At 37.5% G+C, this 106,936-nt stretch overlaps 5 protein-coding genes across 6 annotated transcripts; 4 read left to right on the plus strand and 1 right to left on the minus strand.

Moving 5' to 3' along the window:
* Positions 1 to 432: 432 nt before the first annotated feature.
* Positions 433 to 9,558, minus strand: dtl (denticleless E3 ubiquitin protein ligase adapter). The gene is made up of 15 exons (XM_028039553.1): positions 9,346 to 9,558; positions 8,302 to 8,439; positions 8,111 to 8,203; positions 7,335 to 7,396; positions 7,133 to 7,253; positions 6,858 to 6,923; positions 6,619 to 6,734; positions 6,025 to 6,098; positions 5,827 to 5,933; positions 5,642 to 5,746; positions 4,423 to 4,535; positions 4,234 to 4,323; positions 4,019 to 4,142; positions 2,181 to 2,806; positions 433 to 1,123 (listed from the first exon to the last, which is right to left on the minus strand). The coding sequence occupies exons 1-15, from the start codon at positions 9,395 to 9,397 to the stop codon at positions 1,061 to 1,063; spliced, it is 1,950 nt and encodes a 649-aa protein (XP_027895354.1). The 5' UTR covers positions 9,398 to 9,558; the 3' UTR covers positions 433 to 1,060.
* A 477-nt stretch (positions 9,559 to 10,035) lies between these two features.
* On the plus strand, positions 10,036 to 19,030 carry ints7 (integrator complex subunit 7). Its single transcript, XM_028041178.1, has 20 exons — positions 10,036 to 10,242; positions 10,397 to 10,526; positions 10,835 to 10,981; positions 11,062 to 11,199; positions 11,299 to 11,345; positions 12,394 to 12,593; positions 12,691 to 12,813; positions 12,890 to 13,007; positions 13,443 to 13,577; positions 13,694 to 13,791; positions 14,506 to 14,745; positions 14,820 to 14,957; positions 15,030 to 15,236; positions 15,343 to 15,537; positions 15,919 to 16,022; positions 16,110 to 16,178; positions 17,261 to 17,393; positions 17,615 to 17,713; positions 18,348 to 18,533; positions 18,647 to 19,030. The coding sequence occupies exons 1-20, from the start codon at positions 10,149 to 10,151 to the stop codon at positions 18,926 to 18,928; spliced, it is 2,883 nt and encodes a 960-aa protein (XP_027896979.1). The 5' UTR covers positions 10,036 to 10,148; the 3' UTR covers positions 18,929 to 19,030.
* A 1,753-nt stretch (positions 19,031 to 20,783) lies between these two features.
* lpgat1 (lysophosphatidylglycerol acyltransferase 1) lies at positions 20,784 to 76,372 on the plus strand. The gene is made up of 8 exons (XM_028040295.1): positions 20,784 to 21,310; positions 27,205 to 27,457; positions 42,570 to 42,688; positions 44,539 to 44,634; positions 50,045 to 50,324; positions 57,768 to 57,894; positions 71,132 to 71,238; positions 72,281 to 76,372. Exons 2-8 carry the CDS (start codon positions 27,220 to 27,222, stop codon positions 72,430 to 72,432), a joined length of 1,119 nt encoding a protein of 372 aa, XP_027896096.1. The 5' UTR covers positions 20,784 to 21,310; positions 27,205 to 27,219; the 3' UTR covers positions 72,433 to 76,372.
* Positions 76,373 to 80,887: 4,515 nt separating this feature from the next.
* On the plus strand, positions 80,888 to 86,191 carry nek2 (NIMA-related kinase 2). 2 transcript variants are annotated; one of them, XM_028040576.1, is made up of 9 exons: positions 80,888 to 81,277; positions 82,300 to 82,517; positions 82,595 to 82,835; positions 83,189 to 83,271; positions 83,355 to 83,481; positions 83,567 to 83,801; positions 85,253 to 85,307; positions 85,423 to 85,491; positions 85,751 to 85,949. In XM_028040576.1, exons 1-9 carry the CDS (start codon positions 81,182 to 81,184, stop codon positions 85,797 to 85,799), a joined length of 1,173 nt encoding a protein of 390 aa, XP_027896377.1. In that variant the 5' UTR covers positions 80,888 to 81,181; the 3' UTR covers positions 85,800 to 85,949. The 2 variants fall into 2 exon arrangements, with proteins under 2 accessions (XP_027896377.1, XP_027896375.1); XM_028040574.1 differs by having other exon boundaries at positions 80,890 to 81,277; positions 85,418 to 85,491; positions 85,751 to 86,191.
* Positions 86,192 to 87,130: 939 nt separating this feature from the next.
* Positions 87,131 to 92,032, plus strand: slc30a1a (solute carrier family 30 member 1a). Its single transcript, XM_028040573.1, has 2 exons — positions 87,131 to 88,039; positions 90,321 to 92,032. The coding sequence occupies exons 1-2, from the start codon at positions 87,472 to 87,474 to the stop codon at positions 91,166 to 91,168; spliced, it is 1,416 nt and encodes a 471-aa protein (XP_027896374.1). The 5' UTR covers positions 87,131 to 87,471; the 3' UTR covers positions 91,169 to 92,032.
* The last annotated feature ends 14,904 nt before the right edge of the window (positions 92,033 to 106,936 follow it).

Here is a 106,936-nt window from a genome sequence, read left to right on the forward strand (position 1 = left end):
TTCAAGCTTCAGCACGCAAAATACCAAAATTTTCACTTTTATAATCACATGAATCAGTTTTATATGATAATACTGTTTTTCAGAAGGCGTTTGTTTAACACCATTTGAACCTGCAAGTTCAAATGGTGTGGATTTTAAGGATTATGTAAAATTGGCTTCTCTTTGATGATCTCACCATTGTCCCATCATGTTTCAGTTTGAGCCTCAGTGATTCCAGGTTGTTCTTTAACATCTTAAAGTATTTTTACCATGAATTATGCCTAAAAATCCTATGAATGGTAGGAAACCAACCAATTCCAGGGAGAAAAGCCATTGAAGTTGTACCATCATGCCACCGAAAAATGAAAAACTCAAATGCATTATTAAAACAAATGACACCCAAACGCATAATGTCAACCTCTAATTGGAACAACAAGCAACATACCACACAGATTGAAAACTTTTAAATTTAATAAAACTTGAATACTGAAATGTGCATCAGTGAAATATAAACCAGAAAAAAAGCAGTTTTTGATTATTTTGTACATATATACATCTGTTCATAAATGGAACAAAAACATGCTGAATAAAGTTTTACATTGTATAAGACACACACAGGCATGAATAACCTCAAAGACTGAAAAGAGCTGATTGAACAGATTTCAGATCATGAGGTCCATATGATAAAGAACATATGTCAATCAAAATTCAACTTTTCTTATAAAAAAGAAACAACACGTCTAGTACAAATATTTAGCAAAATGAATAAGAAATCCATTGAAAAAGTTTTTAAACAAATCAAATTAGCACTTTAAGTAGCAGCTTGTGTATCTCTTGCGATTATTACAATTGAATACACTGGCAGATTTACCTAAATGCTCATTTATTTCTCAGAAGATGAGATATTTTCAGGCAGCAGATTTCTGTCTCAGTGGTACCAGTGTGTCAGCCCATTCCAAAATTACTGCCAGAAACAAATAATCAGTTATAAAAAAAAAATTATGTTTGGCTGACATCTGTGCAACCAGATAAAAATAAAAAACATAATAAAAAATTGTGGCACATTTGTGGCTCAAACAGATCATTCCTGAGGCCCTTTTGCAAAATATGTGGAGATTTTCTTGGTTTTTGGTGACCGATGAATCTGGAAAACAAAATTAAACAGGATAAGTTGAACACATAGTAAACACATAAAACATTAAAAAAAATATCTGTCCGACATATTATAAAGATAAAAAACTTAAACAAAGATAGAAAACAAATTGTAAATTAAATCACTCCTAAAAGTTGTGTAAATAACAGGGCAAATTTTTGTAGAGATGCACCAATCCGTTTTTTTCCAACTGATAAGGTTTTAATATTGAAAAAAAAGTTGGTACTTCATCAACTTTTTTGATGAGTAAAAAAGTTGATGAAGTACCAACTTTTTTTTCCCAAAGACTATAGCACAAAAAAGAGACTTAAAAATACACTCAATAGCAGTTTGTGACCTAAATAAAGGAATTCAACATGCATTTGAAATTTTGAAACAAAAGCTTCAAAATTACAAGAATTTTAAAGAATTTTCATTCTCTGGCTTACGAGAGAAAGAAAACCCCAAATTAAACGTCTCAAAAAATTTGAATACTACATAACATAAATAAAAACAGGATATTTTAAAAAGAAATGTTAAGACTTCTGATAGGTATTTGCATTTTTATGCACTTAATACTTGATTGGGGGTATTTTTGCATGAATCACTGCATCAATGCGACCCCATGAATTTCCAATATATATCCTTTTCACAATATTCTCATTTTCTGTGACACATTTGTAAGCCATGGTCATCAATATTACAAGAAATAATGGCTTGAAATATTTCACTTCAAGTGTAATGAATTAATATTATATACGAGTTTCACTTCCCAAAATGAGTTACAAAAAATACTAATCTTTTGAGATATACTTGTACCTATTAACCTTGTTAACAGAACAATGCATTTAATAGTTAAGGGAAATCCTAAAGGAAGAACAGCTACATTGTTACCATCTATTGGTGCATCTCTCACTTTTACAGCTGAACAAGACTTCCTCTCATGGTTTACTTCAACAAAGCCACCAAACTTCAACAAACCATGACAGGAAGCTAAGAAAAAAGAAAAAAATCTGAAGGCAGAACAAGAGTGTGAGTTTACGTCCAGACTTGGGATCTCTTTACTTACTGCTGAGGTTGGTGTCTTCTCCTCTTGTTTCTTATGTGCACTAGGACCACCTTGACTTTTTTTCATTTTTTGACCCATTTCTGACAACCAGTTTCCTGCTCTAGGAAACCAGTTCTCCTTCCCAGCCTGCCTGGAGGTAACTGGTTCGCTGTCGTCTGCGTGACAGTCTCTCTCTACTGCGCTCTCCTGAGCGAGGCAGTGTACATCAGACAGGACGTGGCTCCTTTTAGATGCAGGGTTGAGTTCTGAAACACACTCGCATTGTGCTGCGTCCACGCAGCTGCAAGGTGAACTTTCACCTGTTTCCAATCTGCGTTTGGCCCGTCGCTGCGTGGGAGAGGCGCCACTCGCTGGGCTCAGAGGACACGGCCTCAGCACTTGGTGTGGTGGAGTAGTGGCGTTGACCCGACTCTGAGATCCATGGATCGGGGATAACCACTGCTGGATAGAAGATGTTCTCTGCTGAGCGGGAAGTGGGACAAAGCTGCTCGGCGACGTGGTGCTGGAAGGTAGTGGCAGGGCGGCTCTGTTAGGGGCACAGGCAGCGAGCTGTGGCGAGGCGAGGCCGCCGAGACTTGGCGTCTTCTGGGTATTCACAGGGGACGTTGCAGCTCTGGCTAAAGGCACTGAACAAGAGAAAAAAGTCCTGTTTATATCAGTCAGTAGGATCAGCAACAGTTATTTATGATGGAGAGTTTATATAAACACTGCAAGAACACAAAACCTTACCAAGTACTTTGCCTAGTTTCTAGTGTAAACTTCTTAGTACACTTTGAAAGAAAACTAACTTGCAAGTGACTCTTCAGCAAGATATAAGAGGTTCTTTTAAGTCAATAATGCCTCAATGTTCATTAAAAAGTACTAGTTCCACTAGCAGATTATTTCACTTATAGGGCTGCAACCAATGATTATTTTTGTAGTCGATTATTCTGTCAATTATTTTGATGATTAGTCAGATTTTTAAAATGACACATCCTTCCAATTTTTAATGTAACCACTTAAGCCTTTTTTATACAATATTAGAGAGACAATAAAAGATGGAAATATATGATTCAATTCCCTTTTCAAAGAAGAAAATAAACATTGTACTGCCTAAAATACAAAAACAATGTACACTTGATTGTAAAGAAGAATGTATTTTTGTATAGTTTTGGCTTAATTACTGCGCTACATATGTGATTCTTCAGAAAATGGTCTGTTTTAAAGTTTCCGATTAATCGATTACTAAATTAGTTGATTATTTAAGGAGTGCTTGTATCATGATTAAATTCTGTTCATCATTTTATACCAGTGGATTTGTTTTTTCTAAAATCAATATTAAGGACTTATTGACTTAATAGAAGCTCCTCTGTCTTGCTGAAACGTTACTTGTAAATTAGTTTTGTCTAATTTTAAGTATTCAAAGATATTTGCACTAGAAACTGGACAAAATATACTTGGTATAAATTTGTGATTTTGCATTGAAGGCTTAGGTAGCGTTTCCACATTGTGATTCTGCCTCCACCATGTTTAACTATGAAACTGGAGTAAAAGATCTCATCAAGGCAATTTCTTACACTGCATTTTATTTAGAGTTAACATGCATGGATACTTGATTTGTCAAGACGCATGGAAGCCGTCTACTTCATAAATATACTCTAATCTGTGTTGGTTTATTACATAAAATCCCAATAAAACACATAAACATTAGCAGTTTAATGAGTGTAAAAATCTTTTCCAAAGGAGATGTAAGCAGCTGCTTATCTCGTTTTTCCCTTGGTTGTTGCTCTGTACGAGTTAATGAAAGTTAGACGGATCAATAATAACAAAATCAAAAAGAACTAGTGAAGAGTACTAACTTGTGGGAGATTTGGGACGTGCCCAGCCTATGAGGTTGGCTTCACCCACTGGTGACTGTGTGCCATCCGTTTCCCGACGAAGCCTCCAGACCCGTATGGTGTGGTCGTCGGAGCAGGAAGCAATCTGCCGACAGAGCAGCGGGGTGTAAAAATAGGATCGGAAAGAAGCAAGCAAAAAACACAAAAAGGAAGACAGTTCAAATTCGCTGACTCACTTTAGTGAAATCTGTCGGACACCACACGACAGAGGTCACTTCCTCACTGTGTCCATGGAGCATCACGGGAGGATGCTGAGGATCGGAGATCTGGAGTATTAAAAGAAGTAAAAAAAAAACAAACATTATTGCTAGGAGACATTAGGATGGATAATAAAATACAACTATTAACGTAATTAGAGACTGCACCTTCCAAATATAGGTGTAATTGTCACTGGATCCACTGGCCAAGAACTGGTCATCAGGGCTGATCGTGGACTTGATATAGAACGAGGAGTTCTGGTGTCCACTGAAAACGGCCACTGTGGGGGAAGACAGATGTAATTTAAAAGATCACCACACAGCTCTTTAATGTAGTAAATTATAGGGTTGAAACAATTAATCAGATTAATCGATTATTTAAATAATTGTCAACGAATTTAGTAATCGATTAATTATCTGGAATATACTGACTAAATAAAAAGTCATCTAATGAAAGATCAACATTCTCAGAGCAATAATTAAGCCATAACTATAAAAAAAAATGTATGCATTTTGCCTTTAAAATAAAAAAATCTTTCTGTGATTATATTCTACCCAGAACTCATTGAGTTTTAGCTTCACCTGATTCCAAATCTGTAAAAAACAAAATCTCCTATAAAGCAGCTTCTGCTCTTGAATTATGAATCTGTTAATGCAGAAATGAGCCAATTAATCTACAAATAATCAAACGCACACTAAAGGAATGCAATGTTATTTTAGTTTAGGCAGTAAACTGTTAACTTTCTTATTTAAAAAAAGGAATCAAATATTTTTTCATTTGAATCTTTTTATGTTTAAAACAAATAGTTAAATAAAAATATCTGAAGGTAACGTTATCCTCTGCAAACATTCCAAGATTAAACATGTGTTTAATCACATGGTCACATGGGACTTCATGTCTGCTTTGAAAAAAAATGGCGGTGACAGTATCATGCTGTGGAGGGACGCTGGACAAAGTTGATGAAGACGTAGATAGAGCTAAATACAAGCAAATTCTGGAAGAAAACAAGTAAAAGGCGACAAAAAACTTGAGAATGGCCTGAAAGTTAACCTTGCGTAACTCAGCAATCCTGCAGTTGAAGGGTCATAACATAAGGATGAATCCAAATGCATGCCACACTTTTCAGATCCTTAATAAAACCATTAGAAAATGATGTATCCCATTTCTTTCCAGTTCAGTTATTTGACTCTCGTTGTTGCCCTGCATAACACACATACGTTTCTGGGAAACCACGAGGGGTGTGACTACTTTCAACAGTCACTAAAATTACAACTAAAGACTTTCATCTTTCACATGAAGCTATTTATTTCCCATCAGAGGTCAGCTGCAGAGCTCTAGCCCCATCTAGTGATGCATTGGGTGTATCTGGAAAACGTCTCGATTTACCTGGATTCGTCTTTATTCCACAGACACTGAACATGTAAATGTTGTCATCTGTGCAGTTACACATGATGTTGGACCTGGTAGAGTCCAGAACAAGTCCAGAGTAGCCTGCAACGTATCAAACAAATAATTCAGATCATTTAGTGACGTGTGGCACCTTTCAGGTGTGCATACGTCACAGGACTGACCCAGTCTCATCCGAGTGGAAGAACCAGCATATGGATAGCTCTGCATAGGCACAGGGTCACGATGGTAAGCTGTGTAGTTCTTCCTCAAATCCCACATCTTTATAACACTATAAAATAAAAAATAAAATGTAACCTTTCAGGATCTGCAGTGTGCTTTTACACAGTTTACACAGATTATGAGAAGTGCTTTTTTTTTACCCGTCAACAGCACCCGAAGAGATGAGTGTGTGCTGATCCCGAAATAACACCACTGTAACACTTTGCTTGGTATCCTGCATAACAAAACAAAAACGATAATATAAGTCGCCTAGTCAAGACCACAGTTCAAGAATGATACAAATTGACCCATTAGAACAAGTAGTTAATACAGATGGACACTTAATGTTGTTTTTTTTTACCAACGAATTAAAATTTTCTAGAAAAGGAAAGTGGATGGATACAACGCCGAATAATTTCTTTAATTATTCACTATTTAGGAATTGTAGAAAACTGTATGTATCTCTCTTGCAAGAGGTATTTGTGCAAGACCTCTCTTTTTCTGATGTATCCATATGATTTAAAGATCCCATCTCTTCACCAATCAGAGCACTTTGTTAGTTTATTACAAATATTCCATCTTTAGTTCATTTAATAAAACAAACAAAAAAGTACAATAAATTTACTTTTGCATTTTTAATAATAAAAGAAAACACCAAATGTTTGTGCTTCTAACTTTTTGTTTTTGGTCCCCAATGATAACTCTTATCAAAAATAACCAAATTTTCACTTTCTTAGAGAAGCACGTAAACTCACCACGCTCGGAGCCATGCCACGCATGCTGCTCCTTTTTTTCTTCACTTTAGATGAGGAATTTGTCTCAGATTTGTTATGAGCGCCACTGATCTGTTTCACCTGCTTGTAAAAACCATCTGTAGGGCAGAACATCAGATGTGAAAATGGAGTGTTAGTAAGATTTTTCTTTATGTCTCTGCTTAAGATACCAATGAAGTTGCAAAATTGCAATAAACCCTTCAAAGTTACTGATAACTCACCTTTTTGGCTGCACCTGATATCCCAGACCATAATATTTCCATCTCTGCCCCCAGTGCAGAAAACAGCTGTTTGAAAAAAAAACATCAGTAACATGAATGAACTACTGTAGATGTCTGAGGATGACGAGAGCCAATCCACGTCTTGACTTTTTTCCTTGTTTTTAACACATTTAACCACTTCCATAAAAGGAGAAAGAAAAAAAATGTATCTTGTAGTTAGAAATCTAAGAGGAAATTGAAATTTTAATGAGAAATTCAATAACAATTCAGCATACCTTTCTCTCCTGGTGCAAATGCAACCGACTTGAGGCTGCAGAGGTGGCCTTTAAAGCCTCCCAGCAGTTCCCCAGACTTCACATCCCACAGTCTGGCCATCTGGTCCCCTGCAGCAGTCACCTAAAGATGCCAGACGTGATCAAAGTATATTCAGCACTTGTGGAAATCTTGTTAAGAAATTAGGGAGGAGCTTCCACTTACCAGCTGAGGTTCCCTCGGCACCCACGCAATGTCAAAGACGGCGTTCTCGTGAGCCAGCCATTCTGTAAAAGTTCACACCAAGTCAATTAATGACATCTCCCATTTCAGAGGTGCCCAAAGTACGGCCCAACAACCATATGTGCCCACAACTACAATTTAAAAAAAACAAAAGACACAAGTTTGCCAGCACAGGCGATTGATGCACCTGGAGACTTTTTTATTTTTAATCAGTGCAAAATTATTAGAAACAAATTAAAATCTTCTTACAATAGAAAGCATTCATCTTTTATTAACCACCCTTTTTGCATTCTCTTTAATTTAATAGTGAACAGGAACATATATATTTCCAAACTTTACTCAAAAGCAAACTTTGATATATACAAATCTCCCAAATCTGCTTTTAATTAACCGATTAAAATGACTAACTACACTAAGTATGACTCAAATTCTTTCCTTATAGCTGAAACTTTTACTTTTCTTTCTTTTCAAACAAGTCCCCCAAAAATGTGCAAACTGGACGCCTTATTTTCAATGAGACTGACATGCAAAATTCCTTTCATTTTTGAGTATGCAATGATTTACACAACTCATTCTTATGGAACTACTTAATTTGTTTTTGTATGCTTAGTTTATTGTTGAGCAGGTTAAAAAAAAAGGTGGCAATATAATTTTCTTAAAAATTATACTTTGTTTGGTTCTTAAGTAATTTTGACCCATGTGACAAAGAGTTTGGACACCAATGTCTTAATTATTGCTAGCACAGCTCTTAAAAGTACCTTTAAGAAGAGGGTTTTCACGACTTTCTGTGTTATAGATCCTAACAATGCCTTCTTCGTTAGCTGCTGCGAGGACGTTGGGCATGTTTCCAGCTACAAATCAACAAGAATCACAGGTTACATAGATGGCCACTCTTCCTGAACCTTTGTCTGTTTAATTTTCAGTGCATATTGCATTCAAAGAAGATTACCAGTGGAGAAAGCCAGCCCAAATGGCGGCACTGTGTCTCCTGTGTTGCCGTAGGAGATGTGCTCGTCATGCCGGGTGCACTGGTAGCTTTCCAGCAGCGAGCCCAAAGGGATCTTGGAACACAGATCTGCAGGGAAGGCTGAAGGAATTCATGCAAGGTCAGAAGAAGGAAGAGGAAGTTGTTATTTTGTCACAGGAAACATAAACCTTTCATACCCTTTAAAGTTTTCCACATTTTGTCAAATTACAATCGCAAACCTTATTTATTACAGCTTTTTGCTTTTGAATGTGATTGACCAAAGTAGAGGAGAATTGTGAACCGAGTCCCCTTCACAAGTAGAAAACAAAAACAAATGTGAAAAAATAATGGTCAGTTGAGATCACAAGTTAAGTTTTTAGCTTATATGCAAAATATTAGATATCACTCATCATAAAATCATAGTGGTGGCACTATCATGCTGTGGGGACAACATAAACATACACCATGAGTTACAGTGGACTGGCATACATCAAATCTTATGAGAGTTAGAAAGGCTCAGTCAAAGTCCAACTGAGAATCTGTGACAAGACATAAAATGTTAGGCTAACAGTTACATTTTCATTCCACTTTGAGGCCTGTCATATAAAAAAGTGCTAGAATGCAGTAAATTATAATTTTAAAAGCATTTTTAAAAAAAAAAAAACTTATGAGTTTTCCATACATAGACTACATGTAATTTATGGATGGACGACGAACAAATGCGTAAGAAGTATTAGGCTGGAAAACTTTCTAGTTTGCAGTAAAACTTTAGCACAAACTAGTACGCATAAAACGAAACAACTATGGGAATATTACAACAGATAAACAGAGACGCAGTAAAGCAAAATGAAATACAAAAATATCAGTACAAAGGTTATTTTAAAATGTGACATAAATCTAGCTGTTCTTATTGTGATGCAGATCATAGCTGCATTAGCGATTAGATAGCCTACAGTACGGGTAAAACCCATGCTTAGCATAGCATATTGATACACCTCCCCTCAGACAGAACATACTGTGTCTCACCGTTCTGCCTCCGTCTCCCCACTCCTCTGTCAACAATAGAGTGGAAAAACATCACCGTGCTCCAGCGGCAGGCGAACTGTTACACACGCCAATAATTTTGTCCGATCGTTAGCTGGTGGTCTCTTTCCCCCCTTCTTGTTGCTACCTGGTATGATTTTTTTTCCCGCGAAGAGAACGTTCGATTAAAAGGACCGAATTCCGCGCGAAACGCCGCGTCGTGCGCTGCTATTGGTGCGTCAGACAGCGATTCCGCTTCCGTTTCCGCAACAACTGCTGCCCCTTCAACGTAAGTGGACATTCGCTATAAACGGCCTAGATGCAACCAAATCCTGCTCTAAATTTGGAGATGGATACTTTTTGAAAGATGCCCACGTTATGTGCCCGCAAATAAAATTAAAGTAGCATGCTGAATGTCTCATACCTCAGCCTTTGTTATGGAGCCGATGACAACGAGAAGTATTTAGTGAGAAAAACGGTCAGTTTAATAGAATTTGGTGGACCAGCAAGAGTTTCTTATTCTCCTTGAATGTGCTACCAATAGGTTATATTATTATAATAGTACAATATATATTTCTGAAATGAAAGTGAAACATGTTTTCAAAAAATAATGCAGCGTAGATGACCAGAAACATGGATCTTTAGAAAGCAATCCGTAAGCTTAGTTTCGACATTTTATTTCGAAAAGGCCAATTTCAGACCGGATGTAATGTCATAGTTGCCGTTGACGTTCTGAACAGTAAGATGCTAACTCTACCTGTTTATGTTAACCCCATTTATTTAAAAGTTTAATTTAAAAAACAGAAATGTCGCTTTCAATGGCTCGGTCATTCCTGTCTGAAGCGTGTTATGGGGAGCAGGAGCTGGACGCTAACTCCGCTCTCATGGAGCTGGATAAAGGTGCGTTAGCTAGCGATGCTAACAATGTAGCATAGCGTCTCATTGATTGTGTTCTGGTTCTGTTTTGTGTTTGATTCGTGTGTTATTCATATTATACAAGCTCCAGGAGGGGTCACTGCTTTACCTTAACCGGAAATCTTGTGTTTAATTTCAGGGTTGCGGTCGGGGAAGCTCGGAGAGCAGTGTGAAGCTGTGGTGTTGTTCCCCAAACTCTTCCAAAAGTACCCCTTCCCCATCCTCATCAACTCCGCCTTCCTGAAACTAGCAGACATTTTTAGGCTTGGGTATGACAGCCTTAATATTAAAAATGAATATTATTTAATTACTATTAAATTTAGTAAATTAAATAGTAATTAATAAGAGGACGAAACACCTTTAAAATAAATGTTCGATCTGATTTTTACCTGCTAATAAAAGTAATTTTTCCTACGGTAATTGGTTGGTGCACCAGAGCATGTTGTTTATGTTTCTCGGATGTATTAAATGACATTAAAGTTTATATGTTGGAATGTTGCATTAGATGGAAAAAATAGGTGAGAATAATTTTACTGTTAACAAGTTCATTCATACAATCTGCTGTCTCTCTTTCCAGCAACAACTTTCTGCGTTTGTGTGTACTGAAAGTGACACAGCAGAGTGAAAAGCATTTGGAGAAGATTCTCAATGTGGATGAATTTGTTAAGAGGGTGTTTTCAGTCATACATAGCAACGACCCCGTGGCCAGAGCCATTACTCTGAGGTAAGCTGGATGCCACAGAATAAATAATTTTTAACTACAGCCAGGTTTGAAAGAGTCCATTCATTGTTTTATTTCTGCAGGATGCTTGGCAGTTTGGCCTCCATCATCCCAGAGAGAAAAAACGCCCACCACAGTATCCGACAAAGCTTGGACTCTCACGACAACGTGGAAGTGGAGGCTGCTATCTTTGCTGCTGCAAGTTTCTCTGCACAGTCGAAGTAAGAAAAATTCTTGTTAGAACTCCGCTGTATTATCTAAAAAAAAAATTTACTTGCTTTCTGGTTTAAATTTTGAACTTTACTGTTTTTAATTTTTAGAGACTTTGCTGCCGGGATTTGTAACAAAGTGAGCGAAATGATTCAAGGTAGAATATGATTCCTAATTTAACTCTATTAATTATTTACTAAGAAACATATTGATGTTTAATTTTGTCTTTTATTTGTCTCTTCTGAGGAAGATGTAAATACTTCGAATAATTGATAAAATAGTTTTTTTGTCATTTTTGGAAAATCATGGTGGTTTTTTCACCAACACGCAATTTGATTTCAGGTGAATTTTATGAGGGGATCCTAGACTAATATATATTTTTTTCAAATTAAAAGAATAAAGTCGTAATACTACAAGAATACAGACATGGTAACACAAGAATGAACTGATAATAATAGGAGAATAAAGTAGTAATTTTATGAGAACCCAACTCAAAAAATAACAAAAAACTGAAATGAGGAATGTTGAGCATTTTGTGAAGTTATATTTTGTTATAATTTTTAGAGAAAAGGAAATATTTCATCTTTTAACACGTCAGCATCAAATTATTATCGGTAGAAGGTCTTTGAGTTTATTTCAAAGAAAGAACCACACAAACCGAGCTGGTCACATCAGTCCTTGATAACTTTTAAAAATTATAAGACGTTCTTCTGGTAAAATTGCATCTTTTCTGTGCTAATATTTTGACTATATTCTTGTAATTAAACAAAAAAACAAAAGAATTGTATTCTGTCATACAATTCAAAGAAGAGATGATTGAGGGGGACAAAAACACTTTTGTAAATATTTTCTGTCATTTGTCATTTCTGTTTCAGAAAAAAAAACAAGGAAAAGAACCCACTTATAATCCAATCTGGTAGAAAAAAATCTGAGAATTTATTTTTAACACATATCGCCCAGGCCTAATTTTGAGTCACCACCATAGCACATAAATGATATCAAGATACAAGCTTTGATGAGGCAAAAACTTCCCTTTTTACATTTTTTAAAATTTTTTTTGTAAATTGTCACGTGTCTGTATTAGACACAAACTATCACAGGGTGTGCTAATGTTTTTCCCAGTAGTGTATTATTTTGGTGTTCAGGGTGGATGTCTAGTGTCTAAATGACTTTTTTCCCCATTTTGAACCCGACTACGACGGCAGGTTTGGACACGCCTGTGGATCTGAAGCTGAAGCTGATCCCCATGCTGCAGCACATGCATCACGACGCCAGCCTGGCGTCCAGCAGCAGAGAGCTCCTGCAGCACCTGGTGAACTCCTACCCCTCCACCCCTATGGTCATTGTCTCGCTGCACACCTTCACACAGCTGGCTGCCTTCTCGCTCATCGATATCCCCAAACAGGTATAGCCACAGAGAAAGCACAGGTTTATAGTGATACATTGTGTTTGATAAAAGTTCTGTGAAATAATAAAGTTTGCTGTGCTTTTTATCTCTTCAGTTGCAGCTTCTCCTTCAGTACCTGAGAGACGATCCTAGGAAAGCTGTAAAGAGACTTGCGATAAACGACTTAAAGCTGCTGGCTATAAAAGCTCCTCACCTTTGGATCAGAGAAAACACTCAAGTAAAAACACTGCCAGTCACTCTGCATACTTTCTATTGTTTACAACTTTAAAATGTAACCATTTTAATCCTTTCAGACTCTGTGTGAGTGTGCTTTGACCATCCCTTACAACAGTTTGAAGCTGGGAATGTTGGCTGTCCTCTCAACCCTCTCTGGGACTATAGCCATCAAGCAGTACTTCAGCACTGCAGCAAGTAAGTAAATAAACTGTTATTAAACTTAGACATATTTCTAAAAAATGAAAACCAGGAACCTCTTAGGTTGCTGAATAGAAGAATAAAAGAACAGAGATATTCATAAAGACGTATCAACTGTGGTTGCTCTTAAAAGAATGTTAAAACTTCACTTCATGAAGTGCTTTAACTCATAAAGTTAAAGCGGTGACTGGTTCCAATCTCTGGACCGTTTCTAATTCCTGTTCTGGAATCTCTCTGCCATCTTTATTCCTGTACTAACTGGTTCCACTTAATGACCAGCGGCACCCTCTACTGGCCAAACAACAACACTAAAATTTTGATCATTAATCGACAAGTAATTTTAAGTCGATTAATTCTTTGCATCCCTACAATAAACTTTTAAATATATGTGTGTAGTCGTAAAGATGTAATGGTGTAACACTTTCTCCTCAGCCAGCTCATCCATCCCTCCTCGACTCACTGACCTGGTTAAACTGGCGCAAGAATGTTGTTACCACAGCAACCTGTCAGTGGCGGCTCATGGGGTTGTGGTGCTTTCCAGCATTGCCATTTCCTGTCCGGAAAAAGGTTGGTTTCTCTGGACAATGGCCTATTTGAGGTTCTTCCTCCAGCACAGATTCCCCTCAGTGGTTTTATGAGAGAGTTTCTTTCATTTTGTGTTTTTGTGGGTTTTTCTTCCTCAGATATTGTGCAGCTGGAGCAGGACACGGTGTTGGGAGTGGAGTCTCTACTGATGTTGTGCAGTCAGGACAGCAGCCCCAGTGGACAGGCCACTCTCAAAGTAAGACAGTAATGTAAACACAACAAAAAATAAAGAAGTTATATATGCTGTAGCACTCAAAACTGTTAACTTCATTCCCTGACACTTTTTCTAACCTTATGAATGAATGAAGTCATTTTTGAATTTTCTTTTTACGGTTTTATATTTGAATTTTGAAAAGAAATTGTGTGATTATGGGAAACAAACTTCAACAAATGATGCCAGTCAATGAAATTAGTTTTTTTAGTTTCTGGAACTGAGCCGTTTCAAAAACCTTCTGAATGTAATGTCACAAATCACCGGGCTCTGCTCCTCAGTTAGCAACCTCTGTGAAGCCCACTTTGTTACCTAGCAGCCGAAGCTGAGCTCCAGCATGTTTGGTCAGCTGGTTTTACTGCGGTACAATAACTACTGGAAAAGACAAATGTTTTGGTGTTGGCTTAAACCACTTGCTGCATTCTTGTTGTTTGTGCAGGAGGCTTCACTTCTGCTTTTCAAACATGTACTATTGTATAATTGCTAATTTGTGTGCATCCATTTTGTCGAACGTAAACATAGAGTTGGGGGAACGTGGCCAGCAGTAGTTTATTTGGATTTTACCTCTTCAAGGAAATATAATAGATCACCTTTAAGTCTACTTTGTGTTGTCAGACAGGTTCTATTTAAGTAGGTTCTAGACTCGGAGCCTACCAGAGATTTTTGCCCTCTTAAACAGCTGTTTTGTTTACACCACAGACGGCGCTCACCTCGCTCGTTAAGCTGCTGAAAAATCGGCCTCACCTCAGCCAACCAGCTGTGGAGTTCTTGCTCGGCCAGCTCCACTTATCCTGCGACTCATCCCGCGTCCTCATGTGCCATGCCCTGGCGGCCATCGCCACCCATCTGCCCGTGCTGGGAGATGGCATGCTGGGAGATCTGGTTGATCTCTACCGGGTGGCCAGTCACTCCTCCACCGGCGAGCAGCAGGAGCTTCTGGTGAGAAACGCCGCATACATCAGCGTCCTCTCCTGCTGCTTAGAGTTGCATTTAATGACCTTTGATCACTGTAGGTTTCCTTGGCGACTGTGATTTTTGTCGCCAGCCAATCGTCTCTGTCATCTGAAGTGAAGACTGTCATCAAGCAGCAGCTGGAGAACGTTGCAAATGGCTGGACGGTGTATCGCATTGCACGGCAAGCCTCCCGCATGGTCAGTAACTTTAATTATGAAGATGACATCACAACGAAATAAGAGAATAAACGGCTTGCTATTGATCTGCAGGGCTGTCATGAGTTCTCTAGCGAGCTTTACCAGTGTCTCCGGACCCGTGTGGCGTCGGAGCATTTCTACTTCTGGCTGAACAGCCTGAAGGAGTTCTCCCAGGCAGAGCAGTTCTTGAGTCACGTGGAGGAGGGCGACTACAGTGGTGCCATGAGCGCCATCGCAGAGGCCCTGCGCTCCTACCAAAAGGGCATCGCCTCCCTCACGGTGAGCTGGGGGAAAGAAAAAGTCACTGAAACTTAATTTAGACTGTAACGAGACCTCCGTATGTATTACCGTTTTTATAAGATGTGATTAATCACTCTGCCTGCAGGCCGCCAGCACTCCGTTGAGCCCGCTCACATTCCAGTGTGAGTTCATTAAGCTGCGCATCGACACTCTGCAGGCCCTGTCGCAGCTCATTTGCACCTGCAACAGCCTGAAAACCAGCCCTCCGCCAGCCATCGCCACGACAATCGCTCTCACATCAGGAAATGACGTCCAGCGCTGTGGCCGCATCTCAGTGCAGGTAAACACTTAGCAGCTTAGGTTTTATTAATGCTTAGAAGAATTTGAAAGATTCAATAAGACACATGGTACCTTGAAATTTGTGGTTGTTAAGTGATGAAATGTGGAACAAGGTCAGGGAGTTTGAATACTTTTGCAAGGTGCAGTATAAATATTTATAAATGCGTGTGTCAGCTTGCTGGACCAAACTATAGTAGCAGAAACCCAATCATTATAGTCCAGTCATACTTAATATCATCTCTCTTCTATTCTGTTATATCCACATCAGTTATGATTCCAGGGTCTATTTGTTATACCACACCGGTCACTGATATGAAGAATTTGTGCATCAGAGTGGAATAAATCTGATGTGTTTAATCGTGCTGTTACACTTTTCTTCCAGATGAAGGTCTGCATGGATGAGTTCAGAGGTCTTGCTGCCCGCTATGCTGATCTGCACCAGTCGTTATTTGATGCAGATTATGCTACCCTTCGCAACGTGGAGCTGTATCCTTAAACATCCATCAGTCCTGTCAGACTATAACCGCCCTGACTCCCCTGCTGTCATGTCTTGGTCCTTAACTGTTTGTTCAGACAACAGCAGAGCTGCTTGCTGGTCTCACATGTAATCGAAGCCTTGATACTGGACCCACAGGCAGCCAGGTTGGAGTCTCTGATGTAGCGGTTATTCTTCCATAAAGCCTGAGAAAAATGATTCAATTTATGTTTTCAAATCATTTTGGTCTGGAACATCAAAAGCAGTCATCATGTGAATCATTTTCATATCAATTTTGCTCTATTAATGTTTGAATATTTTATTTTAGTGTGAAATGACAACTTTGTATCTAATTTGAAGTTCGTTTAGAATATATAAAACCTTTACATAGGCAAATGTAGGGCTGGGAATAACAATTGTTTTATCAATCGATTATTCGGACGATTAATCAGTTAATTGGATTTTTTAAAAATTTCACATTCTGCAGATTTTTTATTTAACCACTTAATCCTAGCCAAATGTATACATACATGTGCACCGTTCAAACTTTGTTAAACATTCTTGAGCAACTTGCAGTGAAACTACATGCTCATCCACATAATTCATATTAATTTGATCATAATTTTGACTGAAGTTCTCACAGATAAATTACTCTTACTCATAAATTTCCAGATTGGTCAATGTAGAGACATTTTCTGGATGTTAATCACCAGATCATTGCCAGGATCAGTTTCCTGTTGGAACACCCAGTCCTACCCTGTATTATTTTTATATCTGCAGATTTGAGATTTGAAGTTGAAGGATTTGCAGGTAGTCATTTGTCTTCATTTATTCCATCCACTTTTTGTAATATCACTTGTACTGCTGGTAGCAGAAAAGCCCTACACCATGATGCTCAGGAGTCTGTGATGCTGTTGGCTTTCAAAGCCCTTTATCGACTCTGCCAAATATTTTCTTTGGTGGCAAAAAGCTACATCTTTTTCTCCAGTTTTGATTGCGCTTCAAAGTGTTTGTTTTGGTATAAAAGGTTCTTATGAATTAGAGAAGACCGACAAATAAAATGTGTAACTTTTACACCTTGTGTTTTTTTTTTTTTATCCGTTGTTGAAGTTGTATCTGTTGAAGTTGTAGTAAAAGCACAAATTGTAAAACTGTAGATGCAAGCAACAGCAGCTTTTAGCAGCTGACCGTATAGAAACCAATATGTGGCTCACGTTTTTAACATTCCCACGTTGTCGGTGTGATTTAGTTTTCAGGAGCACGGCACATCGGGTTCTGTTCAGACCGAGAGCGAATATGAGCGACGGATGATGTCGGTGTTTAACCATGTGCTTGTAGAGGTAGAGGGACTCTCCAAGAAACACCCTCCTGTTTCACACCTGGTGAGACTACATCTATGATCACAGAGTTTCAAAGAAATTAGCAGTTTTACTGCAAGATTCAAGACATTTGTGCTTGTGATTTGCTGTAGTGCAATTGGGGGTTTATAAAAAGAAAAATCTTCCAAAAATACTTTGGAGGGTGTATTTGTATATAGTCTTTTAAAAATAGCTTAAAGGACTAAAAACTCTGAACGTAAGAGTGAATTGTGTTTGTTTTCCAGCATACCAACTGCCTCTGTGATGCTGTCATAGCCTTGCTGAAGGTGCCGCTGTCTTTCCAAAGATATTTCTTCCAAAAGCTCCAGTCAACCAGCATCAAGGTAAATTGCTTTACAGTCACAAGTACTGAAACCAAGCCAACAACACAATAACTTGGTGTTTGTTTGCAAATAAAGATTCCACATGATTGAAATTTTTGCTAAAAACACAAACTTGCTTTGAATAATAAATGAGGTTTGATAATACTTGTGCATATAAACAAATGGCACCAATCCACAGCAAATTTCATTGGAAGTCACTTTTTTTTGCTTCTTTTTATAATTATGATGGATTTATTTCACTCGATTCTGTCTAGATTTGAGTGAAATAAATTCAGTTAATCCACAGACCAAATTTTTTTTCTTCTCTTCATGACTCGTTGACTTATGCGACTTATAGTCTGTAAAATACTGTAGTTATTTTTGTTTAAAAGCCTTCCAAAGGTTGGTGTACATTATGCAGCTATTATCCAGTTACCATAAATGTGGGGCTAGAACTTAACTTAAACAAGTTAAATTCCTAACTTGGTTTTAGCTAAGGATTGTAGTTTTGTAAGAGCAGTGATTTCTAAGAAACAGCAACTTACACTGTGAAACTTAAACCTTTCTGTTTGTCAGAAAACAAAGTAAAAAAAACAATTTTTTCTTGTCTTCGTAGCTTAAAAATATTTCATTTCTTATGTTTTGCATTTTCCAGCTCGCTCTCTCTCCGTCACCACGAACTCCAAGTGAGCCAATCCCAGTTCAGAACAGTCAGCAGCTGACTCTGAAGGTGGAGGGAGTGGTACAACATGGTTCCACACCAGGACTCTTCAGGAAGATCCAGTCTGTTTGCCTCAATGTCACATCAGTTCTACAGAGCAAGACAGGGCCTGACTACAAAGTATGATATTTTTTTCCCCCGCCTAACCATTCTACTTTCTACAATTAATTATGCTATCGTTTAACTGTTTTGACTAATTCTTTTATCATCACCCTAATTTTTTTAAATTTCAGATACCACTTGACAGTAAAACAAATGAGATCGAGCAGCGAGTAGAACCTCACAACGACTACTTCAGCACCCAGTTCCTGCTAAACTTCTCCATCCTGGGCACCCACGTAGTCACTGTGGAGGCGTCTGTGGTGGACGAGAGCGGCATCGAGTGGAAGACGGGGCCGAAGACGATGGTATCCGTCAAGTCCATGGAGGATCCCTACTCCCAGCAGCTCCGCCACCAGTTGCAGCAGAGTGGAACGCAGCCTGCCCCACAGAGGAGCTCATACATTCGCTTTTAGTCCGTTGCTTTATTTTTCTGTTTTTTTGTTTGTTTTTTTTTACAATTTGAGCTTGTTCACTTTTTTGTCTTGTAGAAAATAAATGTTTTTTGTTTGTATTTTTTTTAAACTCTGGTGATTAAAAGACTTTTATTTGAATTATTTAAGCATTTATAAAGTAGCAGTTTTTGGACTCAAAAGATGCTAAAGACTTGATGTTAAATTTATTAGTATTAATTGTGTCAATATAATGTGTTAAACGTCCTTGGTTTAATCGTTTCCACATTATGTAATACTGGGCCAAACCACCAGGTGGCACAATATGAACAGTACAGAATATTTCCAGTTGGCGAGGGCACGTGAAATACATTTTAGAGAGTGACGTTTATGTCACAAATTTATATATTTATATATTGTTTATATATATATATATATTTATATATTGTTTATATATATATATATATATATATATATATATATATACATACATACATAAATACACTGCATTAACGTAATTGATATGATTAACTTATATTAATACTTTTAGTCGGAGTTATTTAGGGATTGACAAATTTCAGTTCAGAATCGGAAGATTCAATTTATCTTTATTTTCTTATTTATTTATGTATAGATGTACATATGAAGTCAAGCCATCAATTTTTGACAGCAGGGAGTCTGCGCAGTCAAAGACTAGCGTCAAACAAGCATCAACATGAAGTCACCCTGAATAAAACTTTGACTTCCGGTCAGATTTTTCACAATTAAAGTGCAATTTTAGGTCGTAGTTGAACAGTGAAAAGTCGTTTTACCAAATAGTATTTACAGTTTAGGTTTAACAGAAACCTTGATAAACCTCTGATAGTTGTTGAAATAATTTACAAGCATGCTGATAAATTTATTTATTTATTTCTTCCTAAGTTCTTTAATATTGCTTTGAAAAATGACAAACTATTTCTTAATTTAGGGAAGAGTGTTTTATATGGAAATTATTTTATAATTATTAAAAACTGTTATTAAAATTTCACTTTTGACTTACAATAAATTTCAGGACAAAAATTTAAAATTTGAACACTATTTTGGGTATGTGAAGAAATTCTTCTCTATTTAGTAAAAAAAGAAAAACCCATAAATTTGACCTATTTTTAAGAACAAAAACATGTAAATTATTTAAAGCAAGAATATATAAAATCATTTATGTATATTTTTTACTTAGATGTATTGTTTTTAAAGTTTGCTGGATTTTTTAAAATCTTATTTTGGTCTCTTTTCTGTCAGTTCAATCACTGAGGGTTTATCTTCAGTCTAGTTGTACTGAACGTTTTATTTTTATTTTTTGTTAAAAGGGAAATGATGCTGTCGACTGACACCCCATGCTTCCTTAGGATCAAAGGAATCATGGGCTTATTTCCTGTTATTTAATTTTGTACAGAATATTAGTGTGCTGAATTTAACTGTAGTGACATAAATTATGATTAAACCAAGTTAATTTGGATTCAGTTGGGTTGCACTGTGAACTTTTTTCACATTATTACCATAAACATTAATGTCTTTACTTAAAATTTTACTTGACCAACAGAGAGCAGCAGTAAATAAACTTGAGTAACTGACTGATTGCATAGTTGTATATTTAGGTGTTATTATCCTGCTGGAAGGTGAATCTCTATTCCTAGTCTGACACCACTATTTTTTACTTTAGATATTGTGTGTTGCTGCATTTTTACACACAGTTGTTTTCTTGAAGGCCAAAAGATATAATTTTGATTCCATTTGAACTTTTTCCTCATGTTACATGTGCCCTATCTACAGAATCACCAATGCGCTCCTTGGTCCTCTTATTTTGAAGGTGGACTTTAGCCATTTCCGGTTGTGTACCGTTCTTCCTTTGTGTACATTGCCGCGGTGTGATTCGGGATCTGGAGAAAGATAACGGGTCCCCTCCAGCCTAGAACAGAAAAAAAAAAAATCGCTGCTCTCTCTGTTAGATGCGCACATGTACAGCTTGCGTTGCGGTTATCTAAGGAGCAGCGTTGAGCCCAGGCCCGCCTCAGCAGCCTCTCCCCTCGGACTGTTTGCTGGGCGCCCAGGAGCTAGCTGAGCCGAGTTGATGGTGATGGTGATGATGATGCATCTGAGGATTTATCCCGGTATCTCTCCCTGAGATGGAGCCAGCGACGTTCAACTGGAGCTGCTAACAGCGCCCGAGAAGACCCTGGATGGCTAAATGGGGGGAGGAGTAGCTCTATCGCACAGGGGTTTCTTTGACATTTTCACCTTTTTAAACCTCAATCCAGATCAGATTTAACAGACGTAACATGCCGACTAGCAGAGATAGCCATTTTATAGCCTAGCTTCACAGTAAATCTCGCTTCGGCCGTCCTTGGATGCTTCAGTGACATTAATTGGGTGAGTAACATGAGCTAGCAGACTTTTACTACTAAACTACAGGGTGGGACTACACTCTGGATGAGCCGCTGCGCTTTGAATCAGCGTCAAACTTAACGTTTGCTTTCACCTCCTAAAGCAGCTCACCAATAAAGGCCCCTGAGCTCAATCTGTTATTTATTCCACATTAACGCTGAAGCTCACAGGTGGTAATTTCCGACGCGTTTAGCCGCATCTTTTCCCTTTATGCTAACTCATACTGTTGCTAGCTAGCATGTTATGAAGTAATGGACTTCGTCCCCCTTCCCGGCTGAATGGTCCTTTTAAGGTCCTGGTTTAGCCTGTTAACACCGTTTTGGGTTGGGAGCTCGTTGGTATCAAGGCACGAATGACAGCCAACCATCTTTATTAATAAATCCCTTTTGAATAATAATCAGAGCATAGCGTCCTCTACGCGTGTGTTGCATATAAATGCCTCGGAAAAGCCTGATCCTCAACCGGTTAGCGGAGTAAAAAAAAAAAAAAAAAAAAAAGCATTTCTGCCAGAGATTCTCACCTGTCTGAAACGTTCCAGGTAAATGTTTGTGCTTATTTTTATAGCCTGCTCGTTCAGTTCTGGTTATACACATTTATAGTGTTGTGTTCAGATAACGCAAAATTTTTTTAAACCCTTTTACCAGTTTCAATGAATGCTGTTATGTTATTGTAGCTACTATTGATGATACATTGTGGAGGGAAAAAGATATCCTAACTCCTACATCACAGTGGGAGGAAATTTATCGCACCTTTTGCATGAATGGCCTGTTTAAGTTCATTCTAACCCTCATTTTATGGCTGGACTTTGACTAGGCCAACCCAGAACCTTAATTTTGTGGGGGGTGGGGGGGTTGGACCCAGTCTCAGAGTGGAGTGGATTTTAGATCATATCTATATGTTATTACTTTTCTGAAATGCTTCTTTAGTTTTAGGGAATGTGCTCCTTCCAAAAGGCCAACATTTGTCTAGTTAGTGCTCAGAATGTTTTCCCCAATTTTTTGAGGGGTGATCAAGAAGTGCTGGGGCAAATATCACTAGGGCCTTCATGTTCTTTTTAATAAGTTGTGTTTTTTGCCTCGGATCTGTTCCATATATCTAATTTTTGTTAAGTCTGTTTCTCTTTGTTGAATTCTGCACATCGGACCTTCAGTGCTTCAGATGTTCTCCTTTTAGTGATCTCCTGAAAGAGTGGTTGATATGCTCTTGGGTGTAATTTTGGTTGGCTTGCCACTCCATGTTCTCGCTATTTTCTCATCTGTTCTTAGATTTCTTCAGTTTGGGCCATGATGTGTTGGTTTATTGAATATTTTTGCCTACTTCATATTGTCATGTTCTGTTGTCCAACCCAAATGGAGCTGATAAAAAATCCTTCAGTATTTAGTTTTTGCTTCCCACATGTGGAAATTGGTAAATTTACAATACATTATCATTAGGGATGCACAAAATATCGGCATCAACATCAGTGTTGACTGATGTTAGTCATTTTTTAACCTATCGGTATCAGTCCGATAAGTAAAATGGGGTCGATATGATATGAACAACTGACGTGTATTTCCATTTTGTTGCAGTTTGTGCATGTATTTCAGTAGGGGAGAGAGTTGGCCATGTGGTATTTGTTTAGTCATGTGACAGTGAAGTAACATAGGACTGTTGGGGTGATCAGTTGAAGCAGAGAAGTAATGTAGTTGGTTTGATCGAACGTGTAAGGAGATGTACACATCAGTAAATATTGGTTATCAATATCACCCCAAATGTTGCAATGAAACATTACATTTTGGGAAAAAAGAAACATTTTTGTTAAAATAAATTGCACATTGCAATGATGAAAGACATGCAAAAAAAAAAAAAAATCATCAGAAATACACCTGACAAAATTTTGGTACCATTTGTATTGGCTCATTGCCACAGTCAAAGTTACGCAAAATAAAATACAAAAATCAGCAAAAAAATGTCTGAGGACACAGATCCACCGAGACGATAGCTCTGACATCTTTTCTCTAATGTTTTACGACAAACTCCACATCTGTACATGGTAAGGTTTACGAAAACAACAATCTGGACAGACATTTTAAAATTGTATCAAAAGAGGACTTGGATTGGTTTTCCTTGTCAAAACTAGAGCTGCATGAAATCAGGAAAACATCATTACAATATTATTGCAAAACATTGCTATTACAAAATATCTGAAGTTTTTCACCAGTTACTGCGAACTTCAGCGTCATAGCCACTAAGGATATGTCTACATCAAGTAACGGCATAGACGTGGATATACTGAGAAGTTTCTTCAGCATACCAAAAACAGTTTGCATGGTTTCAATTCATGGGACTAACATCCTACCAAATATTATAATCTGTTGCATTTACAAACACATTGACATGGCAATGATGGTTGCGGTGTCAGATATTATGCAGCCTTCAACAAAACATAGTTAATCAGATGGACCAGTAAAATAACTTTGAACCTATGCAAAGGTCATTTGTGTTAGAAATTAAAGCAGCTTCAGTATTTAAAACGCTCCAGTCCTGGGATGATTATCATTTTATTTTTTTTAATAGATGCTACCATAAGACTTTCAACAAACATTCTGGAGTGATTGACTTCTAATAGTTGTTTTATTCAACCAAAATGTCAAGTTCGTTACCGTAGATTATAATTTTCCCTCAGTTTAAAAACAGTGACATCATTATTTACTACAGTGTATGAAAACACGCTTCTCAAAGAATACATTCTATGCAGGAATGTCATTTTAAACTGTGTTGTAGGACCGAACATTATAAAACATAAACCGGCCTTAAAAAGTCTGAAAACATCAGTGAGAAAATCACAAATGTCGTTTTATAATAATTTATTTACAGTCTGATGTTCAAGAATTGGTAGAAAAATCTTAAGAGGCTCTGAAATGAAGTAATAATAAATTCTGACGCAAAAATGATTTTATGTTTATTACTGTTATTAGAAAGCATAAGAGTGTTTCACAGCAGCGAAATGGTGTTTTGGAGGAACTGAAACCTAATCACAATATGGAACTGGCATTTGAGGTTTTTTAAAATTAGAAATATAGCAGACAAGTTATTTATTCTTTACAATGCCAACAGATAGCGGCAGACACACAGCATCACACATTCTCCACCATACATAACAGTAAGCATTTTACTCTTAATAAACTCACCTGAAAGTCTTTCTGAAAAGCTCAATGTGATTTGACCAAAACACACAGTTACAGTTAAAGTTCTAGTAAAGCTGAAGAAACCTGTTTAGGTGAGCAATGGTAGAACATGAACATGCCCAATATCTCTGTGGTGTTCTCTTGTCTTTACAGTTTTGAAGAACAATTGGCCTCTCTATCAAATCATTTGTATACTTCAGTGAAACAGAAACTTGTGTTAAAACTTCCAGATTGGTTTGGTTATATGCAATTTACTGGAATTATTATGGTCGTCAAAATTTATTTTGGTCTTTGCTGGGGAAGATGTGGCTTTTCCCTCTCTCTCTGAGTAAATGTACCGTATTTTCCGCACTATAAGGCGCACCTAAAAACCTTCAATTTTCTCAAAAGCCGAGAGTGCGCCTTATAATCCGCACCATATAAGCCATATATATGGCTTATATAGTGCCATATACAGTATATGGCTTATATAGTGCGGATTATAAGGCCCACTATATAAGCCATATATACGAATGAACGGAACGGGAATGAACGGAGCCATATATATGGCTTATATAGTGCCATATATATGGCCATATAGTGCCGTATATATGGCCATAAAACACACTGGGTTTTGTGTAAAGACCCCAAAATGGCTCCTATTAAGAGACACGCTTACGACGCAGAGTTTAAGCTCAAGGTGATCAGTTGCGCAGTGGAACACGGGAATAGAGGAGCAGCAAGAGAATTTAACATGAACGAATCAATGGTGCGGAAGTGGATATATATTGTGATTGCACTAACGTTTGATTTACCGTAACAGTATCAGACTGTTTTTTATGTGTTTATTGAATTGAGGAAAAGTTCCCCTCCACTATATGTTATATCTTGCTGTTGTTAAAAGATAAACTGTGTCACGAAAATACCACGTCACTTACTTTACCTCGGGGAAAATAATAAAACACCTGCTTATTCATTTTGGGAATGAACGGAGTTTTCAGAACACTGGTTTGTAATCTATTAATAAAGTTTGACTGACCTATCTGACTATTTTGTTGACATTCCCTTTAGCGCAGGTCCATATAATGGATGCATAACGTAACCCCAGCCTCTACGGTAGCGTCTATTCTATGCGCCTTATAATGCGGTGCGCCTTATATATGAAAAAAGTTTTAAAATAGGCCATTCATTGACGGTGCGCCTTATAATGCGGTGCACCTTATAGTGCGGAAAATACGGTACTTAAAGGCTGGATTTTTCAGTTAATACTTAGAAAAATTGTTTATTTTAAGGCTTTTTGCTTATCTGTATCAGGGAGGAAATGGTTGCGAAGGGAGCTGTATTTCTGTTTTAAAAAATAGCTACGTAACAGCTATGCGATTATCTTTGAGATGGATGGAGACCGATTATTCTGAAGCATATAACAGAGAAATAAAAAAAATAGTGAAAAGAAAAAAGTGATTTAAAATGGGCTTTAATAGCAGAGTTTCTTGGAAATTGTTTTCATTCTGTGTAGAAAACCGAGCCTAGATTCTCACTTCACTGTCTTCTAGTGACTGTGATTGGTTGATACAGAAAACAAAATAAGACAAAACAAACAAATTCGCTCCCAGTACATTGTTAGAAGTTTACCGATAATTGAATCTAGACTGGATGATGAAACTAAGCAACATTAAATTAACTGTCACACAGCATCGAAATGTCTGATCGCACTTTATTTACATCCCCATCCTGTGATTTGTCACGGCTTCTCGCCATGCTGGTCATTTTACTGTCATCTATCTGATATCAATGTTGACGCTCTGCTGTCTGTCAGCTATTCAGTGTGATTTCCTGCTGCTTGTATATACTTGTTTAATTTGGGAAGTAAAGGAACAGTAGCAGATCCTGCTCTTGGCAAAGCTTTATCTATTTTCCAGAGAATATCTCTCCTTTCTGGTGGTCTTTTTCACCAGGAGTGTCTCATGCAACCTTTTCACTTTTGATACAATATCAATATTGCAGCTTTGAGTGTTGCCTAACACTGATATTCACCTGATACAATATCAGCACAAACCATGCATACTTTTATTACTTATATTTGTAGTTTAAGTTTGGACTTGATCAAATGTTATTACTCAAGTAGAGAACAAAAAATCAATGACAATAGATTGTATCAGAGATTTTAGAGGCTGGCTGATATAATCTGATACTCGTTTTTTGGCTTATATTGGATCGATTTCTGATATCGATATTGGAATCGGGAATTCCCTGCTTATCTCACTAAAACTCCTCCTCACGCCATCTAACATTTTGTTACCTTAGGATTTATTCTAAAGGTCTAAGATGCTTTGTGAATATTAATATTTTTTGAAAGGCAATTCTGTTTACAGAGTCTTCATAATCCATTTTATTTATGGTTTCGGTTTTGTGTGGTTTTAATTTCCTTTTCATTTTTTGTTTTTTTATTGTGTTTTATTCTGGATATATAAAATGTCTTTGAAGTATATTAGTATTTCAGAAGGTTATTATTATTATATTATTATGCCGCTTCGTTTCATATTGGTCTTTGATAAATTATTGATTATCACAATAATCTTTGAGACAATTTATCATCCAAATGTGACAGTTATGCTGTTATATTCTCTATTTCTATTCATTGTTTTCGTGCACATCTTCTGTCTATAAGCAGAACATTTTTTTATTGTAGGTCAAACAACACAAGTCTCCAACGGCGGCTTTGTTTGTTTGCAGACGGTGCGTTTCAGAATGGCACAGCTGATGGATGGTGCCGGCAAACTGAGCTGGGTTCTCCTCAAGTCTGTGATGCGTTTCACCTTCATGTTCTTCAACAACTGTGTGGCCATCCCGTCCTACTGCTTGTACCTGCTGCTCCTCCAGCCGCTGAGAATATGGGACAGCTCCGCTTTCTGGCACATCGAAGGAGTCATGTTCAAATGGCTGCTGGCCATGGTGTCTTCGTGGGGCTGGATCGCGGGCTACACAGGTGAGGTTCTTCAATGGTACCGAGGCGGATTTGCATGCCGTTCTCTCTGGTCTCAGTTTGCGTTCGGTCTGCTCGTGTTCCAGGTTTGTTTCTGCTACAAAATACAAGCACATAGATTGAAGTCACTAGCAGGAGACGGAAAGATGGCTGAATACAAATGAGATCGATGACGAATGCTGATTCTACGTTTTTTGTCAAGTTCCTAATTATCTAAGAAACTAATTTAATTTCACAGCAAATATTTTCATGATCAGGTGGCTGAATGTAAAGTTTTTGATTTCTGTTGGGTGAATATCTTGAAGTGACCAGGGCAACTGTGGTGTTTGGTTGCACACAGCGGAGAGCAGAATGCTTACAAATTGCTAAGAGGGAAATATGGAGAGCAACAAAGCTCTCTGATGAATAATTGAATGGTTTCAGCATATAGAAAGCAGTAGCATTGAGATATGTTCATAATTGTGTTAAAGATCTTGAGACTGGCTGAATCATGTGAACTGTAACTTTTATTTTATATGATCAAAGCTCTTTTGTTGGGTGTATAAACTGTTTTGTTTTGCTCATTTCAGCTTTGTGGTCTGTTCACATTTTTCTTCTTCTTCGTGAAATGTCAAAAAAAATTCTATTCTGAGCCAAAGGTGCTTCTAATGCAGACAGACTTTAGCTTGAGGCAAATGTCACATTATTCCAAAGGGCTATGTATCATTGCTGAGACAAAAATTCACCAATTTTAAAGAAGCAGCAAGTCTTAAAAACAATCCTGATTAAAAGTGTTTCCTGTCTCTCTTAAATACGAATTCTGCTCTCTAGCGCATTTTGAGAATGCAAGCAAATGCCTCTCTTTCATGGCTCAGAAGCAGAGTAAAGGATTTGGAGTGGCCAAGTCAAAGTTGAAACATAAAATCTGAATGAGTTGTTGTAGCGTGACTTTACACAGGCCATTTTTGATTATGAAAAATCAAAAATCTTCAAGTGTGACTGACTTAAAACACTTCTGCAAAGTATGTACCTTCCTAGTGATTTTCTTAAAATAAAGATTATAAATGCTTGATGGCAGTTGTTGCAACAAGCGTGTTTTAGATTCAGGAGGTATTACTTTTTGACATAGCACCTGGTTTGCTGAAATGTCTTTTTATTTACTCAAGATATCTTTAAATGATTTTAAAATTTGCATAAGAAACATTTAAGTGCATGAAGACAGAAAAATAAAAGGGACCAAGAGCACTTTTTAAATGAACTTTAGTTGCTTGACATGCATGGTAATTGTGTTGCTTCATGACCCACCTTTTTAAAAGCTGAGTGGTGGAATTTCATCACACACTGCAATTCTGTTCATGTTCAGATTTAGAGCAACGCTGGATTGGTTGAGCGCAAATGATTCAGTTTGAATGCATGTATTGTTACTTTCTTACTGCCAAGGAAAGGAAATGATGTCGCATTGATGACACACCAGGGATCTGCAACTCCTAACTCTTACTGGAGTCTTAATGTGTGGCTGGAAAAAAATGGTTTTTGAACCACTTTTTCTTCTTTTGTATCTTTCAAACAAAGTCTGGAAGTTGATCAAAGATGCAACAGTCCAGTTTTAAAGAGCGATTGCAAAATTTTTACTGATATTTGATGAGCAGATATGATACATTTCTGAAGAGGTGAAATACAACTATGATTGGACTATGAGGATTGTATTCTTACAAGATAAGGTCACATGGTATTTTTTTCACAACACAAACGTGTGATGTTTAATGTTTGATGTTGCTTAGCTGCTCTGACAGATACCTTGTTTATGATGCTGTTAGATATAACGAAATGAACTCTAGCCAGGTGGGATACAAAAGCAAATATTGGAGATTTAACTTGTTCTGAATAGCTTTGTTTGAAGTAAAACTTTATCTTTACCCTGACCTTATTGACCTAAAGAATGTATGAACATCAGATACAATCAACTAACATTTGCTTTGATTTCTTAATCAAATCATCAATGCAAGTCAACATTTAGCTTCTCTTTCTTGCTTCGACATATTGATAAGCAATCAGAGTGAAGCGATAGCAGTGATGTTGTGGAACTCCATGGATTGTTAAATAGTTGAAGTTAAGTCATGTTATCATGTTAGCTGGTGTAGCAGAACAGTAGTGCTTTGTAAATATCGGATAACTCAATCAGTGCTAAATGGTTTCTGTCAACTATGCTCTGAATGTTTAATGTCAATGATTAAGCAAGGAGGTGAATGCACTTAAAGTCCTCAGTGTTTATCACTGGATGGTCCTTCAACTTTAACTTGAAACTCAACCAAGAGTTGCATCCTGTTTTCCTAATTAGATGCAAAGTGGTGGGAGAATGAACCTACACAGGCCTCTTATGCTTCTTCTCCTGCAGGCATGCAATCGATGCCAGTTGTGGGGCGTAGCTCAGCTTTCAGTGAGTTGGATGGAAAATGTAAGTCATTCATTCATGTGTAATACAACTGAGCCTAATCGGTGTTAAGACGCTTGCTTGACAGGAGGAGGACCCGACCCAAGCCAAACATTACGTCACATCAGAAACATGGAAGCTAATGGCATTGTAATGTCACCTGGCAGATGTTATGGGAGCATTCATTCCAGCCCAGTTTAGTCTGCTTCAATCAAACTCCAATTCGTTTGTTTAGAAAGTCAGTTTTTTCTCTTTTTTTTGCTGGTGTGAATGTGCAATCAGACTCTGATGTGGACCAAAAAAGAAATCTTACAACTGCTAAAATCTGATGCTACTATGTTTACATTTTTCAAAAAAATGAAGTTGTTCTCATGTCTTCTTCTGAGATTTTCATATTGTTTCATTGAGTGGTTATTGGTGAAGCGCCTCCACAGGTGAGGGGATAAACAGGTTTTTCACCTGGTTTGGTGATGGTGCAAACAAATGGGTCGCCAATAGAACCAAGTCTACTGGATTATTATGTGTGAAAACACTCTAAGAATAAATAACCAAACAAATTATAAACTTTCTGAAGAGACATGCCTAAATCTGCTGTCGTTGTGTCAAGTTTAATCTAGGTAAAGCTAGTTTGTATTAGAAACTCTGTCGGACAATGAGTTGTATTTTGACTCATTTTGACCCCTCTCAATGAAGTTGGAACTTTTTTCCCCCCCTATCATCCAAAGCTCCACACTGCAGTGGAGCACATGGCGTGAAGCCAGCAGAAGGAAGATTTCAGTGTATTTTGCAAGAGTGGGTGGTCTGTCAGACCTGTGAACAAAGATCAAAGCAATCACTGAGCACGCAGGCATCGCACACTTGTTTTCCAGTTAGATGTTGCATCTCCCACTCTTTGATCAGACTGGTAATGGTGTTTGCATTGGAAGCAGTGTAACATGGTTCTTAATCTTCTTGCATACATACATTTTAACAGACCTTGTGTTGTGTCTACCATCCACTCAGGCTCGTCTTTGGTCTCTCTTTATCACCTCTGGGTTTCTGGCAGAACTCAGACTAATTATTCCTTATGTATTCATTTAAACAGATCAGTGATTCATTCTTTTTGTTGATTCAAAAACCCTTGGCTGTTTTATTTACCATGTTTGTTGAAATTACTTTTTTTTTCTTTTACAGGACAGCACATAAATAGTTTATAGATTTCACAACAAGTAATCATAGGAAACAAAACAAATCTTTACCTCAATTTGACATAAAACATTATCTTCCACACTTTAAATTTGATTTGAGTGACTTTCCAGGTCTGGAGAAGTGCAGCAAAAATTAAACGGAGCAGTACTGGGTAATCTCTGGCCTGTGGGTTAGGGGTTAGTGACCAAAACCGCCTTAAGTAGCTGAAATGTAGGAATACTTGAGAACTGCTCAAAAACACTTATAACCACCTGTATTAGTAGTTTACACACCAAATATACCGTAACAGGCATTAAAATGCACAGTGGAAACTATCTTACCAATGCTGCAGAAGTTAACTTTCATTGTCTTCCGTATTTCTGTTCTTATCCAATCAAAGCCAAGGAAAATTAATGGCGGTCCTGGATTGGCTACTTTGGAAATTCTAGGTAATGGCGTGTCTCGTAGCATTGCACCAAGATATTTCAGCCCCCCAAACTGCATTTTCTTTCAAATAATAGATTTGTGGTCTATAAATCGACAAATTCGCAAATACTGAACAATGAATAGGCTGGGGTCCACTCTGCAACCCTCTGACCCTTTTATTTGACTTTAAGCATAAATAAAATTAATAAAAACACAAAAGGAAAGGTTTTTGACAACCTGTGGTATTTCCATGATAAGATGGGCTTGCTCTGGCCAGGTTTGGGGTCAATGAATACAAGATGAGTGGTCAAGCTAAAATGATGGGTGTTAATGATGACAGTTGTGTGTTTTTTAAAGGACAAGATTAGTTTACATTTTAAATCTGTCTTTAGTATGCTGATCTTGGCAATTAACGTCACTAAATTAAACAGAAGCCTTCTTGGGTATTTTCTAGGCTGAACTCTTGGAGTTGTAAAAACATTTTCAAAACTTACATAAATTGAAAGCTGATACAAAACCAGCCAGATCTTGAACAGGCAGTTTTCTGTGTGTGCAGTCTGGTGTGGAGAGTTGGTGAGCTTAAAAAAACTGAAGATGTCCTAGAACATCTCGAGATGATTGTGTAAAGAGGGATGCCTTATCTAAAAAGAACACAATGGGCAACCCTGATCAACCTCTTCAACTCTGACACAATGGGGTATTTTCAGTCAGAGGCTTCTTTAGAGCTGCCGCAACCAACAGGTAATCCTTCTTGCCCACAGCTGAACCCATTTTAAATAACTCTTTGATGAAACTTTAATAATTTACCTTAAAGATTAATGAAGTAGCTTGAATTGAGTCCAGGAAATCAGTTTTGGTGGTTGAAAACCTGACTGGCATTTTAAACCCAATTATCATCTCGGATTAATTGCTCCTTTGACCTTTATGGACCAAGGATGGTCAGACTTAATATTTCCTGGCAGTAGAAATTAAAGCACGGAGTGACTCCTCCTTCCTTGGAAGCAGCAACAGACTGCTTTTTATTTGTTAAAGCCTCCATATACCCACAAAGCACTACCAGTCACTTGGCTGATCAGACCTAATCACTGGACTGCGTTGGTGGGGACAAATCATATCTGACAGACATTTCCCTGTCAGTCCTGAATTACGTTGATTCCCTCCACCCATCCCCCAAAAACAATAATTTCTAAAGTTTGTATATTACACTAAAGATCTTTGCAAATCAAATGTCCTGTTTGTAGATTCTTCTGAAATGTTTTAACTGTGTCCAGCAGCTTTGTATTCTTGCTCTAGAGGCTTCTACGTATGAAAAGTAGGCTTCAGTTGCTCGGTCAACACACTTTGATAAATGTTTCATGTGGCTTGTACATGAAAGCTTAGTGTAGGCTGATTGTAAGTCATGTCGTCTTGTACAAGTGAAGGAGTGAACCACTTTAGAATAATGGCCCTACAGCTCATGCTTAGTTGAGAGGGCGATCGCATGAATGGGAATTAACATCTCTTTTGTTCTGAGGTCCTGGTGAAGGAGGGAGGCTTAAGCGTGATGCCCTGATATTCAGAAAGCATGCAGGACATTTATGAGAATGAGTAGAGCATTATGTGGGAAATCTATATCTCACTGGCGTAGCGTAATTGATACAACACACAGAGCAAATGGATGGCACCAAATTGTCTATATGTAAAACAATGATGGAAAGAAACTGAAGGCCGTTTGATGCCTTGACTCCAAATTATTAAAGTAGTTGTTTTTTTTTCCTGAAGCCATTCAGAAGTGGATTTCATAACCCAAGTTTGCTTAAAGTGGACATTCTCCTTTAGGATTTAATGGTAAATTATAAATGGTCCACATTACTGAATGTCCAGATCAAAAGTAATCTGCTCAAAAAACAAAGCTAGCTGTCTTAGAACAACAGATGTATGTTGTTAAATTGTCAATCATCCTTTGAAGCACTATTTAAAGATTGCTTGCTATATTGTTTGCTAAAACAGAAATTTCTGTAGATCTTCACCCATATTGAAGGTGTTGATAGAAGTAAGGCAGTTTTGTCTCCTGCTTTGGATTTAAATATTGTGTGGAGTTTTTTTTAAACGCTGAATGGTTCTTAAAAAACAGATTTTAATATTTCTTTACAAGGCCTTAGGTGTAGATGATCTTAATCCTGTCAGACATGCGGTAGATTGTTTTCCTCTTGCAATAAAAATAGTTGCCTTTGGTGACCTTTCTGTCACGACTGAATCCAGATTCATTCTTGGCTTTGTATGTTATTTACATCAGTTGGATTGGAGGAGTTGTGTGTACTACGTTTGTCAGAAAATACTTTGAAATGATAGCAACATTCTGATAAGTCATATTTTCTGTTTCTACCTTTTGAACTGAAGTACCAGCAGTTAAAATTTCTCATTTGAAATGTTATTTACAGCCGCCCTTTGATTTAGCTCTAGAAAAAAACCTTTTTCTGAGGTTTCAGCATGGTATTTTGTTCAATACTTGTTGGTTGATGTTACTGTTGGCAGGGTTCCTGCTCAGTCTGGAAATGTTTGCTTAAATTCTGTCTTTTTAGGGAATAAAAATCTATTTCTTAAGAATAAAGTGATTCTTATGGTCATTTTATTACAATCATACAGCCTTTGGTTTTACAGGGCATGTTTGTGATCGACTTGATCTTTTTTAAGACACTGTTTACCTCTAAATTGATTTTTTTTGCTATTTCGTTTTTTTTTTTTGTTGGTTAATTGAAGGCTTCAGAATGTACTTGAAAAATAGACTGTCAGAAGGATTAACGATTTTAAAAGACCCTGGTGTTGGTTACTAATTACTGAATGGCAACATTTTTTTTGCCATTCAGATTTATTTTATTTTATTTTTTTACTGAATCCATGTGTGGGTTTAAAACTGGCGTAAGGGATAAATAAGATATTGAAACTCAATTTCTGAACTTTTTTGAACCAAATACTTATAATTATTTTTTAAGAATCTACATTTGGTTAAGAAGAAATCCCTCCATATTTGACAAATTTTAAAGTGTATTTAACTTGCCAAAGAAAAATTATAATAAACCAGTTTGCTTTAGAAGCTGGTAGAATAAGAATGAACTTTAATTGCCTAGTTTATGTGTATAAGTAAGGTAACTGAGGTTTCTCATACTCGCAGAATACAGATACTAAATACAAATATAGAAGTGTATAAATATACAAATATAATGCATAAACAGTAGTGTTGATCTTTATTTGAATTGCTTGAAAATTGGAGCTAAAGTGAAACTGGTTCCAGAAGAGTTGTTACCACAGTATTATAAAGTGAGGGAAATAATACAGTTCTAGTGATTATTTAAATTGAAAGTGACAAAGTCATCAATATTTGCAAGAAAGCTGTAAAAACTCTTTTGTTTGCAGTTTTCCATAAGCCATGTAGGTCAACACAGCAAACAGGTAGAAGAAGGTGGTCTGCACACAACTATGTCCTACATTGTGTTGGTTTGTAACAGGAAGAAAAACAACAAATACATTAAAGTTTGTACAGTAAACATTGCATCCAGCAGTATTAATGTTTTTATGACTGTGATCACATTCTCCGCTGCTCTTTGCCAAACATTCTGGTGTGCTGACCTATTGCCAAGGTCTGTCACAGTTTTTCTGTCAGAGTGACCTCACAAAAGCATCGATAAATAGAAAGTTGGATTGTTTAAGGATTGTGAAAGATGTTTTTGAAAAATGTGGCCTTAAGCTTCTGCAGGGTAAGAACAAATGGGCTACTGTTACGTACTCATCTGCTGGGATGAGTTTATCTGAACAGGGGAGCGTTGTTTCCAACAAAGTGATGTCATATAATGTCAGTACAATGATAAAAAATGTAAACTTATGAACCTATCAGAGCGCACAGTGTGTCTGAGAGATTACAGGTACATTTGGGAAGTGCAGTATGATGTTCATATCTGTTCAGGTTTATAGCAGGAAGTCAATTCAGAAATACTTTTTTCATCCTAAAAGTTCCTGATTGGCAGCAGAGACGATGATTTACAACATGTCCTGAACGGCATCAATTGATGACAAGAACTGCTAAAGCTAGGTTCATAGTTGATTCAATTCAAAAATACTTTGATTCCAAAGGGAAAATAAATGTTGTAAGTCATATATTCAAGATTCTTCTGAGGTGTTACAGATGGTGATGGCTGTGGGTAGGATGGTTCTCCTGTAGCAGTCTGTATTACAGCAAAATTGAAGAAGCTTCCAACTGAAGACTCTGTTTTTGCTCATGAAGAGTGTTCTCTGTAATTTTTGTGTCAAATTGTTCCTTGCACCATTGTCCCAGAAGAGAACCATCCTTCATCAGGTTGTTGCTGCATTGTTGGTGCAGATCATGTGCATGCTGCCTTTCATTCAAAATAAACGATTTGCAAGGTGTTCTTGCAGAGGATGTTTGCTGCATTTATATGATCCCTCTATGAGAGCTCTTTAAAGATAATACCTCACCAACAAACGTGCTAAGTATAAAAACTGCAGCGTTTGCACGCACAACCTTAATACACCTCATTTGCTTTTGCGGCTCCTCTTTAAATCTTTGTCTGTCTGTATTTTTGGAAATCTGGGCAGAGAGATGTTGGAGTAGGGGATATGGTCTTTGCCCATTATGATGGATGGAAGAGATGATTTGAAATACTTCCTTCTCTCTCTGGATCCATGAAGTTTTTGAACGTCTCCATTGGGGTTGCAGTTTAGGTATTATTTGAGCTTTGAGATGCTAATCAGATGCTAATGCTAATCAGCGGCTCAAAGGCTTATCAGAAATGATGGTGGTAAAAAATAAGAGACATTTCAGCTAGGACTGAAATTATTAATTTGATGAATCAATGATAGAAATAATAATCAACTAATTTAGATGGTTTACTGGAGTATGCAGAAAAAGTAGATAATTTGCTGGAAAAAAAAAGTTAAAGTAATTGAATCAAAACTGTACAAAATGTTTATGGATTTTGGATTTTAGATAAATACCTTTGTAACCTTTGTCTTTAAATATGTTCTACCCAAAACTAAAGTGGCATAGTTTTAGCTCCACCCGGTTCAAATTCACTAAAGGAATGCTATGTTATTACATTTTAGGCAATAAAACTTTTATTTTCTTATTTAAAAAATAATTGAATTATTTGTTTATTTGTATCTTTTCTATCATTGTCTAAAAAGGCTTAAGTGGTCAACATGAAAATCTGCAAAAATCTGAAATTTGTTTTTACTTGGCTGATTAATAGATTGATAAAATAATTGATTACTAAAATGATCAATAGTTACAGCCAAGTAACTATGGCTGTAATTTAAGTCATCTTCTGCTTCAGTGTGAATGTAATGTTTCATTATATGTAATGTGTTGATGTTTTATCCATTATGATGCGACATCAACCTTCTCACATCTGGTTTATAATTTCCCCTATAAAAATCTATTTAAACATGCAGACACAGCTAATACTATATTCAATAAAAGCAGAGAAGAACATTATTTTTAGCTAGTGCATATCCAGGAATCCTCATTTGAAAATAAAGCTTTATAGTTCAGTGGGGTTAATGACTCGATGCAGTCTGCTGCCTACCGCTGCCAAATGCTCATCAAGAAGAAGGATTGCTGTAAGCATGAACTGGGAAAAAAACAAATTTTTAATATCGATATGGATCAGTTTAATAATGCAAAATATCTCATTTGACTGTAGCTCTAGATATGCTATCTGAAATCCAGATCTTATTGCAACCCTTAATTTTTCTTCCTGCAGAAACAATTGTCACTTAGCTTCTTAGTAGCTGCTGCTGCATTAAAAGGAAAAACAATAAGAGCTTTGAATTCTGGTTTTCTCTGAACACAAATCGTTGGTTTTCATTAAGTTGACTCAGTTACCAAAAACCATTGACTTTGTCGGGGGAAATAATCTCTCTCTGTGATGGTTTCTCTTTATGTGGAAGATGAGGAGATGTCACGATGTGCTGTCGATTTACAAGAGGAGATGGGTGTCAAGGTCAGTGGCACAACGTTTAGCTGACCGCAGATACCGGATTAGACACCGTGCCTACAGTGTTGCTGTCATCCCGTCGTGATAACTGTCATTTCTCAAAGACAATTTCCCTAATGTATTCTGTCTGACAGATGACCCAACTCGCTGATATCATTATGCTTCACTCTTGCAGCAGTGGCATGTAGGAAGGTATGTTCTGTATGAAGTTGCATTTTCTTAAGGGAACACACACTTCATGGACTTTGTGTTTATCTATGCTCTTGATATCTGTTCTCGTGAGTGTTTGTATGTTTTACTTGGAGACAGGAGGTGAAACAAAGGCAGAATGTCAATTGTGTCACCAGATGAAGAGAAACTGCTTTTCTGAAGACATAAAAAGTCCACTTGATGAAAAAATACAACAAAGTGGGGCGGAAATGATTAATTGGGATGAATTGATTATTCAAATAATTTTCAACTAATTTAGTAAATCATTAACTGGAGTATACAGACTCTAAAAAGATGATTTGCTAAAGAACAGCACAGTCACAGCAGTAATTAAGCCAAAATCTACACATTTTTCATTTAAGATAAAAAAAAAAAATCTTTGCCTAGAAATATTTTCTACCCAAACTCCCCAAGTGGCATCGCTTTAGGATAACCCAGTACAAATGATGTAAAAAGACAAACCTTTTGCTGTCCAATTATCAGTTAATTCAACAAATCAACAATCCAAACAGATCTGGCTAAAGGAATGCTATGTTGCTGCATTTTAATTAATAAAATATTCATTTTATTTGAAAAGGGAGTTGAATTGTTTATTCATATCCGATAAAGCATTTCTAACTCTATATAAAAAATAACAAATATGAGGTGGGCTTAAAGTTTCTTCTGAATCTTTATCTCACTACGGGCCTCCCAGACAGGAACTTGAGTCCTCTTCTGCAAATTAAGGTCTCACATTTATAACATTTACATTACACAGCGCTAGAACTGGTCAGACCTGCCCTAATTCTTTGGATATCACCTGTACCAGCTGGAGCCTGACTGAATCTTCTCACCTCCCTCTTAATATGCAAAGCTGTTCAAGTGTTCAATTTGCAATAGCAGCTTCTGAAGTTCCCCAGTGGCTTTGGTGTGGTCATCAGCTCAGCTCACATGAACTGTGTTTCAGTTGTTACAGCTGCCATATGTAGCCCATCAATACTCTGATAGGAGAGAGAGGGTGTTGAACTTGGTTGTGTGCTCTGAGCAGACACCTGACAGCGTAGATCAGGAGAACTGTAGATCCAGTTCTGTTAGTGCGGATTGACACGGGGCATTGGGTATGTGTGAAGTGGCTGAAAAGACTATAGTACACAAATACATAATAACATAAGATACATTTTTAGATAGATTAAGGGTGTTTTCCCTTAATCTTACCTACTACTACTACTGATAGTCCAGTAGACTCAGTTCGATTGGGGAATAAATTTGCAACAATTGTTAGAAATTCAGTTGCGGTGGTTTGCTTTCACACTGCACTGTGTCAAACAAACCAAGCCCATTGAAAAACCACCTAGAGCTGCGCAACCATTTCTAACTGTATTTTAAACTCTTACCTTTATATAGAGTTCTCCAAAGAAAAATAACTCCTCACATTAGGTTGATGTAAATATTCTTACAGGTCAGCCTGTGTCTAGTTTGAGTGAAAGGACGCGTGCGCTATCAGCACTGAGGTAAATTTAATAAAACAGCGGCAGCGCATGAGGCAACGAGCAGAGGCGCCAGCTGTCTGATTGGTCAGATCAATTATTAATTTTTCTAAAAATAAAAACAAGCAACGCTTAGCCTGGTGGGGGGCCTTTTAAAATATGGCGGGCCGCCAGGCTTATAATACACTGGGGGAAACCCTGAGTGGTCTCAGGTCCGCTTTGGGTTCACATATGCATTCAAACCGCACCAGAATTCACTTTAACCAAACCGAGACCTAGGATTTCAAGCAGACCAGAGTTTGCTTTATTGATCAATTGTGCATTCACACCTGCCCAAATGAATCGGACTTTCTACACAAATGAACTAGAGTTCAATTGAAGCGGACTTAACAGGACTGGTGTGAATGCACCCTAATAGAAAACTGGATTAACATTTGTCACAGCAGTTGACGCTGTGTTTTATGTCTGAAGCCTTCACACAGAATCAGTGTGTGCATTTAAAAAGGCCTTAAAAGAATTTGAAATGGAAAATGGCATACAACATAGCATACAGCAATGTTCAAAATTGCTGTCATGATACTCACGATGCAATTCACCAAGGTAACCCTGAAAGCAGACCACAAGATGCTTAAGTTACTGGTTACTGTTGATGTGAAAGAGCCTGCCTGTTCAATAAGATCAAGACTTCTCAATGTTAAATTTTATGGTTCTTTATGGTTGTGTTATATCTTCAAAAATTCAATTACATTAATGCATGTTTCTGTTTTGTATTTAGTAACGATTACATGACGGTTCATAATCTTAACAGCATCAGTCAGTGACGCAGTTGCATTTTCCATTGAAGCAGGTGACGCTGTGTTTAATGTCATTACGAAGCCATTACTGTTTGCTGTTGTCTGCTGAACGGCTGCTGTAAATGAAAGTAATAGGCATTTTGTTGCATAAGAGAGAACAACTCTGCCTCTTTCTACTCAGAACTTCCCAGCCGATGGTGGGAAACCCATCAGAATAAATCTGTGTGGGAGCAGCTTGTACAAACAGGCAGTGCCGTTTCTCTGTCATTTTGTTTGAACCTTTTGGAAAACAGACTGGTGATCATAAAATGTGCACACAGATCATGAAGTGGTCAGCTGGACCTCAGTGTGTGGGCGGCTGTGGGACATTCAGGTCCACTTATGGGAATTCCTTTGTTTTAGTAGACAATGTTTTTTTTATTAGTGTTGGGTTGCTGCATGTCGGGATCAGTGTTTCTTATGTACTTATCCTTATGTCACCTAATCCACGCTTACAGTCTCTTGCATTTGAATGACGTTAGTTGTAAAATAAAAGCAAAATGAGTCATTTCTGCATAACCTTTTTTTGTCGGCTCCTGATCAGTATTGCTTTGTGGGAAGGTAAGGCCTCCATGTACCTGTGTGCTGCATGTCTTACTTGATCTGCCTGTTCTTGGCCTAGAGAGCTTCAGTTTGCAGCTATATTTTTTGCTCCCTGCTATTTTTATTTCTTTGACAGTGAACAAAGCTGCAGTTCTGCTCTCTGGTGTACATGGATGCCTTGTGTTGATTCACAAAGGAGGGAAGCATTATTCATGCACATGCAAATAAGCCTCACGTCATGTTGCTGCTACATTCTGAGCTAACTTGCAGCTTTTCCAATAGATATTCAGGGATTTCCCATTCAAACACTGCTGCTGATCAGGTTTAGACTTACAGCTTAATGATTGAATGTATAAGAAGTTATTTATATGCGTTCCCAACAACAGACTAGAATGTTAAAGTCATCCCTTGTTCCACTCAGTGGTCACAGATAAAAAAGTGAGTATGCTACCATTTCCTGAAACCTCACTTCTCCTTCCTCATTTCCAACCACAGACCAACATGTTCTCATTCAGTATGAGTCAACATGCATCTTCATTAATGATTCAACTAAGCAAAGAGCATAAAGTCGCCACACACATCCATAATGCTTCTGGAGGAGTTTGTTTCAACACATTTGTCGTCAAATTGGATTATGTAGAATAGTCAGGGTGGGGCCTGCGAACCCAGCAAAGTCTTCCAGGAAGAGAATAAAACTTATAGCGCTCTTGTAAATATTACTTGAAATGCACTTGTAGAAACTTAAACGCTTCTTCTCCAAAGACTGAAAGACAGAAGAAAACCGATTTACATGAACTGCTTTAAAACAGTTTCCACTTGCGTCATGAAAGCTTTAAAAAAAAAATCCAATAAATAAAACATAATTTTTTGGAAAAGCTAAATTAATATAACTTTTTGGGGTTCAACGATGTCTGGAAAAGCCTGTGTGGTTTTAGAAAAACGGAGTACATCCAGTTCTTGCTTGTTCTGTTGAAAACATTTTTGGTGATAAGGTCCAGATTAATAAAACTTGGTATTGTAGGAATGTACTGTGCTCATCATTCGTGCAGGGAGGATATGTATCAGCAAACATGTAGCAGGCTAGCATGTTGTCAGAATGACAGAACGAGGGCAGGTGTTGTTAGTTTAAAGCCCTATGCATGTTGACAGAGACAAGAGTGTTTTTTACTGTGTATGTACTTAGGAAAACACACCTTTCAGAGATATTGAAAGGAAACACACCTATTGTTTGACTTTTCTATGTTTGAACTAAACTTGTAGCCTTTGATAAACGATTTGACGGTTTGAAGTCCTCCTTCAAACACTAAGACTGCCCTATGGTCTCATGAAACTGTGTGATCGAACATGGCTGGATCATGGAGCATTTTGCACCTGTAAAAAAGGTTTCTGCACCTTCACCATTAATTTTGCCCTTTATGTAGAGAAGGAAACAGTCATGATACATTTCAGGTCAGAAATGGAGCACAGATGCAGCTGTCTTTAATGACATACGTTCTTAAAACCCAAACCCTGGTTTTTGAATTATGCTGCAACTGTTTAATATTTTACTTTATAAACCCACTGTGACACTGCTTGTGCATTTTCCTACTCCTCTTTGCTAAAAACGATGCCAGGGCTTCTCTATAAGACAAAATTTGAATTTGAACAGTAGCCTGTTTGCGCAATTTGGAGGTGTGTGTACCGGTACTTCTTCCCACCTGGGATCACCATTTTACAAGGAGCAGAACTCATACCGATCCCTTATTGTGTGTTTAAAAAAAAACTGGTGAAGTTCCTCACAATATAAGGTTGGTTTGAATCTTCAATTCAAACATTTTGGTTAATTTCACTAAATCAAACATTGCTGCCCTGCTTTGTATCTACATAGCAGAATGGGAATAACTTTGTAGCAGGTTATTAACTGACATTAATTAAACATTAAGAAAACATGCATGGATGCAGTCGTGACTTGAATATATTTAGAGATGAATGACATTCAGACATATTGTTTCAAACTACAACATAGGCTTCTTGTTAATTTTAGGAATTGATGGTTGAATGAAACTTGTGTTTTTGTGTTTTGTCTTTCAGTCACAGAGTGGGGTGATGATGTGCGGGACATCTCTGAAGAAGAAGCCATGGTCATTGTCAATCATCAGTCCACTGGGGATGTTTGCACTCTCATGATGTGCCTGCAAGACAAGGGCACGGTAAGACATTCAGGAACAGAACCGTGTCAAAGCTGCAGAGGTGTGATGTCAATATACGTAAAAAGCAGAGCAGCTGCTGTAATGGTGCTTCCAGCAGTTCCTTTAGCCATCCTGTTGCCTCGGACTCATTTTGCATTAGACTCTGAGCCACACCAGCTTTAAATTCAATGGGTGTTGTTTTTGGAAGTGAAATGAGGGTAAATTTCCAAGTACAAATGTGTCTTGGATGAATGATTTTTACTGTTTTTAAAGGCTCATATAAAGTAAACAGATGACTTTCTGGGTAATCCAAAGAGCTAATTTCTTTCATAATATTTCTGCTGTTGAAGATGATTTGTTCGTTAGAGCTGTATGCCTGTTTTTTTTTAAAGTTTATTATGATGTAAAATAGTTTAGTACAATTCTCATAGAGGCGGCTATTTGTCAGACGTAAGCTGGTGTTTCAGCTATTTCTTTCTGCAGTTTATTCAGTCAAATCTACCGAATCTGAAGAAGACTCATCTTTGGATTATAGTTTAATTCATCTATTTTTTCTCTTTTACTTTGTTCTTTTTTACTTATAGGGAGCTAAAATATAAAAGGTAGTATATTTATTGACTTTTCTTATGTTATTAATAAAGCATGTAAATGATTGTATGTGTAGCTGTTAGATTGAATTAAATACCCAAATTAAGTTTTTCTTAAAAAATTAGACTGTCACTGACACTCATTTAAGAAATTGGCTTCTAATAGTTTTCTGCATTTGCAACTAGAAAGTTGAGTGGAAGAAAGAAGTGTCATCCCACATTAATGTAGCAGTTTAAGCAAAATGAGTCATGGCCAGATATTGAGTTCATATACATTAAGGTACATCAACAAACATTTAAGTAGACCTAAATTTCTGCTCTAAAATCCTTATTTACTGGGCTTATTTAATACTGCAATATATGAGACGCTAAATGTTGTGTTTTTATTATCTATAAGCCATTGAAATTAATAGAAATAAACACTAATAACTTCTTGTTTTTTTTTACTGAATCACTAAAATAAAAGTAAGCCTGAAATGATTAGTTGTGATGAATCAATTATTAAAATAATCGTAAAGTAATTTAGTAATCGATTAATCATTAATTGGATTATACAGACTAAAAGAAAAAAAACCCAGTAATTAAGCCAAAGTTGTACAATATATATATATATATATATATATATATTGCATTTAAGATAAAACAAAAACACTTTCTATATTAAATATAATCTACCGAGTAAGTCCGTTTTAGCCTCACCTGTTTCAAATTCACTAAAGGAATGCTATGTTTTTGCATTTGAGGCAATAAAATGATTGCTTTCTTAGTTAAAAAGAAATTGATTTCTTTATTTGCATATTTTTTTAAGTATTTCTAATATGGCATATAAAGGGTTAAGTAGTTAAATGAAAAATCAGTAGAATGTGCCTATTTTTAAAATCTGATTAGTAGAATAATCAATTACTAAAATAATTGGTAGCTGCTGCCCTAAATAAACTCATATCGTAACTTGTTGATCATGTGTATTTAAGTTTAATAATGGTGTGTTTCCATTGGTTACTTCTGTATTGTTGTTGTTTTTGTTTTTGTTTTGGCTGGTTTGGCACTGGAAGTGCCGAGTCACACTGCACAGACATGATCATGATCCATCTCCACCGCTGCATGGCTGGCCCAGTTTATCCTCTTAACGAGCGAAGGCCAGTAAGCCGGAGCTGCATTTGTGCAGGTCATGAGGGTGGACATGCTCAGGAGGGGACAATGTCGGTTTGTTCCACTTCTGAGCGAAAGAAAAAATGTGGTTGTAACAGATATTTATTGGGTTTTTTTTGTTTTGTTTTTTTTCAGGTGGTGCGGAAAATGATGTGGTTGATGGACCATGTGTTCAAATACACCAATTTTGGTCTAGTGTCACTGATTCACGGGGACTTCTTCATCAGACAGGTAGGAGAGCCAAAGTGTTAAATATTCAACATTAATTCACTCCCTCTCTTCCGTCCTTGAGCCAACCAGCCTATTTTTCTGGTTGGTGTCTCGCCCCCTAAAGGCAGCAGCAGTGCTTGTCGCTGGAGAATAAAATCCTATTTTTGTCCCCGTAACTTGTCAACACCTTGTTTTTCTGATGGTCGAAGGATTAAAAGCACAAACCTCTGGGCCACAACACACCACTTGTAACCCCGACTGCTACAGGCTAGTTGTTACTGCCTGTCTCAATTGTGGATTAGAAATCCATCCTGTTATCGCTGCTGGTCAGGAGATGGGTGTATTCCTGCAGCTCTGGTGTCCTGAGAAAGAGAATTGCAGTCGACAGTAATGTGTGAATGTGGTGGGGGGCCCACTTGGCCCATCTGGCTCCATCTAGACAGCTGAATATACATATGGAAACGTCACGGCTCCTGCTAGCCAGGGAATTCATAGAATGTCAGGGATGTCTTTGTCTTCAAGGTAGACTCAAGTATACCAAGCATTGGTGTGTTTTAACATACATTTTTCATTTTTATTTTAAATCTTATCTATTTAAATTTTCTTTGGTAGCAGATTTTTGTATGATGCTAATCAACAAATAAGGGTGCATTCACACCAGTCCTGTTTAGTCCACTTTAATCAAACTCTTCTTCATTTGTCTAGAAAGTCTGTTTTTTTTACTCCAAAAGCAGGAAGTGAAATGTAGCACAAGGCATTCTGGGTAAATATAACCAAAACAAATACGTGGGTCTTGCACTAGTGGCAGAAATCGCTCGTGATCTGTTATCAAGGACAAGAGAAATCATACAACAGCTAAAATTTGACGCCACTTCATTTCTGTTTACATTTCGTAAAGCAGGAAGTTGCGCTCATGTTTTCTTCAGAAGTTTTCATGTTGTTTCATCAGTGGTGCTCGGCACAGCACCATCGGCAGGTGAGGGGGAGAACTGGTCTTTCAAAGTCTTTGGCTCATTTCACGAAGTTCAATGTCAAAGAGAATGTAGAAATACAGTTAATATGAAATATATCCATGTTTTATACCAACCAACTTGTTATTTTACCCTCTTCATAAGGGTTCAAGCCTTAATTAGAGAGGTCAAAACACGTCATCTAACCCTGTTATTCAATCCCATGGTAAAAATATTTTACTACAGTTGACAGATTTGCTTTGTGTAAGCATGACATAGTGGTGCCAGCACCATGTGGACATGGTTGCAATTATTTTAACATTTTCTGTGCTTCCAGACCCCATTTGCTCTTTCAATATTCTATCTACAAAATGCTTACATTTCATTAAATCTGAATCAGAATGTCTTCACCTTGGTTAAAAAAAAAAGAATAAAATCCCGTCATCTCTCACAGTTTGAGCATGGCGGAACAGCATGAGAGGAGGGAATTAATTTTTTTCTTTTTAGGTCATGGCAGCGCTTTGCTGTGGGATTTCACATCAGGCACTGTGCCGAGGGTGAAGCCAGATGGGCTGTAGAGGAAAGTCTGAGCTATCGCAGCCATTTCTGCTCTTCTCCTCCTCCTCCTTTTTGTCATCTCCCCCTTTGGCATTCTCATGTGTAAATTCCTGACATCTTTCCCCAGAATCCTTCACACATCCACTCAGCAAGCAGCTGCCCCGGTCACCCAGGGCATCTGCTGTCCACTCATGACTGGCACGAACGTCTCAAACATTGTTACACGCAGCACAGCGGCACATGACCAGAGCACAGCAAAGCTCCATCACTTATTATTATTATTATTATTATTATTATTATTATTTATATATAAAAAAGATCAATAAATCCCCCTGACAAAAAAATGTTTGAATGCTTAGTTTTGCAGCATTCAAGTTATTTGTGAATGTACAGTGCATCTGGAAAGTATTATTATATATATTTTTGGCCCAACTAGTCACTGGACTTTGGTTGCATTTATTTTTTCACTGAGGGTCATGTTGGTTGAGGTAGCATTTTTTCCCTTTTTGTATTTACCCAAATTTCCTGATCCAAAAACATTTAACTGTGGCAAAAAAAAATCAAAAACAGAAATGATCTGCAATGAAGCAGCTACTTTTCCATATGACTGTACTTTGAGTTTAATAAAATTGAAGGTAAACCTTTGTGGACATACTTTAAAACAAAGCTACGATGTCTATCAAAGAAACAGCAGCTCATTTTGCTACGGTCATTGTGTTGAGAAAACAAAAAAGTATAAAAATCTAAATGGGAGCCACTAAGTCAGAACAGAAATGACCGCATCTCCAAGTATAACAGTATTTGCTGGTTAATTTGCTGGTTTACTATCTGCTACCTTTCACACAGGTTTCTTACTGCAAAATCAAAACTGAGTTATAGCAATAACAGTGGTGGATGCTGTTCCTTTTTGTTTGTTTTTGTCTTGTTTTTGCCACCTGGCAGTATTTTTGAATACCCAAATTTATGTAAAGGAGTGAAAAGCATAGTAAACCAATAAACTGGGTTATAGTAAACAGTTTGATTCACTTTAAAAAAAGAGATTACTTAAATTAAAATAAATTTTTAACTCCCTTCTTCAAATAGGTCAAACGGAACCAGCTCTTTTTGTTTTAGTTTACGGTAGATTTCTTTTTTTTCCCTCTATAATCGTGCTGAGTGGAAAGTCTTCTGGGACTGTCCTGTGTTGGTTTTAGCGCAGCTAAATGTTGGTTAAGTAAACTGATTAAAGCATGTAGCAGCTCAGCCAAAAACGCTGCACTGTTTGTACACTTCAGAGACAGTTGGCCTGAAATCAGAGCAGACCGGCTGATAAATTAGTCCCATCACAACCTTTGCATTTGCTGAAGAGGAAACGGGTTTTGTCTGCAGAGTAAACTGCAACGTATCTTTAATGAAGTGTTAAACTTCCTCATACTCATCTGTTACACGATATTCACAGGTTTTCCATTTGGATAAATGAATTGTCATTTTACTCCCTAACTCTGGTAGTGCAGTAATTGTGTTGTGTTACATTACAGCTGCACTGGCAAACAAATGTGCACACTTAAAACACGCAGAGCTGCCCGGCTGAGCTAATACATTTAAAATGGTGTTTGACCATGGCTAACTAAAAATCAATGCAGCTGCTCCTCATCCTGTCCTTGCTAATGCACTTATCGTTGTCATGGTCATCATGATTTGCATCCATTTTGAACGTGGCATGGCGGCTAAGTTAGAGTCAGCAATGTTTGTGTTTCTTTTGTTGATTCCGCTTTGACAGGAATACAATCTACTTAAATTATAAGATTTTAACCCAAACTGTCCACACAGGGTTATTACAGTCTGTCTCCATCCATCCCTTCAAATCATCCATCTGTTTGTCCGTCTATCCTTTAGCCTTCTCGATTAAATCCATGCCTTCTGCAGAAATATCTTGCTGTAAATTTATGGTGAAATTAAGTATTTAAATATGTAATTGTAAAACCTTTGTTGAATATTGCTATGACAATATTGGTTCATTTTCAGGGCTCTTTTCCTTCTTTTCATTGGCCTCAAAAAGTGAATATCTGCTTTGGACATTGAGGGCAGAGAAAATCCATCCAAAAACCCAAATACATAATTGACAAGCAGATTTAGTTTGCATGGCTCCTGAAATACAATATACAACCGAAAGTGGCATCCGAACAATGCTTTGTGATTGTGAAATTGCACACATAGACATTGCAGTGACACTTGAGATTCGATATAGTCAGTGGTGAGATCATTTTTGCAAATCCGCCAACAGCAGAGCTAATTTTTTTTGTTTAGCACTTCTGCTAACTTTGAAAAGGTTTAGCATACTTGGCTTCCCATAAATTTACTTTTCTGAATAAATTCTAAAGCGTTTATTTACTTGGTTTATTTATTTTTCTTCCAGATCTAAACTTTCAACATCCTTTTTGAACTTTTATCGACTTCTAAGAATTCTTCTGACATTTATAATCATGCTCCGATTTTGAAATCTGTGTATGCAGCAATTTCCGTTTCCTCTCCTCTAGGCCTGTCGCGATAAACGATAAATCGATTAATCATACGATAAATTAAAACTATCGACGTCATTTCAATTATCGGCATTATCGTCTCTTCCGGCCTTTTTCTCTTTCTGTTGATGACACCGAATGAAAAAAGGCTCAACTCCGGTTCTCTCCACTGACCCTCCTTTCTAATTTCCTTAGTGTAAAGCCCAGCGCACACTACACGATCTTAGAGCTGTCGGCTGATTGTCGGCCCATTTTTAAAACTTGACAGACCACACATTAGCCGACAGAAATCCTAGGTATAACGGTTCGATCGGTTCGTTCCTGCCCTGTGGTGTCCAACAATGGGCACAAAATAATGGCTGCAAGTCCAGTGAACTAATTTTAAAACCAGGCATTAATCAATGCTTTACTACAATCTACCTGCAATGCATGTGGCTAGTGTCAGCGTAAAGTCCTGACCGAATGAAAATCATTAGAACCTATTTACGTCACGTTAACGAAGAACAGCTGAAAAGTTACCGGGTTTATCAACTGCGGTAGCAATTTCGCTCCAACTCCTCCTCTTGTCATTTCTATATTCTTTGCATGTTGAATAAACATTAATGTTGTTTCCACGTCGGCTGGACTTCGAGTTGCGCCGTGTCAGCTGTTTGGGATTCCCGGACGTAATTTCCCCTCAGAAAACACGAGGAGAATCCGCGCTTTCTGATTGGCTACCTGTCACATTCAACAGGCTGCGTTAAGCTCCCAGTGGGGAAAACCCCTGATTTAGATAGGAGCAGCAACGACGATCTACCATAACACACCACACAATCTTAGAAAGACCAACGTTTTAAGATTGTTGTAAGGGGAAAAATAGGAGCAAAAAATCATGTAGTGTGAACTATTGCATCAGGTAGTCGATGTGCCCAGCTTCTCTATTTAAATCTAATTATTACTGAAGGGCAACATAATATGCAGACTTCATAATCTGCAGTCTTTTGGTTGAATGCAGTATTTATTTCCACTTTGGCTTTATGTTGTTTAGTTTTTATCAAGTACATTTTTTGTTAATGGAGACTGAGAATCCATTTTGTTTTTGGTTGTTTTGTTTATTTTGTTTATCAGTTCCAGTGTTAAATATTCTTTTGAAAATAAAGTGTATCTATCTTTGGCAGGAAATCACATGCATTATTACGTCATTTCCATTAAATCAGTGTAAAAAGGTCTTCAAACAATATTATCGTTTATCGCAATAATTTTTTGAGACAATTAATCGCTCAGCAAAATTTGCTATCGTGACAGGTCTACTCTCCTCACATTCTCTTCTTTTCTCCCAATAACATTTTTTAGCGCTAACGCTAAAGCCATGGAGCTTTAGCGGAACATGCGGAACTTTTGTTAACACTCTACATCTACATTTTTTGATTTTTGTTTTTCCATCAGGGTAAAGCTCACAGAGACAAGCAGCTGATCTACTTGAAGGAGCATCTAGAAAAGTACTACCACAGCCGTGACAGGAAGTGGATAGTGCTCTTCCCTGAGGGCGGCTTCCTCAGGAAGAGGCGAGAAACCAGCCAGTTGTTTGCAAAGAAAAACTCTCTCCCTCACCTGACCCATGTCACGCTGCCTCGCCTGGGGGCCACCCACGTTATCCTGAAAACCCTGTCGGCTCAGCAGGAGAACGGAAGCGTGGGCAGCGACTCCGGGACCCACAACCAAAGAGGTAATGGGAATATACAAATATTTTTTCCCCAACTGTTAATTTCCTCTTTGAATATGTTTTTCCAAGCAGTTCAGATAAATGTAGCGGTTCAGTTCTGTTCCTGGAGATTTGTCTTTTTTGGGGGGGATTTTGTTTTATCGTTCAAGTGCGTGTGAACTTCTCCCTGCACACAGGGCTCTGTCGATTTCGATAAAATGTTGTTTAATGTCTGCTGCAGGGCCGCAGGGAGACGCATGCAGCATTAAGCCCCCCTCCATTGTTTTGCTGTTTTCTGGGAGTTTTGCTTTTAAATGAGAGGCGACTAGTTGCAAAGATTGCCAGGAGAGGAGAGAGGTGGCATGGACTGAGATGCCAGAAATTGCATCAATGTTCCTGAAAAACCCCAGTGGTGATTTGCAAGAGAGTGACTTTTTTTGTTCTTTTTTTTTGTGCCAAGAGACCAGCCCTAAATACAACCAGAGAGCAGGAAGATAACATGGCAATTAACAAGAAATGGTTTAATGATAGTCGTCTGACTTTCCTTGGTACAGTTTGGATCAACAGGTTCTGTTTCTGCCTTTTTGAAGTTGTTCTGTTTAGTAAAAGTTTTAAAGACTATTTTGAGTTGTTGCTAGTAGTGATTTGGAGAAACCTCGGATTGGCGTAATTGAGAATGTGGCTCAGATTTCTTCGGGGTTTGCTAACGCAGTTTTGTGTCCTACAGCCTGAGTTCTAACCTCTACAAGCCGTCTGTTTGTCCCTCTGCAGGACAGACTAAAGATAAAGAAGTGGTTTCTTGCCATTCAGACTAAAACAGAGACCTCACAGAAACATTTTTTTAGTTTTGTAACAATCAAAAAGCTTGTATTTTTCCAATACAAATCGATTTTATGTTAGAGACCAACACAAAGTAGCTATTATTTGTCATAAGACTCTCATACCTCTAAATAAAATACTTTGGAGTGCAAGTCTCTGAAGCAGTGAATGGAGTCCACTTGTGTGTCATTTATGTCTAAATGAAAGCAGTAAGTCATTAAAGGCTTTGGAGGTTTGTTGGAGAACATTTGTGGACAAACAGGATTATCAAGAGTGAGACAATTGTGGGAAAGTTTAAAGAACTTTTAAAACTTTAAAATAAATCATACGTGTTCTGAGAGTTTATGGAGATTTTGTTGAAGTCGGTATACGTACACGTTTAATTTTAACTGCACTAGACTCATCAATAGCTGCATTTTCACTACAAATCTGTGTAAAACTTTCTCAATATTCCGCTTATGGTGAAAGTACACAATTTTGCAATTGCAGTGTTTCCATTAAATAAGAAACTCATCTAAAATCACATTCGAGTAAGTCTATTTATGCAATAATTCATTAAAAAACATGCCGCGGCATCATCCTCCTACCACTTCATGTTGTCTCTTTAATTTTTTCTGCCAATAGTAACATCAGGTTGTTGATCACATGACTTGTGGGATGCAAAAAAAGTGTTTCCATTCCAGTTTGACGAAATACACTCATTTTGATACAACCAAAAAAAAACCACCTCATCCAAGCGCAAGAAACTTTTTATAGAAAAATGAGTTTTTTTCTAAATGGGTGTGTTTTTCATGAAGTAAATTTATTGTTGTACTTCCAGTTTGCACAACTAATTGGTTAATATACTGTGAATAAATAGTCAAGCCCTATTACGCATCATACTGCTTTTTAGTATTTTGCCTCCAGATCTCATCCCAGTTCTTCCTTCATGCGTCCGTCTCTGGTACGGCAGCTCAGGAGAAGAAGAAGAAGAAGAAGCAGCGGCTGCGTTGTCCTTCTGCTTGGATTTAGCTAACCGTGTTAGAACCGAGGGCAAGAAAACACTCATTCCCAGAAGCGCGCTGTGCACCTTGCTGCTCTGTCCTCACCGTGTGAGAGTGTGTCTGATCAAAGTCGCTGCTCTGCCTCACTCTGACCCTCCCTGATGCTCTGCAAGGTGCCCTGAGCTTGCTGACTCACTCAGAGACAAATGGGGCCACTTGGAGAAAATATGATTTGATGTAAATGTACGTGCCACTCTGTTTCAGCCACGCAATGTCATCCAAGCTAAATGCTCTGCTCAGTGCGGATATAATGCACAGGGGTCACTTTTTGCAGAGAGGCCTTGTGTGCCTTGCAGACTGATAAGGTCGATGTGTGATTATAAAAGTATGTTTGCAGTCACAGATAAGCAAAGGTTGAAGATGGGAACCATTCAGGGTGGGAGTGGAGCTCCGTGAGAGTCTAATATAAACACGTCACTGTATCCAGTTAAATTGAGCTTAAAGTGTTGTAATTGGTCGGCCGAATGGCCTGATAGAACCACATATCTGTCAGCGGAGTTCCTTCCTCTATTTACAGGAGGGCAGGGCCAGTCCGATGTCATTTCAAAGAGCGTGGCTGTTGATTTCACAGTATTGTTTGTCATTTCTTGGAAGCCACTACGAAACCGTGGCTCAGGGCTCCATTCTTCTACTTTTGGAAGGAGATCTGCTGGTGTTTCAATACCAGCAATGCCATTCAAGTCACTTAGCTGCACAGCCAGTCAGAGTGTTTGTTACTCCCCTACCTCCTACTGCCTCTTCTCTGCGGGATCGCACGTTAAATAAACAAAGGTGTGCATTTGTCAAAGGTTGGGCTTCGCTCCAGAGAACACATCTGAAAACTAAGGTTAAAGGGAAAGTAAGCCTTCGAGGTCCTAATTAGAAGCAGCAGTCAAACTGTGAAACTTGGTTAGACTGAATCAATGGACACTAATTAACAAGAGGGCTGCATTCACAAGCATGTAAACAAACTCTCAACGCTATCATCTTCCCGCATGTCAGAATGAAGTTACACAGACTTTACAAAGCATTCATACCCGTGAACTTTCCACATTTTGCACATTTTCTTTTGCAAAACATCTCAACTTCAGAAGTGGGTAGGGCAAAAAAGCTATTCGCATACCGAGTAATTGATCAAAACATCAATCATTTTATATTTAAAAAATACATCATCAGGTGGACCAGAATATAAAATGATGTGGAAATTTTGGTATTTTAAAAAATTAAAAATGAATGAAAATAAATCATATCAATACGTTAAAAAATGACAAAATCAGGCTGAATAGATATTTTTCCAAATCAATTTCTTTCAGTAAACTTTAACAAAAACTGCAGGTTTGTGTTTGTGTCTGGTGAGTTTTTGGTTAAAACATGCTTGTTCTTCATTCAGTGAAGTTGCACATAGAATAAAATTACTCAAGTAAAAGCACTGCATAGTAAAAATGCTCAAAGAAGTACATTCAACAAAGAGTTACTCAAGTAAATGTAACTAGTTACTACCCAACTCTGCTCAAGTTAAATGGATTTGCGGGTTAAATGTTTTGTGTGGGGACCCTTTAGATTTTAAACTAATAAAATCAAAGATGTTGAGTAGTCAGTTAGACTAGAAAATTATCTACTAAATGTTTTTCCTTGTGTTTTGACTACAGAAAGCTCCAGCTCTGTTTATAGTATTCAGAACAGTGGCCTGGATGGTGAACGGTTGGACAGTTGTAAATGATAAGGTGTCTTTCCTGGTCCGTTTGGCGTGGCATGAAAATGATGTATTGAGCTGCGGCTCTTTGTTGTAACGTTCCTATTGTGGTTTTCAACCTCTCCTGCTCAGGTTGTACTCTGCTCAAAGTGTTGAAATTGTTACTTTTTGTCAATATTTCTCCTTTTACATCTTCTTACGGAGTCTGATGTAATACATGCAGTCGGTTGTGAAATTGAGTTCCTCTTTTGTCACACATTGCCCCTGCACAAAGAAGCCAGTGTGCTTTGATTGGGAAGTGCTTGCTACACATTAACAGCAGCCAGCTCTTTGACTCCTACCAGGGCAGTCAAATAAGCGCCCCTGCTTCACCTCAGGTTTGTTTCAGATGCGTCTGTGCTGACGAAGGCTGCTGCTGCTGTTGGCTGTTTTTACATTTCACAAGCAAATGCGGACTTGTCAGCTAGAGAGGAAAAAAGCGGTTAGTTCATGCCTGCCGGCGGATCAGTTTGGAGGTTAGGATTCGTTTAGGTGTTGGACCTTTAAACAAAATATAAATTTTTCTTCTTTTACGTGATCATTCACTTCATAATATTTAAAACAATCTCAAGATTGAACGATCTAGAGCCCTGAAATCTTTTGCATGTCCATCCTGTGTGTGTGAGGGTTTATGTGTCTGTTTATTGTGTTTGGCAAGATTTTTATTTCCAAGGAAAATTTTTAGTTTGTTGCACACATGGATATAAAAGTTGGACGTAATGCATCATGAGTGATCTGAAAAAAAAAAAACCTGATTTGTGCTGTTCAGACCATCATAAATCTAGTATAGGTCACATTTCAGCAAAAAAAGCTGAATTTGGGACCCCTTTGCCTGCAGGGTGAGAATAGCCTTTGCGTCACCTTTGTTACAAAGCGGTATAGTTGTCTAATGCTTGTCCGTCTATCTTTTTCTACAGGTTACATATATAAAACCTTATTCCAGTCAAAATATCTGCCTTAAATTCATGCAAGATTTGTACTTTGTAAATTGTATTTATGCCTTATAAATTGGCAAAATTAGAGGTCAGAGTAAATCCAATTCTGTCTTGACTCAGTTTCAGTCTGTCCAGTTAATTTCAGTAAAAACCCATCATATGGCCAGATTTTGATCCAATTTCAAACAGCAAGTTCAATCCCACATATAATACATTCCAGTCAAATTCAGTTGTTTATTGCAAGTTGATAAAAATGTGTCTCTTTAAGGAAGTATTGACTTTGCTCCAGTCCTTGATTTTGTGCGAATCAATCTGACAAAATGAAACGTCATCGTGTCAAATATTGTTGCACAGTAAGATTCTCTTCTAACATGTGATCTTTTGCTGCTAGAAATTTACCTGAATAAACTAAAATTGCAAAATTAAGCTCCTTTGTAAAATTATTTGAACCAAAAAACACCTGGTGACGGATGTAATATTATGAAAATATGCCTCCTGTTTTACCAGTAGCCAAGAGGAGCTAGCTTCATTACTAATGAACATATGTGACAAAATATGTCAGTTTTTATAAAAATATGACATAACTGAAAGGTGTAATAAGCTAAATAGTACATTAAACTTACTAAACATGCATTTACAAATTGGAATGATCAAATTTTTCAAGAAGATTGATCACAGCAGAATATATTTGCTTATTATTTATAAGCACAAAAAACATTTTTCCTTCTCAGTTACCCACTTGTATGTAGAGACTAGAGATCTGTCACTCGCACACTTATTTTTAAATATTGATGTATCAAAATTAAAGTTAAAAACATTCAGACATAAGTCTTAAATTTTACCCAATATAACACCTACGTGTAATCTTGTTGATTGTGGACAAAACCCACTTTTTCCAAAGTGTTTTATTGTTAAAAATATTTTCAGCTTTTTTGACACAAAAAAGAACCTTATTTCTACAAATTTCCATCTTTCCCTCTGACCAACCTGATTACAGATGCAGCAATTATGTTCTTAACCTGAACAAAAATGTCCCGCCCACAAAATCTGCCTCTGTCGGTGCGAAAGGTGTCGTAGCAAACTCCGGTTTTATGCAACAAAACACCAGCGCCCTTAATTGCATCCACTCAGACTCACTAATACATACTCTAAAGAACAGGGAGCCAGGGTAAACCACCTAATGTGACATAATCTATTGCATTATGAAAGAAAAGTTACTGGGCACTGCTAACATATTCCACATTTATCACCGACATGAACAGAAACTTCCGAAGGTTATTTAGCTTGTTTTCCTTTAAGGTTGTTGCAAAGTCTGTCTGTGTGTCCAGGAAATCGGCTCTTCTTTAACATGTTGAGACTGGAATGAGGTCTTCCTCTTGGTTGGAGATTTTCCCATCACTGTTCTCCAGAAGTGACTCATGTTGTTGCTCTTCTGAACTGCCTGTTTTGTCATGATTTCAAGATATTTCATAACAAATTAATTACGTAGTTTTGCTCTAAGCGAGATGTATAATAAAGATTAGATGAGCCGACCTTGCTGCTAAACATCTAATCTAAATTAGATGTTGCTGCACAACATCTAATTTACCTAAATGTGTTGCTACAGAACTGACCCAGCCAAGTATCCCTGCAGCAGATTCCCATCCGTATCCCATCAGCCGTCACCAACCTTTCAGCCTCATTGCATTTTTTATTTTAATGACACAGTTTAACGACACATCTGAAATTTCATTTAAAGTATTATTCGGGTCTGAATGGCTATGAAATAGGGAAAAAGAGTGTGTGTAAAAATACAGCTGAAAGCAGAAGTTTAGATTCTTTCTCACTGTCTGAAGTTAAATGAAACTTCTCTCGTTTTAGGTCAGTTTGAATTACTAAATGTATTTCTATTTGCTTAATGTCAAAATAATGAATGAAATATGTAAGAGATTTATTTATTAATGTCTTCAAAACCAGAAGTATTCTCAGTATTTGGTAGCGTTGCCTTTGAACTGTATGACTTGGCTCAAACATTTTGGATTTTTTCCACAAACGTCTCACAATAGTTTGCTGGAGTTTGTGTCCAGAACTGGTGTAACTCAGCCAGGTTTGCAGGTCGCTTCACTCCCTCATATCCCTTTCAGATTTTCCTAAAACTTTTTCATAGGACCGAGATCAGAGATTTGTGATGGCCACACAAAAACATTAACATTTGTTCTTTTTAAGCTACTTTATATCCACTTTGGCTGGATGCTTAGGGTTATTGTCCATTTGTAAGACCCATTTGGCTGGTCTTTAGATATTTCTTCATTATTTCTACATAATGTTGTGTAGTCATGATGACATCTATTTTATAAAATGCATCAGTTCCGCCTGCAGCAAAACAACCCCACAACATGATGCTGCCACCCTCAAACTTCACAGATGGAATGGTGTTCCTTGCAACCGTCCCACTTTTTCCTTTAAATTTAACAATGGTCATTATGGCCACCAGACCACAGGACATGTCTTCAAAAATGAAGGTCTTTGAAGGACAGTTTGACTGTGGATAATTACACTGTCTTGCCAGCTTCTTTGGCTTTTGTTCTGAAGTTGATTTGCACATTTTGGACCAAAACACTTTCATTTCTGGGGCACAGAAGCCACATCCTTCCTGAGCGGTATGATGGTTGTGCATTCCCATCATGTCTAAACTTTAACGCGGTTAAAGTTGCAAGTCCTTTTTTCCCTTTTTCCTTTGTCTTTTCAGTCAGGGATTTGTACAGGCTCCATATATAAATCCTGTTGTCCACTGAATTGTCTCTCCAAAATTTATAGTGAAATTTTGTGTTTAGATTTTAAACGTGATCATATAAAAACAGACTGAGAAACGTAAGTCTGGAACTAAAATTCAGTTCACTGTTAGAATAATATGTGAATTTTGAATTAGATTTTGCTATTTATCTTCACAAATCCCATTTTTTCCCTTCTTTCATGACAGTTAATAAAAGTAAAGGCCTGCAGTGGGTTATAGATGTGACCATAGCGTACCCCAAAGCAAGACCGATGGACATCCAGACGTGGATCTTTGGCTACAGGCCTCCTACAGTCACACATGTACATTACAGGTAAGAACCTGATTACATTCTCTCTTTTCTCATTGGTTCTTGTCCAACAATTCATCACTTTGTCGCTCTGTGAGAAAAGTCCATAACTATGCTTGGTTATGCAAATAAACTGCTGCAAATATGCAAAAATTTGTCATAACATATACGATAAAGTAAGGAGGCTTTCATTTGCTTATGGAGCAGTTTATCTTGCTAAAAAAACATGTGCCTCGTGACAGAATGTAAAATATGCAACATCCTCGTATACAGTCGCCACCTTGTATCCAGCGGATAAAAATATCTTTGCTCTTGTGTGAAGTGATGCAGTTTTTCCTCCGTGCTGTCCCGTTCTCCTTGCCCCACAGATTCTCCTCTGTTATCCACCTGAGACCTCGGTGATGGTTGGCCCTGATTACATTTTTTTTTTTTTTTGGTCACGGTTCGAGGGGAAAGTCGACCTTTGTGTGTTTTCTTTGCCGGCTGGATCAGAAAAGATCAAAGATCATCAGGTTGAAGTCGTCATGACCTTTCCTGATATGCGAGGGTGTGTGTGTTTGTGCTTCTCCGTCTGGGCGGCGATAGGACCAAAAAAAAAAAGGTGATTTATGAAGCCAGGCTCGCATTTCTCTAGAGGATTCTCTGTCCACTCGGGCAACAAACCAAAGGACTCATTAAATCTGTAATGAAAGCATCTTTAGCTCCTCCCTTTTTTACAGGACGCTCTAATCAGCCATCAATACGATCAGCTGAGTCAGCAGGTTTTTACTCTGGGACGGACAAGGAGCGCTCCAGGCGTGTAGACGATGCTGATCGCTGAGAAGTTAGACCCACGCTGGTTCAGGTGCAGAGTCAACAAGAGAATTAATGTGGCTGCTGATCAAGGAAGCACAGTGGGGGGGGGAGCAGTGTGATTCACTGTGGTGGTGGTGATGATAGCAGAGGCAGTTAGACCGCTGTGCCACCCTACAGCTTTGCTTCTGCTGTGTCATTTAAGGACAGATTTTACTACAAGAGCAGCTCGTCTTATATTTGTTTTTCCTTATAATCCTTTTGGCAATCATAGCATGAACATCACAATTCTCTGCATTTTTTTATCCATGTAAAGAAAAGAAATTAACAAGATAAACAAATAGGCTTTTCTGTTGTTCAGCTGTAGAGGGTAGAGTTTTGTCTACAAATCACGTTTTAAAAGCTGCACCGATTTTGAGTTTTTGTCTGATCTTCAAGTCAAGCAGGATTTTACCACATTACAATTTTTCTTTTAAAGTGGACATATTATGTAAAATTTATATTTTGAAAATGTCTGTACTTCCGTTTGGGTTTCCACTACTTCTAAAAACAAGTCCAAGTGCTTAAAAGAAACCACCACGCCATTTTCTGGCAACAAGCTAATGTTTTTTGGTGTCTGGAAAATGAGCCATTTCAAAAACGTCACAAATGAGCAGACACTGTCCCTTGACTAGCAACCCTCGCAAAGCCCAGGCTGTTACCTAGCAACCCCAGCGAATCCCAGCCTGTTACCTAGCAACCCCATCTGAGCTCCAGGAATTTGGTCAGCTGGTTTTACAGCTGTATGCTCCATACAATGACTCCTGGAAAAGTTGTTGTTGTTGAAACCACTTTCTGGATTCTTGTTGGTTGTGCAGTAGGCTCTACTTCTGCTTTTCAAAGATCTACAGTTGTATTTTGCTGCAAAAGTATTGATAAAATAGCTACATAGCTTAACAACTAGCATATCTTTCTTTTATTCTATTATTTAGGTTATTCAACCATCAAATTGGGGAAAAGGTCTTTCAGATAAACCTGGAATCCTGGTATATCTGACAGACCATTCTTTTCCAGCGTCCCACCAGATCGTTTGTTGAAGCAAAAATGAATCCCTGGCGGGCCAAAAGAAACAGCTTTGTTGTCCATTTTTTTGTTTGCAGATATGGCATGTTCATCAGATTTACCTGAAACACAATACAAAATTTCTAGGTCGGAATTTCTGCATAGAAAGAAGAAAATGAAATTGTTAAAAATAATAATAAATTACACTTTAAAATCTAGTTAATTAATTGAAATTAACACATTTTAGTCCCAATTAATTAATACAGGCTTGCTTTTGAAGTTGGTCTGTATATTTAATGCTCTAAAATGACACATAACTTGTATATGGTTCATTTATTGCTGTGCTATTTAGTGGGATTGATTTATTTGCTTCTTCATTTGATTCCTGCAATAACTCTCAGCCTGTATTCAGACCATAAACATAGAATCTTAGTTATTGACAACATATTAGTGGAAGCACACATTTCTGACTGATTTCTCACCATTTTAGTCATTTATTAACAGAATCTCATATTTATTGCGTGTTTTTCTCTCGTCTTTGTAGCCATTTCTGTTGTTTACATGTCCTCACTGCCCGTCTTTTCGTTGTCCTCTTCAGTAGACCCACGTCGGTGAGTTCAGGCACCACTGGAAAACAGAACAAGACATTTTAATGCATGTGTGTTTGAAATCCAACATCATCACCCTGCTTGTTTCAGTGTCAGCCAGCCTTAATAGAGGCCGTCCATCCTCCACTGTGTTATCATCTGTAGGGGCTCTATAGGCTGCATCTGTTCATGAATATTGAGTAATATTCTGGAGGAATCCACATCAAGGGCTCTTCACTTTTTCAAATCCGCCTTCCTCCTCCTCTTCCCCCCCTCCCATCAGCCCCACCCTCCCATCGCTGTCCCCCCTGTCCTCTCTCTTTCCGTATAATCTCAGCCTCCCAGATTGCAGCATCATAAGCCCTCTGTGAATGGCAGATGGGAAAGCTACGTGGGAGTACAGAGGCCGAACGAGGGCAGAAGTGGGTGTTAAATACGCTAAAATCCGTTTTCCTTTAAATGCACCATCTCTTCTTCTTTCTCTTTTTTTTTTGCTGGTGTTTGGTTTTCTTAAAGCTGCTTTTTGGAAATATCTGAAGTTTGATTTATGGAGTCTGACTGCCTGGTCATCACATGGTGGCTGTTGAACACAAAGCTTGATAGGTTTGCAGCAATAAATACTGATTTGCTGCACATCAAAAGAAGGAATTGTCTCCAAGTACTTATTACAAAATATTTGACTTTCTTCACCTTTTTTCTACTCCGGCCAAGCTAATTAATAACCCAGACAAGCTCAGGATTAAATCCTTCATATTGTTCACACAGTTGTAATGAGTGTCTTTGGAGTATAAAACACTTTTTCCCAAGGATCAAAAATTTATTGGGGTTAACTTACCATAGAAAAATGTGCTAAAACTAAAGCTCATTCACAGAATTGATGAAAAAGTAGCATTAACAAAGCTAAAATATTCATTTTAAATGCACATTTTCTAGATTTAATACACTTAACATGTATTGGTACGCTGGGGTAAAGAGTAAAAAGGATTAGAATAAATTAATCTTGTAGTAGGATAATTCATAATGAAAATTTTGGGAAAGTCCAACCTTTATTATATTTAATCAGTAGAGAGAAAAGCTCACATTAAAGGCTTTGGCATATTTCCCAGTAAGACTCAGCTCAATTGTTGTTATCATTTCTTCCAGTACAGTCACTGGGACTGAAAAGGATGAGACGTTTTCTGGTTGTTTTGGTCGCATGTTTAAGTTCATTAACATTTATTGAACTTAAATAAATATTAATGAATACCTTGTGAGGACCCAACTTAAGTTTATTGACAGAAATCACCTGATTTTTTATCTAACGTCTGCTGTTTTTCACAGCTAATAAGGATAAAATGGCTTAAAATGTCACTTAAAAGAGAAACGGGCCTAAAGTATCACTAGCTCCGTTTCAATTCCAAATGTGGGCAAAACTTTGTACATGCTCTGCTAGTGTCGAAAAACTCAGTTTCCCAATCGCAGTGTTTCCATTAAACCTTATTTTGTTTAATGGAAAATATTTACTCACAGCACATTTAAAGAACTTTGTACAATTTAAAAAAGCAAAAATATCCAGGTGGAGATTTGAAACTTGGGCCTTAAAGGGTTAAATAAGAAATGCAGTTAAAAGTGCAGAATATTTAATGCTGCTTATGTGTTTTGGATCTTCATTCTGATCCAGAATATATCAGTCTGTAAATGTTTCTTCTAATATTCTCTTGATCAGGAGCCACATCAACTTCCTCTTTCACTGACCTTGACCATGAACAGTCATACGTTGGGCTGTTTGCTGACATCTGCATGATTATCCAGTCAGACCCGCCCATATAGTCCAGATCCACCGGTAACAAAGCTTTTATTGCCCTCTTCAACCCGCCTCCTGCTCTGATAACGGAGGTATATGGGCAGGTATATGGGGGGAAAGTTCGCTCAAGCCACGTAGACATGAAAAATACGTTTGCTGCTCCACATCACGTTTCAGGCCGCTTAATTTTATGCAGACTGAAGATAAGATAATTCAGCATTACCACCATATCCATGATCTTCTGTTCGTTTTTAAGCATAACCGAGAGGTGTAATCTCAGTAGGAACGTGAGAGTTTTTGTAACATTGTGCTGACTCATGGTAGACCGGTGAAAGGAAATTAAATTCTGGTCACTGTCATCGTTCTCCTCTGTACAGATGTTCATCGAAAGAGTGCAACTTTAAAACTAGGACTAAAGAGAGGTGGGAACCAGAGGAAAAAGATCGTTAAAGTAGAATCAATATATATTATTATTATTATTATTATTATAGCAAATAAAATAAGTTCATACCAATAAGCTAATAATCAAGCTTTCTCCTACCACTGATTTTAACAAATAAATATTAAGGCTGAAACAATTACTTTGATTAATCATGATGAATTGATTATTGAAATAATTGCCGCATTTTGCTATCCAATTATTAACTGTTGATTACTATAAAGTAATCGACAGATCCACTATTTTGATAAGTCGAGCAGAAAGGACTGAAATTTTCAAATGCAGATGTTAGAAGATGCTACAAATGATTAAGCATACACTAAAGGAATGCTGTTATTGCAGTTTGTTCTCATTTAAAAAAGTAAATGATTTGCTTATTGGTATTTTTAACACATTTCTAATATTGCATAAAAAAGCTTAAGTAGTTGTATAAAAAATTTGTAGAATGTGATCTTTTTTTTCCCCGATTAATCGTCAGAATAGCCAATTACAAAAAACTTTTATCTGCAGCCCTAATAAATTTAAGTGAAAAAAGATAATAAAATGAATCACTAAAAAATAAAAATAGTAAATAATAAAAAATGAAAAAAATAAGTAAAATGCAAGAATTCATAGCAAATATGAACATGTTAAATATCTTTGAGTTTATTTCTGCTTTGTGATTAAATTTTGCTCCGTTGACTTGAGGAGTTTTCCATCTCTTTACGTTTGGGTGACGCCTGTCGCTCTGCGCCAAGCCACTTCCTGGAACAGAGAAAGTCTTGACATGGAGGAAACACTGTGAACGGCCAAATGGAGCTCTTACTGATCGAACGTCAGCTGCTCCTAGGTCTCTGTCTGATTGCTGGTAAGGGTTCTTGGACTCCACATCAAGTTAGCAGCGATCTCTATTAAGGAAACTTCTTGACTGTTTCTGAATGATGCATAAAAGCTCAGGCGTCACTGTTTGAAAGCGACTCCCTTGTTTGTTTTTTGAAGGTTTTTCCCACCAGAGATTTGAGCCTAATAGACCAAAACAATGACTGGCATCACTCCAAACAGCCTTGTGTAGAAAGCAGACTTTTACAGCCAAAGTCAAGTTCAATTAGCTTCCTTGGCAAGTTTAGAGTGGAAACAAAATCTCAAGAGCTGCACAGAAGCTAAATGGTCCGTGCAAGGCCGAGTTGGTATGGTCAGCTTTCCAACTAGCCTGCTAAATGAGGAACTAGCATCTTATTACTTTAGTAATCGATTATTCTATTGATTATTCTGATGATTAATCGGATAAAAAAATTGGCACACTCTCCATACTTTTCATTTAACCACTTAAGCCTTTTTTGCAATATTAGAAATGCATAAGAAGATGCAAAAAATTCAAATTCTTTTAAAATAAACAAATAAACATTATATTGCCTTAAATGCAATAACATAGCATTTGTATTTGAACCAGGGGAAACTAAAATTATGAAAATATTTGCAGATAAAGATGCTTTCATCTTAAATGCAACATGTGTTTTGGCTTAATTACTGCTCTGAATATGTTTTTTTTCCAGCAAATTACTTCTTTTTTTTAACAATTATTCTGTTACTTTAATTGTTAAAATACAATCAGTTATTGTATTTCAATAACTGAATTTTTACGATTAATCCAATTAATTGTTTCAGCCATTAGTTAAATTATACAACATGTTGTGCAATTTAATCTTTTCGCTTCAGGTGTTAACTCCTCAGCAACTCCTGCTGTAATTATACACGCTGAGGCGTCACATGTAAGGATGTAATTAATCGTTTGCGTGTAGCGCAGGTCGTCACGTGGTGAAAGCCTGACGCTGAAGTTTCCTGACAGCAGAAACTCCAGCTCCCCTCAGCTGTCTGTCTTTGGGCGTCAGGTTACCGAGCAGGCCAGTGCCAAGTGGGTTAGAGTGGAGCTGAGAGCGCAGCCGTGGCCGAACGCCAACACACCTCCACCGCCGTCATCACTACTGTACCCTGCAAACACAAACACCAGCATCTTCAGATTCCTTACAGCGGTGTTTCTGTTTCTCTGAGGGGAACATTGTTTGGCACTGGCTGGCAAATCCTCAGTCGGCTTAACTTGGCATTTTGGAACAATCGTGATGCTGTAAATTAATCAATGCTATTTGCTAATTTTTCTCTATATATATGACACTCAAATCAATCATGCATATTCAGTTTTTTATATATGTTTTTTTTTATTATTGAATCTTAACATTACACTTAAATCCAGAAATATACAACTATACAAAACCCTTAAGATTAAGATGGAGAAAATGAAAAGACAGGTAAATACAGCTCTGGAAAAAAATTAAGAGACCATTGCAGTGAGTTAAAACTTTAGTGTTGTTGTTTCTAAATAAATATGAAATTGTTTTCTTTGTGTTATTTGAGGTCTGAAAGCACCTTTTTTTGTTATTTTGACCATTTCTCATTTTCTGCAAATAAATACTAGTTTTTTGGGGGGGGGGGTATTTCAGAGACATGTTGTCAGTTGTTCATAGAATAAAAGAACATTGTTCATTTTACTCAAAAATATACCTATAAAAAGTAAAATCAGATAAATTAGTTTTGTCCAGAGCTGTAGAAACTGTAAAGTCAAGACACAGATCCCTGCATTAGTAAGCCCTGACTTCAGTTCCTATGATATTTAAGGCTCCCAGAGATTCTCAAAGCTGCTGTTCAGTCTTGTTAAGGCACGTTAGTTTTTCCAGTCCCAGCGAGTTTCCTCTATTCCGAAAATTTTTAAAGAACTGCTCACGAAGCAATTGGTTGCACTGTATTTTAGGGTTAAGAAATCCAGAGATTCTTAATTTTGGACACGTCTGCAAAAGTCTGAAAATCAACCACTGTCTCCTTTTACTCTGCTATGACAGAGAGAGCTGACTGACAGACCACCAGGTCACGTCTGCACGTGAACGTTTAAAAATAGACACCACACTGTTGCCAACATAGTGACTTTGTTGCTATATTTAGCAACGTTTCAGAGCAAAAAAATCTCAATTGGCCAAAACTGTAATTGGTAGGTCAGGTTTTTTAAAAGCTTGAATTTTTTTCCAAGTCAAAAATGTTTATTTTTGACTTGAAATCTGTTATTAAGGTACTTCAACCGTCAAATTGGTGCAAAGCGCTGTTACACCCAGTCAGTTTTCAAATGTTTCAGGAGCCGCTGATCATTCTTGGAACTTTCTTTAATGCTGATAGGCTAACTCTTTTTAGCACAATTTGTACACAACAATAGTCTTTTCAAGCAGCCCATCAGATTGTTTTTTTTAAACAAAAATTAACCCCCAGTGAACCAAACAAAGCGTTTCTTTTTCATCCGTCATTTTATTTTTGGATGCTGCTTGTGCATCAGATTTACAAGCGTCAGAAAAATGACAAAGTTTCCAGCTCAGGACTTTTGTGTGCATTTAAAAAAAAAAATCATTAATTATGTAAACAATTTTAACGCATGACCTATGTAATTAATTTTTCAAAACTGACACGTCAAAATCAATGTTAATTAATCAAAATGAACTCGTTAAAGTCTCCCTCCTATTGCATACGTATGCATGCCACACTTTTCAGAACCTTACAAATCTTTGGGAAGTTGCACCTCATTTTTCTTCCGTTTAATGATTGTTTGCACCACTTTGCATTGATCTACATAAGAATCCCGTTAAGTTGCGTTGAAGTTTGTTGTAACATAAACGATGTGGAAAGGTTTAAAGTGTATGACTCCTTTTGCAAGGTAACGAAAGAGCTTTTATTTTTACGTGTGGTCCTTTTATTACAATATTTACCAAAGAAGACTGAGGTTGATAACATTCCTCACCTTGGGTTTACTGGAAGAAACCGCTTAGAAAATAAGCGGCTGCCTAAACAAATGACTAGTGGAGGATATATTTAGAGATCAGGTGTTTTCTGAAGCCCTTCAACTTTCCCCTCGCCTGCTAATTTTCATCATAAGTGGTCATCCGCTGGCGTTTCTGCAGATGTGGCCACAGTGGCTCTTCTCAAAACAAAGCTGGCTGATGATCCAGTGAAAGCGGCAGATTAGCGCTTGCCCTCTCTCTATTAAAGTGCGTTGCTGTTTCTTTTGGACCCGAATCGGTGGGGGCTCTCCTTCAAACCTCAGCTGCTAAAACAGCTTGTGCAGCTGCTCTGAGCAGCAGACGAATCTGATTTCTGCATGAATATTTCAGCTGCATGAAAGCGCCGCGGCAGCCACCTGCTACCCAAGCCCATAAATGCTCCAACGCGACTAATAACTGGCCAGGGCCGGCTTTTGTTTCTCCCCTTGCTATCGGCTTACGTTTCCGAGCTCGGAGCCTCTAGGAAGGTGTGAGGCTCTTTCTAGGTTTACCCGTTTTGCATTGGGTAATTAATCATATTCACTCGTTCATTTTACTACGTTGATGTAATGAAAGAACTTGGTTAACCCCTTCGGGTTTGGATCTTTACAAGAAGTAATATGGATTTATGCGTCGATTTAATTTATTATCAAGAAAGTAATAGGTGTTTGTGCTTCATAGATCAAAGTGTATTGAGTGAATGCATTTTTCCTCTTTTCCAAGTATTTTGACCAGATATCTGTGTGAGTGGTTCCTCTGGAACATGATTGACCTGAACGACACCTGATAGCTTTGAGAAACGACTTTCCTTTACCTCTAATCAAACTATCAAGTTTGACAACACCAAGGTTTGTTCTTGTTGTTCTGAAATCATTTAATCAAAAAAGAGAAAATGTCGTTCTCAGAATTGGGTAAGATTTCTTCCTGAATGTTCCTGGCATTTCACACATTCTGGGAATTTTTCTCTACATAGTTGAGATCTTGTTCAAACTTGCCACCTTGTAGGTTGCTGCTGTGTAGAAAGTGCTTTTGTCCGTTAAAAAACTAACTACTGTACAGAGATCCCCCAGATACACCTGCTTAGTCAATGCTACATAAAAGCAATAATGCTTAATACATTAGTGTGACTTAAATATGCAAGAAACAATGATTATAAGAGTAATTTATTTTATAGGTTCATTAATTAATCAGTGGGCTGCACAGTGGCGCAGTTGGTGGCACTGTTGCCTTGCAGCAAGAAGGTCCTGGGTTCGATTCCCGGCCGGGGTCTTTCTGCATGGAGTTTGCATGTTCTCCCTGTGCATGCGTGGGTTCTCTCCGGGTACTCCGGCTTCCTCCCACAGTCCAAAAACATGACTGTCAGGTCAATTGGTCTCTCTAAATTCTCCCTAGGTGTGAGTGTGTGTGTGAATGGTTGTTTGTCCTGTATGTCTCTGTGTTGCCCTGCGACAGACTGGCGACCTGTCCAGGGTGTACCCCGCCTCTCGCCCGGAACGTAGCTGGAGATGGGCACCAGCAACCCTCCCGACCCCATTAGGGACAAGGGTGAACAGAAAATGGATGGATGGATGGATTAATTAATCAGCTCTCTACTGATTGGAATGATATTTGCTTTGTATGCTTTTACTCTCTAAGAAACGCAGCACAAAACGGAGTTTAAGTGAAGAACATGCACTACTAATCATATCACGATAACAAATTTTGCTGGACGATAAATATACACGATAATGTTGTTTTGAGAACATTTTTAAGTAATAAAACGATAATGAAAAAATAATGATGCAAGAGCACATTCTAAAAGATCTGTTAACTCTAAAGTCTAATGAACATTTAATATTTTTAAATATCCAAAATAAATAAACAAAACTACACATAAAATGAATCGTGAAGTTTTTGTAAACAAAATTGTCCTTCAAAAAAAGGGCTAATTGTGACCAAAGCACCAAACTGACGACTTTTATCATCCAGTTTTTGGTAGAAAGAGAAAAAAAGAGATAAATGATAAATCATGTCAATGGAGATAATTGAGTTTGTTTTAATTGATCATGCGATTAATTGACTTATTGATTATTGTGACAGGTCTATGAACTACTGATTAAAATTACAGTATTATTAAAGAATTAGACATGAACACTTTTAAACAATTATTTATCAGTATTTCATGTCCTAGTTACTGTTTGTGACAGTAGACCATGAAACTCTTGTCTGTCATGTTTAAAACAAACCTCATTCTAAATCCCATGATCATATAAAAGTCCAAACTGGTTCCCTTTACCTTCATGGTGGGCATTATGTGGACAGGAAATGTTGAGTGCAGAGAAAGAAGTGCTTATCTGAGGGAGGAGATTGTAACCTCTGTTTGAAGGTGACCACGAGCTGTCTGGTGCGCAAATGCAGCCCAGTAGAGACCCCTACTGGCAGGAGACGAGATTTCACCGACAGCAGCTCCATGACTGCGCCTGAAAGTCACCTTTTCCATTTAGCATCTCTTGTTTTCCTGGGATCATTAATGATATTATTTCATATTATTGATAACTGATATGTAGTTTTTGTGGAAAACATTCTGTGGAAGGAAAAAATATATTTGAATGTTTGTTTTCCTAGATGAATAAAATAAGTTGTAGTAATTTTGTATTAATCGTTGAAAACCAAACAGTATTTTCAATATATAGTTCAATGTTTTTTGCCCCAGAATTGTGACATTATTGTGATTAGAGATTTCTAAATTTACTTTCTTTTGATCACTTATCGGACTGAGGTATAATTGCAAAATTAAAACTAAAGGGGCAGTACTTACAACTTATTACTCAGGTTTTAATAAGCTTAATAAAGCTGGTTGAATCATAAAAGAGTGAAGAAAATCATATTAAAAAGCGGAAATAAACACATTCACTTCTTTTTTCCTGGCTATTTTATTTGCAAACATTATTATTATTTTATTCTGCATTCTGGATTTTTATTTCATACAAAAAAATACAAAGATTTTTTTTGTTATTTTTTATAGTGTAATGAATCCATTTAGTTAATGAGAGCTTCTGCAAAATTTCTGCTTTATTTACACAAAATCCCTAAATTTCTCACCTGTAAAGAGGCTCAACATTCAGTAGCTTTTAACCATTTTTCCCCCGGATGGAAAATAAACAAACATTTTAGTTATGAGCTGTTAAAATATTTTTTATTTTCCGTCGACAAAATGCTTATTGCAGAGCATAACTGCTGGTAATGGTGTGTTCATACCTCTACTTGTCCCCGCTCTTGGCTCCTTTTCACCGTTCCCGTCTGCATTTAGGAAATGCTGAGAACTTTCCAGCCTCCACATATGAAGCTGAATCGCTGAGGCTTTTTAAAGTGCAGCTTCTCGCTGAATTGCGACTGACTTCTCACTTTCTTGATGGCTGAACTGACTGAACTTTAGCAGTTAGATGTTTTTTTTTTCTGACTCGGTCCTCCCACTCCCTTGTGAGTCATTTAGCGGAGCTCCATGAGTCTGTCTGCTGTCGGGGGCTCTCCTCAGCACTTCTGCCTCTCTGTGGTGCTCCACTGAGGCTACCAGCTAATGAATCCACAAAAAGGGAAAAAAGAAAATCAGCAAACACAGACAGCTGTAACAAACACCAGCATGAGGTGGAACACTCCGTTAGGGAGCAGTTTTAGCATTCATTGTTTGAGTTTTAGGCTTTAATAGTTTCTGAATGTTTTTTATACAGTACTGGTGAGTCTTTTGGTGCTAAATGCAGCAGAGTTTATGTTCCTGCTTGTTTGATGACTCTGACTGCAGCCAAGTTTGGGTTAAAAACACCAGATTTTAGTGGGTAATTTGAAGGACAACCTATTAAACTCCGTTTTCTTATGGTGTAAAATTACCTGAAAGTGAGGACTGGGTAAATGTGACATTTTTATTTAAATAAAGGTTATTTTTCAAAGTAATTTCTATAAATGTGCGTTAAAAATCAGGCTGAGTCAGAATCAAATTTATAAATGTTCGCCTCCGAACATTAGTTGCTGTAAAAAGTTCTGTTTTGTGTTTTAGGTCCATTGTTTACACTCGGATTCATGCAGCTAGGTCTAGGCGATAAATTGATTTTTATCAATTTAATTATTTTTTTTTTTTTTTTTAAGCTTTCATTTTATGGAAAAATCTTTTTTTTTTTCACCAACAATGCATTTCTTGGTTTTCCATGGTTCAGAGTGATGAGTAAAATGAGGAATGTTGAGCATTTTGTGACATTATGCTTTGGTATAAGTTTTACAGATAACACTTAATTGAAATACTTAATCTTTTAACATATCACCATAAAATTATTATCAATAGCAGGACTTTGAAACAGTTGTGCAAAATCAAAGAAGTAGCCCTTGGACTAAGTTGCTTGCATTATATCGTAATGCTAATGAAGCTTTTTTTTAAATTGTATTTAAAAAAATACAATAAATGTTAAGACACTAAATGATAAGACTGTGTCTTTATTCTGCTAATAATATGAAAATATTTTTGTCAATAAACAAAAATTCTCGTAGCGTAACCCTTATAGTCGGGTTTTGAAAATATTTTCTATCATTTGTTACAAATGATAGAAAATATTTTTACAAATGATTTGTAATTTTTTTTAGAAAAGAAAGTGAGGAAAAAATAAATTGTATCTCATATGAAAAATATCTGCGATTTTAATTTTCAGCCCTAGCTTCTGTTATATGAAAAATGCCTTCATCTTTTCCTCTGCAGGTCTGGGACTCCAACTTACACAGAAATACTTTTTTTTAATGTCTTTTCCATCTTCCTGTTCTGCTTCAGGATGTACCCAATAAAAGAGGTTCCTATGGAGGCAGAGGCCCTGACTGACTGGCTGTATCAGAGGTTTGTGGAGAAAGAAGAGTTGTTGGCTCACTTCTACAACACAGGTAGGTTTGTTCAGCTAAAATTGATCATTACTCAAATGCAAAGTTAGTTAACCGGTCACTGCTGGTCAAGCTTTACCAAAAACTACACTGCAGAAACGCAAAATCTTTTGTATTTTTGGTCTAATTTCTAGTGTAAATATCTTAGTAACTTACAAGTCAAAATATTGTTTAAAAAGCTGAAGGTCAGGACAAATATTAAAAATAATTGTACTTCAATTAGAGGGATTCAGATAATTGTTGTGAGGAGTTAAAAACTGTGTTTTCACTCTTTAAATTAAAGTATCAAAATCACCTGCTAATCAAATGCTATAAGATTTAAATATGAGTAAGAGTTTGTCGACACACTCAACTGTTTTGATTTTGATAATACAGTATGAATATAAAAAAGTGAAGGTATAATAAGATAATACGCTTATGCTTCCATCTACACTTTGTATTCTTGGCATTGACAGGAAGTTAAATATTTATCTATTTCTGTCTTAGTTTGTCCTTTCACTTTTTTTGTTTGTTTTGAGCAATGTATGGGTTTTTTTGTGTTTTTTTTACTTGTGTATGGAAATGTTAAAAATTAACCCCAAAAAACATGAATGTGCAAATATTTTTTGCAAGAAATTGGAGATTGTTTTGAGTCAATAATTCCTTAATATTGATGAGAAAATACTCGTTATAAGTGAAATAATCTGCCAGTGGAGCAAGACATTTCACCCAACTTATAATGCGTTATATTAATAATAAGCCTTATTAATCTTACTTATAATGTGGGAAAAATTTCTTGTTTTACTACCAAATTTATTATTATACTTATAGCAAATATTTTTTCATCAATCTTAAGGAATTATTGGCTTAAAACAAGCTTCTATTTCTTTCTGAAAAGTTAGTTGTAAATCAGTTTTGTCTTATTTCAAGTGTACTAGGATATTTCCACGAGAAATTTTCACATACTTGGTTAGACTTTGTTTTTGTAGTGTATCACCTCGATGAGATTAATATAAAGCATAAAAATTTAATTTCAGAGTAAAATGATTTCTCCATTTCCCTCCAGGATCATTCCCTCCTCCAGATGGCCAGAAGGAGGCGGCTTCCCGGCAGATGACCCTTGACCCCATGTGGCTGTGCATGGTCCAGTCGTTTGCTTTTGCCTCTGGCTACATGTGGTACAATGTCCTCCAGTACCTCTACTGCTGTTTATTTTGAACGCACGGACGAGCCGGGAGTCTTTATCGGACCACTGGAAAAGCCTCAGGATCAGTCGCCATGTGTGTGTGTGACCCAACGTCACACTTTAACCCCTTCCCCTCCCTTTGCCTCCCTTCTTCTACGATGGATGAATGTACATCTGCAGCATTGGAGAGACCTGACAGGAATCAAGGAAAAACTAAATCATGAACACAGATTTCAAAAGTCCATAAAATACGACAACAGTCACACAGATAGGTAACTCGCACACAGACCCAACGCCACACATTCGCTTCCCCTCACCGTTCACATTTTAATGTTTACACGTTCTCATACATGTGGACACTTACATGACTTTTAGTGGAAGGCGATGAAATGAGGCTCAGGACCGGACTCGCTCCCCCCTCTCCGAGGCTTCAGCCGTTGTAGTTTTTCAGAGTTTGCAGTACGTCTGGACATGTCCGTTCGACTAGAAGCTAAACGCCCTCACTCTTCTTCCTCGCGAGAGTCGCCGAAGCCCCCCCTGGACCTCTCTTTGAGCCCGCCGATGATTCAGCTGGCTACACGTTGCAGGGCAGGTGGCTGTTTAAATGTTGAGGTGACGCAGCCTTCATTGCACTAAGGATCCATACTGCCCTAACTGCTCCCCGCCCCAGGAAAGACTTCGAAATGGTAGCTGTCAATCGTTTAATTTATTTTTAATTTCTTCCTTTTAACCCGCATATCTTCGCAACGACCGCCATTATATTTGTTGTCTTTATTTGGGGGCCAGGGGATGTTGTTTTTAAATCATCAGGACTGTTTCTGTCCATGTGTCTGATAATGTGGCAGAGCTGGCTGAAAAAGTGGGATTATGTTTCTACTTCTGCTCAAAATCTAAAGGGATTGTAGCTGTAATGCGTCGCTAGATGAAAGAAGATGGGACTTACCAAAACATTTATTTAAAAAAAACAGAAAGCTGAAAATTTAACAATGGAAAAAGTAGGAAAGGATGAGCAGACTGGTCATCTAAAATGTACAGTGCTGTGAAAAGTATTTTACCCCTTTTAGGCGTTTTTTTCTTTTCAGATTTTTATTTGCATTTTTGTCGCTTATGTTTCAGATCATCAAAAAACTTGGTATCAGACATAGATAACCCCAGTACAAACAAAAAAAACCTAATTTAAACTGATTATTTAATTTGTTAATGTGAAACTCAATATCAGCCATGTTTTGGTCCACGTTCATTTGGAGATTTTTTTATTTTTCATCTCAGCCACGTCGGATAGTTTTCCAGCATGCGTTGCATATTTGAGATCATAACACAGCATCATGTTTTAGTCCAGGCTTTGACTAGGCCACACTTTTTTTGGAGCCATTCGGAGGTGGGTTTATCTCAAGTGTGCTTGAGATGAGGTGATGAATGAACAGAAGAAAATCCTCCTTTAGGATTTTTTGCTGCAGACCAAAATTTGCTGTTCAAGTTAATTATTAGTCGTATCTGACAGCTTGTTTTCCAAAATGCTACCAGGTTTGAATCATGTGTCAGAAGACCTTCCCAAAGGTAGATTTATTTTGTCTCAGGTTCACAGAATAAAAGTTTCCCAAAATTCTTGGGGAAGTTCAAGATTTCCTTTGGCAGTTTGTAACAGACCTTAATGGCCTTTGTGGTGCAAAGCTTGACACATTTTGCCCAGGTTCTTTATTATTGTTGAGCACTGACTAGGAACCTTTACTGAGACAAGGGAGGCCAGCCGTGCTTTAGATGTTCGCTGACCTCCTGGATGAGTCGTTGATGCTTTTTTGGAGTAATTTTTATATTTCTGGGGAGGTTCTGCATTTGTGAATATTAACTTTCACTGAAGTTTGGAGTACCAGAAATGAAACAAACACTGTAAACCTTTTTGGGTTGATAGAAATCGGTGACTTTCTTTGAGATTATCCAGCCGACTTCATGTTTCACCTCCAGTGGTCAAAATTTTATTCTTCAACCAAAACAATGCAATCAATCACTGTTTATTAATTCTTAAAAGGGAATCAGTTACCTCCCAAAAACGCAAAATCTTACCAACTATTTTTTGCCTAGTTTCTACTGCAGATAGACAACTTGAAATAAAACAAAACTGACTTACAAGTGATGTTTCAGTCAATAATTCTTCAATATAAATAAAATCCTAGTTTCACATACAAATGAAAAAATTTTTACCTTTTTAAATCAATATTAAGGAATTGTTGACTTAAAACGAGCTGCTGTATCTTGCTGTTAATTTTGTCCTACTTAAAGTATGCTAAGGCATTTGCACTAGAAACTAGATGAAAAATACTTGGTAAAATTTTGTATTTTTGCAGCGTTCTTTCTAACCGAGGTCCATGTTCGTTTGGATAACCCTTTCTCTTAAATAAAATCATTGTTTGAAATCTGCTTTTAATATTTATTCAGGTTATCTGTCTGATATTAATAGTTGATCTGAAGCATTTAGTTGTGATTTTAAAAAACCAAAATAAAATAAATCTGAAACGGATAAAAGAAAATCGACAGCACTGGACCTTGTGGGTTCCTCTGTTTACCCGACTACGCTGCAACTCACACACAAAAATACTTTCATGTTGCTGGAGGATATTAAACTTCTGTCCTGACAGTAATTTCAGCAAAGCTGAATGGAGAAAACAGATATTTAAGCCATATAAGACTTATTGTTGGCGGTGAGAAAGTGCATTTTGTTTCTTGATTTTATAGAAAGCTACCCTAATGTTTAGCATTCTACAATAGAGATTTTGGCATACAGAGTTATAGGTGTCATAACTGTAAATTTACAGCATAACCTGCCTAAATGAGTGTGTGTGGTCGTCTTTACCCTTCATTTTTATATATAAGACTCATGTCGTGTTGCTCTGTGACGTCACATTTCGAGAACCGTTTCACCTCCAGTGGTCAAATTTTTATTTCAAATGTTTTTGTTTTATTTTTTTTTTTTTTTTTTTTTTAGACTATGTGAACAGTTTTTGTTTCTCCATGTCATGCTATGTTTAAATCTTGTACATAACAAAGTTGAGAAAATGTTAGAAATGACTGCAGTGTCTCTCATTGGTGGTCCATGATCATTTAAAAAAAATATTATTTTGAAATATGAATGTTTAAGGAAAAAAAGAAAGGATTTTACCTTAACTTTACAGTATTACCCTGTGTTTTCATTTTTATTTTGTATTTTTGGAAATGTGCTTATAAGGTTATAGCTGCTGTACCTCCATGTGTGCAGTGACACACAGGGGTCCAGTGGCAAACTGTTGAAATAATGAATATTTAGAAGAAGAGATCTCAAGCCTTACCGGACGTGCCGGTTGAATACAATCTCAAATAATGCTGTTTCCTCTCGACACCTTTTGGGTTTGGTGTACGTTTCTGAAAATTATTGAGGTGACGAAGTAAAACGTGAGTGAGGAAGGAGCAACCGTCGCGAACGATTGAAGCTCTCCCGAATGTTCCCGTGTCGTGGTTCTAAAGGGTATTTGTAACTTTCGTGGAGGAGCAGAGGTTATCAATATCAAACTAATGCAAAACGAAAGGTGCATTTTAGTTGCTGCCCTCCTGCTGTGCCACTGTTGGTAAAAACTGTGTGAAAAACAAAAAAGGGCTACCTGATTAGGTAGGTGAAAACATTTTGAATCAGACTGTAAATGTGTTTCATCCACTGTCCCCCTCAGACTCCCCTCCATTGTGAGAGTGACTTGAAATAAAGCATAATCTTACTGCTTTTATTTTTTTATTTTAATTTCAATGTTTTCACTATGTTTCCAAAGAAGGCAGGGGAAATGTTTTAAAGATGTGGTTTTAGGAAATGAACACAATAGGGATTAAAACGTATAATGCTAGAATTGTCTCTGATTTTCCATTTTGTACTTCTCCTCTTAATTCCTAGCTGCACAGCCATTTTACAACACAAACAACTTGTGCTGGAATAAAACATCGTAAAGATCCTAACAGTGTGCATCTCTTATTATTTTAGTCTATAATATTCTTATTCTGATGGTGCCATAAGCTGTTTCCTTTTCCTTGATGACCATGTAAGCCTTAATGTTTGTACAAGCAGAAATTTTAAAAATAATAATTTGGAAAATTTTTGCTTTGCTCTTGTGCTTTTTCAATATCTAATAAGTTTTTTTCCCCACAAATAAGTATGTACTCTACCACTTATTCCAGTTAAAAGCTAATGGTATTCAGTTCTTGTGCTTTTTATAATCTCTTATTTCAAGTATCTAGAAAATTGCTAAATAAATCTACAAAATGCTCTGGTAAGTGTACAAAAAATATAATTTCATGATTGCTAGCCTCCAAAGGTAATGGGTATAAAAGCATAAAAATGCATGTTCGAATGAAACATTACCTGTTTATTAAGGGTGCTTTTTATTCATTTATTTTTTGTTATGAAGAAGCAACAAAGTAAATGATTCTTTATATGCACTACTGCTACAAATGCTAGCTGCCAAAGCTATTTGTAGCATTAGTGTCCAAATGTGAATAAAAATTGTTAGTTTAAAGAGTAAATCAATAATGTTCTGATTAAAAGTAACCTGCTAGTCAAACAGATGTTTCTATATTGTAATTAATTTAAGTAAATTCCAGTAAATTCATAAATATAATGCTTCCACAAATGCCAACTACAAAAGCTAATAACCAAGCTTAGCATTACCATCCAATGTCAACACAAACTGTCTGTTTAAAGAGTAAAACCTTCTGATGAAAGTTTATCTTTTAATCAAACAGATGTTTTTATCATTTGTTCTAAGTAACAATATGTACATTACATTTGCTAAATTGCCACAAAATATAGTTGGGAAAGCGAATGGGCAAAATTAGCATCATCATCCATTTGCAGATATGAAAAAAATTAAAACCACCACTCTGGAACCTTTTCACCATTTGCCACTTGTGTGTTAGACCTATAAAATATTTATTTTGCTTATCATTGTGCACAATGATCCTTAGAATGAGATCTTCTTGCAATCCATGAATGTAAGCAAGAGTTAATGTCTTTGGTTTGAAATTTTCAATTATATTTTAACTCATTGCTCCGTAACATGGATCATTTTACTTTTCACAATCCCTTTAAAGAAGACCTTTTTTTCCAAACGATATTTGAGCTTCAACAAAGTGCAGAAAATTCATTGATTTGTACAAATGTTGAGGCCCCAAAGTATTGGGTGTAAAGCCGTGAGAAGAATCCAGGATTTTAATTTGTCGACTCCTATGGTGTCCTTTCATGTATTGTGCGGCATGAAGTTTTCAGAGAACTGGTTTCGACTGATCTCAGCATAAACAAAGCTTGTTCTTGCTCAGTCGTGTTCCTGTTATTTAACCATCCTGTCTGTTTAAGCTGTTTAGTGTCTGGGTTTCGTTACATAGCTCCTATTTCAGGCGTTACCTCAAGCAGGGACTTGGCAGGATGTCTGCTTGCACATTAGTAGAACTGTTAATTACTATTACTACATGATATTAATTAAAAGGTGATTTCATTTTGCATCATATTAACTCATTTGTTCAGTATCTGACTTCTTAAAACCCTTAGTTGGCAGTTTAAGAAGTAGATCATTTGAAGCTTGAATCAATTTGAGTGACAGGAGAAGGTCAGGCCTGAAGAAAAGCCAAACGCTTTGGGCAGAAAATGAGAACTGAGGCTGAACAGCAGGAAGTGAGCTGGAAAACAGGATTAAATATACACCAAGGTTTACCAAAACAGTCAGGAGGCAAGGCAGGGCAGCTCCTCTTCCACATGGTCTGCTTATGGAGGAGGAAGTAAAGGAGGAGGAGAAGGTCTCCACACATGGATGACAAAGGTCACCCACATGGCACAGACAAATAAATTTCAAGACTAGCTTTAATGTCCGCTGCAGACACACCTGCTTTGATGCCCGGACACCTGCGCTGAACTATTTCATGGGAGCTGCTCCCTGAGGTCCTCAATGTCACGCTTTAATGCCTCGGCCATCATGAACGCTTCAGAGAGGACAACGCTCCCTGAGTCAGCGAGCAGTAAAACATCCAGCTGTGGAAAAAAACCAGGGCCAGCATGAATGTCACTGCAGCAGCCGCAGGCATTAAGGAGTCGCCCTCTCTTGTAAATCCATGAACGTGTCTCACACGCACATATTTCTGGTTTACAATTAAAAGTATCATTTTTACAGCATTGACCAATTTAATGTGACTTTTACTCATGTTACAGGATGTAATAATCCTGGGTATGTCCGAAGTATTCACAGCTTCACTTTTCGCACATTTTATCGTTCTACAGCCCTATTCCAAAACTGGCAGAGTTCATTCTTTAATTTCATACATTTACGAGTACAACAATTATTAATTTTTTTTGCTAATTAAGAGAAAAAAAAACTCTGGTCTAAAAGTTTTCCCAGACTTTGCTCACTACTTTCTTGAAGCAATCAGAGGCCTCTGAGCCGCACAAGTATATTTACAGAATATTTACTGCAGTCACTTATTTGTTATCTTGACTGCATACTTTAAAGGTGACCTACTATTCTTTCTTGAACAGGTTAGGATAGGTTTATGGATTATGCAAAACTTGCTCATTAAAGGTTTTAGCACAAAATCATTCTTGGATAATGAGATTTTAGTCTGTGTATTTTGAGCTCTTTTCAGAATGAACTATTGTAGCACGTTTGGTATCACTCAATTGTACTACAAACATTTTAACTGCAGAAACCAACACAAACATAATAGAATTCATTGATGTCAATTTTACTTGATTTTGTTTTAAGGGGGATAGAGGTTCATTGCTGGTGACTTCTGGAAATGATACATTTTTTCATCTTAAAAATACAGCAGCACAAAACACCACAAAGGTAACAGAGTTGATTGAATGTGGGGCAGCTGGTTGACCTTTGGTGACCTCTGGAAATATTTATTAATATTTTTAAAATTCTGAAACAAAATGAGAAAAGAAAATTTCTACTGCACAAACATTTGACGCCAATTTTGTTTAATTTGCGGAAGGCTGGGGGGGTAACTCTACCCAGAAATAGGGAGTCAAGAATCACACAGGAAGTGAAATCCTCACATAACCCTGATTACAACCTTGCTGTCACCTCAAGAGAGGTGAGGAGGTTACTGTGGGTTGGAGCTGTCCGTCCTCCCTGCCTTCCCGCTTCCACTCATGCCCTTTCATGAGGGCAGCTGACGTCAGAGCCGCCAGGGGCCCTCGACTATCTCTGTTGTTTTGTAGCTGTCAGTTTTCCACTCTCTCCCCCTCCTACAACTGTTCCTGGCCGATGTCCAAGCTCTTCCAGCTCTTTGGAGGACTGACCTTTGCAAAGGCAGACAAACAGACCGGATCTGGTGCTCAATCAGTGTGTGGTGGCTAGCAAGGCAGAGAGGACTGGAGGGATAATCTGAGCTGTTACCGAGGCCGCCCCACTGAGAGGACTGTCAGCAAGCAGAAATCCCAGAGACTCCATTTATCCCAGTGAGGCGTCGCATATTTAGAGAAATCATCTCTCACCTGGAGGATTTAACCAACTCATCTGATAAATTGATGATGCTTTGCCCTTCTTTTGTGTCTGATAATCACAAATAAGAGCAGAGGGTGTTTAGAGCTACAGGTGTAAAGTGTGATTTATCTGTGAATGAAAATAAGAAACCACATTTAGTGGAGAGCTTATTTTGAAAACGGAGGGAAGGATGCATAAAAAAAAAATTAAACGGTCACGGGCAAACATGCATTTCTGGTGTTCTGGCCAGACCAAAGACAAATACCAGGACTTTTGAAATGATGATCTTTGGTCAGATGAGTTTTATAGTTGCGTCATTGGGGATTAAATAACATTTATTCAGCCAATATTTCAGTGTCTGTACTGAGTTACTGTAAAAAGAAGAGAAGCACAGCAGTTAGCAGTATCAGTAACATACTGTGGGTGCAGAGTGAGAGGTCACTGCATTTTATTTTTCCCAGGTGGTAATTCTTTGGGTGTAAGCTTTAATACTGATACTGTAGGTGAACTGTTAGGATATACAGATATTTTGAAATAAATTAGTGAAAACTACATTGCCCAGTCTAAAAGTAGCAATATTATTTAAATCTACACAAGTACAAGAACAACTTAAATTCCAATGAGAAATATACTAGACCTAAATTATATGTACATGTATTTTTTCACTTCATTTGAAGACAGACAATCTTTTCTTTTTAATAATGAGAAGACGAAGAAAAAGTCAACTTTACGACAACCACTACTAACAATAACAGTAATAAAATTGGAACTTAATATACAATTTTGTAGAATATTATTTATTTCGATAATTGCTAAACAATATCAAAACACAGGCTTAGACGGACTTTTTCCGAGTGTTTTGGCGCCACCGTGTGGACAATAGATGGGATTAACATCTACCCGCGCTACTCTCGCGGTTCTTAAACGCTTAGTAACCACATGATTGTTGCTTCCCATCGACCAATCAGAGCCGACCAAGAGTAGCGATTTAGCCAATAAAATGCTAGCATTTCGGCACCAGTTTAAACTTAATGAGTGTTTCTTGTTTTGAGACCTGCACCATCCACGCGTAGAAAGGACCGATGGAGCCACAAAAGAGGGAAGCGTAATATTTTTTGTTTTATTTAAAGACAGAAAACAAAGGCATTTTGTTGTGTTGACTTTGGTTAGCATTTTTATTTGGTTGTTGTTGATTTAAAGAAACGTTAAGCCACGGCAGAATCCATTCCAGCGTTGACGCTAACGTTAAATCAGGTCATTTATAACGTTAGTTTCGGCAAACACAACCAAAATGCCGTCCCGCGTGGAGGACTACGAAGTGTTGTACACTATAGGCTCCGGTTCTTATGGACGATGCCAGAAAATAAGAAGAAATAGTGACGGGAAGGTCAGTATGTGTCACAGATACTCACATTTAGAACTACGAAACCCACAACTAAAACATTAGTAGCTAGATATCATGTGTGAGTTTACATTGAGGGCAAAAATGGACCTTTCATAGAAACAACAAATGTTTAAAGGGATTTAATTTGCCTAATAGACCCTTGTTTAGAGCTGAAATCTACCAATATGAGAAATTGGTAAGCTAAAACAGTGATAAAGAAATACAAAACGTCTTCATGATACGTTAAATGGGGTTAAAAATAAATTTACGAGCTTAAAATAAAACTAGAGAATCACAACGCTTCGAAGACAATAGGTTGGGTTTAATTATTGACGAACACTAAAGTGAAACAACCTCAAATTGATAAAAGGTGATTATGAGTAATTCGAAGTGTAAAGTATCTCAAATTTTGCTTAGATGTTGTGTATTGATATTTATTATAAGTGGTTTAAAGTGTCTGGTCACCCACAATGGTATCCATATGCTTATGCTAATTAAGTTTTAAAATAACTTTGAAAAATACAAAGTGGAGAAAAAGAAATGTCACATGATGCAACCTTTAGTAAAATACCATGGTGTGACAGGATTTACACAAAAATTTCAATGTGTAACGGGATCCAGTAGTTTTATTTAAAACAGTCAATTATTATTCCTACTGCTGCTAAAATAATCTGAAATATTGAGTTATGTCAGTCCTCATGATATGTATAATATTTACTTAAATTATGCTGTTATTTTAATTTATTTGAAGCTATTCTTGTTACAGTTTGATAGTGGGATTTGTTTTGTGTCTTTCTTTTATTTTGTTTAAAGCATTTATGATTTCTATCTTAAAAGGTGCTATATAAATAAAGTTTTATTTACTTACTTTTCAGCATTGTCTGTCTTTTTATCTCGAGTCTCTTCAGAGGCTGATCTCCCACTTTTCTTCTTCACCTGTGTCTCCTGGCTGTTGATATTTTATTCATCATTTTTTTATTTTCATCTCAATCCTTCTGGGTTATTAATGTTTTTGTGTTGTGCAGATCCTGGTGTGGAAGGAGCTGGACTATGGCACCATGGCAGAGAGTGAGAAGCAGATGCTGGTGTCAGAGGTCAATCTCCTCAGGGAGCTCAAGCACCCCAACATCGTGCGGTACTACGACCGCATCATCGACCGCACCAACACCACGCTGTACATCGTCATGGAGTACTGCGAAGGCGGGGATCTGGCCAGTCTCATCAGCCGGTGCATCAAAGAAAGGTCGTTTCTGTGGCCATGTTTGCTTTTCGTCTCTTCTTTTATACATTTACAAAGTTACAAATTTGTTTGCACTCCAGGCGTTATTTGGAGGAGCAGTTCATCCTGCGGGTCATGGCGCAGCTCACCTTAGCCCTGAAGGAGTGCCACAGCCGCAGCGACGGCAGGGCCACGGTTCTTCATCGGGACCTGAAACCAGCCAACATCTTCCTCGACATCAAGCAGAACGTCAAGCTCGGGGACTTTGGTCTGGCGAGGATTCTGAACCACGACACGAGCTTCGCAAAGACTTTTGTTGGGACGCCATACTACATGTCTCCAGTGAGTTGTGATCAGTTGCATTTTAGATGTGATTATCTTTCTGGAGACGGATTATTTAGATTCAGATAGAGTTTCTTAAGTCTTAGTACCTAAAATGTATTGTTACTTTTACGGTACCTTTTAAGAGTCCATAGTCACTTGTTTTTTTACATAAATGTATCTATTTTTCAAATTAATGTGCAGATCCAAGTGAATAAGTCCCAGTAAAATGCATCAGTTTTTGGTTGCAAAGTAACAAAATCTGAAAGTGTTCCTCTCTTATTTTATGTTTTTTTTTGTTTTGTTTTTTTAAATCAGCTTTATCTTTAAAACCAAAACCGGTCATGTTGTAATTCAGTTACTGCTTCTTTCAGGAGCAAATAAACGGGATGTCGTACAATGAGAAGTCAGATATCTGGTCTCTGGGATGTTTGCTATATGAACTTTGTGCATTATCGTAAGTTATTCTACACACAGTTTGGCGAAACAGATTTCTCAAACAATTCTACAGCACATCAAGCTGATTGTTTTCCTGTTCAGGCCTCCCTTCACAGCGTACAACCAGAAAGAGTTGGCAGAGAAGATCAGAGAGGGGAAGTTCAGAAGAATCCCCTTCCGGTACTCCGAAGAACTCAACACCCTGCTCAGCAGAATGCTCAACTTAAAGGTTTGAAATATTAACTTGTTTTTTCCTAAACTGTACCTGCATTTGCACCTGTAAGGATGCCGGATGTCGTCCTCTTCGTCGGCAGGACTACCTGAGGCCATCGGTGGAGTCCATCCTCCTGAGCAGTTTGTTGAGCGACAGCGTTGCCGAGGAGCAGAGAAAGGTGCAGGCGCGGGCCCACAGGAAGTCTGTGGGGTCAGACTGCGCCCCTCAGAAGCTGACTGAAGCGATAGCTGTCTCTGTGGCGGAGCTCAAGCTCCGAGAGCAGGCGCTGCGGGACAGAGAGCAGGCGCTGAAGAACCGGGAGGAGAGGCTGGAGAGTAAGTGGGGAAGCACAAACAGAATATTCCATATCTTATGGAGTGCTGTGCAGATATATCCAGAAACCTTCGGAGTTTTGCTAGGAAGGCAGCTTAAAATCTGAAAATCTCAGTGTAGCCCTTGACAAACTAGATTGAACGATGTTCTTACAGTCTGGAGAAATTTTGTTTTTTCTTGGGGTTTTCAGATCTTGAGTATTGAAAAGAGAAATGGAATCTGGAAAGATGTTTGTTTGCATACTGTCTTTTGTTTTGCTTTCTAAAACATTCTAATCTCAATGAGCATCTTTTATGTTTGATTTACCACATAATGCCCTAAGGGTAACACTTTAACAAATATAATGTTGTTTTTAAGTCACTGTGAAGCCACAGATTACATTTAATCATACCAAGGCAGATTCATAGCTTTTGTGGCAGTAATACAACTTTAAATCAGTTTCAAAGTAAACCTGGAAATCCACAACTGCCCTTGTGTAGATCCCAAACAAAACATTAAAGACCACCAGATTAGTTTAAGAAAATGCATAGTTTAGGATTTAGTCCTGATTTGACAGGAAGTGTTAATATACTGCTGGCTAGTTTATTTGAGGCCATAAATTATCCTTTTGAATATTACTTGTATCAGAAACCAACTTCAGTTGTGCATTAAGTGATGATTTCTGAAATAAACAGAAAATAAATGAAGACAACTGTTCTAACATTTTCCAACTTTTTATATAATCAAATGTGCAGAGATTTACAAAGATTTTCTGCTGGGATTGTGTGGAATTTAGAAAGGAAATATGTCGTAACCCTGCGGAAAAAGCAAACCGAAAGAAATTAATTAAATCCAGAAAATCTGGACATGGAAAATAAATTTGTTTTGGAAGTGAAACAGCAGCTCAAATCCCACAACTTGTGGAATTTAAACTAAGAGAAAACTGAACCCATTTCCATGAGAAACAGCTAAATAGTTTGTACATGAAAGAGATGAATGTTTGATCACTTTTAGCACCATATAAAATAATAAAAAGAATCACAGCAAATAAAATTCTTCAGCAAAAATCTAGAAGCATTTCAGTTTGTTCACCTACCAGTCCTGAGTTCCTGAACAATTAACTGCAAGAAGTTGCAGAAAATGCTACAGCATGCTAGCATTCAGTGACGGCATTCTGGAGAACATCGTATTTTGTTTCTAAGTTATTGAATATTTTTGGTTCAGGAAGTTTTAGAGTCTCAGTATTAAACTATGAGGTTGAGGTTTACTTTGGCTTCACTGTGAAACACAGCTGGCACGTTGTGTTGATGGCTTCAGGTTTGTTCATGCTGCCTTTTGTAAAAGTGTTGCAATCAAACCGTGACCTACTTTCAGTTCCACAGTTCCTGGCTGACAGCAATGTGTCTAGAAGAAATATGTGCAAGATAAACATATTATTTTTGGGAAACTAAAATGGTTTTGTTTTTGATGGCAGAAAGGGAGCAGGAACTGTGCATACGTGAGCGACTATCTACTGAGAAGCTTGCACGGTAACACTTGGAATAATCTAAACTTTAACGTATTTTACCCGTACTGCGGGTACGCTTGGAGTCTTTCCAGCTAATTGAAACTTTGTCTTCTGGTCTCGTCTGTGATTCAGAGCAGAGAGTTTACTGAAGAATTACAGTCGGCTGCAGCAGAAGGACCAGACCCTGGCTTATGGCAAAGATTTAGGTATGGGAATCCAGCAAAGATGTTACCACTTACGAAACCAAGCCCTGAACTGAAAACAGCTCTGGTTTATTATTTTTGAATTTTAATCACTGGATGAATGTATTTATCATGTCAATAAAGCTTTTATACAAAAATGGTGTTTTAATTACCTCGCATCAGGGTTTTAGCTCATCAGTTACAACCTCAAATGACCTGGTTATAAAAAATTGAATCTGATTTTTCTGTGTTGGTCACTTGCCTCTTTGCTGTTTTGCTCTAGATCCGGAGGATCTGTCTCCCGGCAAGAAGAAAGTCCACTTTGCAGGTGAAAGCAAAGAGAACCAGCAGCCTGGTGGTCCATACCAGGATTTAATGCTGCGGCGGCTGCAAACCGCTAATCTGCGCGCCCAAAAACTGAGTGAAGTGGAGAAAATCTGTCAGTTCAAAAGCAGGCAGATCCTCGGCATCCGTTGAACAAAAAAAAAAAGATACTGTTCAATTCAAGAGAATTTGAATGTGAAATTCTCAACACTGGATTTAAATTTAATAATTCATATATATGCATAGTATTTAAAGTTTTATTATACACTCTGTGTGAGTGCTTTTAAAATGATAGGCAGCTATTGCAATTTTTAATGTGCTTTGTATAATTTTGCTTTATTTATGTGAGCCTTACGGATTATTTTGTAAATATTAAAAACTGATTCCTTTGGGAATGAAACGTGTCATTGTTCATTGCAAACAGACAAATGTATTTAACAGCTTTCTAGTAAGTAGCCATTTGCATATCATTTAGAAAGACACTTTTTAATCAACACTTGATGGTTCCCACAAGGGGTCATCAGTTTCCTGTGAAAAATGTTATCACAGGCAATGGAGCAGAAACAGTTTGCATCCAACAATCAATACTTAATTGTTGGATGTGATTAAAAAGGAAATGGCTATCAACCCTCTGAGTCATGAGCAGAATGATTAGATTATTAGATGGCCTTTATATTCCCTAATTGAATATTAAATGAAGCATTTGGTATTGCGACAATAATGTCAAAATAAATTCATATGGAAAACTCCATAAGTTTTTAGGACTCATTGGGAAAACTAATGTATGGTAAGAGTACATATTTATTACATCTATTGTAATAAAACTGAGTGCCTTTTTCCTTACTGCTGGAGGTAAGTTTTTATTCAAAATAGATTTGTGTCCAAAGGCATCTCATTGCTGAATTTCTTAATGTAAAATTAATAATGTTGCATAAAGCCTTGCCTTTTATTTATTACAAAATGAAATTGCCATAACAGTCAAATGGATGTATAAACTTAACTAGCATATAAATATAGGGAGCTAATTTTGTCACCCCTGACCCTCCATATATAAAAACTTCAATGATAATAGAATAGCACTTAAGAAAAGTGTTATTTTGGTATTTGAATACATATGACACTCGTGTATTTATAATAAGCATAATAATCTCACTACTTTCTGCTATAGAGAATTTAAGGTAATTGTGGTCAAAAGCATCTCATTACAAAATGTAGATTTATCATCATACATAATATTTAACAATTTATAGTAGAACATAAAATACTTGTATTTAATTTGAATGGCATCGCGAGATTACAGTAAAGATGAAGCGTTCCTAGCAACCTCCGTTGTTCGACTTATTTGTACTTCCTACTAATGTCAGTTTTGAAACCTGACCAATCGTGTTCCTTCTTTTGACTAATCGTCCAATAGGAGCCCTTATAGGCGGGTCCTCGCGCTGCCATGGTTCGTGTGGAAAGTTTACCGGCTCGGGTGCAAAGTTTCAACCGTCTGCAAAGCGGAGCTCGTCGGCAGAGGAGTCAGGGATGTGCTGGTGACGTCCGCCGGGTTTTCACACGGTTCCTAGAAGCCAGTAATTCCCATGATTTCCGCTCTTTGGATGTAGCTTCACCCGGAGGACACCGCGAAGTCTTATCTCTCTGTGAACTTGAATCGACGAGGATCACCAGGTAGCGAAAATGGCCTGCGGACCCAACCGTGTCCGGTTGCTATGTATGCTCGCACTGACTTTCGGCTTCTTCGTCGTCGAGGTGGTGGTCAGCCGCATTACCTCTTCCCTATCGATGCTCTCGGACTCCTTCCACATGCTGTCGGACGTTTTGGCGCTGGTTGTGGCTCTGGTCGCGGTGCGGTTTGCCGAAAGAACCCACTCGACCAACAAAAACACATTCGGATGGATCCGAGCGGAGGTGATGGGGGCTCTGGTCAACGCTATCTTTCTCACGGCGCTGTGCTTCACCATCGTCCTGGAAGCCATCGAGCGCTTCACCGAACCCCAAGAGATCGACACCCCAATGGTGGTGGTCTGGGTCGGCGCCGCGGGGCTCCTTGTCAACCTGCTGGGGCTCTTACTGTTCCACGGGCACGCCGGGGGAGGACACTCCCACGGGGGCAGCTCTCATGGGGACAAGGGAAAAAAGGGGAAAACCAAAAAGCTCCAGAACACTGGAGATGGGTCAGCGGCGGAGGAGACCAACAATCTGGTGGCGAGTCACAGCAGTCCGGGTGATGGCAGGTCAAAAACCGGTGAGTATTTAAAGTTTGGGCCAAACCTGTTGAGATGTGATGCATCTAAATGCATCTTACCACACCACAAATTAGAAGTCAACAGATCAGACTTATTTAAAATATAAATCAGAGCTTTCCTGATTTGGAGATTAAACTCCTTCTGTTTTGTAGCTTTCTAACTTTATATTCAAAAAGAAGAGGTTTCGCCACACATACAGACCTTTGGTCAATAACTACCAGCTTTGGGAACATTTTGTACCCATTTTGATGAGATTTGAGCATTTCTGTAATAATATATCTCCACAATTCATCAAAAATACTCAGCCTGCAAGAAAAGTAACCATCGGATGGTTGAGTACACGGACAAGAAATAGAAGGCGGTAATGTATTTCTTTGAGTTGTGGGTACAAATTGACCAGGAGCCTAAGACTTACAAAGAGGTCATCCATAGTTACATGGTCTAGCTAACCACAGAGATATAATCTAGCAGATAAAACAACAAACTTGCCAGTTTTCATCCTAAGTTTGATATTATTCTTTAAAAAGTTAACAAAATATTACCTTCAACTTTCTTTTGAATCTGCTGGTTTTGTATTGGGAAGACTATTCCTGAACATTCAAATCTAGAAAAAACAGATAAGCAAAAATGTATAAGACTATGGGGTGATGCACACCCAGGTGGGATTGATGCAGAAATCTTTCATGATTGGTTATAAACATTCTCATATTGTGACTCTATTGAGCTTAAAATCAACTTCTAGCAGCCCAGGTTATCTAAAAGCACATCTTTGCATTGTCTTGACAATTGCAGCAGTGACTAATCTACTGTTTCCTTGACAGCCAATTGTGCTCAGGCATGTGTGCCTGTTATCACACATTTATTGAGTCATTGCTGTGGCCACAATTACTGACTAAGCGAGTAAAGCCTCAGATTTCACTCTCCTCAACTTTTCGAAACCCTGAAATAAAGTATATGACTCATTCAGGAGAAATTTTTGAAAGGGATTAAATTGAGCGACGTTGTGTTGGCACAGTTTCCCATTAAGCGAGTTCTTTATGTGATGCTGAGAGTCGTGTAGTGGTGTTGTGTTACTACAAACTGGCACAAAAGGCTCTTCAATTCAGTAAGTGGATGTTTGGAGTAAAACAGCAGATCCGCGGTTGGTTCCTACGTCCTTCAGACCGCTTCATTTATTCGCTCACTGAGGGGTTAATCTCATATACAGAAGACCATTTTCCCCTCCATACTGTTCAGCCGTGCCAGTTTCAATAAATGGCCGCTATATCCCCTTCTCTGTGCACTGATTGCGTTACTGGGTCATACATCAGTGTAGCGGTGGAGTCGACAGCCCCAGACACACCATTAGCTGTTGATGAATGACCAGACGGTGCCCAGGGATGGAAGGGGGGCGCCGCCGTCCCTCAGGTGCCGCTCCCTCCTGTTTGTGCTCCTAGCTGCCTGCAGGTACTAATTAAAATATGCTTAATGTGAATTATGTGTGGAGTGTTGTATATAGGGTACAACATGCTGGGAGTTCATTCTTGCTCTTAATCCATCAAGACTGCTTGGTATGCTTTTGTCCTGTGTTTTCAGCACTAATAATGCAAATGGCCAGTGGGCTGCAAGACCCTCCAGAAAAAACCCACCAGTGTTTAGAATAAGAAAATGCAAAAAATGTTCAAAAGTTAAAACACTTGTACGTCTTAATTATTAATCTTGTTTTTAAAAGTTGTTTAACTTTTTGTGTTACTTTCTGTGAAGGCTTGGGCCACCATGATGTTATAAAAACACAATCATTTTTAGTATTGCTGTATAAATTATTGAAATGTACAACAAAATGTATGTTATGATGTAATTAATTTGATTTAAAACAGCAGTTACACATAATTTTTTCATATAAAATATCTATCATTACAGCTATAATGATGTTTTTCTCAAATGTATCTTGAGTGTGCAGGTATTTCCTATTTGTTAAATAAAACATGCACTTTGACTGTTTTTTTTTTTTTTTAGTTTAACAAAAATCAGAGGAAGATTTTGAATTTTCATTTGGATTGAAAACGACTACATCTACAAGCAGCCAACCCTGAGTGCTGAAGCTTTTCTTGAAACTTTAACAATGGAAATGATTGAAACTTTTTCCAACCGTTAATATTGCAGACCTTTATTAGGATAAGCAGCCAGTTTCTCAGTCCGTGTGTCTATTTAAATGTTGTACATTTGTGTCAAAGTCCATTTGAGCACTCGGCTGTCATGCAGCAGTGATATGAACTCACCTCCCGGATCTTTTATCTGCAGATGTCAGCAGTAAAGACAACCCGGAGGTGCAGATGAACGGCAACACCCAGTTCGACGACGACCAAGACTCGTCGGCGCAGCTCAACATGCGTGGCGTCTTCCTGCACGTCCTGGGCGACGCGTTGGGTTCCGTCATCGTGGTGGTCAACTCCCTCATTTTCACATTCGTGTGGAGGCCGTGCACCGACAAGAACTGCGTGAACCCCTGCATCAAAAACAGCGACACGGACCTCCAGGCCTTCAATCAGACAAGCGGGGGGGAGGCGGGTCCCTGCTGGGTGCTGTACCTGGACCCCACGCTGTGTATCATCATGGTGGGCATCCTGCTCTACACCACCTACCCGCTGCTCAAAGAGTCGGCTCTCATCCTGCTCCAAACCGTGCCCAAGCAAGTCAACATCAGACGGCTCAACGAGCGGCTGCTGAGCCTGGACGGCGTGCTGGCTATCCACGACCTGCACATCTGGCAGCTGGCCGGCAGCCGGATCATCGCCACGGCTCACATCAAGTGCCGCGACCCCACGTCCTACATGGAGGTGGCCAAACGCATCAAGGAATTCTTTCACGACGAGGGCATCCACGCCACCACCATCCAGCCGGAGTTCGTCACCTTCAGCTCCCAGTCGCGGGACTCTCTGTGCGAGCTGTCCTGTCGGACTCAGTGCGCCCCCAAGCTGTGCTGCGAGACTGCAGACAAACAGAAGGGTGGCGTTGATCCCAAAGCAGCAGCAGCAGCGTCCCCAGCTGTGGATGTCGTCATTGAGACCCCGGAGCAGGCCACTGTCATCCAGGTGTCTCAGACTGATGCGAAGGCAGCCGTCCGCAAGGAGGTGGAGTCGTCACTGTGAAACAAAATGCACAGGCGAAACAGGTGAACCACCGTCACTTCCTGGAAGCTGTAACCTCGTGGACCAGTTCTGGACCCGATTAAAAAGTAATTATTTTTTTCCGATCACTTCTCCAACATTTTGGTGAAGTTGATCCCTCTTGTTTTATCATCTCTTGCTCTGGCAGCACGGTTCTGACGCTCGTCGTCTTTTTCACGGACCTCATCTCCCCCAGGACTGGAGCGACGCCTGCATGACTGTCCGTCGTTTTTAGCACCTCGTCGTGATGTGTCACCTCATCCTAACGGTGTCGGGTTTTTTTCTGTGCCAAAGCTTCTCGCTGCAGAACCGAGGGGACAAATGGATGAGTTGTGTAGATGAGCCTACAGACCTTCTGGTAAAATTAGTCCTCGTTATTTTGCGTGGGCTTTGAGCAAATCTATTTTCTTATCCTTTTGGCTGCAAGTGGAATAGTATTGTATTTCATAATAATTTAAGTATTTAAGTTATTAGAAATGATTTATCTTTCTGTAGATGCTGTTTTATGAGATTTAGTTTTAATGATACAGAAGGATTTTTTTTGTCCTGGAGTTTATTTGAATGGAAAAAAAAGAAATGTTTTAGTGATATATTTTCAGATTTGATGTTTTTATAAAAATCTTGTCGTTGGACTTTCCTCTGGCCTTGATGCAGACACCTCTCACCTTGCCTTTTAAAGAATCTGCTGTGGTTTATGACAATGTTTTGTAGTCGGTGTGAGGATTTCTTGCAGTGGTAGGTTTGGAAATTTTTAAACCACACTAGCTTGAAGTTTGAGTCTGTTGTGAAGAGGCATGCGCCGGTAAGATAGCAAAAATATTGCAGTTTCACAGTATTACAATAAAACAGCAGAGCTCGATCTATTTAATTTTATTTAAAACAAAAACAAACAACAATTATTTTCACTACGATTGTCACAATATTACAGCACATCTTCTTAATTGTGATTTTAAATTAGGCTTCTTTCAGCAACCGGACAACAAGTGGGGGAGGGGCTCCAGCGCTTTCTGTTGAAAACGTGGAAACTGAAACCGGCCCATGCCTCACCATGAAGAAACAAGCACTGTATGCCCTGCGATGAGACACTCTAAACTGGAAAACCTTCTTGTGCTGGTTGATCTTTTCTTTTCTTGTGCTGTTTTCAGCACCTTGTCACAATTTGTGCTGGAGAGTTTTTATATATATGGATATAATATATCTCTCTATATATACATATCTATCTATCTATAAAACATGTTTCCAAGGCGTCCACTGCAAAAACTCAAAGTTTTACCAAGTATTTTTGGTTTAGTTTCTTGTGTAAATATCTCAGTATGCTTGAAATAAGACAAAACTAACTTACGTAAATTTTCAGCAAATATAGGAGCTCATTTTAAGTCAGTAATTCCTTAATATTGATTTTTTTTTTAAAGTACTAGTTCCACTAGTAGATTTTTTTCCACTTAAAACATGGAGGAAAATGTCCTATATCTTGGTGAAAACTTACTTCTAAGTCAGCTTTGTCTGATTTTTAAGCGTTTGCACCAGAAACGAGACCAAAATGTAGTTTTTGCAGTGTTGTAGCGTGTTTGCATGACCAAACCAAGACCTGATGTTCTACGTTTACCAGCTCTACTCTGAGCTCTCGCTGCTGCTCCCTAGCGCCTGCTGGAGTCCGCCGATATAACTCACAACTGTGTTGGAAATGACTCGTCATAAAGCTCGCCGTTTGGTGAATTTAAAGTTCATATGGTGGCCTTGAAACTCGTATGACTTTTTCCTGTCAGTTACCACAGATATCCTCTGAAGTTGGTACATTTCAGATTTCCACTCCCTATTAAATGTGTATGCAATATAGAAAACGTGCTGGGAAATGTATTTTTGTTCATTTGTAGCGTTTTGTCACTTTTACTGTGTCTTTTATGACTTGAGCTCTATGTGAAAAGGAAGGTGTTTTTATTTCAAGCACATGTCTGCTGATGTGTTTTAAATATATATGCACATATATCTATATATATTTACAGTACCTGTCCGATGTGTCATTGTGAAATAAAACAGCTGTTTGGTCCAGCTGAGAAACAGAACACATCTGTCTTTGTCTTACTTTCAACAGTTTTACAGCTAAAACTGTTTATTTTTCTTTAAATCCAGGATGTCCAAATATTTATTATATGGGCTAAAATCGTCATCTCAAAAGTACTAGCAGGTGAAAAAAATGTAATTTTAAAAATTTAAATTTTTGGAAATTTCAAGTTTATTGTAGTAGTTCCTACAATAAACTAAGTAGGAACTACTTTAATTAAACAATCAGATTTTTTTTCCCCGCAGGGTACTTCGAGTGGTTTTCACATGTTTTCCTTAAATGAAAGGCATCCGGTTTGCTTATTATTCTGGGCTCAATTGAATAAAACTAGAAAAATCTTTAGTGTATTCGGCGGGGAAAAACAGAACCTCAGTCAGTCTTCATTTGAAAACACTTTTTAATCCCGCACTAAAAGGAAATGTGGGTGTACATTAGAGTATAAGTCAATGAATATGTAGTTCTGTTTACCATGATAATAGTGGAAAACCAGAAAACTTTGTTACCTCTAACATTTTTGTAAGTAGATTTTCATTTCAAAGTTGTAGTTTTCTCTTAAATTCTTCTTGAGTTGTGATTGGAGGCCGGAAAAAATCAGGGCAGGGGCCACAAATGGAACCCGAACCCCACTTTGAACACCGTTGCTTTAAATATTAAGTCGAAACAAAGGAATTATGTCAAAGGAAACACATAATGTCCATCAATCAACCATAAAGTGAAGTAAAACTGCAAAGCTACAGACTTTAAAAGACAGACTGCTGATATATGCATATAGAGTTCACAAACAACATCCACATGCATGGATAAAGTCATGCATGTGGATGTTGCATGACATCCACATTCAGATGACGCTGAAATTAATATTTTAAAATACCAATGAAGCAGCGCTGGCAGCATATGTTTCCATAAAACAGAACATCAGTAAAAAAGTTCAATACTTTGATTTAAAAAGTGAAAATTGTACAGCTTCGTTATGATGATCTATTTTGAAAGCTAATAACAACCCATAATTCAGTTTCTCAGAAAACATTTATATTACTATAGCCATTAAAAATGATACATGCTTAATAGTATTTATTATATTATGAGCTTTGTAATCATAGGGAGGACTGGTAACTTGACAGGCCTCTTGTCCAATAAGCAGCCTTGAAGGGTCATTGCTAAAGAAGCTGGCTATTTATAAAGTGCTGTGTCCAAACACAAAAGTTCTGTGAAAAGAAAAACTGATACAGAAAGTGTGTGCAAGCGACAGAGAGAATCTGTTTCTGTCATCTTTGACAATTTTTGCTGATGGAAAATTAAAACTCAAATTCAGTTGTTCAAAAAATGTGCTCAGTCCAGTCAGCTTTTCACCTTAGCGCTTATAAGACACTTCTGATATCGCCGGATATCAGAAGTAGCTTAAAACAAATCAGTTGTCGCCATTACCCTGGATACACACAGTCAATGTTTGTAATCATGTCAAGGTTGCTTCTCTGTTGCTTGTGTACAATTTTGCACCAAATTTTGTCCTTCCACTCAACTTTCTATAATTTACTTGGCTCCAGCTTTTTTTCTCCATGATTGTGTTTTTATGTAATAGTGTAATTCTTTGAGGACCTGAATCTTCTGTAAGCCATTGTGATTTGAATTGCTGAAATAAATGTAACTTTTGGTTAATATTCAGTTTTTCAAAGATGTACATCTAATTGCTTACATTACATCTCATCAGTTTTGGTATTTACTACTGCTAAATCTGGACACAGTTTCTAAGTCCAACAGGAAATATGTAGCTTTTGTCTTCCACTTAGCAACAAATCCCCAAACAGTCCAAGCAGTAATAATGGTCAGCAGCAAAGCAAGTTGTGGAGTGCTGTTCTGCAATTACATAAGTCCATAATTGCAGCATTTTCACAGCTTCTCTTTTCTCTCTGACAAAGCAGATTTCACTGGGGCTCTCAGCCAGCTGAGGCTGAGGCTGGCTGACTGTAAATTGGGGGCTAGGGGAGTAGACACTTGCTGAAAGGGGGCTTATATAAGAGGCCGAGGGCATTCCTGGGGGCAACAAGTGCACAGACCTACCCAGCATTCCTCTGTGCAGCCGAGGCGCTGGCTTTTCACTCCCTGTTCCCTTGTGGAATGGACAAACACTGGCTTTCATTAAACTAATGTTTTCTCTGACTCGTTTCTGTTACATTTCTCTTTTTGAGACGTTTCAGGACTTCATAAAAGTCCTGAAATCTTTACCGGCAAGGATGCTAGCTAAAAGCAGATCGGTTTTTGTGCATCTAGTTTATGGAGTAGTGTAACGATGACTGTGTGTCTGTGTGTGGAAGGCCATCTGTCGCCTCAGCTTTGTCCATGGGATTTGCAGTCTGGGTGAATCCGGTCAAGAGAGGGAGGGGTTAATGCCGATTGAACCTGCAGGTCAGGGGTCACTCTGCTCCTAAATGTATTCACCTTTGCTAACGCAGCATTTGTGGGAACAGTAACCTGGGTAAACTGCAAAACCGAACTTACCCCAAAGCAACCTGATGTCACTTTTTGTCCTGCTTGTGCCACTTATTATTATTATTATTATTATTATTATTATTTGCAGCAGTGGAGATCGCTTTGAAAATTAAATAGTAAGAATCTTGATAGATGTTATTACTTTAATTGCTTTTTTGCAGTTGGTGTTAAAATAGTCCTCCATCCTATAATACTTAAATATACTTATTGTAATATATATTTTTATTTTTTCTGCATTTATGCAATGAGGGGAAAAACATCTCACATTAAGAAAACTGTAATAATATGAAGGGATATTAAGAAATTATTGTCACGAGCAGCACAAAAAAGAGCCTTCATTCTCTTAGCAACTCCTCAGAGTAGGAATCAGGTTGAGTGATTATTTAGAGTTAATTGATTTATCTCATTTAGAGCTTCTTTTCTTTTTCCTTTTTTTTTGCAGTGAAGACATATTTTGCTAGTAATATCCGCCGGCGACTTTGTGCCATTTTTCTCATCATTTATTAACTCCCCAGAACGTAACACATTTGGGTCATTAAGACGTATCTCATTCACTAATGTTAATCTAGTAATATATATTATTTTTTAACCACCACGCCTCGATAAACAGTTGAAGTACTCTCAGATAAAGCTAGCGAAAGTTAAAACGGCAAGATAACGGCGGGTAACCGTGGCAACCGGTGACAGTTTTACGGCAGACTGGTTCTTTCAGCAGTTTGCGCGCGCATCCGCTGTGTTTACAAACAATTGATCCCTGTATACTGTAAGGCCTTAATTTTCACGCACACTGAGGAGTATAGTTCAGATAACAAGCATGCTTGTTGGAGAGGCAAGTCTCCATAGCAACTATTAGAACCTATCTCTGGTTTTCACGATAAATATTCTTGTAGTTTTATCACAGTTATACACATGTAATTAGATATTACATTAGGAGCCCAATGAGTCAAGGTGTTCTGGGAAAATCTTGAGTTTTATCATTTATTTTATTTGTGGCTTTGTTTTGACATATAATCACCAGCTAACCTGATTCAAGAGCACAAAGCAGAGCCTGAGAGCCAGAGATCCCTGGTCTTATTTCTGGACAAACGAGAAATGGTTATAGGGAAGATGTGACGTCCATGCCCTAAAGCAGATCGGCTGTATGGTTTAATCTTACAGATTATAGTGTTTACATCCAGTTGGATCAGCTTAGCATTAGGAAATGCTAATAACATGTATCTGATTCCTAATTGAGCTAACATTTGAACCAGAGAAATTTGTCAATAATTATTATTATTTTATGTCAACCATTGTAAAAATCCAGTTTAAAGTAACAAACATTAAAAATGTATAGGCTTAGATTGGGAAATCCAATTGCGCAAACAATAAATTAAACCTATTACCAAATATGTGTGGTAGAAAAATGACTTAACAAATTTCAATTGTTGTGAAATTATGTTGTAAAGAAGTGAATGGACCACAATTAAAGCTTTTCTATCTTTAATTTAAAGCCATTTTTACTGGGCTGAGTTTTCATCAACGGTGTGTAAGGGAAGAGTCCACAACGACACTTTTTAGAGACTGTGGGATTTTTGTGTGCCGAATTATCTCCAGCTTTAGTATCAGTTGACATTAATTGGTTCGAAAAGGGGGCTCTCATTGTCTTTGAGGGCCGGGGTTTGATAAAATGCCGTGTAATCAGTTTCATGTTTGCTTTGAGGGAAACAAAAACCTGAACTGAAACAAGGACATGTGAACAAAAAGCAGAACAGGGACCAGTGGCTCATTGACTTTGCTTTAAAACTCATCGATCGGTGAGGTTGTTCCTGCGTCAGTCGGTGTGTAAGCTGCAAGAAAGGGATGATGACACAGGTTGTGAGTGAGGACGAAGGAACTTTTTATTTTCTCTCACTCAGGGATGCTTTCATTTTTCTGTTTTACGTTCTAGGAAGGTCATGGCCAACAAAGCAAATGTGTCTCATCACCAACTAGCTCCAAGTAATATGTCCTTATGGACATACTATTGTTTTTCTATGTTACTTTTATCCTTTACAAGTTAAGTTAAAAAAACTACAAAAACCATAGTAGCTAAAATAAAGCAAAGTTTAACTGCAAAAACAGAATTCATTTGGGAAGCACTTATCTTTTGGCAAGCTCATTACAGGTAGTCGTAATAATCTTGTGACATCATATTCAAAAAAGACTGTAATTGCTGTCAAAGGTGAATAATCTAAAAAACATTTTTTCCATAATGTTGTACGGGGTATTTGTGTGTAGAAGTTTGAGGAAACAAATTAATCGGAAACAATTTAGAACGAGGGTGTGTGAATATTTTCAGAAAGCGCTGCACCAAAGTCTGGACCAAAGTGTAGAGTTGCCAAAATAGACTTCTTTTCCTCCAAACATAAACTTTTGTGCCAAACTTTCAATTGGTTAAAAACATCATTCCATGTCATAAAAAACCCCACCGCACCCACAGTGAAACATGGTGATGGCAGCATCATGCTCTGGAGAAACTTCTCATCAGATGATTCTGAGATTTTTGTCAACATGGATAATGTTGTAAAATAATTTCAAATACAATTTAGCTTTATTCAGATGTTTTATTCAGATTTTTCAGCATTCCTTGCAGTCCAAGGTCCAAATAAACAAAAAGGAATCACTTCATGCTTTATCAGATGCTGAGCGCATACATTGATCAGCGTTATAATTCACTCATAGTGTGATCAAAGTTCTTCTAATGGGGCTTAAGTGAAATAAAGTCATAGATTAAACCTGCAGGTTGAAACTCTTCAGTACAGTAGGAGTGTTTTTGTTTATTGTTCTGATGATGGCAGAAAACAGAACAACTTCAGCTCTGACTGACACTGATTCAAGCTCAACAGCGTGGATCTTTTCGCTTTAACATTAAATTGGGTTGCACAGCTGACATCCAAATCCACTTTTGGGATATAAATGAAAAATGAAAGCAATACCTTTTAGATAGAAATACAGTAGGTTGAGTGATCTGACTCTGTAAGACAGTTGGCAGCTCATTGTAAATGTTACTGTGACCATCATAGTTCAATCAAAAACCAATAAACTAGGGCAATTATGTCAGCCTCTCACATATTTATCTTGTCTCACAAGATATTTTATCTTGTGAGAGGCTGTGATTCAACAGCAGCCTGCAAGACATAAAGTAGATCCCTTCGTGTTGCCAGGTGGAAGTCAAAAGTGCTCTTTAAGTGCTGCCATAACTCAGATTAGATTTTATGTCTCAGTGCACAGGGTGAAACACACTAGATGTGAAGAAATTATGTAATTACATTTTCCTTACAGAGGTGATAGCATTTCAGAGGGAGAAATAGTTTCTAAATTCTGTTTATATTTTCTTTCTAGCAATTCAGCATTTTGCTTCAGTTTTGCGTTCTCTCCAAAACGCTTGTTTTTAAGTTTGGGCACAAAAAATTTGTTGAAGCTTTTTGATACAGAAAATATTTTTTTAGGCTCATCAGTATGAAAAGCAGTTCTATCCTGGATAAAAACAATCCCACTACGTAGACTAGGATGAGAAATACAAAGCAAAACCGTAAGAATTAAGAAAGATGAAGTTAAGATGAAATAGAAGTTTGCATTTCCTCATCCTGGGTGTGTTTTTCTGTTTTATCAACCAGTTGGATGTGTGTTTGGTTTATAGTTTTTCAGGAACACCTGAACGTGTCCATATTTCAACCTTCTAGCATTTGAGTTAAAGTGATTTTTGCAAACTACTAGTTCTGCTGGCAATGCAACGAACCCCCCGCAGCACCATGCTGCCTCCACCACACTTGACAGTTTGTGAAGCATTGATTCTCAAGCTTAGTCTCCACTGTCTTCCCCTTTAATTGCAGGGAATAAAGTTTCTTTCTGTCTTTATGATTTTTTATAGCAGTTTTTATAAACAGCCAGAAAGCGTTTACAAAGTTGTAAAACATTTCTTTAGAAGGTAGATATACAAACTATAGCTCAGACTGTAGGAAAACAGGCAACATTTATTATTATGCTGCCATAATAGGAACATTGCTGAGTACACAGAAGCATTAAATAATTTGGAATAAGCATTTGAAGTATTTGAAATATTTGAATCTGAGATTTTAGGTGTTTCCTGCGATGCAAAATGATAGGAATGAATTTCAAAGGTTAAAACCAGTTTATCTGAGATGCTCCGTACATTTTATCAGGTTGACAAGAGGACACTGGACTGTTTTGCATCTCTTGAAAAAGATCTGATGGAATGAAGATATGAGAATGGAAAGAAAAGGGCAGACTGCAGCCTTTATCATATGCCTTTATTTCACTCTTATAAAAAAGGAGATACAAAATTAATTAATTTAATCAGCGTATACAAATGGGTTGGAGTTGGAGGTTGGAAGGAAGAACTGGGTTTCCTCCTCTTAACTCCAGTCCTGTAATAAAAAAAAAGGGTGAATCAGATCATGGGTTTGGGACACAGAGTTAATGTTTCACCATACAGCCTCACTCATCAGCCTCTCAGACTTTGAACACAGAGTTGAATGGGTTCAACCAGTGATAAATGTTTCCACACCAGTACGGTGATAACAGCTCCAGACCTCACACTGTCGCCGTCACCCTTATTATGCAATCAGCATTCAGGAACCAGAATTACTGAGGATGAATGACTGCCGTCAGCATGCAGGCTGCATGCAGCAGCTTTTTTTTTTTTTTTTTTTACACTTCCTTTCCCCATTTAACCTTTAATTAACCAGGATTAAAAACAAATCTAATTCAAAAAAAGTGTCCTGGGATAGACTGTAGCAAAAAATGTTAAAAACAAGACAATTTCAACCTTTAAACATCTAGATTCAACATATGACTCTAGAAAAATTCCAACAGGTAGCGGTTTCTGTCTCCTTGTTCTATAATATTAACCAGATAAATACTATTATGATTATTTATTTAACTGGACACCCGTCTCAGAGAATATTTTGGTAATTTTCTGATGAATTATGGAATTATTAGAATGAATTTCACTATAGTGTTAGATGGAGGTCAGCCATTAGTTTTTGGGGAAAACTATTTAATTTCTACGTAGATTAAGGCTACTAAAGGCTCTAACGTCCTCAAATAAATGAATAAAAAATGTATACATAATAATATGTGTGTGTGCTGGCTGAGGAAGATACAAGGAGAGAAAAATAAAAAGCATCGCAAACACGCACAGCTGAAGACTGCTGAGTCATCGTGATGGAGGAGGAGTGGCTGCTCAAACCTGTTTTACAGACAGCTAACCACAACTCCTACTTTTGAAAAGCCTTTCATGGAAATGTCTGTGTCTCCTTTTACTGATGATGCTCACTGAAGAAGTTATTTTCTTTTCAGGCTTGAAAACAGAACATTTAGTTGATAAGTAGAAGGTACAAAATGAGTATTTTCGCTTTATTTGAGAATAAAACAGCAATCAACAATGAATGTTTGCCAGAATGTTCTAAGTCTTTAGGAATGTTTAAGTTTACAAAGACAAATACTACCAGGCCTCAGACGTCTCTAGGGAGACAAAAAAATGTGGTCACACGAACTCAGCTCGTCCCTCTCTGACTGACACACAAACGCTTCTTCATGAGGATATGAGCAAACACCGGTGATAGTAACAGAACATTCTATTTCATTGTGCTCATTTAAAGTGACTTTAGTGAACATTAACTGGAATGCAAATAAATAAATTAAAAAGTTTCATGTAGCTGGCTTATAAAACACCTTTAAATTCGAATTGCAACACACATCTAACTTGCATATATGGAGGACTAAAACTGACATAGTCACAAATAAAAGTAGGAATATATAAATGTTTAAATGCAACAGGTCTCCAAACCCATCAGATTGTGAGGATATCTAGTGATTTCTCCTCAGGGGATTCTTGCTTTGGAACCTTTAATTTTCTAATAGTCCATCGTTTCCTTTTAAGGGAAATCACTTAGATTCATTTGATGCTGAAAAATAAAACCCTTCTTCATCATTTACTGCTCTCTTCCAGAATCTCCAGATTTTGGATCACAGCTTACTGGCATTTAAAGAATGATTATATATATTTAATCCAAGTTTTCAAAGGTGTTCCATATGGAGAATGGTAATCCCACAGAATGATGCTGCCACCGTTGTGCTTCCCAGTAGGTTTGGTGGTCTTTTGGTGATATTCCAGTACTGTTTTTGAGCCAAACTGACCTTTTGAAAATGAGACCCAAGCTTGGTTTCTCAGACCAGATGAGATGACATTCTTGTAAAAGGTTTTGAGAAGTTTTAAGGATAGTTAGCTGCTTTTGCCGAAGAAAAAGGGTTTCACTCTGGAAGCCCTAATCTTAAATTCTAAACATATAAAGAACACAAGAGATTGTTTTTACTTGCCAGAGATTCCTGCAGCTCCTCTGCTGTTGCTCTTGGCGTTCTCCCTGAATTGTTCTGGTTCTGTCTTCTTAACAGTTTTAGGAGGAAATGTTATGTTTTTAAACCTCCACCTAAATGTTAAACTTGAACAAAGAGATAATCTGTTACCTGTCTGAGAATGCAGAGAAAGAAATATCAGGAAAATCTCAATAAAACAGCTGGAGTTTCTTTTTTTTTTTTTTCCAGATCAAATACACTAGCGTTTGACTCAGGAACACAGAACGCTGAAACAGAAATAATAAAAAAAATGCATTAGTTTATTAGTTTAAGGGTCTGCACACTTTTGCAATCAAGTTGTTGCACCTTTTTATAAAGTTCAGGTGAGTTGTAGAAAATGATTATGGCTTTCACGATAGCTTTGTACGTCTTTCCAGTCTGATACATGTTAAAAGATGACTTTTTTTTAGATTAGATCAGTCCTACTGAGGTGTCCAATGTGTGATTAATGATTAATAAATGCATTAAGTGAGTGATTACGTCATATCTGCTCTGTTTGTGATCTGTTTCCTTTGATTAGTGAACAAAGATCTAATTTCCTGTGAAGAGAATTGATGCGTAGAGGTCTTTAGATTTATTAAAATATAAGTACATCAACATCTACTAATGTTATGCACCTCCTCAACATGACATTTTTCCTTCTGAAATGTTGAAATATTTGTACATGTTAAGATAAATAATCTAAAAATCTAGTTGCAGCTTTGTAAACAGTATCATTGAAACACGTGTTTTCACATGCACTCTTATTATATTTATATTAATATTCTGGGTAAACCTGCAGGTAGCGCGGCTCACATCCAGCTGCTGCTGAAGCTGCATAAAGGTTTGTGTTTCTAATAACATGTCCTCTACAGTAAGAGAAGCAAACTCAACAACCCGTAGGAAAACGTTTGTCAGAAAAGCACATTTCGATTGTTTTTAAGCTTGTGAAAAATAAATCTGCTCACATCATCTGAATAACAAATACAATGTAAACATAAAAGTCCCACAGTGCACAGATACAAGAAGTCTCTAAGGGAAGTTATTTTAGACAAAAGACAGATAAGTAAAACTCTTTTTTCTGTGTTTACCTGTAAATAAATCACTTTTTTTACCCAGAGATAAATAAACAAAAGATCATAGAATGATATGTAAACCTTTTTTTTTTTGAAAGAACTAGATATTTAATGGGATGTCCTAATTTTTTCATGTGACTGCATGCAAAATTAATTAATTTTTGCTCAGGGAAAGTCATTCTTTAATTTTATAACTTTTCTGACCATCTCTTCTTTTAATATGTCAGTATAGCAAACAGAGAAACGGGCCTGGTGCTGACCCACTGACATTCATGGCATTCCTTAAGGATTTAAAGCTACGGGGCATGTTTGCTATGAGGATAATTTATAAGAGTAAAAGTATCTTTTGAATGACGGATGGAGGGAGAAAACAAATTTGGGTTAAAAGCGTCTTGTTGTGACAAATCACCGTGATTCTGTCTGTGCTAAAAGTTTTTTTTATTTTTTGCCTTTTTGTTGTTTTTACAGCTCATATTTTTATTGTTTAGTGTTGTATTAAGCAGCAAGAAACTGTTTTTGTCTTTTTATAAAAAAATACCTGCATAATAATGCTGAAAGAACTGTACAAACTAGAGATTTATTTCACTATTTGATACCAAAAAGTTTGCGAATAGCTGTAATATGTTGGCATCTTATTTAGCAGAAGAGAGCAAAAAGCTTTTGGATGCAACTCATGATCGCAACTCTTTATTTCTCATTGGAAAACATGCCATTGATACAAAGAAGATCTTTCCAAAAACAATTTATTACAGAACCTGAGTATCAGGTTCTGTAATAAACCTGACAATAACAAAACATCCCCAGCAGCTCAGTTCAGTGTTACTGAACTGAGCTGCTGGGGATCAGGTTCAGATGATCAAAGATTCCTAGAAAGGTATTCGAGACGATACTGCTTAAAGTACACTCTGCTGAGTAGTGAGAGCTGATTCACTGACCTCAGTCCACAGAAGGTCTTTACAGCGAAATGGGACTTTGGATAAAGGCCAGAGAGAAAAACACAAAACAAAAGAAATCCGAGGTGTCAGCATTTTGACGTTTTTTCCCCCCCTCTCGCTGCTCATGTGATCGGTTCTGTACTTCCTTCCCTATAAATGGATCCAGAAAGCAGCTTGAGATTTTTCTGTCTGCTCATTTCAGCTCCACTCAAACAGTGAACAACGTGTCTGTCACTTGATGACTTTTAAACTGCATAACTTAGTCTGATCAGGAGGAAACTGAAGAGTTCTTAAATTACTTGTATTAGAAAAAAAGAAGAAAATGCAAAGATTTTCCTCATGGGAGCATTTTGATATGATATCCATTCTTTTTCTATTTTCACTTAATTCAGTTAATTTTCTTTCTTTTCCCCACATTTTACTTTCATTTTTTATTTTTTATTCTTGGTCAATTGTGTCAGCGTTTTTATTATTTCTTTATTTTTTGTTTGCATCAGTGACCGGAATGCCATTGTAATTTTTTTTTCTAGTAAAGATTTGCAACAAAGTGTTAAGGCTTTGATCCACATGCAATATTACACTGTGTGATGACTGCAGAGGTAAAATCCCCAGCTTTTATTTTCACTTGTTTGAATTATTCTAAGGTTTAGTTTTGTTTTCAGCTTTCTGCTTGAGTTTTTTACCTTTTGGTTCCTTTTCTAGTATTGAAAACATTTTTGTTTTATTATGATTTGAATGGGTCTTCATAAAAAAAACACAAACAATGATTTCTTACCTTATTGGAGATGTATTTATGACTCTGAAAACATGTTTAAGCTAAATATTTTCACAATACTACCAGAAATCATTACCAGGTGGGCAAAAATATTAGAGATATGCTATCATGCCTATACACTTTTGCAGCGTCTATTACCAAATAAATCTGATCCTGCCCTCACCACCAAGAATTGAGAATGTGAAATTTGTCAAAAAGAAAATCAACAGAAATAATAAAGTGGATGCTGAAAAATTTAACTTAGGTACTGTAGTTCTCTGTTTTACTCAGTGCAGCCCAGATCCCAACTTTATACAAATGTGCAACAACAAAACCTGAAATTATAGTGCAAAGGAAGAATAGAAGCAACATTTGCTGGATAAAATTACCAATGTGGGCAGAAAGCTGGTTTTCCAGCTCAGACATCACGTGACCAGACATAAACAGCGTTGTCCCTTCTGTTATTTCTTTCTAACAATTTCACTTATATGCACACACGAAGGGAAGTTACATTTAGCTTTGCAAAATATCAACCTGATTAAATCCTTGCGTTCTGAAAAGCATCTTTCAGTAAGATTACAAATTTCTTGAGGCTCTTTTTTTTTTTTTACTTTTACTTTTACTTTCTTTTACTTTATGTCTTTTATTTCTTTTCACATCTCCACAGTGCTCATTACTCTGCCATATTATTGTGGCATTGCAGTCTGTTTGAATGTTTGCACTGGACTAGGATCGGAAATCTATTGGCATATCAGCTCTACCAAGATTTTTTTTTCACCAATTAAATAAAAAGATTAAATGAACATTAAAGTTTTATTTTCCTTTATCTAAAAAAAAGGCCAACTATAATTTACATAAAAGAGGGAAAAGACGAGACAGTAACGTTGTGTTCTGCTGTGCTAATCATGTGACTGTTACTCAGTGCCTCTCAGTGTCGAGTGCACAAAGCTCAAAATGTGTCCATATGAGCTCAACTGGCCTAAAATCAACAACGCGCACATTCACAGCGTCTGCACCCAGCCACAACGCTCCACTGCTGATCCTTCACTAGAGAAGCGTTTATTGTCTTTTAATTTGCTGCTCAAAGAGTCCTGCTGACTGAGAGACACCTCTGTTTCAGATTCTTCTAGGAGTGGGGATGTGTTCAAGCATGTGCAGTTATGTTTGTGCAGAAGGTACAAAGACCTGTTTGTGTAATCAGGTCTTTGTATTTTATTTTAAAAAATGTGACGTTCCCAAAACAAGAACCTTCATTCCTGCTTGCTTCTTTGTGTCCACCCAACAGCTGCTAAACTCATACCACATGCTGTAACTTCAGGTGGATTGTTAAAAAAAGGAGCTTTTTGTAGATTTCATGAGGGCTTCGGGAGCTGAGACGGTGGTTTTCCTCCCCCTAGTGGTGCGTTGGAGTAGTGCAACATCAAGGAGCTGGGAAAAATTCAACTTTAAAAAAAAAAATTTTATTTTAAAGGGAAAAATTAAAAGTATGGAATATGTTAAACCAACCACATTTATTCCAATACAATTGTAAAAATGTGAAAAAGAAATATAACCAATAATATAAAAAATAAATGTTTTTTATTTTTTATTTTACAGTGATAAATTGAAATTCTTTCTCCTTCTTACTACTGCTAGAAGGTGTAAAAAATGAATGTAAAGATATAACACATTTTAGAAGATATATTGTTAATATATAGTTAGTTTGGTATTCAGAACAAAGGTCACCCTGAGGCACCATGTTAAACTCTTGATGATCTGATCTGATTTGAAAATGATCGCGGTGATGATCCTGTGACCTCACAAGATGATGCAACGTGCTCCTGCAGTTGTTTACTCCGTGGCGATCAATAGGCTTTATGTTCTTCAGTCTGAGACATGCTGACTCATTGACACGATAACATCAGAAAAAGTGCATGCAAGATTTAAAAGTAGATATATTTAAAACATTTTTTTTTTTACAAAAATATTGATTTGCTTGCCTCTGGTCAACTTGTTGATCCTTTGCAGAAATAACTTCCAGCGTAATTGATATAAAGATCTTCACATTAAGAGCAGATGAGC

This window comes from Xiphophorus couchianus, chromosome 15 (assembly GCF_001444195.1).
Source record: "Xiphophorus couchianus chromosome 15, X_couchianus-1.0, whole genome shotgun sequence".
NCBI classification, from domain to species: domain Eukaryota; kingdom Metazoa; phylum Chordata; class Actinopteri; order Cyprinodontiformes; family Poeciliidae; genus Xiphophorus; species Xiphophorus couchianus.

Coding starts and splice junctions, on each gene's coding strand:
- dtl (XM_028039553.1), bottom strand. CDS start 9,397: ATGTTTTTCCACTCTATTGTTGACAGAGGAGTGGGGAGACGGAGGCAG. Junction 8,440..9,345: donor GGGGAGACGGAGGCAGAACG/GTGAGACACAGT, acceptor GAATTCCTTCAG/CCTTCCCTGCAGATCTGTGT. Junction 4,324..4,422: donor ATTACACCTATATTTGGAAG/GTGCAGTCTCTA, acceptor TTAATACTCCAG/ATCTCCGATCCTCAGCATCC.
- ints7 (XM_028041178.1), top strand. CDS start 10,149: ATGTCGCTTTCAATGGCTCGGTCATTCCTGTCTGAAGCGTGTTATGGG. Junction 13,578..13,693: donor CATTTCCTGTCCGGAAAAAG/GTTGGTTTCTCT, acceptor TTTCTTCCTCAG/ATATTGTGCAGCTGGAGCAG. Junction 17,714..18,347: donor TCCAGTCAACCAGCATCAAG/GTAAATTGCTTT, acceptor TGCATTTTCCAG/CTCGCTCTCTCTCCGTCACC.
- lpgat1 (XM_028040295.1), top strand. CDS start 27,220: ATGGCACAGCTGATGGATGGTGCCGGCAAACTGAGCTGGGTTCTCCTC. Junction 27,458..42,569: donor CTGGATCGCGGGCTACACAG/GTGAGGTTCTTC, acceptor TTTGTCTTTCAG/TCACAGAGTGGGGTGATGAT. Junction 44,635..50,044: donor GGGACTTCTTCATCAGACAG/GTAGGAGAGCCA, acceptor TTTTTCCATCAG/GGTAAAGCTCACAGAGACAA.
- nek2 (XM_028040574.1), top strand. CDS start 81,182: ATGCCGTCCCGCGTGGAGGACTACGAAGTGTTGTACACTATAGGCTCC. Junction 81,278..82,299: donor GAAGAAATAGTGACGGGAAG/GTCAGTATGTGT, acceptor TGTGTTGTGCAG/ATCCTGGTGTGGAAGGAGCT. Junction 85,492..85,750: donor GGCTTATGGCAAAGATTTAG/GTATGGGAATCC, acceptor GTTTTGCTCTAG/ATCCGGAGGATCTGTCTCCC.
- slc30a1a (XM_028040573.1), top strand. CDS start 87,472: ATGGCCTGCGGACCCAACCGTGTCCGGTTGCTATGTATGCTCGCACTG. Junction 88,040..90,320: donor TGATGGCAGGTCAAAAACCG/GTGAGTATTTAA, acceptor TTTTATCTGCAG/ATGTCAGCAGTAAAGACAAC.